Source organism: Phodopus roborovskii, unplaced genomic scaffold (assembly GCF_943737965.1).
Source record: "Phodopus roborovskii unplaced genomic scaffold, PHOROB, whole genome shotgun sequence".
Lineage (NCBI taxonomy): Eukaryota > Metazoa > Chordata > Mammalia > Rodentia > Cricetidae > Phodopus > Phodopus roborovskii.
The window spans coordinates 10045941-10190119 of record NW_026126625.1 but is presented as its reverse complement, the minus strand read 5'-3'; the positions used below and the strand labels follow the sequence as shown (position 1 = coordinate 10190119).

General features: G+C 41.2%; 2 protein-coding genes across 8 annotated transcripts; both read left to right on the top strand.

Moving 5' to 3' along the window:
• Positions 1-40878: 40878 nt before the first annotated feature.
• Zfand6 (zinc finger AN1-type containing 6) lies at positions 40879-106946 on the top strand. 7 transcript variants are annotated; one of them, XM_051206666.1, is made up of 9 exons: positions 40880-41046; positions 76020-76180; positions 88337-88489; positions 93999-94169; positions 94527-94635; positions 95636-95739; positions 101232-101276; positions 104049-104162; positions 106020-106946. In XM_051206666.1, the coding sequence occupies exons 4-9, from the start codon at positions 94016-94018 to the stop codon at positions 106166-106168; spliced, it is 675 nt and encodes a 224-aa protein (XP_051062623.1). In that variant the 5' UTR covers positions 40880-41046; positions 76020-76180; positions 88337-88489; positions 93999-94015; the 3' UTR covers positions 106169-106946. The 7 variants fall into 7 exon arrangements, with proteins under 7 accessions (XP_051062622.1, XP_051062623.1, XP_051062627.1 ...); XM_051206670.1 differs by lacking the exon at positions 88337-88489; XM_051206668.1 differs by lacking the exon at positions 76020-76180 and having other exon boundaries at positions 40884-41046.
• Positions 106947-115323: 8377 nt separating this feature from the next.
• Fah (fumarylacetoacetate hydrolase) lies at positions 115324-136792 on the top strand. The gene is made up of 14 exons (XM_051206549.1): positions 115324-115477; positions 118637-118747; positions 119662-119783; positions 119966-120015; positions 121563-121653; positions 123304-123401; positions 123507-123559; positions 124982-125081; positions 125669-125799; positions 127375-127450; positions 129493-129539; positions 131661-131762; positions 132362-132479; positions 136655-136792. Exons 1-14 carry the CDS (start codon positions 115397-115399, stop codon positions 136732-136734), a joined length of 1260 nt encoding a protein of 419 aa, XP_051062506.1. The 5' UTR covers positions 115324-115396; the 3' UTR covers positions 136735-136792.
• The last annotated feature ends 7387 nt before the right edge of the window (positions 136793-144179 follow it).

Below are 144179 nucleotides of genomic sequence, written 5' to 3'. Positions count from 1 at the left end.
CAGCCACAGCTGTTACAAGTGCAGAAGCCCTGTCATGTGCAGAATACACTGTTTTGTTACGGCCCTCCCTGACCTTTGGCTGTTACAGTCTTCCTGTTCCCCCTTCCAAAACGGTCCCTGAGTCTTGCTGGGGGAATCGGGGTTGGTATAAAAATCCTGTTTGTAGCTGACCACAAGAATGACGTCCCCCCCCCCCCTTTTTCTCCTAGATTCCATTCTCCTCCTCTAGGTAGCTGCTGAAATTTACAGCTTGCCCAACGTGGGATTTTTCTTCTAAATTCTAACAAAACTGTCCTTGATTTAAAAAAAAAAAAAAAAAAAAAAAAAAAAAAAAAAACAACAACAAAACTCCATGGCACAGATTCCCACTGGCCAACTTCTCAGAGGCTTAAGGCCCTTTGTAGGGATACTGTCATAGCTTCTTAGGCTATAACACAAGATATCTGTCCTAACCCCAATGAGATATTTCCAGGTGTACCCATTTAACCAAGAGCACATCAGTCCCCAGCTGTAGGAACCACTCCCCTCAGACAGCCCAGCTCAGGAGATTCAGCAACTAACTCGCCTGACTTCTTCTGTTCCTTGAAATTCATTAAGTAGCTCTTGTAATCTCTAAGACACATGGGTGCAGAATATTTTACAGGCAAAGATAAAGACCCCATGTTAGGCCTAAGTTCAAGTCCTACTCTTTGATAATTTACTTATGTGGTAATTTAGATCACTTAACTCCTTGAGATATTAATTTTCTCATTCCTAAAACAATCCCACTTAAACACTGCCCACCCTCCCTGTATATGGATTTTGTCAACCACAGATTTACAAATAAGAACATGCAAGTCTGCTGGGGTGACATATACCCATAATCCCAGTACTAAGGAGGGAAGTTAAAAGAATTACTGTGAGTGGCCAATCTGGGCTACATAGCAAGGTCCTGTTTCAAGTAACTAAAATAAATAAAAGTAATAAACACAGGCTTCTTATCTTGCTATTATCCTCTAAATTATATCATAAAACTATTTACAAAGCATTTATATCATATCTGGTATTGCACATAATCTAAAGATAAGTTCCAGGATATGGGGACATACATACAAAAACAAACACAATGCAATTTTATACAAGGGACTGAAAATCTACAGGTCTGACCAACTTTAAGGGTGTCAAACCTGAGGAAAGGCTATATTTCATAAAACTAGCAGGAAAAGCAAAAGCAACAAACTGAAATTTTATATAAACTGGACCTACTGGCACAAGTCTGGAATCCTAACTACCGGGTAAACTGTGCTAGGATTCTAAATTGCCATGGCTAATCTTTGTTGTCAACTTGACACACCCGTGAAGAAGAAACCTCAGCTGAAGAATTGTATCCATAAGACTGATCTGAAAGGACACCCATGGGGCATTTTCTTGATTGTTAATTGGCACAGGAGGGCCCAGGCCACTGTGGGGCAACATCATCCATAGCCCACACAATAAAAGTAGATGACCAGAAGCCTGAGAGCAAGCCAGTGAGTCCTCTGTGTTTTCTGCTTCAAGTTCCTGTCCTGCTGACATTCCTTCCCTCACTTCCTTCGTGATGGACTGTAACCTGTAATATGAAACAGATCCTTTCCTCCCAAAGTTAGTTTTGGTCATGGTATTTATCACAGCAACAAAAAGCAGGCTACGATATCAGTTAAGGTCAGCTGAATGAGTTTAAGGCTGACCTGGATATTTTAATAAAACTTTGATCAAATTAAGAAGCAAAAAAGGGGGAATGGGAAAAATGATGTACTTATATTTTAATTTTGAAAAAAAAAACAATTTTTATAAAAAGTAGAAAGAAATCTGGAGATGTAAGTCAATAATAGATGCTTGTTAGAATATTCAAGAACCTGAGTTCAATCCTCAGCATCACAAGCACAAAAATAAAAAGTTGTGTAAACTGGAAACCACTGGCCTGAGTCAGTGAGTAGGATATACTTCATTAGTTACTCCTGATCTATTAAGACTGGGGCAACATCTCAGGAGTTAATTGTCATGAAGATATCAGGCCTGTCTACAACCTGGGTTGAGAAGGACTCTGGGTTCACTGAGAAAAAGCAACTGTTGGGTAGAAATGCCTGTTGCAATTATGAAAGGTTGTTGGCATCAGAAGGGCATTGATTAGTAAGGAGGGTGCCACTGCTGTCACATATTTGTCATTACTCTTCTCAACAGGTAGGTGTTGTGATTATCATCATCATGTCAGACGTCATCTACAACAGCCTTAAAAAGATAAGGGCAAACCACTGATGAAGCAACAGGATAGCAGCCCAAGAAGAGTGTAACTTGAAGAAGCAAAGGAATTACTTTGTTGAACTACAAGTTGGTTTCCCAAACAGCAAACCCCATGTAGGACCTTCATTGGCTGGAACTAGGGATCTACATATAACACCCTTGCTCTATGTGGAGAGTTCCTATCCACCTTGCCTCCTGCCTTGCTTGATATCAATATGCAGAACAATCTTATCTACTCCCCTGGTGTCAATCTTCCTCCATGATCACTGTGGCCTAGATCTCCTAAGCCCTGTTCCTGTGGGATCTATACTTGAAGTGGGATCTATACTTGAAGATCTAAATGGGACCAAGTGCCTAGTTAAAAGCAGAAGACATCCCTGATGAGTCTGTGAAGGAAAAAGAGATTGCTTTTTAAAAAACATATGTTAAATAGTTCACAGAATCTGAAAGACAAAGAACTATGTGTAAGACCACTCCACAGAGCTGGGACCAGTAGACACAAGTGTAGAATCCTAGGCTATTAACACCACTGACATGATATGCTACAGTCCATGCAGGCTGTCTCTCCAACCTCTACTGGCTGTGGAAGACATTGTCACTGCCTGCCTCAGCTGACTGAATTCTCAGAGCCTATTGTCATTAGTTTCCAAACCAAAAGTTAGAGGGAAAAGCAACTAAATAGCACAGGTCCAAGCTTGGATTTCAGGAAATTGGAGAATCTCAAATGTTTACACTTATGGTAGGATGTGGGCTCTGAAACATGGGTTTCAGGGTAAGGATTAAATGCTAGATGCATTTTGGGCCTACAGTACTACAGTAATATCAACAGATGTAAGGAATTAGGGACCATCAAGCCATTATGTCAGAATATGTGCTAATCACACACACTGACAGACCATCATGTGAACCACAAAAACCAAAGAAAGTAAAATGAAAAACAATTTGAATTTCCTCTTCTTTGATCCAACAAAGACTTCAAATTCACTGGGTTACCATTTTTATTCTATATCTTCAGATTATTCTCTCTTATTGTCAGTCTCCTAGCCATCAGCCAGAACCCTGATTGTTGCCTGTCATTTATTCCTTTCTCTGCTTCACTCCTAAAGCAGGCCATATCAGGCATACTGTCTCCAGCTAAGCTTTCCTTGGCTTTCTCTCTTTCCCACTGTGGCCTATTTGCCAATCTTCAACTAACTCTGCCTTGATACTAGATCAGTCTTTTAACTGGCCTTTGTTCTGCCTCAACTCTAGTCTATACATCAATTCTCCATATACCCAATCATCCATCCAATCATCCATCCAATCACCTACACACAACAATCTTTCTACTCAGCCAGCCAGCCATCTAGCCAGCCAGTTGGCAAACCACCCACCCACCCAGCAACACTATCCATCCATTCATCTACCATTTCAACTTGAATTATTGAATGAATTGCTATGTACTAGCAGCATAACTACTATAATAAATGAGTTCCTGGCAGACATGATGGACACTAATAAAACAGTTCCCCTAATAAATACATAATCAAAGGTGCTATGAAAGAAAATTACAGGGTGCTATGAGAGCATCACAATGGGGCCCTGCATTGGTGAAGAGGCCAGGGAAGCTATCCCTAAAGAGATGACCTTTGAGGAGGGTTAAATGATGGAGGAGATAACCTGACCTAGCTGGATCTTCTGATCAGAAGAAACAGTGAGTATGGATGCTGTCAAATAAGAAATAGTAGGGCACATTTAGGAAATCAAAAGTTTGATATAACAGAGGAGCCTATCCTTTGGATTATAATTCCAGGACTGGGCAGCATGCCTGGCATACAATAAGGGGTTTCAATAGTTTGGTGACGGATAAAATGAGTAGATAGGTGGATGGATGATGGAAATATGTGGACAAAGAGATAAAGCTGTATAGCTGAAAGGCAGAGCTGCAGCCTCCGTGCTAGTCTGTCACCTCTAATCTCTACCCTACCTTACAGCCATACAGCCACTTATGCCACCCAGGTTCTTATCACATTGCATATAATTGACTGGTTATTGTCTCCTCTTCCTCCATAATGAGTATCATAGGCCCTTGTCTTGTTTACCAATAGAGTCCCTGCATGTAGCTCATTGCCTGCACAGAGGAAGTACTGCATATAAATATTTAACGAGTTGGTAGGCATCAAAGTCAGAAGGGCAGGAGAGGGTGGAGTTGAGAGTGAGTAACAGGAGTCAGCTGCCAGCACAGGAGGGGCTGAAAGCCAAGTGGAGCACACACACATGCCAGTGGCATTCGGCATTCACATCTGGAGACAAGCCCAGAGCCTGCAGGCAAGCGAAGAAGCAGGTGCAAAGACTAGAGGAGGAGTCACAGGGTGGGCCCAGGCCATCCAGGGTATGGCATCTTCTGGTTGCTCTACAGAGTCTGGTTTATAGCTTTCAGGTCATTCCATGGCTTTCAGGAAGCTTTGCCCTTGACATTTAGCCTTTTGCACAAACAAGGAGGAGGGGGAGACAGGATTGTGTATGCGTGTACACACATATATGTGCAGGCCAGATTACCGCCACACCCATGTATGAATGTCCTGTTCCTCTTGACCTGTGCTGCTACTGCCCAGCCCAGTGACTGGCTTATTGGAGGAGTCAGCAAGAATTCACTAAAGAAGTCTACGCTCTGGACCGATGACCAGCCCTGCTGGCAGAGCACCCCCCCCCCCCGCCCCAGATCAACAGGACCTTGCTGGGAAAGACGGCAACACCAGGTCCCTCAGATGGTTGTGATTTGTCTAAATGATTCCTGTTGAATTGCTGGAAACCAGACTTTCTACACTGCCTATTCTGGTCCTCTTGCTTTGACTTAATACCTATCGAAATTATTAGTCCCACCCATTTCATTCTGTCCCTTTGGCTCCTTGTTTCTGCAAAGACTACACTGACTCTTCATGTGTGGCTTAGTAAATATGTATTCATGATACAGAGTTCTTTATTTATATACACATATGGGGTCTCACTATTTGGCTCAGGCTGGCATGAAACCCACCATCCTTCTGCCTTAGCTTCTTCCCTTGATACTGAGGTTACAGGTATGATCCACGGTAAGCTGCCTGTACTATTTAATCTCATTATTTTCCTTAAATGTATTTCCTCATAAATGAGAATGACTAATGAGCCAGAATTGAAGGTATTTAGGTCAGAGATGCCACTAATTAACTGCTTCTGAAATGCCCAGCCATGTAGTCCTTAAGAAGAGCTAGAGACAAACACCAACTTGGCCCCATTTTCAGGGATGACGAAGCCCTAGGGCTTCATCTTGGCACCCCCCCTTGCACACTTTGCACATGGCCACTCCTCACTCTTGTCAAGGATTTCAATCCTTGGATCTCATCATTTTATATTACAGATGTTTCCAAGGATAGTGATAAAAACCAAGCCAATCCTGGGCAAACTGAGGCAGCTGGGTTCTTTGTTACAATACATTCTAGAACAGGTAGCTTGACCTGTCAGAGAGGGAGAGGCAGCCAGTGACTGCTGCACAAAGGAACTGGCTCTCAGATGAGGCCCTCAGCCAGCCCCAGTTCCCTAGATCCAGGCCAATCAAACCTTGGGGCCTGCTGACTCAGTCACACCTGGGCTGCCAAGTCAGCTGTCCTGGCAGCAACAGGAAGAGCAGCTTTGAGCTCTGGAGAGAGGAGACAGACCTGCAGCTCGGGTTTATTGCTGCATGCTCCACTGTACCTCAGACCACTGCAGAGACAAGCTCAGAAAGGGATGTGTGAGGAGCAATCCTATTCTCTTTTCTCTCCAGTCAGAGGCTTAGGTAAATCTTTGAACTCTGGTCCCATCTGTCAACTTCCTCAATTCTCCTTCCTGGGCATTAAGCCTCATAACAATCCTCTTCTATCCTTACCTCAAGGGTCAGCCTAGAAAATCCCTGTGGCCTAAAGCCCTGGACAGCTTCATTGGCATACTCTACAGGCCTCTTCAAGACTCTTCCCAGGCCCTTTTGACCAGTATCCAACATTATCCCACTGCCCTTTACCTCTGAAGTAACCTTGCCTCATGTCAGCCAAACTTCCTGTGGCCCAGGGCTGGGATTCTCACATCCTGGTCAGACCTCTAGTGTGTGGCAGACTTCCTTATTCTTGGTTTGAGGATCTATTTTCCAGGATGAGCAGCTCTGGGTGATCTGCATGGTGACTTTTCTGAATCTCGGAGCTGACACCATTTGTAGGGATATCCCTACCCCTACCCAGCAGCACCCTCAAGGTCAGTCACACTTAGCCAGGTGAAGAGGTGAAAATGAGGTACCAAGTGCCAATCTTTCCTCTTCCTAATAACACATTCACCACCATCAAGCTGTCCCCTCTCCCCCAGTTGTCCCCCCTCCCCCCTGCTTCCATCCCCCCTGCTTCCACACCCCCCCCCCATATACACACACATACATACTCTAGGCCAGAGCAGAAGAATGAGCAGAGCAGAAGTTGTTGGTAGCCCCACTGCTTCAGAGCCTGGAGGAAGTGGATGAGTCACTGAACCGTGATCCCCATTTGTATGGTAATCTTGCTGTACTATGAATGCACAGCAAGGAGCTTCAGCTTTTGCTTGGTTCTTCCTGGATAGGTGTTCCTTTCTTTCCCTAAGGCCACAGGATCTTTAGAGAAGCCCCCTACACTCCGTGTTCATCTCCTTGAAGGAGACAGCATCTGGTGGTATATTTTGTGGTATGTGTTGCTGGATTCTGGCAAGCCTACCCTAGTGGAAACATTGAAAGTTGGGGTGACATCTCCCTTCCATGCTGTGGTAACCATCCCTATCTGTACCAATCAGATTCCCAACATGATCTGCTCATGCTAAGACAATGTGAGGCAGTGTCTTAGTTATTATCCTATTGCTATGAAGAGACACCATGACCAAGGCAACTTAGACAGGAACACATTTAATTGGGGGCTTGCTTACAGTTTCAGAGGGACAGTCCATGATCATCATGGCTGGAAGCATGGTTGCAGGCAGGCAGGTATGGCACTTGAGCAATAGCTGAGAGCTTATACTCTGGTTCACGAGAGAGAAGGGGGGAGGAGAGAAGAGAAGGGAAGAGGAGAGACTTGGCCAGTAGGCTCTTTGAAACCCCACCACCATGGACATACCTACCAGAAGCCCACACCTTCCAATCCTACCTAAACAGTCCACCAACTGTGAATATGAGCCTATGGGAGCCATTCTCATTCAAACCACCATAGGCAGATTTATTTTCAAAAGGACTATGGATCAAGTTGATGGCAGGCTATAATGAAAGTTGAGTGACCTACCTGAAATAGCAGATCTAAAACTTAGCCCAAAAACTAGAGGAGGAGGCTGACTACAATGCCTAGGAAATGGATTAGTGAACTGGCTGTGGGCTATTGGGACCACCCAGGGACTTTCAAATATATGCTCCCTCCACCAACCCTACCAGAGTCAGAAGCCAGTGCTAAGGTGGATCAAGGCAGGGGAAGGCTTTCCAGTAGTTTCCCAGACCAACTACCAAGGCTGTTTTTGTCATCAGATATGAAAGCTGAGTGGGATGAAGGATGTGAGAAATCTGAGGGTTTGTGAGTCAGAATGTGACTGGCAGGCAGGAAGTATAAACAGAGTGCATAGGAAGCCTAGGAGGGTTCCTACATATGAGAGGAATGCCTGGGGCTTGCTATAGTTGACCTTCAGCGGTGGTGGTGTGGCCATGTCACTCTCCAAGATTTCTTTGTTGCCCCAGGCTGAGGACCCATTTTTCTTTTTTTTCTTTCTTTTTCTTTTTTTTTTTTTTTTTTTTTTTGGTTTTCCAGACAGGGTTTCTCTGTGACTTTGAAGGCTGGCCTGGAACTAGCTCTTGTAGACTAGGCCTGTCTTGAACTCACAGAGATCCGACTGCATCTGCCTCCCAAATGCTTCGAGTAAAGGCATCTGCCACCACTGCCCAGAAAGGACCCATTTTCTTACAGAGAGCACTTTTCTGACTGGACTCTCTATGGCCCTCAGGTGACTCTGAGTAGCTGAAGTTTCTTTGAGCTGAAAGCCTTATTGTGGAGGTTTAATCAGCAATCCAAACCTCACATGTCTCAAAGCAGAAGGTGCATAATCAGGGGTTCTCTTAAAAAGACAGTACTGATCCAGCAGGTCCTGGTGGTGTGGGAGATCCTGTCTCCAACAAAGTCCCTGATGGTACTGATGCTTCCTGGCCACAAACCACACTCAAGTAGCAAGCCCTTGCCCTAGCAATTCTCCAGCTACATTGAATCTGAACCACCTAGAGCTCTGAGGGTATGAAATGCAACCAGTATAGGACACCAGGCCAAGCTACTGCTAAGGAACATCCCTGCAGGAACCCTCCTCCTTGGGTCTCCCACAATGCTCTTCTTGCCTCCTTCCTCCTCTATCTTCATGATAGCACAGAGGGACCCGGCCAACAAGCTTGGCTTTTTACATGAAACAGACAAACATACTCTGCCTGCCCACTGATGACTCAAAGGTTCTGAAGTACAACTCTGATTGGCCCAAGACAGGGAGAAGGGTGAAAATGAAATGAAGGAAGCCCAGGGGTGGGTAGTAAAATCCTGTTCCATTCATTGAACCTGGGTGGGATGTAGAGGTAGACTTTTAAAGCTCCTTCCAGGTCTCTGCTCAACAAGGCCAGAGCATCACCACTGTCCCCAACAACCTTCTGAGAAACAGCAAGCATCTTTGGTCTGGGACTTGGTTTAGTCCAATGCTTTTCCTGGGTGACCCAATTGGATGTCATGGATTTCCCATGATACTTCCTGATGCCCTTTAACTCTGTTTTTTTCCCCTGAAGCTTGAGTTCAGTGTTGACATAAGTAGCCCCCACTACCTAGAACAGGGTTGACAGCCCACAGGCCAGATTCACTCAGCCACTACTAAAAACACAAGTACGAGGTATATTTACATGTTAAAAACTTTCATCTTCTATCTATTATTTTGAACCTCAAATGTTATCCCTAACTTATTGTGTATTTCGTAGTTTTTAGTAGTAGTAGTAGTAGTAATAGTAGTAATAGTGGTATTAATATCATTACTATTATTGTTGTGGCATTTAAACTCACACTTTTTAGTTTACAACTCTAAAACAAAGCAAAACTTATACCTGAGAAAAGGAAAATTTGGCTTTTATCCATCTTTTTTGTTTTGTTTTTTGAAACAGGGTTTCTCCACCAATGACAGCTTATGCTGGAGAGGAAGTGGAGAAAGGGGAACACTCCTCCACTGCTGGTGAGAGTGCAAACTTGTACAGCCATTTTGGAGATCAGTATGGTGGTTCCTCAGGAAAATGGGAATCAGTCTTAGGCATATATAGGGAATCCCACTCTTAGGCATATACCCAAATGATCCACAGCCATGCAACAAAGACATCTGTTCAACTACATTCATAGCAGCATTATTTGTAATAGCAAGAACCTGGAAGCAACCTAGACGCCCCTCAACCGAAGAATGGATAAAGATGATGTGGCATATTTACACAATGGAATACTACTCAGCAGGAAAAAAAAAAAAAAAAAAACAGAACAACCTTGAAATCCGCGGGCAAATGGATGGAACTTGAAGAAACCATCCTGAGTGAGGTAACCCAATCACAAAAAGAGGAACATGGTATGCACACACTCATATATGGATTTTAGATATAGAGCAAAGAATCACCAGCCTATAATTCACCCTGCCAGAGAAACTAGGATATAAGGAGGAACCTAAGAGATTCATACCAAGTCCCTCACAGGAGGGGAAAGGAACAAGATCGATCTCCTGAGCATATTGGGAGTGGGGGGGGGGCATGAGTGGAGAGGGAGTTAGGAGAAAGAGAAGGGGAGGAGAGGAAAACATGAGGGACCAGGAAGATTGAGTTGGGGAATGAATAGACAAGAGAGGAAAAAAAGAGATACCATAATAGAGAGAGCCATTATAGGTTTGAAGAGAAAACTGACTCTAGAGAAATGTCCAGAGACCTACAAGGATGACCCCAACTAACAATATGAGCAACAGTGGAAAGGCTACCTTATATCCCTTCTCTGATAATGAGATGGATAACTAACTTATATTCCATCATGGAGCCCTTATCTATTAGCTGATAGAAACAGGAGACACCCACAGCTAAACATGGAGCCAAACTCCTGGAATCCAGTTGAAGAGAGGGAAGAGCAATAAGAAAAGGGGTCAAGACCAGGCTACAGAGACAGCTGACCTGAACAAGGGGGAGCTCATAGACTTCCAGACTGATTGCTGGGAAACCAGCATTATACTGACTCAGATCCCCTGAACGTAGGCCTCAGTTAGAAGGCCTGGGCAGTCTAAGGGACCTCTGACAGTAGAACCAGGATGTATCCCTGGTGCACGAAAGGACTTTGGGAGCACATTCACCATGGAGGGATACTCCCTTAACCCAGAGGTGGGGGCGGGGAGGGCATAGACTCTACTCCAAATGACTTGACAGATTTTGATGATCCCTCCTGGAAGGCATCACCCTCCCTGTAGAGTATGAGTGTGTGTGTGTGTGTGTGTGTGTGTGTGTGTGTGTGTGTGTGTGTAGGGAATTGGATGGGGGGGGGTTGGGGGACATGGGAGGGAGGAAGGGAAAGAAAAAGAAAGAAAATAAAAATATAATAAGAGAGGGAGAGAGAGAGACAGGGTCTCTCTGTATGGTCTTGGCTGTCCTAGAAATCACTTTGTAGACCAGGTTGATCTCAAACTCTCAGAGATCCGCCTGCCTCTGCCTCCCCAGTGCTGGGATTAAAGGTGTGCCAGCACATCCTGTTTAATCAAGATAAATTGTTATGGTGGAGCCATTTGTCTATCTGTAAGAGCTTGCATTCAACCAGAGGTTCATACTGGGTTCTTCCCCAATTGCTCCACCTTATGTTTTGAGATAGTGTTTCTCTACAACCAGGAGCTTTCTGATTTTTTTAAGAATATTTATTTATTATAAAACATTCTGCCTGCATGTATGCCTGCAGGCCAGAAGAGGAGACCAGATCTCATTATAGGTGGTTGTGAACCACCATGTGTTTGTTACTGGGAATTGAACTCAGGACCTCTGGAAGAGTAGCCAGTGGTTTTAATCTCTGAGCCATCTCTCCAGCCCATTTCTGAGTCTCTTAGCTTGGCTGTCTCCACCTCCCAGCACTGGGATTTCATGAGGATGATGGTGAACCCTGCTTAAGTTTAAAACAATTTTTGGGTATGTGCTGGCAATTGAACTCAGGGCTTCAAGCACACTAAGCAGATGATCTACAACTGATCTTCTTAGCAACTGTAAAAATTTCTTTCTTTACCAAAAGACATTGAGGGACTGAGGAGACAGATAAGTGGATAAGAATGCTTACTCAGTAAGCACAGGGACCTGAGTTTATCTCCAGCACTTTGATAAAAATCTGGGCACCTTTACTCTTGAGCACTCTGGAGCAGAGGCAGGTGAACTTCTCTGAGGTTGAGGCTTGCCTTGTTTACATAGCTAGTTCCAAGATGGCCAGGCTATATAGAGACCCAGAGCCTGTTTCAAAAACAAAACAAACCAAACCAAACCAAACAAACAAAAACCCAACATTCTTGGTAGCTGCCTCTTGAGAATCTGATACCTACACTGGAGTATGTGCCACCCTTCCTCACTAATGTCCATGCTTAAAACTATTGTCTTTTCTTAATAAACTCCAAATCAGTTAATATAAAGGAAAGGCCATGTTACACCAACTTTAAGTACTATGAGGACAATCTTCTGGTTTGGGTGGGGAGACATGCACATTATTCTATTTGTTATGATAAAACGCACTCAGTGGGAGACCTCCGTGAATTCCATGGCAGGCTAGGGTGACCACGGTGGAGGAACAAACATGCAAGGCAGACAGAGCTTAAGTGAGGTGTTATTAGAAAGGGAAGGTGGGGACGGGAGAGGAAAGAGGTAAAAAGACACAAAGGCAGAGAGGACAGCAGACAAGAGGGAGACAGGAAAAGTCCTGTCTGCCCAAGGGGAACAGCAGTAAAGAGTGGAAAGAGAGAGCAGAAAGGGAACGGAGAAGAGGTGATTTTTCTTTTAAAGGGGTCCTTTGCTCCTGGGCTGACCAGGGTACTGCCTGAGTGCATTCTGCCAGGTGACAGGAGCGGGCCAGCATAATGCCTGAATCCTTACACTATTAGTTCCAATTTCTTGGCTAGCTAGGTAGGTTGAGTAAGTTTACAACTTTCTTTGCCAACATTTTTTTTTTGGGGGGGGTGGTACTAGGGTTGGACCTGGGCCTCACATACACTAAACCAACTGTTTTTGTTACTCATCAGCTATTTATGTTATCTATTGCAAAAGACAATCTAATTTTGCTAGGTCTGAGCTGAATAAGACTGATAAGCAGTGTCCACTTGTCCCACAGGTACTAAGCACTTTGCATATACTGTTCACATTTAATCAACCAAGAGAAGAAGATATCCCTATCTGTACTTTAAAGATAAGGAACTAAGTCACAGAGAACTAAAGTCACCTGAGAAGCTGAGACACCCACAATTTGAGCCTAGCTCTGGCGGGCCACTGCTGTAACCACTGAGCAGCACAGTTACAAGCTTCTTATAATGTAATGTCTGCAATTCATTGGCTGACTCACAGAGTAAATATCGAAGGCCCATGAGACAAGCACCTACCCTGGTGCCCAGGGTACTGGTAAGGTTGCTAGGAGATAGTGATAAACTCTCCCCATGGTGCTGAGCAGGGACTGTGCTTCAGACTGATAAGGTACTCCAGACTACAGGAGTGAGCCGCTGATAGAACCTGGAAGGAGCAGAGAAATGGGAAAGACAGCTGTGTTCCCAACCTTCTGTGAGGCACCAGAGTCAGATGTGAGAACAACATGCCAACTTCACTCCCCGACCCCACTTCCTGGCTACTTTCCTATGGACCATGTACAACTGGAGGGCAAAGGACACGGGAATAGGGGATGGGGGGGGGGGCGTGAGTGCTCACTGAGGAACTCCATGTGGCTCAGCCTCTCAGAGAAGTTTTGGGAAAAACAACATGGAAAAACTACCTAAAGGGCTGATCAAAAGTGACAAAAGTCCTGTATTTTGCACATCAGCACAGGGTTCAAAGCACTAGCTGGGTATGCATCTTGCTTGGTGTGCAGCATCATTCATTAATTAAGACTTGGCCAAAGCAGATCACCAATACACATCTGTGGGAGAAAAAATGGGTTAGGGGAAGGATGGCTAAGGTGTTACTTAAATGAATAAGTGAAAATAATGTATTCTTAAATGAAATTTTTATTTTAGAATATCTTATATATTAAAACCTATTTTAGACTTCTAGATTTATAAAAGAAATTATTATATAGAAAATTGATTTTGTTTTTCAAGACAGGGTTTCTCTGTGTAACAGCCCTGGCTGTACTGGAACTAGCTTTGTAGACCAGGCTGCCCTTGAACTCACTGAGATCCACCTGCCTCTGCTGCCCAAGAACTAAAGGTGTGCACCTAAACCGCCAAGTTCTGGTGAAACTTTTAGGAGGAAAGTGAGATTAAGTAGTACAAAAATCAATCGGAAGATATGAAAGAGTAGAGCATATAAATAAACACAAGATAACAGAAACGGGTACTCCAAACCCAGATCAAGACTGAGAAAGATTCCAAGTGAAGTGAAGAACATCCTTGCATGGTAGAGGAGAACCATGTTGGGTTGAGGACAATTAACTTGACTCTAGGCTGGGTCTGGGCAGAGACTAGGGAATGTCTCTAGAGGCTCCATGGAGCATCACTTCCTGCTCTTATGTAACCACATCAGACTATTGGCCTTGTTATTGGATCCATTTCTTCTCAACAGACAAGTTTAAGCCAAGTTCATAAAACTGATGCATAAATCCAAGTTCTAATTTATAAATTAAAAATGAGAAATATAACTAAGAGGATTCAATCATATTAACTCACAACAATAAAAATATATTAAATAAATTAGGCATTTAATAAAGAGGAGAGCCTGAGAAAATGGAATCTGAACAAACACATTTTTTTTTTCTTCTTCAGGGTTTCTCTGTGTAGCTCTGGCTGTCCTGGAGCTTGCTCTGTAGACCAGGTTGGCCTCAAACTTACATAAATCCTCCTGCCTCTGCCCCTGAGTGCTGGGATTAAAGGCAGGTACCACCACCAGACAACTGAATACACTTTTTTAAAATCTTATTTTATGTGCATTACTGATTTCCCTGCATGTATGTCTATGTGAGAGTGTGGAAATGGAATTACAGACAGTTGTAAGCTGCCATGTAGGTACTGGAGATTGAACCTAGGCAGCTGGACACTTAACAGGGCAGCCTTGCTAGGTAGTTTTCCACATATTCTCCAGCACCAACCCTGCCCACCCTGAGATGATATTGATTTGGTTACAACCCTCCCTTTCCTCCAACTGACACATGCTGGTTTTAGATATATTGGTGTATTCAAAAATGATAATTAAGCCACACATGGTGCTACTTGCTCATAAACTACACACTCTAGAGTAGCAGTTCTCAACCTGTGGGTAGCAACACCTTTGGGAGGTCTAAACATCAATGTCAAAGGGGTCACCTAAGACCATCAGAGAAAAAGATATTTACATTGTAGTTCATAACAGTAGCAAAATTGGCTGGGGTGGTAGTGCACACCTTTAATCCCTGGACTTGGGAGGCAGGATCTATGTGACTTTGAGGCCATCCTGGTCTACACAGTAAATGCCAGGACAAGCTCCAAAGCTACACAGAGCAACCCTATCTCAAAAACCCCAAAACAAAAAAACAGTAGCAAAGTTACAGTTATGAAGTAGCATCAAAAGTAATTTTATGGTTGGAGGTCAACACAATATGAAGAACTGTTATTAATGGGTCACAGCATTAGGAAGGTTGAGAACTCTGCTCTAGAGGATTAGCACAATTTCAAGGCCAACCTGGGCTACACATTATTTAGAGGGGGGGTGTATGGCAAGGATAGGAGACACTCTACTTCCTAGTTAGAGTTCAAAGATAGGGGTTCAAAGTCTCAAAGTCCAGGGACAAGTTCTAGGAATTTCTAAACTGGACGTAAAATTTTACTTGTGATTCTTACCATTATCTGTTGAGTTTTAAGCCAAAGTGTTAGCAGACATTTTCAAATCTTAGTGTTGAGAGACAACTCACACTGGGCCTGGAATGCTGAGACTATAAAACATACATAAACATATGCATTTAAATGTTTTTAAAAAAATGTTTTTAAAAAAATGCCAAAGAATGGAGGTTAGACCCATTTTACTCCATAGTAACTCAGTGATACTAGTGATATTCTAATAAATATCCAAATAATCAACATTGATAGCCAGGTGAGGTGTTATATATCTACAACCATACTACTAGGGAGATGAGGCAGGAGGATCGATCATAAGTTCAAAATCAGCCTGGACTCCTAAGAAGACCCTGTCTTAACCACAACAAAAATACTGATAAACACAGAGTAAAGCTAAGTTGGTGGTTTGTACCCATCATTTCAGCACTCAAGAGTTGGAGGCAAGAGGATCACCAGTTTATGGCCAACTTTGGCTATATAGTATGTTTTAGACAGTCTGGTCTACATGGAATTCTTTCCCCAAAACCCCAAACCAACCAAACAGTAAAACACAACAAACAATAAACAAAACTATGGAGTAAAAACTTCTGAATAGACCCAATCAAATAGAGATTGACAAACTTAGAAACCACATTTAGTTTGCTGACAACAAATTAGGGAACAAAATAAGTATTAGGAGATTGTAGATGTCCTGGAAGGGATCAAAATGATAAACACACTAATTGTTAAAATTGTCTATGGATACCTGTGCCAGGTCACAAGATATTCCTGCATATATTCTCAAAACCTTCCCTAACCACCTCCAAATTGAAAAGGGGCTAGCAAGGTAGCTCAGTGGGTATAGGTGTTTGTGCTGTGCAAGGAGGATGATCTGAATTCCATCACATTAACCCACACAAAGTGGAAGGAGAAAAATAACCCCATAAAATTGTCCTCTGGCCTCCACTTGTATACAGTGGCATGTGTAATAATAATAATACATTATTTTTAAAAGAGGTATTGTGATGTAGCTCAGTAGCAGAGTGTTTGTCTAGCAAGTATAAAGTTCTACTTAAAACCCAGTACTAAAACAAAACAAGTATAATGTAAGTGAATTATTAATAAGAAATATAATATTCATAATTGTTCTCTTTAATGGTTTGATGAATTATTATCAAGGCAACAAAAATGCCTGAGAAATGTTTTATTTAAAAATCTGAATGACTTCTAAGAAAAAAAGTACAAATTTCTTCTTTTGTTGAGGCAGTTTCCACTATGTGTATAGCCCATTTGGCCTCTCAATTCACAATCTTCCTGCCTTGGCCTCCTGGATACTGGGATTATAGGTGTGTACATTCCTAGGCCTGGCCAAGCAGTTTTATTTATTTTGAGACAGGGTATCTACATAGCCCTGGGTGTCATGGAGCTCCCTTTGTAGACCAGGCTGGCCTCTAACTCACAGAGAGCCACCTGCCTCTGCCTCTAGAGTGCTGAGATTAAAGGTGTGTGCCATCATACTAAATTGACAGAGGAATTGTTATTTTGTTATTGTTCTGTTTTTCAAGACAGGGTTTCTGTGTGTAGTTCTAGCTGTCCTAATACTAAATCTGTAAACCAGGCTGACCTTGAACTCAGAGCTTCACCTACTTCTGCCTCCTGAGCACTGGGAATAAAGGTGTGCACCACCACTGCCCAGGAACAGAGGAATGTTAAACAGGTCAATCACATTCTGTGGGGATGTAATTATTCCTCCCTGTTCCCTAATTTCCTTTCAGCAAATTCAATCTTAGAAAACTCAAAATTATTCTTTGTTCATTTAGATTTTTGTTTGTTTTGGTTTTATGTATTTATTTATTTATTTATTTTGTTATTCTGGGAGGAACAACATAGGATCCCATATAGCCCAGACTGGCCTTGAACTTGCCACATAGTCTCTCCTGACATTCTTGTCTCCATCTCCCAAGTGTTGAGATAACAGTCACGAGTCATCATTCCTTGCTTTCAAAACATTTTTCAAAACCTAGAGACACAAACAGGGCAAATATTCACATGGAATATAGAAAAGCAATGGATGGTAATGGTGAAGAGGAAGAACATTATTAAAATGTCATGGGTGATAAGGTAAACATCGCTGAAACAGAATACCAAGGCTAGACTATCAAGGTAGCTTAGTTTTAGAGCTCCTGATATATAAAAGTTAACATATGCTAACGGTCTTGCACAAAAGCTTGGGAAGGGATAACTGATATACTTGTTAGTATAGTTGACCAGAGACTTGGAAATAAACCAAATTTACATCATTACTTCATACCAAACAAACAAACAAAAACCCTCATCAAACTTTGGAAACCATTTCTGGTCTGATTAAGAAGGTGACAAATATACAGATTGACACATTTCATTTAACTCAGTAAGGACTACTGCTTAAGAAAGATAAATGTGAGGATACAACCTGGTTAATGGCATAGATCAAGATGGAAGCTTCTGCCCTGCTGCCTAGCCCTTATCATGCTGGAAGGTGCTATACAGGCTACTTGGGGAGATTTGTCATCAACAGTCTTGCTCAGATGTGGACTCTGAGGACAACATTATCAACTGACTAGGAAAGTTGTGTTCACTGATACAATAATGGGGAGTCTGTCATGAGGGTAACCAACCACTTCCTGACCATTCCAGGAGGGAACCTGTGCTGGTACTGAAAACCTGATCAAGTCTGTGACTGGGGAGGTCTCAAGTCTTAGTGAGAAAGTTACTGCTGTTGTTTTGCCAGTGGACATGATGTTGCCCATCAACTCACAGATTAGGGCTGTTGTCAGAGAAGCTTCTTTTAGCAGTGTCAGTGGTAACTGGAGAGACTCATAAGTGGTCAAAGTGGCAATAAGTGACTGCTGAAGACTCGATCATAAATGAGACATCTGTATCACCTTGTGGTGACTAATGAGAAATGTCCACCATAGGCTCAGGTGCTTAACATGTGTCCCCTAGTTGGTGGAGTTACAGGGGATGGGCTTTTGAGTTTTTAGCCTCACCCCACTTCCTATCCCATCTTCCTGTTCTGTGTTTTCTGTTGAGATGTGATCTCACAGCTTCCTGTACCCACTGTCATACCTCTCCTGTTCTTATGGACTCTCTCTAGAAATGTAAGCTAAAACAAACTCTTTATTCCATAGTTGCCTTTGGATATGATGTTTTATCAGCAGATATTAACAAAAAGTAATTAATACACACCCCCTGCTAGGATCAGGTGATATCTTAACAGGAGGAGTGGATGAAAGTAAGAACTGGAGGGGAAGGAGACAAATGGTGGAAGGCTTCTCAGTACAATATGGCTGTCCCACTCAAACTCAGCACAGCTGTGATCACTTGGACAAGATCTGGCCTGGCAACACCCTGTCGTAGAGTGGGTAGAGGATCATGGGGCCAAAGCCCTACTTGAGTGTTTATACATCATTAATAATGTTATGCCCAGGCTTCAAAGATCCCCAAAGACCATCAGGAAGACAGACCCACCAAACTGCAAAAGCAAGGTTTATTGTTTCATCCAACCATGGCAAGGACCTTGTCTAGTTAGCTGACACAGTAGCCACCAAAGGAAGTGAATTCCTTTTCTACTGCCAGAATTTTTAAAGGCAAAAATCACAGGATTACATCAGTAGGTAGTGAGAGGTACAGGTTGGTTTCTGATTGATTGACATTTTCATTCTCATTTTGTCATGGAATATTTGTTAGTCAACACACTTGATTGGTTGGTTACAGAAGGGAACATTTGGTGGTCTTTGTTACTCACAGGTGGCCTGTTCTCATTGGTTGGTACTGAGAGGGAACAGTCTGTGGTTTCTATGGCTTTGTCTGTCTCTTGAAGATGGTGGGTTATACATAGTTCCCAGGACCAAGCATTCTGGAGTTTCTCTGTGGCCAAACACAATTTCCAGGAACTAAGACTCCAGGAGGCTAGAGGGTCTGGAGTTCCTTTGTGTTCAGTTTTGGCCCTAGATCTGTTTTTTGCAGGTGGCCTGTCGCTCACAACAGTCTCCAAGAACTAAGTATCTGTCCTGGAGTTCCTTTTGTGACATGTGCTGAATCAGAGGCCTACATGTCTTTTCTGCAGCTTGCAGATAAAGCAGTGGGATGGGTAAGGGTCTGGTCCCTTCGATAATTGATAGTAAAGATGTGTATGAGTGCAGGTACACGTGTGCCACTATGCACACATGAAGATCAGATGACATCTTTGTGGAGTTGGTTCTCGTCTTTCATCTTTATGTGGGCTCTAGGGATTGAGTTCATGTCACCAGACTTGCACAATAGGAAGCACTTTTACCCACTGAGGCATTTCACTGGCCCTAGGGCTTGAAGTTGTCAATGTATCTGTAACCAACCTTAATGAAACTCACTAGATTACAAAAACAAATAAAAAACCAACCTAAAAGTAGAAGGGGAGTTAGTTGGGGAAATAAGGAGTGAAAGGGAGGATAACAAAGGGTGGTGGGAGAGGGTGATTATGACTAAAATACACTAAACACATGTGCAAATATCACAATGAAGCCCATTATTATATATGATTGGTATAATGATGACTAAAAAGAAAGAAAAGATAAAATGTGTGAAACCAGGTGAGCTTTTATTTTGTGAATACAAGTCAAGAAATTCTTCATCAAGGAGCATGTGTTCATACTGGGTTTAGAGGGGAGTGAGGAGTTTAGTGAGAATAAGGACAAGCAGAAGAGAAAGTCATAAAAAGGAGCAACATCTAGAATATGATAAGGGGAAAGGGTAAGTATAAGCACCTTATGTGAGTATATTAAGTACCCTTCAATTATTTCAAAGCACTTTGTGTGCATGGCAGCAATTTAGAACAGCGGCCCTCAAAGTGTGAGCTATGAAAACCTGGGTGTGGTGGCTCACACTTAGTTGCGAAACTTGGGAGCAGAAGCATGAGGATCAGCTGCTAAAGATTAAGTGGTGCTGAAGTCTTCATTACTTCCTTTTAAGATTTATTTGTTTTATGTAAGTATTTTCCTCCCATGCATGGCTATGCACCATGTGTGTGTGTGGTACCCTTGGAGGTCTGATTAGGGCATCAGATCCCCTGGAACTAGAGTTTTAGACAGTTGTGAGCTGCATCGCAGATGTTGGGAATCAAACCAGGGTCCTCTGCAAGAGCAATAAGATAGCTCTTAATGGTGGGGCCATCTCTTCAACCCCAGAGAAGTCAATTAAAAATAAAAAAGTTCACAGTCATTTTCATTGTAATTCTAACTCTTTTCCATCTTTTCATTTCCAGCCATTTAGTGGTGACTCCCAGAGGCTACAAGGTATGTGAGACCTTAAGAAAAGTACACCAGGAAGTGCTGGATGGAGAGAGGCAAGATGGTCACTTAGAGCCCAGGAGTTCCAAAACAGACTGGCAGGAAATATAGATGACAGCTCAAAGTTAATTAGTAACTAATGAAAGAACCAAGCTGTCTTATGTTAAAATGAATATGAAAGATGGGAATAAACAATGTAACACAATGCCATTCTTCTTATTAACATGATCTAGAAAATCATAGCTATTTTTCATTTAAAAATGTTCCTTCTGTGAACATTTAAAAAATTTATTGCTACTTTAATATTTAAAGTAGAATTGATATATATCCATACAAAGTGAACTTTTTTCTCAATAATTTTTAAGAATATGAGGGGATCCTGAGACCAGAAAGTGGCAGAAAGCATTAGAGGAAGCTTTTCTCAAGAACAGCACAGCCTGAGACTATGATCTGACCACACTCCACCCTGTCCAGCTCCATTTACATTAAAAATGGCCATGCTCTTGGAGATGACCAAACCTGCAGAGCAAATTAATTTGCCCACAGCTCGGCAAGCTCTTTGCTTCAAAAGAAGGGGTTCATCTCATCTCCCTGTCTCTTGAATCTGGGTCAGTCTTGTGCTTTTGATCTGCAGAATGCAGCAGAACTGGCATGAAATGACTTCCAACATAGCCCATGTCCCTGTATCCCTAAGGCTCCAGGCTGCAAAAAAAAAAAAAAAAAAAAAAAAAAAATCACAGAGGAATATTCAGCCAGAGGGACAGCCATCATAGCTCTACAGAGAACCCAAGCAACAAAAACAACCAACAAGAAATGTACCATCCACCCACAGAATCTTAAAATATAATAAATCTTAGGGTTATTTTGTTTGAGAGAGGGTTGAACTATATAACTTAGACTGGCCTCAAACTTTCAATCCTCCAGCCTCCATTATCTGAGTGCTGGAATTACAGCCCTACACCACACTGGCCAGTTTAATTCTTTTTTTAAGCCATGAGGTTTGGGGTGTTTCTGGCAAAACAGTAGATACTGGATTGTGTTGCAGTCTAACTGGCAGGACTCCAATGCAGAAGTTTGTACCTTATCTCCTAGGTCAAACTTTCTCAATTGGTCAGGATTGATATGCAGGGCTAGTAATCCCTTTTTGGAGGTGGGTGGGAGGGTTGCCCAATGCATTGTGGGATGTTTCACAGCCTCTCTCTGACATTAGTTGACAGAATCCTTCCTTCCCCAAACAACTTAAACTATATATATATAGCCGAATGTTTCATGCGGACATAATCATCCTTACTTCAGAACTATTGTCCTAGGCCAAACCACTTTGAGAAGAGGAATACCCTGGGGTCTGGGAAGTTACTAGGAACATACTTGCTGACTTCCAGGAGAGACTCCTTCTGTACCCAGACTGTGGATGTAGGTGGAATTTAGAGCTTTAAAAAAAAAGATCCTAGATATAATTACCTTTGGGACAAGCTAAGAACAGCAGAGATTTGGCCTGGTAGGATGTGGTTCTATATATCCTTCTGGAAGGAGCTGAAGAAGTAATTGTGGGGAAGTCAGGGTCGGGGATAGAAAGTAAGAGTCAGAGGCCACCTTACCTCAGGCGAGAAATAACAAGGGATTTACAGATGGGGGTGGTGAGGGTATACTTCAGACACTTAAAGTGTCTTAAAGAACCAGCCAGGCTGTGACTAACTGGGTGGTGTACAGTGAAGGACCTAAGAGAAGGATGAGTCAAGGGTTACAAACTTGAAAGGATCCTATTAAGCGAGTGATAAGGCATCCTACAAATGAAGACATTTGAACACTGTAATTTTGAAAAGGAATTGTGTTCCAAACATGTAAAACCTCAGTAACAAAAAGAAACATCACCTTGAGGACTGAGGATATAACTCCACTGCTTACCACTTACCTAGCATGCACAGATTACCATATAAATTGGACATGAGTACTCAGGCTCTTCCAGGATGAGATTCAGAACTTTAAGAACACCCTTGACTACAAGGCCAGCCTGGAATATAAGATGCCTTGTCTCAATTATAAAACAAAACAACCTGATACAATCTAATTTAAAAAGGGGTAAGATCTGAAAATATATTTCTTTAAAGGTAGTCCATAACTATGTGAAGATGCTCAACATTATTACTCACTAGAAAAAGGCAAAGTAAAACTACAATCATATGTTATCACTTCATATCCACCAAGATGGCTAAAAAAGATTACTGAAAGTGTTGGTGAGTATGTGGAGAAACTGGAATTGTTTCACTGAAAGTGTAAAGGGGTTTGGTCCTTATGGAAATCATCCTGGTAGTTATTAAAATAGTTAAAAACAGATCTTCACCTTTCCCTCAGTTCCTCCTAACCCAATCCGACATTGTCATCCCCAGCTCTGCAGCAGACCACCTGCTGCTGTCACTCCTCACTCTGCCCCCATTCTTGGGGTACTTAATAGACCACTATTTTCCTCCTTCCTGTGGACCCTCTCAGTCACACCCCCTTGTCCAGTCCATCCCCATTCCTAAGTGTCAGCTCCCAATACTTGACATACATTTTATCTGGAACCCTCAGTGGCCACACCATTCTGGATCCAGAAAGAATTTTCTACCAGGCAACACATTCTTCTAAGAACTAGGGAGGACAATAGAAACCAAGAAACAAAATGCTCACCAGATATCAGCACACAGAATTACAATCTTCCCAAACCCAAATGCTTAGATGCCAGCATAAAAAAAAAAAAAAAAAAAACCCAACTAGGATGGTTGACTATTGGCTCCACTAGAGCCTAACAACCCTACCACAGCAGGCCCTCAGTATTGCATCACAGCTGAAGCATAAGACAAAGACCTTAAAATATCCTTTATGAATATGATAAGAGTTTTTTGTTCATTTGAGACAGGGTTTCTCTGTGAAACCTCATCTGTCCTGGAACTCCATCTGTAGACCAGGCTGGCCTTGAACTCACGGAGATCCACCTGCCTCTGCCTCCCTAGTGCTGGGATTAAAGGCGTTCTCCACCAACGCCTGGCCCCAAGTGCTGTGATTAAAGGCATTCACCATCAATGCCCAGCTGATAAAAGTTCTTAAAGAGGAAAGGAATAAAATAACTTAAAGAAATCCATGAAAACACAAATAAAACAGTGGAAGGAAATGAATAAAACACTTTAAGACCTTAAAGTAGAAATAAAGTTAATAAAGAAAACCCAAACTGTTGGAAATTGAGAGATGAAAATATTAGAAATTTGAGACTGGCCTTAGCGGTGCATGCAGAGGCAGATATCTGTGAGTTTGAGGGCAGCCTGGCCAGGTGTTGGTGGTGCACGCCTTTCATCCCAGCACTAGGGAGGCAGAGGCAGGTGGATCTCTGTAAGTTCGAGGCCAGACTCCAAAGCAATACAGTGAAACCCTGGCTTGAAAAACCAAAGGGGGGAAAAACAGGTGAGGGAAAGGGCAGCCTGGTCTACAGAAGTGAGTTCCAGGATCCAGGACAGCCAGAGCTACATAGTGAGACCTCTGTTCAGGAAGAAAAAGGAAGGAAGGAAGGAAGGAAGGAAGGAAGGAAGGAAGGAAGGAAGGAAGGAAGGAAGGAAGGAAGATAGATTTAGGAATCTAAAAGAAAAACTCACTAAAGATGATAGAGGAAATGGATACCTCAAAGAAAATATTAAATCTAAAAAATCCTGGTACAAAACATCAGAAAATAAGTAACATTATGAAAAGCCAAATCTAAGAATAATAGTGTGAGGTCTCAAAGACACCCCAGACAAATGGCTAAGTGAGGTGCCTATTTAACATATCAAAGTGAACCCTGGCCACCAGGTTCCCCAATCAGCTCTCACTGTTACAAGTACCAGTAACAGGGTCATCCTGACTAGCATACACTGTCCCCTATTATCCTGATGTCTCCAGCCCCTGAGCTTTACTTCCCTTTCTCTAGCTTCTCTTTTCCTAAGTCAACCATTTTGGCTTACATGCTCTCTTGGACTCTTGGTTCTCCTCTAGGTCTCTTGGCTCACTCTTGGACACTTGGTCCCTGGCTCCTTTCTTAGCCCCTCCTCTCTTGCTCTCATCTCTTCCTCTCTCTTTCCTTCTTCTCTCTCTTCTCATGGCCTGGTTCAGTCTGCTGGCTCAGTTTAGTCTGGACTCTTCAGGAACATCTGGTTATTTTCTCCTTCATATCTACAATCAACCTTCCCCGAAACCTTACCTGAGAGCATCATGTCCTCATTTTTTCTTTCAAATAGGAATAGAGAAAGGAGAAGATACCCAGATCAAAGGTACAGGCAATAGTTTTAACAAAATCAAAGAAGAAAATTTCCTTTACCTAAATAAGAAGATGCCTATCAAGATCCAAGAAACATACAGAACATCAAATAGACTGGACGGGAAAAGAAAGTCCCCTTGGCATATAATAATCAAACCATAATAAAAGCTGCAAGGGAAAAAGAGCAAGTAACAAATAAAGGCAGACATATTAGATTAGCAGAGTTTTCTTTCTTCTTTCTTCCTTCTTTTCTTCCTTCCTTCCTTCCTTCCTTCCTTCAACACCTTACTTTTCAATGGAGACTCTAAGCCAGGAGAGCCTAAACAGATGTTCTACAGGCTCTAAAAAATCACAGATGCCAACCCAGATTACTATGCCCATCTAAGTTTGCCCAATGCTATGCCCATCACAGTATGTGGAGAAAATAAGATATTACATGAAAAACAAAAACAAAAACAAAACAAAAAACCGAAAACCTCTTCCGCCAGCCCTTGGCTAGAGGTGAGTCTGGGCCAAATTGGGGCAGCCTCTCCCCCCTACACCATCCCCCTCCCCCCTAACTCCGTGGGTTGGCCCCGGATCCCCCTACTCCTGTATCCTGTCCCCATCAAGAGCACGCTTGGAGCTTTGATATACCCCCACCCCTACCACGAGCTTGCACCCCCCACCCTGTGCCATACCCTTCCCACAGTCCCACCACTCTGGTTGAGCACTGGGACAGAGGGTGGAGCCAACAGTCCACACAACTTCAGGGAACATCTCTGAGCTGCTCTAAACACAGGAGACCTGCCTATCCACGTTGGACCACCCATAATTTCTACCTACTTGGTCTCCGACCTCCCCATTGCTGGTCCTCTGCTGGAGTCCCAGGCCCCTCCCAGAGATCCGCCTAACTCTGCAGGACCATTCTGAGTTCCTGCAGGCATATTCTACTGGATCCACATCGCTGACCCCATCCCCAGGCCCCTGCCTCTGGAGAGACCTCATAGAGAGTTTGGACCACACAGAGCTACAGATATTGAACCTCTGACCCACATAAGCCCACCGGGGAAATACCATAGAGAGAGGGAGAGACCCCACCAACACCTACTGGAAGAAGCTATGGGAAGATGCCAATACAAGAAAACACCTAACAACAGAAAGACAAGCATGACACCACCAGAATCTAGGGAATCTACTCCAACTAGAATGGAACACAACAACAAGGAAGATGAAGTAGAAGGGTACGACTTAAAAATTACCATCATAAAAATGATAGAGGCCGTCAAAGAAGATGTGAGAAAATCCCTTAAAGAAATAGAGGAAAAAACAAACAAAAAAAGTGGAAGAAATGAACAAATTCCTTAAGGAAGGTAAAGAAAGTAAAGAAAGCCAAGAAAAAACAATTAAGCAGGTGAAGGAAACGGTTCAAGACTTGAAAACTGAAATAGAGAAAATAAAGGCAACACAAACGGAAGGAATGCTGGAAATAGAAAAACTGGGCAAAAGATCGGGAACAACAGATGCAAGCATAACCAACAGAATTCAAGAGATGGAAGAGAGAATCTCAGGTACAGAAGATAAACTAAAAGAAATAGATTCATCAACCAAAGAAAATCATAAATCCAACAAATACCTAACACAAAACATCTAGGAAATGTGAAACACTGTGAAAAGGCCAAACCTAAGAATAATACGCATATAGGAAGGTGAGGAAGCCCAGCTCAAAGGTGCCGAAAACATATTCAACAAAATCATTGAGGAAAACTTTCCCAATCTGAAGGACATGACAAGAAGCATACCAAACACCAAATAGGCTGGACCAAAGAAAAAAGACCCCTCGACATATAAGAATCAAAACACCTAGCATACAGAATAAAGGAAGAATATTAAGAGCAGCGAAGGAAAAAGGACAGGTAACTTATAAAGGCAGACCTATCAAAATTACACCTGACTTCTCCATGGAAACCCTCAAGGCCAGAAGGTCCTGGATAGATGTTCTACAAGTATTAAGAGAACACGGATACCAGCCCAGGCTACTATACCCACCAAAACTATCAATCACTACAGATGGAGAAAACAAGATATTTAATGACAAAACCAGATTTCCCCAATACGTATCTACAAATCCAGCCCTACAGAAAGTATTAGAAGGAAAACTCCAATCCAAGGAAGGTAACTAGCCCACAAAAATGTATGCAACAGATAATCTAACTACACCAGAAACCAAGGGTAAAGCAGGACAAATATATTCACAATACCACTGCCAACAACAAACTTAAAACAAAGAAGCATGAACAATCAATGGTCCTTACTCACCCTCAACATTAATGGTCTTAATTCACCTATAAAAAGACACAGGCTAACAGAATGGATAGGAAAACAGAATCCATCCTTCTGCTGCATACAAGAAACACAGCTAAACTTCAAAGATAGACATTACCTCAGGGTAAAGGGTTGGGAAAAGATCTTCCAATCAAATGGAACCAAGAAGCAAGGAGGTGTGGCTATCCTAATATCTAACAAGTTAGACTTCAAACCAAAATTAATCAAAAGAGATGAAGATGATCATTTTGTATTCATCACAGGAGAAATCCATCAATACAAAGTCTCAGTTCTGAACATCTATGCTCCAAACACAAAGGCACACACATTCATAAAGAAATGCTACTAAAACTCAAATCTCAAATAAAACCTCATACACTTAATAGTGGGAGACTTCAACACACAACTCTCAACACTAGTCAGGACCACCAATCAGAAACTCAACAAAGAAAAGAACTAACAGAAGTTATGTCTCAACTGGGTTTAACAGACATCTATAGAACATTTCATCCAAGCACAAAAGAATATACCTTCTTCTCTGCTGCACATGGAACCGTCTCTAAAATTGATCACATAATAGGTGGCATGACAAACCACAACAGATACAAGAGAATTGGAATAGTCCCGTGTATCTTATCGGACCACCATGCTTTAAAATTGGAATTCAACAACAACACAAATAGCAGAAAACCTGCAAACTCATGGAAACTGAACAATGTGCAATTGCACCACTCCTGGGTCAAAGAAGAAATAAAGAAATTAAGGAGTTTCTAAAATTCAATGAGAATGAGGACACAACATACCCGAACTTATGGGACACTTTGAAAGCAGTGCTACGAGGGAAGTTCATTGCACTAAGTGCCCATATGAAGAAAACAGAGGATAGTCACATAAGAGAATTAACAGCACAACTGAAAGCCTTAGAACAAAGAGAAGCAAACTCACCCCGTAGGAGTACATGCCAGGAAATAATCAACTTGAGGTCTGAAATCAACAAAATAGAAACCAGGAAAACAACACAAAAAAATCAATGCAACAAAGAGTTGGTTTTTTGAGAAAATCAGCAAGATAGACAAACCTTTATCCAAAATAATGAAAAAGCAGAGAGAAAACATGCAAATTAACAAAATCAGAAACGAAAAGGGGAACAGAGGAAATCCAGACAATTTTCAGGTCATACTTTGAAAATCTGTATTCCACAAAAATTGAAAATTTAGAGGAAATGGTCAAATTTTTGGATAACTATCACTTACCAAAATTAAATCAAGAACAAACAACTTAAATAGACCTATAACCCACAATGAAATAGAAGCAGTCATCGAAAGCCTTCCAACCAAAAAAAGTCCAGGGCCAGATGGCTTCAGTGCAGAATTCTACCAGATATTCAAGGAAGAACTAATACCAATACTCCTCTAATTGTTCCACAAAAAAAAAAAAAAAAAAAACAACCAGAAGGTTCACTGCCAAACTGTTTTTATGAGGCTACAATAACCTTGGTACCCAAGCCTCACAAAGACACTACTAAGAAAGAAAACTACAGACCTATATCCCTGATGAATATCGATGAAAAATACTCAATAAAATACTGGCAAACCGAATTCAAGAATACATCAAAGAAATCATCCACCATAACCAAGTAGGCAGGAATGGTTTAACATACGAAAATCTATCAACGTGATCCACCATATAAACAAACTGAAAAAGAAAAACCATATGATCATCTCCCTAGATGCGGAAAAAGCCTTCGACAAAATTCAACACCCTTTCATGATAAAGGTCTTGGAGAGATCAGGGATAACAGGAACATACCTAAACATAATAAGAGCAATATACAGCAAACCAACTGCCAACATCAAACTGAATGGAGAGAAACTTAAGCCGATTCCTCTAAAATCAGGAACAATACAAGGATGTCCTCTCCAAAACTCTTCAACATCATAGTTGTAGTTCTAGCTAAAGCTATGAGACAACAAAAGGAGATCAAGGGGATCCAAATTGGAAAGGAAGAAGTCAAACTGTCTCTATTTGCAGATGATATGATAGTTTACATAAGCGACCCAATAAACTCTACCAGGGAACTCCTACAGCTGATAAACACCTTCAGCAAACTAGCAGGATACAAGATAAACCCAAAAAAATCAGTAGCCCTACTTTTTTCAGAGGACAAAGAGATAGAGAAAGAAATCAGAGAAACATCACCCTATACAATAGCCACAAGCAACATAAAGTATCTTGGTGTAATGCTTACCAAACAAGCAAAAGACCTATATAATAAGAACTTTGTGGCTCTAAAGAAAGAAATTAAAGAAGATACCAGAAAATGGAAAGATCTGCCATGCTCTTGGATAGGTAGGATAAACATAGTAAAAATGGCAATCTTGCCAAAAGCAATCTATAGATTCAATGCAATCCCCATTAAAATCCCACCACAATTCTTCACTGACCTTGAAAGGATAATAATCAACTTTATATGGAAAAACAAAAGACCCAGGATAGCCAAAACAACACTATACAATAAAAGAACTTCAGGAGGCATCACCAGTCCTGACTTTAAGCTCTGCTACAGAGCTATAGTTTTGAAAGCAGCCTGGTATTGGCACAAAAATAGACAGGTAGACCAATGGAATCGAATTGAAAATCCTGATATTAACCCACACACCTATGAACACCTGATTTTCGACAAACAGCTAAATGAATACAATGGGGCTAGGACAGCATCTTCAACAAATGGTGCTGGCACAATTGGATGAGGGTGTGTACAAGACTGCAGATACACCCATGTCTGTCGCCATGCACGAATGGATCAAAGGCCTCAACATCAATCCAGCCACACTGAACCTCTTAGAAGAGAAAGTAGGAGGTGCCCTTGAACAAATTGGTATAGGAGACCGCTTCCTGAACATAACTCCAGGGGCATAGACACTGAGAGCAACAATTAATAAATGGGACCTCTTCAAACTTAGAAGCTTCTGTAAGGCAAAGGACACAGTGGACAAGACCAAATGGCAGCCCACAGACTGGGAAAAGATTTTCACCAATCCTATATCCGACAAAGGGCTGATCTCCAAAATATACAAAGAACTCAATAAATTAGTCAACAAAACACCAAATAACCCTATTAAAAATGGGGTACAGAACTGAAGAAAGAATTCTCAATAGAGGAAATCAGAAAGGCTGGAAGACACTTAAGAAAGTGCTCAACATCCTTAGCTATCAGGGAAATGCAAATCAAAACAACTTGGAGATACAATCTTACTCCTGCCAGAATGGATAAAATTAGAAACACCAATGACAACTCATGCTGGAGAGGATGTGGAGAAAGGGGAACACTCCTCCACTGCTGGGGGGAGTATAAACTCATACAGCCATTTTGGAGATCAGTATGGCGGTTCCTCAGGAAAATGTGAATTAGTTTACCACAGGACCCGGCAATCCCCCTCCAAGCAAATGGACCTTCAAATCAAAACTATTCAGAAGAGATAGAGAAGGACACTCCATACTCATCAAAGGAAAAATTCAAGACAACACTTGTATTCTCAACACCTAGATACCAAACTCAAAGACACCCATATTCCTAAAAGTAACCCTTAAATAACATTGTAACTCCTCTCACAGTGACAATGGGTGACCTCAATATCCCACTGTCACCAATAGACAGGTCATTCAGACAAAAAATAAGCAGAGAAATGCTGAAGCTAACTGGCATTATAAACAGACGTAGTAGATGTTTGGAGAATATTTCACCCAAACACAAAACAATATACCTTCTTTTCATGGGGACATGGAACTCTCTCCAAAATTGACCAGATATTTAGACACAAAGCAAGCCTCAACAGATGCTAAAAAAACTGAAATAACACCATGCATCCTATCTGACAGCCATAGGTTAAAGCTGGATGTCAATAACAAAAATAACAGAAAGCTCACAGACTTATGAAAACTGGACAAATAACTAATGAATGAAAAATGGGCCAAGAAAGAAATGAAAGGCTTCCTAGAATTGAAAGAAAATAAATACACAGCACACCCAAACTTATGGGAGACAATGAAGCAAGTTCATAGCACTAAGTGCCTACATAAAAAACAAAAACTCAAAACAACAACAACAAAAACAAAACAACTGGAGAGCTCAGACTAGTAACTTAACAGCACAACTGTAATTTCTAGAACAAAAAGAAGAAATCATACATAAAAGGGGAAGATGGCAAGAAATAATCAAACTGAGGGCTAAAACGAATAAGACAGAAACAAACAAAAATACCAAGAATCAATGAAACAAAGACTTGGTTCTTTGAGAAAATCACTAGCACCAACAAAACCTTATACAAATCAACTAAAAGGCAGAGAGAGAATATCCAAATATACAAAATCAGAAATGAAAAGAGGGACACAACAGACTCTGAGGAAATCCAAAAAATCATATGGACAAACTTTGAAAACTCTACCAAATTGGAAATGTAAAAGAAATAGATAATTTTCTGGATATATTCCACTTATTAAAGTTAAAGCAACATTAGGTAAGTAATTAAAACCAATCTATAAGCCCCAGTAAGATAGAAACAACAGCTGAAATCTGTCCAAGCAAAACAAACAAATGAACAAACAAAAGCTCAGGGCCAGATGGTTTTCCCACAGAATTCTATCAGACTTTCAAAGAAAACTTAATGACAATACTCCTCAAATTATTCCACAAAATAGAAACAGAAGGAACATTGCCCAGTTCTTTGTAAGGGACCACAATTACCCTAATACTCAGAAAGACTGAAAAAAGAAAGAGAATTACAGACCAATTCCCCTTATGAACACAAATGCAAAAATACTTGGAAATCAAATCCAAGAACACATAAAAAAGATCAGCCACCATGATCAAGTAAACTTCATCTCACAGATGCAAGAATAGCGCAACATATGTAAATCGACAAATGTTATGCACTCTACAAATAAACTGAAAGCCAAAAGCCACGTGATCATCTCATTATTTGCCAAAAAAGACCTGTGACAAAGTCTAACACCCCTTCATGATAAAAGTTCTGGAGAGATTAGGGATGCAAGGGAGATATATCAAATAATAAAGGCAGTTTACAACACAATGAGAGCCAACATCAACTTAATGAAGAGAAAGCTATTCTGCTTATATCAGGATCAAGACAAGTTTGTCCACTCCATACCTCAAAATAATACTTGAAGTCTTAGTTATAGCAATAAGACAACTGGAATAAGCAGTAAGACAACAAAGGGAAATAAACTGGAAAGGAAGAAGTCAAAATATTTTTATTTGTAGATGACATGATAGTATACATAAGTGACCTGAAAAATTCCCCTGGGAAACTCCTACAGCTAGTAAATACTTTAAGCAAAATAGCTGAAGGACTCTAGCATTCCTGAGCACTGAAAACATGGTGCCTAAAGGTTTTTGTTTTTGTTTTGAGACAGGGTTTCTCTGTGTTGCCTTGGTTGTCTTGAAACTTGATCTGTAAAACAAGCCTGGTCTCAAACTCATAGAGATCAGCCTGTCTCTGTCTCCAGAGTGCTGGGATTAAAGACATGTACCACCATCACCCAGCTAACCCCTCTCTCCCTTGCTAAAAACAAAACAAAACAAAAAGTCAGATTACATTTCTAAAACAAGCCACCAAGGTCTATTCCCTTATTTGGACATTTCTTTATCCTTAGGTTGACCACCAAGGTCTAGCTATCAAAGTATTGAAGTTCAGCAATCAAAAGCCCCTTTTGGCTACTCAAATTAACATGCCCATTCAAAACAAACCATTTCATACTAACATGGGGTTTCCTTTTTCCCCTTAGAAACTGTTCTTTAATTATGGACCACATCTTTGTCACTAGGGGAAAATATTCCTTCCTCCTCTCCCTTGTTCCTTTCCCTTCTGTCTTGTCCTTTGTATCCTGTCTTTGTCTCTTATGCCTGCCCTGTGCCCCTCTAGGGCAAATAAATACCCATTGTGCTGAGAACTTGGTGTCTTCATTTGAATTACTAGTTGCCTCTAATAACTTTATCTGGAACATGTCCTCCCATAGCAGAGATACTTTTCTTTTCCTAGGCTAACTCATAAAAAGCCTGCATTTCTGGAAACTTTATTTTTAAGATTTATTTGTTCATGTATCTGTGCTCTGTCTTCATGCACACAAGAAGAAGGCATCAGATCCTATTATAGATGGTTGTAAACCACCATGTGGGTATTGGAAACTGAATTCAGCACCTCTGGAAGAGGAGTCAAGTGCTCTTAACCACTGAACCTTCTCTCCAGACCCCTTGTGCCAATTTAGTCATTTCAGTAGCAGCATACAAAATTATATCACAAAAACCAGTAGCCCTCCTATACACAAATGACAAACAGACTAAGAAAGACATCAGGGAAACAAACAACACCTTTCACAATAGCTGCAAATAATACAAAATATCTTGGAGTAACTCTAACCAAGCAAGAGAAAGACCTATATGATAAAAACAAAACAAAACAAAAACCCTTTAAGACCCTGTAGAAAGAAACTGCAGAAAATATCAGAAGATGGAGAGATTTCCCAAGCTCACAAATCACTAGGATTAATATAGGGAAAATGACCATTGTACCAAAAGCAATCTACAGATTCAGTGCAATCTCCATGAAAATTTCAACACAATTCTTCACAGATCTTGAAAGGGCAATTTTCAGCTTCATATGCAAACACAAAAACTTAACATAGCTAAAACAGCCCTCAACAATAAAAACAAAACAAAAACTAAAAACTGTAGGATGTAGTACTATCTTTGATTTTAATTTGAACTACAGAGGCATAATAATAAAAACATTGTATTGGCACAAAATAGACACACTGATCAACAGAATAAAAATGAAGACCCAGAATGTGGATTTCCACATTCATATGGACACCCGATTTTTGACAAAGAATCAAAAACTATACAATGGGGAAAAGAAAGCATCTTCAACAAATGGTGCTGGCTTAACTGGATGTCAGCATGCAGAAGAATCCAAACAGACTCATTTATATCACCCTGCACAAAACTCAACTACAAATGGATCAAAGACCTAAACACAAAACCAGACTCACTGAGCCTGATAGATGAGAATGTGGTAAATAGACATGAACTCATTGCCATAGGAAAACTTTCTGAGCAGAACATCATTAGCACAGAAAGTAAGATCAACAATTAATAAATAGGAAATGAAACTGAAAAGCTTCTGTAAGGCAAAGGACACCATCAAATGGACAAAGCAGCAGCCTACAGAATGGGAAAAGATTTTTATCAACTCTACATCTGATAAAGGAATAATATCCAAAATATACATAAACAATTCAAGAAACTACATATCAAGACAATATATAACCCAGTTAAAATCTGAAGTACAGATCTTAACAGACTTTTTGAAAGTGGAAACTCAAAGGGCTGAGAACCATTTAAATGTTTAACTTCCTTAGGCATCAGAAAAATGCAAATCAAAACTATATTGAGATTTCTTCTTAATCCAGTAGAATGGCCAAGATCAATAACATAAGTTATGCTGGTGAGGATTTGGGGTAAGGGAGACATTTATTAATTTCTGATTGAAGTGAAAACTACTGAAGCTACTATGGGATTCAGTGTGATGGTTCCTCAAAAGGCTGAAAACAATTTACCTCAAGATTCACCTGTACCACTATTGGACATATACTGTAGATTCTACATCTACTACAGAAACACCTTATCAATGCTCACCATAATAGCAGAAACCTGAAACAAGCTAGATGTCCTTCAACAGATGAATAAAGAAAATGTAGTACATTTATACAGCAGAGTATGACTCAGTCATTAAAAAAATATCAGCTATTGGTCAGTAGTTGTACACACTTTAATCACAGTACTAAGGAGGCAGAGGGTAAGCTGATTGCTATGAATTGAAGACCAGTCTGGTCTACAGAGTGAGTTCTAGGACAGGCTCCAAAGCTCCACAAAGAAACCCTGTCTTGAAACAAAACAAAACAACAAAACAAAAAAAAAACAAAAAACAAAAAAAAACAAAAAATGACATCATTAAATTTGCAGGTAAAATGGATAAAACTAAAAAAGAAATCATCCTGAGTGAGGTATTTCACACACAGAAAAACAAATGTGGCATGTATCAACTTATATGTAGACATTAGCTGTCAATGATAACCAAGATACAATCCATAGATCCACAGAGTAAGGGATTAGGGGAATAGATAGATCTCATTATGAAGGGGAAATAGAATAGTTATAGACTGGGAGGTTGCTGGGTGGGAGAATAAAGAGGGAGGGGGAGGGGAAACCTAAAACAGTAGAAATTTTCTAAAATATATACACATATGAAAGTGAGCTAAATGAAATTGCCAAATAAAGGAAGAGTCTGAATCCCAACTTAACATTTATTGTCACCAAATGATATTTCCAGGATTGGGACCCAGTTACATCTAATTAAGTTCTTGGCCAAAGGGGTCCAATGGGAATTCCCTAAACAGTCTAGGACTATAGATTTTTCTCTACAAACTGGCAGCAAGGCTCCATTGCTAAAGACAACACTTACACAACTCATTGAAATGGAGAAATTGAGCTGGTTCCTACATAGAGCCTTCATCACTCTGAATGCTAGCAAAACAGAAATGTAAGCACCAGCCAGCCAAAAACCCTTTGATTACAATGCTGTCCTGTCTGCAGGATTGTCCTGCTAGGGCAATGGGTGGTACAACATTTGTGGGAATAAATGTCTTGTTAGGGTTTCTATTGCTATGGGAGATACCATGACCACCAAGACACCTTTTTAAAGGAAAATATGAAATTGGGGCTGGCTTATAGGCTGAGAGCTTTAGTCCATTATCATCACAGTAGGAATCATGGTGCTAGAAAAGAGCCTAGAGTTCTACTTCTGGATTGGCAGGCAGCAGAAAGATAGAGACTTGGCATCAGCATTTGAAACTACAAAGCCCATCTCCCAATATGCTTCCTCCAACATGGCCTACCCCAACAAGGAGGCTGCACCTCCTAATAGTGACACTCCTTTATGGCTAAGCATTCAAATATGAGACTACAGGGGCCATTATTCAAACCAGCATAGTAATCAACCACAATCTGATTTGACTGAAAGCCCCCTCCACAAGGTTGAACCCATACCCAACACAGTTTGGGTGACCATGAATCTGAGATTAGACAGCACAAGGACCTAAGGTAAAACCAAATACTACTGTTCAAACAAATGAACAAACAAAAAACTGTAGCAATAAAATGGCTCCTAATGACACTCTGCTATACTCATAGATCAGTGTCTTGCTCCTGCAGCAGATGGGATTAGAGACCCACAGCCAGATATTATGCAGGTAATGAAAGAACTTGGGAACATTCAGCCCTATATGGGATGTCTCTATCAAATCCCTCCTTTCAGAGCTCATGGACATGTGTCGAAGAGGAGGGAAATAAAGTGTGAGAGCCAGAAAGTATGGAGAACACCAAGAAAACAGAGTCATCTAAACAGAAATGAACAAAGTTCACATGAACTAAATCATCATGAACAAAGCGCATATGAACACAGACGGCAGCAGCATGTACAAGCCTGCACAGGTCTGTACCAGGTCCTCTGTATATATATTATGACTTCCAGTTTATTGTGTTTATGGGATTCCCGAGTGTGGAAGTGAGTTGGTCTCAGCTTGTTGTACCTTATCTTTGGCTCTTTACCTTCTGTTTGTTTAGTCCAATTCCAATGTGCTAGAGTATTGTTTTATATATTTTATTAATTAGAAGCCTGTTTACTTCCTTTTCTTCTTTCTTTTTTTTTTTTTGTTTGTTTGTTTTGTTTTTTGAGACATGGTTTCTCTGTGTAACAGTCCTGGCTGCCCTGGAATTTGCTTGTTCTGGAACCAGGCTGGTCTCCAACTCACTGAGCTCCACCTGCCTCTGCCTTCCAAATTCTGGGATTAAAGTCCATATACCACCACTGCCCAGTACCTGTTTGTTTTCTAATGAATGACAGAAAAGGATGGATCCAGATGGGAGAGGAGGTGGAGGGTAAGTAGAAGGAATATAGGAAGGGGAAAACATAATGAGAATATATTATGTGGAAAAAAATATATTTAAATAAAAGGAAAAAAAAACAATCTTACCATATGACCCATGAATTTGACTCATATACTCAAGAGAAATGCACACCTGAGCAGTGGTGACATTTAATACCAGCACTGAGGAGGCAGAGGCAGGTGGATCTCTGAGTTTGAGGACAGCCTGGTCTGCAGAGTGAGTTCCAGGACAGCCAGAGCTTCAGAAAGAAACCTTGTCTCACAAAAAAAAAAAAAAAAAAAAAAAAAAAAAGAAAGGAAATAATGAGAGAAATGAGAAGAGATGCATATATATGTTATCACTAAAACTTAGAAATATTCACAATGGCATTATTTATTTTGATCCCAATTGGAAAGAACTCAAATGTTCCTATGTTTATAATGGATAATTAAAACATGGTATATCAAATACAATGACATATTACTCAGCAGTAAAAAGGGCATACCGAGCTGATGCAAAGCATGAATGAACCTTGCAAACATCATCTTGAGTGAAAGCAGACACCTATCATGTTATGATTCCATTAGTAGTTACCTAGGGCTGGGGTGTGGGACAGATTTGGAAAGAAGGAAGATTATATTACTTTTTGTTGCTATGGCCAAACACATGACATGAACAGTTTAAGAAAAGATTTAATTTGACTCCGGGTTTCAAAGGGTTCAGTTCATGCTGTGTTGGACCTGTGCAATAGGGCCTAATGACTGACCTTCAGCTATTGTAGACGAAAACTAGAGAAAGGCATGAAGGGAGCTAGAGGGCAGGGTACCCTCGAGGACCTCCTCTCTCTTCCAGCTGGGTCCCTTCATCTAAAGGTTCCAGAACCTCTGAAACAGGTCAGATATCCACCTACAGATCTTACCTTCTACTTTGATGGGCTATAATCTCCAATCTCTCTTGCTCTACCTCAGTTGTACAAACTAAAACTCTACCTCACCTGACTCACTTCTCTTTCACTCCGCATTCCACGTGAGTAAAAACGCATCATCCTATCTGGAAATTCTGATGGCTCTACTTTTAAAATATATCCAGAGTTTGGCCTCTTCCTGTGACCTTCATTGTTGCCACCCTGGTATAAGTCACCATCATCTCTTACATGGAGTCAGACAGAATCTTCAGATTGAGGTTCTTGCTGCTAACATTGGTGTACTTGGGACTACTCTTAACGTAGAATTATCCCTTAAAATCTAAAGTGTTCCACGTTACTTTTCTGTCCAAAATCCTGTGCTGGTCCATTTAACTTACAGTAAGAACCAAGTATATCCAAAACCTCACAGGTTCACCTGATTCACAATTCCCTCATCCTCCATGGTCACAGCACCTACCAACACAAGCCTTTTTGATGTTCCTTGCGTGAGAATGGTGATTATCATTCTCACACACTGGAATCCTTCCCAGGACACTCTCACCACTCATAATTTTGTTCAAACTTCCTCTTCCCAAGAGGGCCTGTCCCAACTACTATGCTTGATGCCACAGCCTTCAAGCATCCAGTTAGATGGTTACCTTCTCCATCTAGGTCACCTTTTACCTTATAATTCACACCATGCAGGTGTTTGCTATTAGTTTTATTTGCATGCCCTCCATTAGAATTAACTCTGCAGAGGTGGGGAATCTTCCCTTCATTTACTGACAGTTTCCCAATGGGTAAAAACCGAGGACCTAGAAAGATTGGACATGGCTCAATGCAGTAAGTCAAAATGTGCTTGAGCAACAGTTTAAATTCCAGACACGATTCTACATTCTTTTCTTATAGTATTTCTACCCAATGGCCAGAAACAAGTGAACCCTGAAAGAATTCCAGGCTGCAGAATGGCTCCTGCCACTTGTAACATCTTCCAGCTATTAGGATCCACCCTTCCCTTCTCAGGTCTAAGAGGTTTTCATTTCCCACCAAAGAAAGTAACTACTCACGTTGGCCTTTTAGGCCTGCCATAATTGAACCAAAAAAAAAAAAAAAAAAAAAAAAAAAAAAAAAAAAAAAAAAACCAGCCCCCTGTCTCCACCATCTTCTTGTGCAAAATCCTCTTGGTGATTTAGCCCACTGGGAGGGGAGAGGATGGGGAAAGGAAGAGGAAGAGGAGTCTCTCCATAGCCCTGGTTTCTAGGAACTCCCTCTGTAGACCAGGCTGGCCTTTAAATCACAGAGATCCACCTGGTTCTGCCTCTCTATTGTTGGGATTAAAGGCATGAGTCACTACACCTGGCTTTAAAGACTTAGTTTCAAGTGTTTTAGTATTTTCGCAGTTGTGAGCCACTATGTGGATGCTGGGAACCCAATCCAGGTCCTCCACAAGAGCAATGCTCTTAACTGTTGAGCTCCAGCCCTAAATAGAAATTCTTAATGGAAGTTGAATGCTTCTCAAACACACCCCTAGAGTACCCTTAGTAGCTTGGTAAGGACCTTCAGTTCTGCTCTTATGTTCAGTAGGCTTAACTTTATTTATTTGGGGCTGAGTTTCACTAAGTAGCCCTGGCCGTCTTGGAATTTACTGGGTTCTCGAGGCTGACCTCGAACTCACAGAATCCCCAATGCTGGAATATTAAAGGCATGGGCCACCATGGCTAGCCAGGCTTAGCTTTAGCAGTTTATTTTCGAATACCCTGGTCCAGAAGCTTGTCTGTCACTGCACAAGAGCACTGTGTGTTTCTTTCATGCCCTTCAAGTCCTCAGAATTTTTCAAAGGTAACCTCTTCCTCGAAAAATTCTTCCTGACCTCCATCGTGTCCTCCACTCCAACTATCCTCTCATTCATTCTACAGGACCACAGAAAGCAGCCTAAACCACACATGCTCAGCTGTATCCCAATCCTGAGCCTGTGGGCCCTACTACTGTAAAAGTAGGGCAGAAACTTCAGGAAAATAGGTAAGGGGGTAATGACCAAAATAAGCATTTTAAAACACCAAAATTAACGCACAACCCCATGATTAACAAAATAACAGAATATCAAAATAAAGACAGGACTCTTGGCACTCCTGCTTGGCTAGGGAATCTCAGGAGAGCAGCTCTCAACATCACACTTGCTCCCCTAGACCCACAAGCCGGTGCAGGAATAGCTGAGACTGGAAATCCACGCTTCCGCAAAAGATAGGGGTCCGGAGGAGGGGCTTCCAGAGCGGGTGTGCTGGTGCGCACTGCACAAGACAACACACGCACGCCTCGCCTCCAGTCTCTCTCTCAGCAAGCCATGGCGCAGGGCAGGGCAGAGTTCAGACCTTGGACTTTAGTCTGGCCCACCAGGTTTCCTGGGGGCTGGAGCAATAAAAGCTCAAAATTTCCTCTCACGCAACGCAGGTGAACACCAGTTCAGAAGTGTGTAGCCACTCCCTGAGGGGCTGCAGAGTCCGGACCTACGTCATCGGACCCCCTAAGACTGCGCGGGGACACTCCCACCCTCGCGGCGCCAACCGGGAAAGCAAGGCCAGCCCGCAGACACTCCAGGAGGCAGGGGCGTGGCCGAGAAAGAGCAGCGCCTCTGTGGCACGCCCCTTCGATGCGTTGACCAATAGCGGCACTCTCTGAGCCTCAGCCCCGCCCCCACGCCGCCGCCGGCCCGCGGCCCCGCCCGGGCCGGTCATAATTAGGCAGCGGGCTGGGACTGCCGCGTCAGCGTGCGTAGCGAGCCAATCGCGGGCGCTTCCCGGAGGTCGCGTCACAGGCCGAGCAGCCAAACAGAAAAGTTTAATAAACAGCGGACGGAGGGCCGGCGGCGGCGGGCCGGAGCGAGTGGGGTATCGGCGGCCTCACCTGTCCTCACTCAGCGGCGGCGAGAGGCGGCGGCGGCGGCGGCGGCAGCGCGTCCGGCGGAGAGGGCCGCCGCCAGGTGAGGAGCGCGGACAGCGGCGGGCGCAGCCTCCGGGTGGCTTGGGAGCCGGAAGCGGCGGGCGGCGCAGCAGGTGGCCTCGCGGCGGCGAGCGGAGGGCGCGGTCCCGGCGGGGCGCGGTCCCGGGCTCCCCGGCCGCGCGCTGGGGTCGTGGTGGGCGCGACTGGGGCGGTTCAGAGCAGCTGCGGCCGGCCCAGCTGTATCCCTACGTCCTCTTTGTCGGCTGTGGCTGGGGAGGACTCAGATGGAGACTCCTTGATTCCAGTCTCTCTGCTCCTCGGTGAGCGTTGTCAAGTTTCTCACTGTTTGATGCGTAAACAAGCTCCGCGGTGTGTGGCGTCTGAAGTCAATTTAACTCTTATCAAAGCTCTGTGATTTGCCTTCATCATCCAGAGTTTGTCACCCGTGTGAGGGAGCTGGGGCCTTGGGGTCACCTCCAAGCCGTGCATGCTCAGTCGTCAGCACCTGGTGGCTCCGAAAAGACGAAATTTAACGCCACTTGGAAATGAGATTCGCAATTTATCTGTTCTCCTAATATAAAATGCCACGTAGTCTTTTGAGATTATTTATGTAGTATTTTATGACAGTTACTGTTTTATGTATTGTCTCCAGGCCTACTGGGGCGATTTTCTGATAAGCCAGTGAATTTAGACGTACAAAACAGGTTGTCTTGATTTTCTTCTTTTTTTTTTTTTTTTTTTTTTTTTTAAAGATGTAAGAGGTAAGACGCACCGATCGGAAAATAAGTTCAGGTTAGGTGTATTATTTTGACTGCAGCCATACTTTCCTGTGTTAAGTCAAAACTCACTAGACTTTAACTCTGTGCAGTCTAGTATATGTGAGTTATATCGCAAAATTTTAAAAATAATGGTTAGTGGCCAAGGAGCACATAACACGATGCACTATAAAAAGGGAAAACAATGAAAATTCTAGACTCCTCATCCCAAAGCAAGAACTAGACAAGCTTGTATGTACGCATTAATTTCTTATCTGGCCTACTCCAGTTTACGGTTTCTGACTGAGGTAAACATTCTAGACTTGTGCATTTTGTTTATCGTTCTCTGGCCTTTTAAAAAATAGCTTTGTCACATACTCATCTCTTCAAACCTTGTCATTTTAGGGTCCTCTCCCTTTGAACTTTTGACTGATAGTATATGGCTGTGGTTCATACATTTCATTGTTTATTAATGATGTGTTCATCTCTTAACCCCAGTGTTGCGATAGTGTTTCTTGTTTTGCTTCTGACAAATATACTCTGCGAACTTTTCTTGCAGCTGTAGTTGCACAAGTTGTCAAAAGTAAATACTGTAGATCCTAGGGGAAAGTTTTAGGCAATCAGGAGTAAAATAGAAATAAAGTAAGTGAAAACGCCAAGATTCTGCCTCCTTAATCAGGAAGACTCATTGTCCTCCAGGTTGGTTCCTAGTTGTTATATTTGCATGAGGAACTAAGATTCCTGTTAATCTCTTTACAGTGAATCCCTTCAAACAGATTGTGGCAAATCTGGCACTGTTTGGTACCCTTTCAGTGCAAAACTGGCAAGTTGGAGGAAACACTTGTTTTGTAAAGCCACCCTTTCTGTTCTCCACCACTCCTCCCCTCCTCGAAGCCTTTGGCAGATTATTGAGGAATCTTCGTTGCCTTAAAACACTCTTGCAAAAGAAACTTGTACTAAGCTTTCTCTACCTAGTTGGCAAGGCTTTGGTGGAGGGGAACATCTGCCACAGGGCAAAGCATTTAAGAGAAACATAGGACCCCAGCCAGTGTCACTCCACAACTTTTAAGGACATGTGCTTGTTACAGTAGGTATTTTAAGACTTGTCATCCACACACTGAAGTATTTTTTTAGGTTTAAGAATGCTCCAGGGTGGACTCCAAATTACAGAGCGGTATTTCCTGAATTTCTCAGGTAGGGTGTGTGTGTGTGTGTGTGTGTGTGTGTGTGTGTGTGTGTGTGTGTGTGTGTGTGTGTGTGTAAGTAACATGACTGTAGCTTTAAATGACTTGTTTTGTTAAAGGCATGAGAGAAGAGCTTCTTTTTTTTTTTTTTTTTTTTTTGTTTTGTTTTTGTTTTTAAGACAGGGTCTCACTGTGTATCCTAGAACTCTTTATGTTGACCAGGCTATCCAGGAACTCAAGAGATTCTCCCAGGCACTGCCTCTAGTGCTAAGATTAAAGGCATATGCCAGCAGTTTTAATGTTTGTAGCTTGCAAATGTTTTGTTTTTATAGGGTAATAGACTCTGCTTTTAAAATACAGTTTTGTATTTCATTATAATGGTAGTGGCAGAGAGTTTGGGGATTTCCCCCACAGCTTGAAAATGAATAGGCAGAAAAATCCCTCACAGATAAGAATTGTTAATTAACATTTTGTCAAGCATACCTTAGGTCTTTGTGTGTATTTATATCTCCTAAGTTATTACATGGTTTCTTTAGAGCTCAGTCTTGGTACAGATGCTGTCAAAGCATGTGAACATTTTAGAGTCTTTTATAACTATTGTTAAATTTTTCTTAAAAATTTTACCAACGTGTGTGAGTATGTGTTTTGCCACTGTAGTCCCAGCTAGTTCAGAGACTGAGAGGGGCAGGATTATGTGAGCATTTTAAGACTTCTAAATGTGGATAGGCTGGCTCCTTCAAAATGTCCTCCAAATTCAATGTCTCAACTCCTTTGTTTTATAGAAGATAACAGCAGTCATCTAATTGTTACCCTTCCTTCAGGTTTTGATCCCTATAGTCTGCTCTGGCTGTTCCAGTGGTAAGAGGCCATTTAAATATGCTTGTTGTATTTTTTTTTTTTTTAACTTTGTGTGTATGGGTGTTCATGTGAGAGATGGAGTTCAGTGGGAGCATGTGTGTGTGTGTGGAGGTCAGAAGGTGGATTTGTAGAGTCAGTTCTCCCCTTTCATGTTTACATGGGTTCTTGGGATCAAACTCAGGTCATCAGGCATGCACAGCAAGAACTTTTACCCACTTGAGCCATCTTGCCAGCCCTGAATGTGTTTATGGATTATAGTACTCTCAGGCTCAAAGTCCTTCAGTGACTTTTCAATCCATGAGATAAAATTCAGACACAGTTTTACTGTGGTTTATATAACCCACACTGGTTATGTCAATAAAAATACAATGCAAATTGCAAATCAGAGTTATGTTAAGTAATTTAAATTTTTCTTACAGCCACATAAAAAAAGACTATAATTGATACATACATACATACATACATACATACATACATACATACATTACAAGCTGGGTGGTTGGCACATGCCTTTAATCCCAGAACTCAGGAAACAGAGGCAGGTGGATCTCTGAATTCAAGGCCAGCTTGGTCTACAAAAGGAGTTCCAGCATAGCCAGGGCTATAGAGAAACCCCATCAAGAAAACAAACAGAAACCAGTGCTTTCAATATGTGATGACTGAATGTGAGAGATTATTTGTAGGGTATTTGTGCCCTTGGAGATGATGCACTCTATCCACTTGTACTATGTCCTAATTCAGGTTGGCCTTGATTCAGTGTTTATACTTGTAAGATCTTTATTATTGAACCTTTTATCTATCTAGAATAACAACCTTTTTCTCTGTATTGGAAATGTTTTTCCTGGCTCTTCATTTGCCTTGTATTTGCCTACAGGCCTGGTCTCCCCACCCCCAATCCCTGTTCCCTTCCTTGAATTTTTAAAATATCTTGGTTAATACTTATCCTTTAATGATATATTTTGTTTGAAAATTTTGTGTCTGTGTACATCATTGAGCACTGGTCCTTTGGGAGTTCAGGAGTGGGTGTTGGATCCCCTGCAGCTGGAGTTACAGTGAGTTGTAAGCTGTCTGATACTGATACGGGTTTTGGAATCCAAACTCATATTCTCTGAAAGGACAGTAATCAGTTTTAGCCACTGATCCATCTATCTAGCCTAATACTTAACATAAAAAAACAAAAAGCAAAAAACTATTATTGTATGTATGATGTAGGTAGTAGTAGGTACATGCATGCATGCAACAAATCATGTATGGAAGTCAGAATATGACTTTGGATTTGTGAGATCAAGCTCAGGCTACCAGGCTTATATAGCAAACACTTTTCCCACTGACCCATCTTGCAGCACAACAGTTAAATTTTTATGACTTGATTTTGCTTTATTTATTTATTTATTTATTTATTTATTTATTTATTTATTTCGAGACAGGGTTTCTCTGTATTGTTTTGGAGCCTGTCCTGGAACTAGCTCTGTAGATCAGGCTGGCCTTGAACTCATAGAGATCCACCTGCCTCTGCCTCCCCAGTGCTGGCACTAAAGCCATGCACCACCAACACCCAGCTGTTTTTATATTTAAAGTAGTCTCCTTCCGAGATAACTTTTATTCTTTCCTAATACTTATTATTATTTTTTATTTATGGGGTCAGTGTGTACATGAGTGTGGAGGTGTCATTGGAGGCTAGAGGCATTGCATTCCCCTGGAGGAGCTGGAGTTATAGGTGGTTATGAGCTGCCTGGTGTGGGTGTGGATGCTGGGGGAAAAAAAAAAAAAAAAAAAAACTCAGATCATCTCTAAGAGCAATACTGGCTCTTAATTTCTCAGTCATCTCTCTAGTAACTCTTAAGTTCTTTAAAGTTCCATTTTTTTTCAAATCCATATTTTGTGTTCCAATGAGATGTGTTTTTCTATAAATGTAAATTGAAATAACTGGATGATTGGCCAGTTATTAGGATTCTATCAAAAATACAACTGTGGGGTCAGGCCATAGAAGTCTGGTGACCTCAGTTCATCATCAGTTTCTATTCGAAGAAGGAAAGAACTAATGCCACTGAATTGACTTCTGACCTCCAGACATACCACTCTAGTACATGCACCCTTCACTGTCACGTCACCTCATTATGCATACTTATGCATTTGCACACAAACACTAAATAAATTTAAATTTAGCTAAAACTCCCTGTGTTCTCCATAATAAAATGCCTTTATTTACATGCTAAAATGAATATATACTTGATTTTTGTTTTATCTCCCTAGTTTGGTATTAATACTACCAAAGCTTTTCGTTGCTGGGTCTCAGACCCTGCTTTCATGGAGTTTGTAAGTATAAGAAAGCAACAGATAGTACTGTTCACATTTTAAAGTGTCTCGAAATTAATGATAGGCACTAAGTGGGTGCTTTTAGCATGTAATTGTCTCTAAAGAGGCGACAGTTGATCAATCTGTGGTACTAACCTGGGTTTGCTAGTTTGTTAGTTTTACCAACCTGGTGGAACTTTACTCTCCTTTTTGAGACTCCTTATGTGTTGTGGAATCCATGCTGCTCTCCAGTTTATAATCTCCTTGCCTCAGCCTCATGAGCCTTGAGTCTGTGCCATTGTACCTGTCAAAACTTAACTTTTTTGAAACCACTCTCATCCTGCCATGCCCTAAAGCTTGTCCTGAGAGGAATCCCTTGTGTGTGTGGGGGGGTGAAGGTGGGGAAGAGAAGCTCAACCCTTATTTTGTAGACCTCAGTTAACAAGGGTTTTCTTTTGCCCTGGGTGCATTTCTTTTCCATTTCTAATTCCTTGTCTGGTTTTTGTTTGTTTGTTTGTTTTTCTTTTAGGTTTTTCCCCTACTCAAACCTAGCCACAGTGTCTTTGCTTCATTGTTATTTCCTTGACAACTCTTTCCTGTTACTACAAAATAGGCCTTATCTTTCTGTTGGTTGTGTCTACTCATTCAGAGTAGACATTTCTTCATCAGTTAGTAATTGGAGTCCATTAATCAAGCATGATTCTAGTGTCTGTTTCTTCTACCAGTGCCATGTTTGATAGTCTGCTAACTACCAGCTTCTCCTGTTTAAGTAGTTAAAATGATAATATACTATTAAAGTGAAGTTCCTTGTATGTTAGTCACATTTTAGGTACTCAGTAGCTGTGTATGGTTACTGATTTGTATTGGACAGGAGAGAAATTCTTTTGTAGTAATAAAAATTAATCTTGATTTGTAATTATGTGGCAAATGGATACATTATTTTAATAAAAACAGCCATGCGTAGCTATTGAAATTAAACTAGCCATGACTAACAAGTGAAAATTGAAATATAAACTTGACATTTGTTTTAAAACAAGAATGAAAGTTTTAAAAATAATATGTAGCCAGGTGTGGTGGCTTATGATTTTAATCCCAACATTCAAGGCACAGGCAGGCAGGGCCAGCCTTATCTACATAGCAAGTTCTAGGTCAGCCAGGACTACATAGAAAGACCTTTAAAACAATAAAAAATATTGAATAATGATAATTTGTGTGTTACATAGTTACAATTTTAATATTTTAGTGTTCTACTCCTACTCATAGAAAACTGGAAATGCATGCTCTAATTGTTTTTTGTTGTTTGTTTTCCTAGACAGGGTTTCTCTGTAGCTTTGGAGCCTCTCCTAGAACTCGATGTGTAGATCAGGCTGTCTTTGAACACACAGAGATCCTCCTGCCTCTGCCTCCCCAGTGCTGGGATTAAAGGCGTGCACCACCACTGCTAGGTGCTTTTTTTTTTTTTTTATTTGGACATGTTCTCAGTCTTGACACATTTGCTAAAGAGGTAGAGACTATGTTCATTTTGTGGACCTTAGCATCCTCTGCATATGATAGTGGTACCCAGGTGGTGGTCAGAAGTTAACTATGGTGAGCAGTAAGACATTCTTTTTTGAAGATTTATTTTATTGTCTGATTCTGTGTGTTTATATGTTTGTGTATGTGTGTGGGGGGAATGATTGTAAGTGTGTGAGTTCAGGTGCCAATAGAGTCTTGAAGAGGGAAATGTCAGATCCCCTGGAGCTGGAGTTATAGGCATTTGTGAGCCACCCAGTTGTGGGTACTGAGAACTAAATTTGGGTCCTCTCCTGGAGCAGGACTTGTGACAATATAAGATTGTTTTGTTTGTAGAAGTGACTTTTAAAAATAAATAGCCAGGTGTGGTGATGTATGCCTTTAATCCCAGCACTTTGGAGGCAGAGGCAGATGGATCTTTGTGAATTCAAGGCCAGGCCTTGTTTACAATTGAGTTCTAGGACAGCCAGGGCTGTTATACAGAGAAAGCTTGCCTCAAAAAATGAAAAAAATAAAAAAAAAAACCAAACAAACAAAACCCAAGTTATCTAATAATTAGTCTTTATCTTCTAATCTTTTATTCAATTTTTTTTCTTCTGGTTTAGGAAACAAAGCAGGGAGAAAATAAAAACCTACCAATCTGTGGTATATTTTTCTCCATCTAGCAGTTGATCTAGACCCATGGAAATTTTTTTTTGTTGTTGTTCATCTCCTCTTATTAAGCAATATTGTTTGCCTATAGCTCAGAACACATCTTAATACATGAGAATTATGAATGCTTTTCTTTTCACTACACTTTTTTTTTTTTTGTTTTGGTCCCCATTTACTTTGTGCTTATTGGTGACCTGGTTTAATCTCTTTACACACCTAAAACAAAGCAACTTACTGACTCTTGTATAAAGAGTTCATTCCTATCAGCTTGGTTTGTTTGTCCTATTTGTAGTTTGCCTTAATTTTCTTAATGTTTCATTTGTGTGCAGTGTGTAGTTGAATGGGCCGTGGCCAACTTCTGAGCATATAAGCTTTGTGCTCTCCTCCACTCCCTAGTAAAAAGATAAACCACACCAGGGGTTGCAAACTAGAGCACATCCCTCACTGCTGGAGGTAATGTGTATCTGCCAGGGAAATATGTTTTGAAAATTGTTTCTCTTATTCCATAGACAGTTGATTTCCGACTCTATTTGCACGGATCCCAGCATGTTGTGCTGAAGTCAGGGTGGTCTATTCATTGGTGACTTTGCACATCACCAGTTCTGTTCAGGGAAAGTGCCAGGATGAATTGCTTTTGTAAGAACAACAATGGATGCTATTCTTTTTAGGCTTTTTGTTTTTTTGTTTTGTGACAGTGTCTCCTGTAGTGTGGGCAGGCCTAATACTATATAGTGATAGCCAAGGATGACCTTGAACTTCTTATCTTCCTGCTTGCACCTTCTGATTGCTAGAATTTTTGGCATGCCTTGTATGTAGTGCTGGAGGTCAAACTCATGTTGTTCTGGGGAATCAATCCCAGTGCTTTGTGCATTGGATAAGCATTCTCCAACTGGGCTACCCTGCCCCCCCCCAGTCCCTGTCATCACCCCCCAACCCTATGTAGGATTTTTTTTTAAATCAAATCTGAGCTGACCCAAGTTGTTCAATGGTGGCTTATTGTTTTATGAATTGTTTTTGAGCTGGTAAGGTTTGGGGACACTTCTAAGCTCCCATTAAAAATATATATATAGTATGTTCTCTGACTGCTTGATGTTTAGAAAGTGGCATTGTCACACACAGAGCTTCTCAGTTCGTACAGGCTCCATGTTCTTGGCACACACTATTGTTGTGTATGGGTTTCATACTTCTCTTTTGCACCTGATTTTGTTGTCCTCTTCTGCTATTAGAATAAAATACCTTAATTTTAATGTGTGCCACCTAAAATGGTGATTATCACCCAGAGTTCTTTCACCTCTTAGTCACTAAGTCTACAACTCCCTTTTTTGTTTTGTCTTTTTGAGATGGGTGTAGTCAAAGCTGGCCTCTTGCTATGTAGTCAAGACCAGCCTTACACTTGTGTCATCCTTTACCTCTGTCTCCCTGGTGTTAGGATTACAGGCATGTACCAATGCAGTTGGCTCACATCTGTCCTCATTTGTCTTAGTGTAGTAGACTAGTTAAATTATTGTTAGTACTATGCTGACATGATTAGCATCTATTTCTTACAAATAATTCACTTTTAAGTGGAAATTGCCCCAGAGCAGCAAACAACTTGTCTACTAATTCTCTTATTGCCCTTTTTTAAATTAAATTATTGTTTTATTTCTTTTTTTTTTTTTTTTTTTTTTTTTTGTGCAGTGAATACATGTCTCATTTTGAGCACTCCTGGAGGCAAAGGACAACTTTCAGGGATCAGCTTTCTTTCCCCCATGTGGGTCCCAGGGATTGAATGGGATTGAACTCTGGTGGTCACACTTAGGGCAGGTGCCTTTACCTGCTGAGCCATTTTACTAATCTGATCCTGCTTGCCAGTTGTTAACTTTGTCTAATTTGTAAACATTTTGGTCATCTGCAATCCACTGTAAATTAGATGTATTCTTTTTTGCTGATTGCTCTAGTACTTCTTTTCCAATGTTTTGCACTGGTATCACACAGGAGCAAGAAAACCTGAACTTGACTCAAGAAGTGCTGGGTATTCAAAGCAATGAATTGTTGCAAAGGATCTTGGGACTAGACCTCTGTGAATTGGCTCTTTCAGTTTGTCCACTTAAAGGGCATAATAGAATATGCAGCTGTTTGGGCTTCAACAGGGTATTGCTCCATATTCATGTCTAGTTGCAATTATGTGGATGTTCAGTTTAAGAAGACTTCTCTTTGTATTCAACACAATTTTGTTGGCTTTCTGTTCTAACATACAGTTTTTCTCTGAGAAAGAAATTATTGCATGATTTTGAACTTTAAAAACTGTGAATTTAAATTTAAAATTCTTTAATCCATAAATGTATTTGGAAACATTTTAAGAACTCACTTGTAAATAGCAGGTGCCACTTGCTTGAAGTCTTGAAACTCAGGAGTTAGGAGGAGGAGTTCAAGATCACCTTCACTTTGTCTCATAAAATAAACAAATAAACAAGAATTTACTCTAATTTGCCTTAATTTTATGTATTTTTTAAATCAGCTTAAAGGATTGGTAGAAATGAAAAGTGTGTTTTATAAACATCTTAAATGTCAATTCAGTCAAGTAATGCTAAAACATTAAAATAAAGTTTCAAGTAAGCTACTAAAATGAAAGAAGTTCTCATTAAAGCATAAAATACAGCAAATATAGCCATTTGTAAGTGAGACCAGGTCCTTTTCTTTAAAAGTCAGAGTCCTCTGTGGTGCCTTCAAAGTCTAGTAAAAATACCACCATTAAGCAGTTACTTACTTATATTCTTAAAGGGAATATACTTTTTATCTTCATTTGGTAATAATAATTTCCCTCCTTCCCAGCACTTGGGGGTCTAAGACAGTCTCCTGCTTAGAAGACTACATAGGGTGTTCTAGGCCATGCTGAGCTATAGCGAGTAAGGACTCTGTTTTAGACAAAAACATTATTGCAAAAATGACAGTAAACCTCCCTGAACTTTCTACCTGGGACTCATGGCAGGTCTTGGATGGTTGAGGCTCTGACTGTAGATTCCTTTGCACTGTGAAAATAAACAAATTAACTTTGTTCCTGAATGTGCCACTAGTCAAACTGCCTTGTGTCTTTAATCTCCTATGTCAGTGAATAAGCAGTTTTAACTGGAAATAGCAACCTTTGGTTCACTGAGGATTTTAGTGTGTTGTGGTACCAAGACTATGTCAGTAAGTTTGATAGATAGCTTAGAAGTGACTCTTAGCATTTAGGATTTAGCTTAGAGATGAATCTCTAGATTTAGGGTTTGTTTTTTAAATGCTGGGGTTTTTTGTTTGTTTGTTTCTCTTAAGTTAATGATCCTCTCACGAATCTTAGAAAACCGCTGTTTTGTTCATAGCAAAATTTTATTATGAATTTTGTGTAGCTGTTTAAAATTTTTCAGATAAAATGTGAACTCTGTTAAACGAGAAAATCTGTTTAAAGCATAACTTCACATTCGTAGCTTGTAAAAATACCACGTTATTTATGTTAAAAGCATGATTCTTACATACCTTATCACTGAGTAAATGAAAGTTGCTTCTCTGAATTTTCATTGTACTTTAACCCAGACAAAAGAAAGCAAATCGCTTATGATGGGAAAACTGAAACATTACAGCCTGTTTCTTTAAGAAACCAGCTTATCCAGGGGTTTAGTGTGTTTAACCTAACCTGCTAGCAAGGAAAAGTTCTTTAAAATAATGGATATTAGTCGTATCCAATCAGAGTTATCAGCCTCACTAACAGGGAGGAGATTTGACTCTTCGGCCACTAGAATTGCGGGAGGTGGAGCTCAGTATTCAGGTTTGGTTGCTTTGGAGTACAGCTTCAAGTGAAGTTAATCTGAGGTGAAGGAAACAGAAAATTGTGGAGGTTTTGTTGGTAGGATTTTTGTTCTAATCTTTTAATGATCTTGTGTTTTATACTTTTGCTCCTTTATGCTTTTGTGTATAGTAGCTTTGTCATTGTTTCTATTTTCTGATGTAAACTGAACATTAAAATTAAGCAGGGAAGCAGAACAAAAGGGCTGTTTGAACAGGAAATAGGTGCTCAAAGAATCAAACTTGACTTTATAATTATTTTTACTTTAGAATGTGAGTGCCATTAAAAAGCTTTGAATCAAAATTGTCTTCACTAACAGGCTTTGCTCTTGAATCGGATGTTGAGGCAGTCATTTGTCAATTTTTATATATGACATCTTAAGAAGGTCTGTTTGATGTCATTTTTCTTGAATCTAAACTGTTAACTTGCTAAAAGAATGAGAAATTTGTTCTATTTACAAAATAGAAACGCCAACTGTTTGATTTCCTCCCCCCCTTTAGTGAACCACTCCCCCTTTAATATATTTTAAATTTAGGGGTATGTTGACATTTTTAGTATCTCACAGTTTTAGCTTTGTACAAGGGTCATATAACAAAATAAAACTTCTTTCTTTAGAATTCATTTTTTGAAAGGTGAAGATAGTTATTAACATCCCTTTAAAAAAAAAAGGGTTTATATTTTTTAACAGCTGTAGATGGGCTACCAAAACTTGAAAAAAAAAAAGTATCTATGATTATATTAATATTTATTACTTAAATAATTAGAAGTATGACTTAGTGTTCTTTTCTTCTTCTTTTTCTTCTTTTGTGTCCCTTGCTTTCAGAAATCAAGGGATAAAAAGTTATTTTTAATATCAGCACAGGTGCCAGCCAGCCCAGTCCTCCCAATGTGTGTGGTTGGTGTGTGTGTGTTTACTGTCTGCTTGTTCCAGATCACTCAAAGTGTTTAAAATCAATGTTTTTCTCCTGTGGCTATTGCTTAAACAAAATTGTACTACAATTAGGAAGTCACACGTGTGCTCACAGTGCAATTGCATGGCCTCGTTTTCCCCTCTACCTCTGTAACTTATATTTCTGCATTTTATAGTAATTGTTCTGGTAGTTGTGTAGTTCTCTGAAGCTAATCTGTTTCTTTTTTATCTTTTCCTTTAGATTGTTCCAGATTTTTTTTTCATTATTTTAAATGGTAGTGCAGTGACTATATATTTGTGTATACTACAGTACTTTTTGCAAAATTCTAATTTACTCAGGAAAAAAATTCTCCTGTGAAACAGGCTTACCTAGCTAGATAAAAGAATGTCAACACTCACTGGTCAAATTGCTTTCCAGGAAGATTTTACCCACTTCTATTGCCACCCACAGGACAGCTTCAGAGTTCTCTGGGAGTAGTAAGCCCTTAATTTTCTGTTACAATTGTGCCTTTAGAGCTCTGAGTTGTTTGTTGGTTTTTGACTAAACAGATAGCCTATTTTAAACTCAATTTTCCAAGATGTAGATAGATCTAAATCCATTTTCTGGATATTAAAATTAGCTGAAGAAAATTGGGAACGTTTTACCTACTTTAGTAAGCAATTGTGTATCTCTGCTGGCTGTTCTATTTATTTATTATGTGAATTGCTCTCAGCATGTTCAGGGCTTTCTATTTTACACTGGCTTTGTTGGTGCCAGCTCTCCTGAGTATGTGCTGCTCCTGTAAGTTTATACCATACCAAGCCTTCTTTTTTTCTAAGGAAATGTATCGGGAATGTTTTTAGAGAGAGTCCCAATGAGAGCAATTGTTTCCTATTTCTGAACATGTAATAAGTAAATAGCCTTTTTCAGTTTAAAATATACTTAAAAGGCAAAACCTGTGTAGTTCTGTTTTAAAATATCTACACTTTTCCAGTATTTACAGGTTTTCATTTAAAAGTAAAAAAAAAAAACAAAAAGATAACTGTACCCACATGGTGTTTCCATATATGTCTGTGCTTAGGGATAGGCTTTGTTTTCTAAGAGGTCTGATCCATGCTGTCAGGAGCTGGTCTCTAGGTGTGATAGGCTGTAACTGAGTTAGGAGCTGGTGGACTGATGTAGCAGAATAAATTCCAAAGTTGTTTTCAGGCAAAATTTAAAATTTCCAGCTTATTTAATAGGGATAATGATAAGCATGGGCTCATGATAACGGTTGAGCACATATAATCTTGACTCAGTCCATCTCATTTTGTATTGTAAATCAATTTATTTTCTTATAATTTGATGATGACTTAGTACCATTATTTTCACAGCTGCAAGTGCTATGCTTGTTTTGATGTTTGTTTCCAGGATGGTAGAGGTTTGGGGGTGCAGGGTGGGGGCTGTCTAATGCCAACTGTTTTGTTATGGTCGATGAATGATTTTCTTTCCCAAATGTTTTTATTTCTTCATGTTTGGAAAAGAAGAAAACACTTTAATTTTTTTATATTTCCATCATAAATATTTTCCCTTATTCTGAGTTAGAGAAAATGTTTGATTTCCTTACAATTTAACCTTACTATATGAAGTAGAGATGAAGGTAATTATATACATAATCATTTAAGTAGCAGCCACTTAAGCGAGGCCTGTTGATTACATTTTAATAGTTATTAAAGTAAGGACCTGTTCATGTGCTCTGGGGAGCACTAAACTTTAAAGAAATGATTATCTTGAACACTTTCTCTCCTGCATTTCTGCTCTGTTGGTCTCTGGTTGACAAGTAGGGACTGCCTCTTAGTTCAATGACTTCAAGGAAAGAGTAAATGTCCTTGAGTGACTACAGGGAGAAGAGAATTTGTAAATTTACCTAAGTGTTGGGGAAAGATGTGAAAAGCAATAAAAATGCTGTTAGGCAGTTCGAGGGGATGTGATGATTTCCTTCCCATAAATCATATAAGGAAAAATTTTAATGAGCAGTATGTTGATAAAACTTAAGGTAACCTAGAAGCATGTTATTTATGAGGTTTCTTCTGTATAATAATAGATTTTAGAGTTCTGAAATGCCTTTCCCATGTGGCTTTTAGTGCTTTAGGAGGTTAACTCCTGTTGATAACATAGGAAGTGTTCATTTATGAGCTGATACCTGAATCTGTTGATGAATTAGGTTTTCTTGGTGTGGATGTAATTGAAGCAGTTTTGTGGTTAGTGGTGCTTTTGTAGCTGAGAGCAGATCCATCTGTTCTTCTTTGTACATTTCCCTTCTGCCTGCCCCGTGCAGGCACCTGTATCTCTTCTCAGGGATTTTTGTCCTGTACTGATTTCCTCAGTAACATTTAGTACTCTTGACAACTTTGAAAAACTTCTCATGAGTTTAATCACACTATCTGTGCTCCTGTTTGTGAACTTCTGTGTCCTTGGCAAATGTCTCCTTGTAACTATCAAGTAAGAAATGGGGCTTCATAGGATTCTTAATACTTTCCTCACTCTAGCCACATAACCTTACTACTGTTACTGGAATCTTAAACCACATATGGTGTGTGTGGGTGCGCACGACTATGATACCCAGATTTTGTGTGGTTGGAGGGTGGGGGGAAGGGGCACTTGAGACCCATAGTCATCCAGCTCACCAAATGTATCACCTATGCTAGATGGAACCTGGGTGTCATTATGGAAATTTCTGTTATTCCAGGTAGCCTCAGTTTTAACAGTAAATCAGTTATCTCTAGGATCTGTCCACTTCTTCTCCTTACTTCCTTAGTACAAACCACCCTGACTTTTGCTTAAATTATTAAAACAGCCAGGCTAGCTGACCTCTGCACCGTACTTTGCAGACAGAATGCACTATTGACTCTGCGTCCTGTCTAGCTAGGGATTCCTGCCTTTGGAGCTGTAACTACCTAGAAATAATAATGTCTGCTAATTCTGGGCTAAATATTCTCTCTTGTAGTCACTAAAAGACCTTAAAAGTCATGGAACATTTAGAAAGGCTACCTACCTAATTTGTCCAAAATTGCCTTAGTGTGAGTAACTAACACAGTGGGATTAAAACCAAAGTCCTTTCCCACAACTAAGCTATGTGCTCTTGTTTTGAGGTAAGATCTCATTGTAGCCCAGGGTGTCTTTGAATTTGCAGCAGGGGTTATAGATGCCTTGCCTTGCTGAATATTTCTTTCTAGATTTGAATGTAAGTGTACTTGTCCGGATTTTTATTTTTATATTTTTTTCCCCTCACACTACTCCACTTTATTCTTTAACCAGCTATTTACAGTTCTTCCCTTTAGGAAAGGCTCAAAACTTTCTGACATGTTTTAAAGGACCATTCCAAAAAAAGACATGACATCCCTATGATATAAGAAGAAAGAAGAATGAGACATAGGAAGGGTGTAAAGGTAGTTTTCCATATGTGGCCTGTTTTGAATTTCTAAACTGTTGAATTCTTCACATTTAATAAAAGCTTGAGACCAAGCTGTGTTAGGGGAAGATGAGACAGAGTGTGAAAGTACTTTATCTGAGCTGTGGAAATGCTAATGACTGCTTCTTTAGCTGATAGATTGGGCCTTGTGTAAAGGTCTACCCTGCATCTAGGTGTGTGAAGTGTCTGCTTGCGAGCACAAGGCAAACAGCCTTACTGGGTAATATACTGCATTCTAGTGAGGCTGCTTACCTGTCTTCTGTGTCAAGTAAGGCTGCCACAGACAATATATCTCTAAAAAGAAGAAGGCAAACTGAAAAATCATTGATTTGGAATAGTTTTCATTTCAAATCTTTCTTTTCCTTTCACCATCCTGCCATCTACTCTACAATGTATGTATTTAAAACAAAAGCTCCTTCATTGAGGTACAACAAAAAATAGCTTTTCCATCTTTGTTTTAAAAGAGGAGGTAAGTGGCTAGTACTTATTTCTTTAAAGGGAGTGGATTCTTTTTGTTTGGTTGGTTTCTTTTGTTTTTTGAGACAGGGTTTCTTTGTATATCTTTAGCTGTCCTGGAACTCACTCTGTAGATCAGTCTGGCCTGGATGTGGATTCATAATCACCATTAGAAATAAAGGTAGTCACAGTAACTATCCATAGGATGAAGACCAAAGGGTTTTTGTTTTTAGCTCTTAAATCTTTTTGAAACAGAAACTACTACCATATTGTTGTCCAAAATTTTAAGATAGCATGTTTACTATCCAAAATAGTGTTTTTAGCTAGTTTTTGATAGTGAAAAATGAAAAATAATATGTGTTACAACAATTTATGTTGTAATAGATTTTCATGTTATATAATAATGCATGTAATTTGGAGAATTTTAGGTAGATAGAGCAGAACCTTTTTAGCCAGTTGCTTAAAGTACAGAGCATATATTTAGGAAAAATATTTTCAGAATTGTATTTAAAGGGAAAACTTAATTCTCTTGCCTCATTTTCCTTGAGTGCATGGATTGCAGGGTGGCCCACAATGCACAGTACTCAGTAGCAGATTGACAGAGTTGTTTGTAGAGATCTTGGGTTGTCTACCCTTCTTAATTGGGCAGATGAGTTTGGAAACTGATGAGATTTCCAAAGGAAGCTCATCTTGTTTTACGTCTTTGGATGCATGCATGCCAAAATGTGGTTTTAAGTTACTGCTGTAGCATCTCAGCAGAGAAGATGGATGTCTTTTAAGCCAAGATGACCAGCAAATTAGAAAAAGGGAGAAATTGACATGCCTTGATGATTTGTTATAGATATGTTACCTTTTTACAATGTTGGTTATGAATCAAAAGCTTTATTTACCTGAAAAGGAGTGACCATAAAGTAGTCAAATGGAGGAAAGAATAAATTGTGTTAGGAAAAAAAAGCTTGTTTTTAGCTAATTCTAACCAAAGTCTTGCTGGTTAGCCGATGTCATCTATATTAAATTGTCCAGTATCTTGTCCTCACTCAAACAGTTCTTGGCACAGGGAAGAGGCTCCCAGAGAACTAGGGTGACAGAATGGTGTGAGTGTGAACCATATGGAGCTGTGAAAGCTTCTATGTAGAGTAGTGAAAACAGATTAGGAAGATTGGTTCAATGATAGCAATTGCTCTGTTGAACACAGAATCACATTTGTTCTAATTTTGCAGTGCTGAGAATCTAGCCAGAGGATTTTGAGCCTTCGAGGGACGTTCCCTACCACTAGATTTATGAATCTGTCTTTAATTTAATTTGATTTGATGTGTGAGTGTTTTGCCTGCATGTGCACCCATTTGTGTGTCTGTTGCCTGAGGAGGTCAGAAGAGGGCATCAGATTCCCTGAGTTGCACATGGTTGTGAGCCATGTGCTGAGAACCCAGCCCAGATCCCCTTCAAGAATTAACAACATCTAGTTGTTAGCCATGAAGCCTTCTCTCTAGCTACTTGTATTAAATAAATCTTTATAGGAATGGTTTGTTCTTTTTCTTTTACAAGTGGAATTGCTTGGTCATATGTGTGATAACTCAGTGAGAAGCTATTAAACTGCCTTTCGCTTGCATTAGTAATGCATTGAAATTGTTTCACCTTGTCTCTACTTGATGTGATCAGATTTAAATTTTAATCATCCTAGTGAATATAGAGCAGATAGATACTTCACTGTGATGCTAATTCACATTTCCTAATTATTAATAATACTTAGAGGTAGGTGTTCATAGTAAATGCTAATACCCTACCTCTGGCTGGATATAGTCGTTTCATCTTGCCAGTTTTCATTTTACTAAGACTCAATTTTCTTGACTCTTTTCCTTTAGCCTCTGATTTCTCTCTTGAATCACATTTCTTTCCAACACTCAAGACTTATAAGGCCTGTGACCATTTCTGCCGTCTACTCTGCTTCTAAACTTCAGTCACCAGAGGAAAATCATATATATTTATGATTTTTGACACAGCTATCATTTTTCTGTAATTTTAAAATATTTTACTCAAGGTAAAACTTTCTGTTTTGATTTTATTTTTAAACTGTTTTCAGTTTTTTTTTTTTTTTGTTTTTTGTTTTTTTTTTTTTGAGATAGGGTTTCTCTGCTTAACACTGGAACTGACTCTAGACCAGACTGACCTCAAATTCACATAGGTCTGCCTGCTTCTGCCTCCTTTATGCTGAGATTAAAGTTGCATGCCACCATTACCAGGCTATATTTCAGTCTTTTCTGTAAAAGTTGTGTGAAACATTCAGGAGCTTCGCTTACTCTGCCCTTCCATTCTATTCTCCATTCCAGTTTGGCTTGCTGTGGCCATACTCTGTGTGTATACATGAGAATTATTTCTCGGCAAGCTGGAGACATGTATCCCGAATACTTTGTACTTCCTTAGAACAGAATATTCTTGTAGTGAGATTAAACCATCAAAATTCATTGAGTTGATGCTTGTGAATAGTGTTATATAATCTTTTGTCTGTATTAAGCTTTGTCAAACATTCCAACATTATTTTTTATAATAAAGTTTTAAAGCCATGGATCTGAAAGTAGTAGGGAGAAGTATTGAGTAAGAAAAGATGTAAATAGGGGAACAAAATAGGTACCAGAGAGAGAAATGGGGTAACTACATACATGTATGAAATGGCCAAAGAATAAATAAAAGTTTCACTATGTGCTTTATAATTTACAATTCATTCTTGGTCTTTGCTGTTCTTTTATGTAATAGCCTTTTCCCATTTCACTATGTAGTTGGTTTAAGCTGTTGTTGCTTTGTAGGACTTCCATATCATTCCATCTCATTTTGTAGTTACCATCCAAATTATTGTGGAGTTTTCTCAGTTTCCTGTCCCTGCCTTTCCTAATTAATACCCATCCCTTTCGTGATGGGACATACACATTCCTCCTAGGTAAGGAACGTCTCCTTATATGTACAACCAATACTGTTTAACATGGTAGGTAATGGTAGATTTTTTAAATATAAATTAAGTGAAGTTAAAAGACCTGGAAACTCCATGTGGCTCATTGATGCTCATTGAACATCACATGTCTAAATTCCTTTATTTTGTAGTATTTGAAGGATTTTCTAAGACATCCACCATAGTCTTGGACTTTTTCATCTATGTGTGTCAATGAATTAAATATTCTTTCCAAATACCCTATATATTGCCTTAATCACCTTTACATTGTTCTTCTTGGTGTGTGTATATAAACCTTCCATATATTCCTGACAGGATCCTCCAATTTTCCAACTTCCTTTTTTCACGTATCATACAAGAGAGCAGTAATTCAGTGTATTTGCCTTTATGTTAAAGCATAGCACAGAAGGGACCGTGTTTCACTTACTTTAGTCTTCTCATAGTTCATATTTAAACAAATGTTTAACTGAAATTTGGTCTCTACCTCTAGATGTTTCCTGTGGGTTACTACACTGTTTGTGTAGCTTCCCATGTCTGTGAAAGTAACTAGCCTTGCCTGTAGCTGCCTGAGCTCTGCTTTCTACCTAGTCTCCTTTAGACTAGCTTGAGCTCTAGACCTTGACATCTGTAAATGCTTCAGCTGTGTTAAATTATTCTTCTGGATATCTAGAATTCAGCCTGTAGGTATTTATCTGTCAGGGCTAGTAGGCCACTGTGACTCTGCTCACACTAGGTTGAATCTGTACTTTCTTTAACTAAGGATTTCTATCCTGGTTTAAAATACTAACCAGGCAACATCCATCATAAACAAAGTGATCCTCTCTGTGACATAACAAGTCACTGTTCTGCAGCTTCCCTTCTTTGTTTAGGTTTATGTGGGTTTGTTTGGTCTGTTTTTGTTTTTCATATTGTATTGTGGTTTGTTTTCTTATCTTTCTAATTACAGTTGTCATTCTTTATTCAAGTTATACAGCTCTAGAACTTTTTTCAGGTTTCTTATATATTACACACTTAGAACAACAGTTAAAACCAGGTGTGTGGTGCATGTGTTGTGTACATTCCACCCAGATATATTTAATACTTGATCTTCAGGGAAATGCCTCTTGAGATGGATGATTAATGATCATGACTCATATATTAGAATATGTATCTCATTGTGTAGTTGCTTAGTTTTCTATATAGACTCTCTGGTCTCAGATCATTGCTTTACTCCTGGGGTGGTTTGGCTATTGCTTGAGTCTTACAGAGGTGAAAGCTCGCGTATACCAATACTGAGAAGTGTTAAATACTTTAAGAAGTGAGGGGTTTGTACAAAGTAGTTGGGTCACTGAGGTCATAATTAGGTCAGAAGAGAGTGAATTAGCCTATGGGAGTGAATTCCTTAGAAAATAGTATTTATGAAAGAGGAAACATGGCTTCTTAATCTGGCTTCCTGTCTCATGTGATTCTTTCTGCATGGTTCCTGCCAACTGATAATGCCATCTGCCATCAGGCCTCCACCAGAGGTCAAACCTCTGGGGCCACCCAGTCTTGGATTGTCAGACTCAAAACAATAAGCTGAATAACCTCTTTATAAGTGTGCATGTATTTTGTTACAGGAACAGAAAACTGACTAAAACAGTTACTTGGCCAGCAGTGTGACTTGAGCCAGTTCAGGGATTTCTCTGATCCTCACCTGTTTCTACTTCCAAAGGACATTGTGAAGATTAGAGGGGACAATGAAGACAAAGTATTTATCATGAAAGTCCTCTTCTGTTATTATCTTGTCCTGCTCTGAGCTCACTGGCAGCTTATTTAGTCTGTTCTACCCCATTGTCTTTTTACTGGCAGAGACAGGAAGATACCTACGTGAATTTCCAGTAGACAGTTTAGCAGAGAGAACCCAGTCAGCCAGGCATGGAGATACACCTTTAATTCTAGTATTGATGTTATGTAGTGAAGAGGCCTTCTCTCACCCCCCCACCCCCCACCATAAAAAAGAACCAAGAGAAAGGTCTTAAGTAGAGTTGTATTGGAGAGCTATTCCCTACTGCTAGTTAGAACTCTGGAATGGGAGCTTGGAAACATAAAATGACAAGTAGCAGATGATGGGGTGTTGTGATTTTTAGTCCTAAGATCTGTATCTCTGGGCAGCAGAGTCTTGTTTGCTTGTTTGTTTATGTATATGAGTGTTTTTGCTTGAATATATGTTTGTGCAGCTTGTGCAAGTCTGTTTTGAGGTCAGAAGAGAACATTGGATCCCTTAGATCTGCCATGCCTAGATCTGCCATGTGAGTGCTGAGAATTGAACTTGGTTCCTGTGCAAGAGCAAGATGTGCCCTTAACCTGTGATCATCTCTCCAGTTCTAGGCAGTACAGTCTGAATTTTTTCCTTTTTTAATTTTTTAGAACATATATGTACATGAAGCAGCACCAAATGTTGAAATGCTCTTTTGCTAGACCTGTCAGTGATGGCAAAGATAGAGACAGCTCTATCATGCTGCTTATAGCAGTCTGAGTTCTGTTTATATACTTCCATTCAGGTAAAGCTGGGTCCTTGACTACAGTAAGGAATTTCAGGATGAATGAATAACAACCCAACATGGAGTTTATTAAAAGGACGTTTTTTAAAAATGTAGTTTTAAGTGCAGGGGTTAGAAAGATAGGCACCAATAAGGCACACCCAAGTGTATGTATGAGCTTCTCAAGGTAAAGCTGTGCTTTATTGTTTTCACTATAGTCATATATGTGACTTTGTGGGTTTCAGAACTATGATCTTCAAAGGGTTATACTGAGAAATGTAAATGAGAGGCCAGATGGTGAAAGGTGCTTCCTGTCAAGACTGATCTGGGTTTGCTTCCCAGGACCCACATGGTAGAGAGTGAACTGACTCTTTCCTCTGACTTCCACTAGAGTGATGGGAAGTGTGTGTATCTATACACAAATAAATGTAATCATTTTTAAAAATGTAAATAAGGTACAGGAAAATTCCTGAGGTAAAAGACAGGGTTATAATGGATAAGGTCAAACTTTTTTTGTGTGTGTGTCAATCCCAAAAATATCCAAGCATGGAGTAAAACCACACCTGAGACCCTCAGTTCTCAGGCTTTAACCCCACCTCGCTGGTTACTGTTTTAGCATTTTAAAAATTCTTCTATATGAATGTCTTCATAGCAAATTTTGTTATTGTGCTATGATTGATTTCCAGCTGGCTTCACACAGACTCTTGAGTGACTCCTTTTCTTTTCCATATCCCCATAACTTCCCCTTTCCTTCTTCTCTGCCTCAAACCCACCACCAAAACTTGCTTGGTTTCCACTAAAATAGTCCTTGAGGTTAGAAGGTGCTTTCGTCATAGCTCTGACTCCATTGCAAACAGAAGTCACCAAAGGAAATACTGCAAAAGAGAAACTCATTCAGTGAGTGACTTGGGAAGTGAAGCAGGGGAATTTATTTGAGCCCAAGAGTGCAAGACTGCACTGCGCAGTATAGTGAGACCCCATTTCAGGGGTTGGGGGTGGGTTCAGAAAGATTTCATTAATGTTCTGTTGTTTTTTTTTTGTTTTTTGTTTTTTTTGTTTTTTGTTTTTTTGTTTTTTTTTTTTTTTTTTGTCATCCTAAGTGTTTATTTTATGTCAGAGAAGGGTAAGGAAAGATGCTACTGTGAACTGGAGAGAGGCACTGCAGGATGCTTGTGATGAAACTCTAAGCCACATCTCAGTATAACAGTATGAGTAGTTTTCTTAGAACAATCAAATGTCCCTTAAAAGAAAATAGGTTACCAGGACCTTTTGTCCTTTTCTTTTTTACAGAGTTACATTTTCACATTTCCATTGTGAAAATCAAGTGAAATATAAAAAAGACTTAAGGATACTGATTTGTCCTCAGATTCCTTTATTCATTCTTTTCTTTAATAAGAAACATTCTAATTTCAATACATATTTAACTACATCCTTAGTATAGCCATTAGTATTCCTGAGTTTTTTTTGTTTTTGTTTTAAACTTCCAGTTGTCTGTGGACATGGCTCAACACTATTATGGGCATCTTTATTCTCATCTATTGGCTTGAATTTAGCTTATCCTTTTATCAAGTCATTTGCCATCCTTTCCCCTCATTGTGTCGTGAATATATATGTTTAATTGAAGATAGAGTTTATTATTATTTTGTGCAGCATGTTTGTGGTAGTCAAAGGATGACTTTGTGGAATTGATTCTATCCTTCCATCTTTCCTTGGGTTCTGGGGATCAAAGTCATGCTGCCAGACTTCTTTAGTAAGTACTTTGACTTGCTGAGTGATCAATGGCTCTCATGCTTTTTTAATCTTTATCTCGCTTCAGGAGATTAAAACATTTTAGTGTCACATAGTTGTTCAAATTAGGTTTCATATGAAAATATAAATTATATCCATTTTCCCTTTTACCTTTTCCTATCTCAGTTCTGTCAGTTTTTAGAGGTGCATTTTTCTCTGCAGTGTTGAATTTGGAAGTCCCTGTGCCCCTTATTTACTATTTATTACATTATGTGTCCAGTAGTTCAGAACAAAGCCAGTGAAGTAGACCATCGTCACCCTAGCAGGAGAGTTAACTATTGCATTAGTTCAAGACAGACAATCTAGATAACTTCCCCATATACACTTTAATCTCCACCTCCTTAACTTCCTACCTCATTTCCCCCCAAATTTTGAGCATTATTAATTTGAGTATTTGCACAAGGATTTAGTTATTCTTCTAAATAATAAGATGGTATAAATATGATTTGGCTTCTACTAACTATCATTAGTAATAACATTTTTAAAAGGTAGGGCCTCAGGTGGGTACCCTCAAACTTGCTGTCTAGCCCAAGAATGATCTTGAGCTTCTGATCCTCCCTGCCAAGACAGGGATTTCAAGTGTGTGCCACTGTGCCCAGTTCATGTTGTGCTTGAGGCTGAGTTCAAGGCTTCATGTGTGCTGGGAAGACGCTTTACCAATTAAGCTACATCCCAGCCCCAGCATACTTTGTTATGTCTAGCTAGCCAAAAGCATTTATTAATACTAAAATTGCAAATACGATTTCTCTAAAGTTTACAATGGAGGTTTTGTTTTGTTTACCCTTACAGAATTATTTTGGGAATGTAGTAACTCAAAATGAGAAACAGGTTTTTAAGAGCTGGCATTAGGTAGGCATGGTGAATCATGCCTATCTCAGCACTCTGGAGGCTGAGGCAGATGGCTTAGTAGTTCAAGGCTACCCTATGATACTTAGTGAGACATTATCAAAAAAACAAACAAATAATGACAATGAAAAGTTGGAGTTTTCCTGAATCATTAAATATGGATTATTTCCTTCAACTTTTTATTTATTCTTATGTTTTGCCTTTATTTTAAGTCAGAATTTCACTATGTAGCACATTGGCCACAAACTTTTGGCAACCTTTCTGCATCAGCCTAGCCTCCCTGATAGTGTGAGCCAACATTGAGTGAAAACCAGTTTCTGTATCTGCATGAGTATATTTGTTTTATGTGATTCATTATTTTTATGTGTGATGTGTTTGAGGGTGGATGCCTGAGTACCATGTGTGGAGGCAGAGGACAACCCTCAGAAGGTAGTCAGTTCTCTTTGTCTACTAAACTTGTATCCACAGACCTGTGCAGCAAGTGCTTTTTCTCAGTTCATCATCTCTCTGGTTCTGTATGAATATTTCTGAAACTGAGGATTAACAAAGCTGAAGGATATCTTGGAAATGCATAGTTTGGCCTGTTAGTAGACTGTTACCACCTTTACAATAATTTAAAACCATTTTCATTTCTGTCATAGATATGTATTTAACTGTTTTGTGCTAAACATTACCTTTCCCTTTGATTCATAAAGAGTCTTAAGAATCCCTGAGAACTGGCTAGGAAGTCCTGGCTTTGAATGGTTTCCAGCATCCACTTCTTTAAGAGTAGAATAGGTCAAGGGATTTACATCTCTGATGCTTTTGTGATTCTGGGTTTGTGACATCCATCTCAAGCTCACATAGCAAAAGATGTTTAATGACCATTTCAGAAAATGTCCAGTGTTTTAGATTTTTATCCCTTGAAACTTTGACTCCCATTTTCCTTTATTTTATGTAATAATAATACAGTAACTTTTTGACATTTATTTTTAATTTATCTGTTGGTGGACAGTTGTGTGTAGAGGTCAGGATACCTTTTGGGAGTTGGTACTTATCCACCTTCTTGAAGCAGTCTCTCTTATTTCTGTCACTCAGCTCCAGGCTGGCTGGCCCATGAACTTCCATAGGGATGCTGGGATTATAGGTATAAGCTACCACATCTAGCTTTTTAAAGTTGGGTTTTGGTGATTGAACTCCAGCCATTAGGCTTGCATAGCAACTATGGTTACCATCTAAGCTATCTCTTTAATCTTTGGTTCTAGCCAATTTAAAGGCATGCCTTGGATACGTTGACTTCCTTGTATTGAGGCTGGAGTCTAGTGGATTTCAAGTTTAAGACCGATTAAAAAGCTATCACTGAACCCTGTGCTGGAGAAGTGGAAATCGGTACTTGCTGACTTCAGAGAGCCCAGTACCTAGCAGTTCATTTTGTGGCTTTTTTAACCACAAGCAAAATCAGAAGAGAAAAGCCTGGTCTTTGGGTGACAGAGTTTGACCTATCAAGTCTTCCTGTACCAGGAACGTGTCAAAGTTATGGCAATGTAGTGCTGAGGCCAGGTCTAATTGACTGTTAGTTTCACAGTTTAAAGAAGGAAAGCTTTAAACTTTAAATTGATAAAGCTGGTAATGATTTTTTTTTAATTAGAAATGGTGAAAATGTACACATCGTGAGTTGTAATGGAGTGGGAAGGAGAATACTTGTCCACTCTTGTAATTTTTGTTGATTTGTTTTTCTTAAATGGCTTTTGGGTACCATCAAATTCTCAAAGAGTATAGATCCAAAAATCTTGCTAACCAATGACTTGTCATCTACTGTACTACATACATTTAGGCTGTCATAGTTCAAAAGTTTTACTTTCTGGGGTCTGGAGAGATGACTCAGTGGTTAAGAGCACTAGCTGTTCTTCCCAAGGACCTGGGTTCAATTCCTAGCACCCACATGGTAGCTCACAACTGTCTGTAACCCCAATTCCAAGGTATCTGGCACTCTCATACAATGCACATAAAATAAATATATTGTAAAAAGTTTAACTTCCTGCTGGTTACATAATGATCCAGAAGGAAAGAAAGGCGCTAATTTAGACCAGTTTGGTGAATGTTATGCTTTTAGAGCATTCTGTTATTGACTACAAATTTAATGTTGTGAAAAGACATTGGTAACTTGAGTTTTGTGAGAGTGGTTGTATTTGGTGTACTTGATGCATAGGAGATCTAAGTTTTGTTGGTGTGGAAAAATGCAAGTCAGATATTAACCTATCTCACAAACCCTCTAATATGTCTATTAAAATCCCTGTTTTAAACAGGTAGGTTAGAAACTAGAAGTGCCATGTAGTCATGAACAAGACAGGCTCAAAGTGTAATGGGTTGAATGGCATAGAACACAGCCTATTGGCCATTGACCTCTGCTTGCTTTGCTTTTCTTTCTTTCTTTTCTTATTTTTTTTTCTAAGAAATGTCGATGATTCTTTAGTTTTCTCCACACAAATTTATCCCACCACCAGCACATAGCATTTGTGAGATAGCTGCCAGCCAGGACTTGGGGGGGGGTGGGAGTTGGTAATTAATTGTTGGAGGCTTTTAAGAAACCTGATCATGGTATTTAAAAGCTCTTACTTCCTTTCATTGCTGTTGTTAGGTGAGTGGTAGAATTTAAAAATTATGTGGTTAAAACTTAGGGGAGGGGCTTATTGTCTACTCAGCTGGATTGGTCTTTCAGTTTATTTCATTCGCGACTGTGCGTCATACCCAGTGAGTGATTTGTGTTCAGGAAGGTGAATGTGTCTGGATAGTACTAATATACTTAACTCTAGTAAAGTTGAGAATAATTTTGGACTCGAAGGGCCAGCCTTTTAAAAAACATCTGCTGTAATATTTACATATTGCTTGCTTTTAACAGTTTGCAGTGTTTTGTATGTCATGTTTTAAACTTTTTAAAAGACATGAAATAATGTATTTTTAAAGATTCAAATATAATTGTAAAATACAAGAACTCTATCAGGCAGTGGTGGTATGCATGTATTTAATCCCAGAACTCAGGAAACAGAGGCAGGTGGATCCCTAAATTAGGGGATAGCCAGAGCTATCCAGAGAAACCCTGTATCCCAAAAAAAAAAAAAAAGAAGAAGAAGGAACTCAAGATTCAGATTCAATCTGTTTCATGTACAAGATGAAGTAGCCTAATACAAAATACAGCATTAGTCCTTTATTAGGGGACAGAAAACCTATTACTAAGAAACAACCTGTTTTGTCTTTTTTTTTTTTTTTTTTTCCAAATATAGTATTGATTATTTGGAAGTTTCATACAGTACACCCCAATCACATTCACTTCACAGTCTTTCCAGTCACCCCTTCCTCACCTCCGCCCCCATCCACCTCCCTGAAGAAAAGAAAAAAAATACCAAGTTTAATTCATGTTGTCCATATACTCATTGGAACATGGTCAAATTAACAGAGGCTACCCTTAAAGAAAACTGAGTCCTTCCTGACCCCAGTCCTGCTCCACCTCCAGAACCATCAACTGTGAAGAGCTACACTACAGGATCCCTATCACAATTGTTAAAAGTTCTCTTCAATAGCTTCCTCTGTAGACTGTTTTTTGTTCTTTCTTGAGGGTGGGGTGGGGTTGTCACAGAACCTTCTATGTCTCTCATTCTCAACTGTGAGTCTGCAGTCATCAGTACCACTGCAAAAGAAGCTTCTTTGCCCTTTACAGTCGGAGATAGCAAAGATCACGGACTTCCACTTCCACATGATTTCTGGCAACAGCACGGACCTCCTACATCCACATGGCCTCTGGTGTCAGCATGGACCACAGACTTCAGGACCTCAACATAGTCTCTGGTGGCAGTACAAGGCCACAGACATTAACATGGTATGACCCTTGGAAGCAGCTCAAGCCTTAGACATCAGCATGGCCCCCAGTGGCAGTGGGTCCCCTGGACATGGCCTTGGGTAACAGCACAAGCTGAATAAATCAACGTGGCCTTTGGCTGTAGCATGGGTCATGGACATCTACATGGCCTCTGATGGTAGTACAGACCGTAACATCCATATGGAGTTTGGGCACCAATATGGCCTGGGGCAGCTGGCTCCCCATCCCCCACCCACCCTACACACACTTTGTAGCATGGATTATGGATACTAAAATGGTCTCTAGGGACAATATGGACCCTGGAGATCATTCCAGAAGTCCCATTCCAGAAAATGAGCCATTCTCCATCTCAGGCATCCTATCAAGGGAGATCATGTGGCTGGGCAATGTCTTTGGGGACAGAGCCTGCCTAAGCTCTAAGCTGCTACACACCACAGTGTCAGGGACATGTGCTCCAATCCACCATAGCTTTCTCCCACAACTTTCACTACCATTGATCTCCAGTTCCGTATCTCTCCACCATCACATCCTGCTCTCTCCCTCCATCTTTCCCACTTCTCTGTTGTATATTTGTTTACCAAAGTGATGTTGCCTAGTGTGTGTGTGTGTGTGTGTGTGTGTGTGTGTGTGTGTGTGTGTGTGTGTATGTATGTATGTATGTATGTATGTATGTATGTGTATGTGTATATCCCTATACCTCCTGCCCTCAGTGCCACCACAAGGCTCACAGGACATGGATGTTGTGGGTAGCCTGTGGGTAGTGCCTTGGGCCTCTCCTTGGGTTAAGGAGCATGGGCTGCAGTGGTTCCATGATGCAGGGTGGCCATATTCAGTAAAGATAAGTTTCCATGGGAGATCGAGGCTGGAGCATACCCCCTTGTCTTTGGTGCTGGCTGCCCAGCATTCACTAGGCACCATCTGTAAATGTCTGTAGTGTGCAGGCCACACTGAGACCCTGGGCTCACCCCACAAGCTCCTTTTTCCAGCAGGGCAACTGGAAGCTGCAGCTTCATGTGGGCTGGAACTATTGAGTAATGTCATGTTCTTTATCCATTGCAGCCATGCTCTCCCATATTGCTCCCAAACCCTTTCCTGCTGTGTCTCTAGTTCTGTTGCACTCACATGGTTTCTTTTCTTTAAAAATTATTTTCTGAGATGAGAACTATATGTATGTGTATCATTTATTAACCTCTCCTTCCTCTTACTTCTCTATTCCCCCACCCCCTTGCAAATTCTTGGCCCTTATTCTTTGATCGTTATTGGTATGCACACATAAATTTATAAATACAGCATGCTGAGTTCTTTTAGTACTGCCCATATACATGTGTTTTGGGCTGACTGCTTGGTTATGGCTCCTCTATGGGGGCTCATCCCTTGAGCAGAGGTCTTCTCTTCATCAGTTCTTAATTGCTTGTAGTTTTTCAAGTTAGAGTGGAGACTTGTGAGATCTTTTTTAAATCTACATTGGCATAACACCTATTTTTCTTAATTTTAGTATTAAAAATAAAATGATCTTATTTAGAAATCATGTTCTCTTTTAGAAAATAAAACATTTGATTAGTAAAATATTGTCTCTTTCCCATTTTATACTTTTTATTAAATAATTGTAAATTCATAAGAATAAAGTTTGCTGTAGCCTAAAAATCTTAAAAAACTGTTTTTAAGTACTCAGTTTTACTTTGGTAAAATTATTTAGACATCCAACAAGTAAAACACAACACAGCAGCACCAGCAATTTTCACTTGTGAAGGAGATGCATCTTAGAATGTGTGGTGGTTTTGTTTTGTGTGTGTATATGTGTTGTTTTTCTTATTATGAATTACTTCTGCAAAAGGATTAAGGCTATTGTTACTTAGAACTTGATCTCTTCACTCAAATTCCTCATTTTAAATAGGAAATAATTAGTTCTATAGATTTTGGCCTTTGGAACAGGCCATAAGAATTAGCCATAAGAAAGCTAATACCTCATTCATTTGTCTAGAGAAGAGTTTTCTTGACAGGAGGCAGTCTTAAAGGCATTCATTCCTCAGTGGGTTTTTTTCTTTTTTCCTCTGCAGTCTTCAGAGTAAGCCAGGATTTGGGCTTGGGAAGGGCCTCTTTCTAACTAGAAGCCCTACCAACACGGCCTCCTTGTAGCATTGTGCATTCTGCACTCTAAAAGATGTGATCTTCTCCAGGGTAGCTCCCAGCTTGAACTACTGTGCAGATGTACAAGTCATTCATGTGGGCTCTAGATGATATAGTAGCTGAACTGTCATGGGTTGAACCACTGGCCCCACTTCTGTTGTATTTTGAGATAGAACATCTCTATTTACCAGGCCATCTTGAAACTCACTGTTATCTGAGCCTATCTGAAATTTGCTATCTTGCTTTAAGCCTCTCAGTGCTGTGGTTATAGGTATTGGTCTTCATACCTGGAAAGGACTTAAAAAAAAAATCTGTACACATACACACACGCACACCCCTACCTATACATCTGTATTTCTTAAATGTGGTATTTCAGGTTAGCTTAATTAGCTTAAATGTTAGATTTGAATTGGTCTGATTTTGTTGATAGTATGTGTTATCACCATCTTCCTGCTGTATTCAAGGAAGTGATCATTAAATTTAGATCTTAGGGGGAAAGCTGGTAGAAAGGTCCTTCAGAGATAGAAGATTCAGCTTGCTTTTAGTACCTGGGGTAGGATTGGGATGGGGGTGAGAAAGTTCTGCTATTGAGTGTTCTGTAAGAACTAGTAATATTGTGTGCCATGGACTTCCAGAGATCAGACCAGTCCCTTACAGAGCCTTCTGAAAGAAGGCATAGCAGAGGTGTAAAAGCAAGGCCGGAAGCTTTGTCTTTGGCCACTACCTGGTAAAAGCTGGATCCAGCTTAGAACAGAAAGCTGAATGCCTCTCTATTTGTGTTAGCCCATGAGCTCCAATTCTTGCCTCTGCTGCTCTGTGAGACAGAGCAGACTTACATGTTTTACCACTTTTTTACTACATCTGTTCTAGAGATTCCTAGTACAGCGACTGCTGTTTTAGGTCTGAGCAGGTTTTAAGAAAAAGGAATTAGAAGCAGGTGGGCATAATGTCTTTGCTGAGGATTGGAACCACAACCTGCAAAAGCAGCACGCTACCACTGGACTACAACACCCACCCTGCCCTCCTTTTCTTTCTCCTTTCTTTCTTTCTTTCTTTCTTTCTTTCTTTCTTCCTTTCTTCCCTCCTTCCCTTCTTTCTTCCTTTCTTTCTATCACTGAAATGATTGTGATTTGTCTCAGGTGTTTTGATGGTAGTGATAAACATTCTGGTAGGATGCCTTGTAGTGAATGTGTATGTTCCTCACCCCTTCCTGGTATCATAGAACATTATTAGGTTGAAGGTGTGTCTTGATATTTTCAGTTGATGCTCAATTGCTCATTAGCTGTTGCTTTGGTTCTGCCTTGCTACCTAGCATAACCAGGAGTTTTTAGCAAGAAAACATGCTTGCTGATTAGGAAAGGCAGTGTTCTGGTAGAAAGGTTTGCTTCTTCAACTGTGGTGAAGTACAGGGAAGGATGTACAGTACAGAAAGGAAGGAGGGGAGGGAATTTTAAATCTGAACATCACAGCTTGTCATCATTGCATGATATGTGTCAGTGAGCACTCATCTGTGGTGTTCTGTCAGACCCTGTTTCCAGTAATTCATGGTAGGTGCTGACCATAAGTCAGTTCAACTTACACTAAAGCTTGAATACAGCTATATGGTAGGAAATCAGGCTTTATTTTACTAGATGCTTGGGATTATTAGAATATCAGCTTCAAGTATTTTTAAAATATTCTAAAAGTTAAGCTTATAGAAAGCTACAGCAACTATACAAATAATTTTCTGTATGCTTCCTAGCAGAATTAGACCCCTTTTAATATTTGACCCAAAGTATTAATTGTATTATTCTAGTCACAATGTTCTTTGGTTGTTGTTTTGTGGTTGTGTCCACATATATGTGGAAGCCAGGGGACAAGATCAGATGTCATTCCATAGGAGACACATCTACCTTGTATTTTGAGGCAGGGTTGATTTCCCTGACTTGGGACCAGCCCATTAGATAAAGCAGCTGGGCTAGAGAATCCCAGGGAGCCTCCTTGTCTGACTCCCTGGCATTGTGTTCCATTGTCTTCTTTATTTACATTGGTTCTGGGGGTCTAACTCAAGTCTTGTCCTTGCATAGAAAGTATTTTTTTTTTTTTTTTTTTTTACCAACAATTAGTGTTTTCTTGATTCTTGAGAATTGACTTATGTGCATCATATATCAGGTTACCTTGTATTCTTTTAGCATATGGACATTAGCATATGTTCTTCCTAAGGACAAGGACATTGTGTTTTTAAGGATATTACTGTTACCAGATTAAGACAGTGTAACATCAATAATATCTAATCGTCAGCAATACAGTCTATATTAAATTTTCACTAGTTTTCTCAATGTTTGGGGTTTTACTTATTTTTACATTTTGATTTTTTGAGAATAGGTCTCATTTTGAAACTCAGACTGGCCTTCAAACTCATGGCACTCCTCCTGCCTCAGTCTCCTGGGTGCTAGTTGGATAGGTATGAGCCACCATACACCCAGGTTCAGTAACAATGCTCCTTAACTTGTTTATTTCAGTCTAGGAAATCTAATCTGTCCTACTCATTGCTATTTGCTGCCACATGTCTTCGTCCTTATTCATGTTATTAGGGACTTAGTTTTCTTTGTTTTTACTTTTGAAGTGGGTGGCAAACTTTTTTATAGAATCTGTCAGTTCTGGCTCATTTGTGTATTCATGACACAGGTTAGGAAATGTAGTTGTGTTGGAAATGTCTATCTGTGCTATGAGCTTCTCAGTATACCACAACAGGAGGCAATGTATATGCCTATGTCTTTTTCAGGGATGTCAGGGATAGATTTTAAAGATCTGATTAGTATGAGGTCTGCTGGGGTCCTCATCTGTTAATTTCCAGTTGTGTGGAGTCACTTATGGGATGCACCTTGAGACTTGATGTGTAGCAGCCTTCATGTAACCTTCCTCCACCAACTTTAACCCTTTCTTATAATTTTGCCTGAGTCATTTGCTACAGTAAGTAACCCTTATAATTTTGCCTGAGCCATTTGCTACAGTGGTAGGGACTCAAGTGATTAGTCTCAGGTCTTTAATAATGTGAGCTCAAAACTGCAAGGAGCCAGCTGCTGTGTGCCTTAGCTTTAAAGAGTGTGTGGTGTTGGACAGGAACTTGTATAGATTGCCTTCAGCACTTTGGTACCATGTGGGTGTCTGCTTCTTTCCTCTTTATTTAATAGCACTTCATTTGTGTTCCTGTTTTCCTGCTTGAGGTTGCTCCCTCCAGTTTCTTATAATTGTTTCCTCAAAGAGATGATGGCTTTCCTAAACTTATAGCCATCCTGTTGTGTTCCTGATACAGCTAAGCTAATTTACTAGTATTGTACTTGACTATATGATACTCAATCCAGACTCACTGTGGCCTGTCACCTTACTAGCCTGACACTGAAGAGCACAAGTTGAGGGGAAAGAAAGATCCAGCCTCAGTTCCATAGTCTGTGAAGAAAGTATAATGTATAGATAATCTTGTTGGAAGGAGGGTGGAGTGAGTCTGTAAAACTTGTGTGGAAGGTTTTCTAGGAGGTTACAAACTTTGTGAATTGTTGAGGTTTTTTTTTTTTTTTTTTTTTTTTTTTTTTTTAAGTATTTTGTGTCCCACACATGTGCTTTATTTTATTTTTTAAGGATTTATTTATTATGTATGCAGACTGCCTGCATGAATACCTGCACACCAGGAGAGGCCACCAGATCTCATTATAGATGATTGTTAGCCACCATGTGGTTGCTGGGAATTGAGCTCAAGACTGCCAGAAGAGGAGCCCTGTCTTAGATCTTTTGTGTATTTGGTCATTAATTCCTCTTGATAGCAAAGCATATGTCCAGCATTTTTAGCATTAAATAATGTAATACTTAAGTTGGTAGCTTTGGAAGTTATTTCTTCTATTTTTAAGTCATGCTGCAGCTGTTAAATATTCTATATTCATGAAATAGTAAAGCTTATTCTAAACGTTACTATAATGAGAACAGTATAGACATATGAAGTCAGTGTGCATATAGAAGGGAGATAGTTATATAGATTTTCAAGTACAATTTTATTGAAATTTATTTTGCCTGAAGTTTATTGCCAATAAGATAGAAAACAGTGAGCCTAAAATCTGAGGCCAAATTTTTAAAAATAGATTGGCTAAATTATGGGCAATAATACTATTGAGTATTCTGCATTGGTTTTCTTACATTCATTTATTTATTGTAGGAGGCATGGGTGGACGAGGGGTGTATGTGGCATGCATGCCAAGGTCAGAGAACAACTTGAGTCAGTTCTCCTTCCAGCAGAAGGCTCTGGGAAACAAACTCAAGTCCTCAGGCTTGGCTGCAAGAATCCATTCCGGTTGACTTACCTTACTAGTCCTTGCATCAAAATTTTAAGTACTATGTCATTTTTGTCAAGAAATACAAACAGAATCTTCTAACTAAATATTTGTTTCTACAGTGCAAAATGTCATCATGGCTGCCTATATATACAACAGTGAAATAGAGAAAGGATATTGTCTTAACTGTAATTCCTAATTTCTAAACATTTTGGTTTTATGTGTTTTAAAAGTTCAATTTGAGCGGGATTATGTAATTCTTAGAGAAATGTAATCTTATTTTCCAGAGAAATTTTCTTGCATCTGATTAATCTGCAGCAGTAGAGGTTTTACAGGGACAGAAGCTGGGGACCTGTGCTGTAGGTCTTTATGGGACACATCAGAACAGCTAGCACCTACCTCTGTCAGAACAGAACTAGGACCCCCATCTCTAAGAGCTGGAACAGACCTGTCCTTGGAGAATTGAAGGCGCTCCATCCACCACTTCTAAAGAGGTGGCAGTTATTCTAAATTAATTGTTAAGCTTCAGTACCTAGTTTAACTAACTTTGGGTCAAATGTAACTTTTGCTCACATAGCCTATGGCCAGGTGTGGAGTAATTGGTAGATTATGGTTATGTATTACTACAATTATTCATCTCAACACCCTTTTTGTGTGTGTGTGTGTGTGTGTGTGTGTGTGTGTGTGTGTGTGTGTGTGACTAAAATAGTGAAAGCATTCCTTTAACTTTTAGATAATTAAAATGTGATAAATTTACATGATAAGTTTTAACTGTCTCAACTCTTTCATATTAAATGTGTTACAGGAATGAATCTGAAGTCTGCTGCAGTAAAACACTGAAGGCTTTAAAATGTTTTCTTGCATAAAACACAAACTTTAAGTAGCTGCTTATGAGGATAGGAAAGGCAGGAAGCTAATGTCTGTCTCAAGACACAGGACAGCTGTTTGCTCATCAACCTCAACTGTGTGAGTAGAGACTTAAGCCTGTAACCTTATGTAAGTGGGCATAGAACTTAATTTAAAAAAAAAAAAAAAAAAAAAAAAAAAAAAACTAAAGCGCATGAAGAGTCAGCATGATTAAGACTTTAAAGCCTTGTTTTCTGGTGGTAGGATTTGAGGGGTGGAGTGGGTAGCAGGTATTTCGTCATAAGATACTATTTGCAGTAACACAATACTGGTAACCACACACCTTTACAAATTATCCTAAGACTTAGAATCTGCATGACTCATTTTCTTGTGGAGAAAAAGATTGTGATTTTTTAGATTGCTGTTTATTGTATAGTTAATTTCAGCCAACAATAAAATGTATGTTAGGAATTTGTGGTATTAGTATGGAAAATTGTCCCTGACAATTTAATACTTTAGAGAGACCCATTACCTGAAATTAAAGGAATGCTTATTTCCTTTCTCTCTCTCCTTTTTGTTTTGTTTTTGATACAGGGTTTCTCTGTGTAGCTTTGGAGCCTGTCCTGGAACTTGATTTGTAGACCAGGCTGGCCTCAAGCTCACAAAGATCCACCTGCATCTTCCTCCAAAGTGCTGGGATTAAAGGCGTGGGCCACCACGGCCCAGCATGGAATTCTTATTTCTTACATGCAGTTTGAAATAATATACTTTATCATTAAAGTACTTGGACAACATAAATTCATAGTGACAGGAAAATGGGTTTTTCTCTTTTTTCTAAAGTTACTACCTCAAGAATCCTCTTAGGGAGTCATCTTTTTCTTTGCTTCAATTTGTTGTTGTTGATGATGGATTTTAGGAATGATGTTCGAATTTGGATTCCATTCTCTTTAGAAGAATGTGTTGTGTGTAGGAATGACTTCTTGGGAGTGTGAGGGATGGAGCAGGGTGGTTAGCCTGTCCAGACAGATTCAGCATTTGACTGTGGGTGAGGCATAGAGCCACAGAGGCTGTTTGCTTGGTGCATTTGCATTTTAGACAGTCACTTTCTCTGTAATACCACAGACTGTACTTCAGAACAGTGAACAAGAAGACACAGAAAGCAGTGAAGAATACACATTGAATGTAGATATTCCTTTGAAAGCGAAGACTTCTGTTTGCGCACTCTGTGGTCAGGTGACACAGATGTGTATTGTCTTGAGAAGCTCAGAGGGGTGATACTCTGATCAAAGGTTAAGAACGACAAGCCTCACTGTACTGGTGCTCTGGGTTATTTATTGAACAGGCAATTTTATTCTTTAGCCGCGTTTTTGGCACTGCTCTTTAAACACACACACACACACACACACACACACACACACACTTGCCTCTCTTTTTAGAGTCAAAAATAAAGTTCAAAGTGAAAGAAGCCTTTCGGATGAACTAATGAAACTTTTGGTCAGATTAGGCAGAAAGAAGATTCAATAGGAAAGGGAAGCCTGATGATGAGAAGGCTTGTGGAAGCCAACTAAGTAAGTGGGTAAGTGGGTAGCAGGTTTCTGGCTTCTGACACCTTGGAGGAAGTCTCTGTTCTGTAGCACTCTTGTTAAAGGCAATGCTAAGGAGTAGTGCCTACTTCAACAGAAGGTCTTTCTGGAGGATGTGCATGTCTGCCCTGTCCTGTCCTGTCCTGCCCTGCCTGTAACCTCACTGGGAGATGTATAGGCTTGTTGATCCAGTTCTCTCTTACCTGGATTTATGCGTTCATGTTGGCCTCTTTTGCTTCTGCATTTGTTTATTCAGCACGATTAAGATGGAGTCTGGTTACATGAAAGCCAGTGACCATGGTTAAGTTCTAAGACTATACAGTCAGGCTGTCCTGGTTTCACATCCTAGGTATTACAATTAATAGCCAGATGATACTGAGGAATCCCTTAACCTTCCCATGCCTCTGTAAAACACAGTGATAATTTTCTACCTAACACAGTATAAGTTTCAGTGATGCACAGCACTTGGAAATGATTATCATTAATACTATTAAGCCTCTGTTTCTTCTTTGAGAGGAAATATAAATACTAGGAAATATAAATCCTCGAAGTAATAGTTTAGTTTTCTCTAGTTTTTGTCATATTGAGGATTGAATCTGGGGTCTCATTCATGCTAAGCAACTACTCTTATCACAGCTACATTATCAGCCCCCAATTAATAGACTTTAAAATTACATGTAGGCATTATGCATGCACAAATTCTTCCCAGTGTATTTGGAGCTCAGAGGATGACTGAGGGAGTCAGCTATCTCCTACCATGTGGGTCCTGGAGATCTAATTTGGGTTGGCTGCAAGCTCCTTATCCATCTCTCTTCAACCCAAGCTTAAACATTCAGAAACAATGAACATATTCAGCTAAAGTACCATAAGAAACATTCCAAGCACAGTGAGTGATAACCTTTATGCATCTGTCCTCCCATTCTCAACCTACTGCTAATATCCACCCATTTCACCTTTTTTTTTTTTTTTTTTTTTTTTTGAGACTGGATTTTGTGTAGCCCTGGCTTTCCTGGAACTCACTCTCACAGAGATAGCCTGCCTCCCAAGTGCTGGAATTAAAGGCATGCACCAACACTGCCTGGTTCCATTTCACACTTTTGAGAATTACATGGGGATTAGTGACTTTGTTTTGGACAGTGCTGTTTTAGAGGATAACAATGGGTGCAGTGTTGATGTAAAGTGATCACTTCATTCTATTTGTCTTGCCTAAGGTGGGTCCTGGAAACTGAACTTGGGTCTTCTGCAAAAGCAGTACACTAGCACTTTTAACTTCTGAGCCATCCAGCCATGAAATAATTGTTTCTAAGTATGAAATTGGTAGATGAGCAAGCAGTCATACAGATATTGAGGTTTGTCAATGACTACATTTTGGATTAAAGTTAAAAATAAAATATTTTCCCTAGTTCACCGTCTGACTTCTTCATGCTATGCAAATGAAGACACTAACCACACCCAGGTATTGGTACAGTATTTCCTAATCCAAAACACCTTGGAAGACTAACTGATAGATGGGCATTAGTGGTTCAGGAAGGAGCAGGTCAGATAATGCCTTTAAGAGAGTTGTGATAATCCCACTGAAGGCTCAGAGTAATTGTTTTCCACACTGCTAAGCATACTTACTGTATATTTGTAAAAAAAAAAAACTTAGGTATTGGGGAAGATACCAAGCGTAGAAACATGGTCTTACATTCTCAAGGAAATCATGATTTATTTACTGACTGTACAGGAATCTGTGAACCTGTTTACCATGAAGAAGACCCCCCCCCCCAAATAAAGATTGTCAACCAGGCTTACAGGTTATACATGTTACTTGTGTGTCTAATGCCCTGTCTCCTCTGCCTGAATTATAAGTAGGTCCACAGGTCTAGCTATCTTGCCTAAAGGTATTTTCCCATTTTCAGAAATTTGGCAAGAGCTAAGCACTATAGGTGACTATAAGACATGAACATTACTGGGAACACAGTAAGTAGCACGTGTAACTTACTGTTACATGATTAAGAAAGGGATATGTGGTAGTAGTGTTGTGTCCCATGGTTTTTGGTTGGTGGTAATAGTTTTGGTAACCTCTACCCCCCCCCCCCCCACGCACACGTACACAAAGGATTTAAACCTTGGGCCTTTTAGGCAGGACTTATATGTCCCTGGTCATTTTCTTCCTTTCAAGGAGTGGCCTCCTGTTAGCCTTTTAACCTTCTAATTGATGGGATTATAGGCTTGGACAGCCAGGCCTGGTTCCAGTTTTTAGTATAGTTTAGAAAATTTAGGATGAATTGGTGAACTGTTAGAATGAAAACATCTCAGTTGAGAACTTCAGGGTAACTGTCTAATTTATCTGATGGTGCTGCTCTAAAGTGTTGATGGTGATTGACCTTTCCTTAGCTTGGCCTGCTGTTTTGAGTTGGCTCTTAGGGACATAGAATAGTACTGCCACATGCATTTTGGGCATTGTATAAATACCAAAAAGAACTGTTGTACTTGGAGCAGTCTTGTGGTACACTCTGCCCCACTGTTCAGTGTTATTTTTCTGTCTCCCCCCCCCCACCTTTCCTTCTGCTGCATACCTGATGATTCAGAACATATTTTGACCACATAAACCTCACAAAACTATGCACATTGTTCTATTTTTTAATATTTTAGTTTGTAATTCTGGCTCTTGATAGATGGGCTGTTTTCTGAAGGTAGTTATGATACTATGGATGTGTAGTTGGGAAAATGACATCAGAAAACAACACTAGAGACCTGTGTTTTATTTAATAGGTATTGTTGATCATATTCTTTTCTACTTATAAACAGTATAGAATACTCTTGTTATCTGGATGAAGGTTAAAGTGTATTTCTCCTGAGTAATTCTGTACTTCTTTGAATATTATGCCTCTTCAGTACTCACATTATTCATACTAACTGGTAGGAGGAATAATATCAATTAGTTTCAAATTAACTAATAAACCTTATAGACTTACTGCGTTTTATATAGTGACAGTGTATTCGTTGGTTGCATTTCTCATTTCTGAGGAAAGGTGGTGGGGAGGGGATCCCTGGGCAGTTGTGATTGCTTAGTAGCAAGTAAATGCACTCACTGTCAGGACTGACACCCTAAGCTAGATCCCCAGGACCCAAGTGTAAATTTCCAGACATGTGCTGTATGTAGTATAGTGCTGTCCCCTTGAGAGCCCTTTGCAAATGCAATTACCTTAGGGTTACTATTGTTATGATGAAACACCATGACCACAGCCATGGCAAATTATTATAAAAGGAGGCCTTTTAAGGGGGGCTTGTGTACATTCAGAGGAGTAGTCCATTATCGTGGCAGAAAGTATGACAGTGTACAGGCTATCATGGTGCTGGAGAGGTAGCTGAGAGTTCTACATCAGGATTGGCGCAGGCCAGGGAAGAGAGGCACATAGGGCCTGGCTGAAGCATTTGAAGCCATAAAGCCTACCCCTAATGACACACTTCTTCCAACAAGGTTATATCTCCTAATAGTGCCACTTTATATGAGCCTATAGATACAAATTTAAATTTTTTATTTAATTTTAATATTTTAAGAAAGTAAATATCTACCTATACACCTCCCTTCCAATTCTTTTCATTCTCCACAGCTATTCCCTTCCAATTTCATGTGCCCTACCACCCAATGTCTAATCTATTTTTTAAGTATATATGCATTTTATGTGTCTGTGTATGGGTATGTGCATGGGTTCACAGGTGCTCACAAAGACCAGAAGAGGGCAATCTAGTTTTCTGGAGCTAGAGTTACAGGCAGTTGTGAGCTCTCTGATGAGACTGCTGGGAACCAAACTGAAGAACAATACATGCTTTTAATGATGAACCCTCTCTCCCATGTGCCTTTTATTATTATTACTTTTTAATAAACCCACTCAGTCCACTTGGTATTGCCAGTATGTGTATGTTTAGGGCCATCTACTGGAGCAGGGGTAGCCTCTTGGACAACATACACTGAATGAATGCTTTGTTTTATGTTCTATAAAATTTGACAAAAGCAGTTAAGAGGGTTTGTCTTGACTGACAGTTCAAGGGTACAGTTATGATGACTGGAGTGTAAAACAATTGTCACATAGTATCCAAAGCCATGACTGCCAATGCTCTCTCTGCTTGTTTCTTTTTTCTTTTTGTGCAGTCTGGGATCCCAGCCCATACCTTTTGCTGAAACACCCTCATACTAGGTACACATCTAGAGGTGTATGCCCATGATGATTCTAAATCCAATCAAGTTGACAATGAAGACCAGCCACCACAGACAGTACCTCTGGCTTCTTGTTTTTTCTCTATTTTCTCTTAGATAGCCATTTTTATTTCCTTTGATGTCATATAGCATCCATTTTTGTTTTGTTTGTTTTGTTTATCACTCTGAATACTCTTCAGAGCAGTATGGAATATGTTGGAGAAATGGTAGTATGTAGTGAGCAGTACTTGTTAAGGCTCCTTCTAATTCTAAGTTGGGATAATTACCTGCCGCCTGATCATCTAACATCAAAATTCCTCCTTGGCATAGATATTAAGCTTTGCACCTTTCTCTGTTTCAAAGGTTACTCCCAACATTCCAAGCACACAGAATTATTTCCTAGGAAGAACGAGGTCACACATTTGTTAGCTGTGGACACGTATGAGCATATAGTAGTGAGAACTGAGACAGCCACAGGATCACCAAGCAATATAACCTGTGAAACCACTATTCATTTATTGAATTGTCATTATATTGAGTGTGACTGTGCTTGTTTTTATCCCTCTGCAATAGTAAATGCAACCACTACTCATTTATTGAATTGTCATTATATTGAGTGTGACTGTGCTTGTTTTTATCCCTCTGCAATAGTAAATGCTCAGTATAAGCAATTAGAAAGTTTGTGTTAGCAAATAATTGGTAGGTCATTTTATGAACCATTCCCTGACACTTCTGTCTGAGGAAATGAGTACCATCTCAGGTAGAAGTGTGAGGCATTTGCAACTAATTCCTAATAAGTAAACTATTATGTGGCAGTCGGGCCTTTGCTGAACTGTATGTAGGCTTTGGACAAATGAATCTTGGATTAATTAAAGTCACCCAGTTCTGTTGTGAGTTTTGTACTACTTTATCTTGTGGTATGGTTTTCATAGTCATCATCCAATGGCTCTTTCTAAGAATCCTACGAGGTAGAAAAGACAGTATCACACCTACCTCCATGTAAGGGGCCTGGGTTCAGCATTAAGTAGACAATGTCATAACCAAAACTGGCTAAAAAAAAAAAAAAAAAAAAAAAAAAAATGCCATATGCCAGTTGGTTCTTTTCACTGTGTTCCCCTGTATATACAGTTGGCCCTGCATATGTGATTGTTCTGAAATGAATTGTAGTCATTCCACTAGTCAGGATATTTATTAGCCCTTACTTCAAGTGACTGAATCTTTACTGCGGGGAAGGGGGAAGCCTCAGCCTCTGGAATACCATGCACTTTGTTACATGCTTGCTTGTTTTGTGGTGCTAGGGACCAAATCCAAAGCCTGTGTATGTTAACAAGAACTCTACCACTCTTTCTACCCACTGTGATCTTCTTTCTTAAAAAAAAATAAAAATAAAAACAACCAAAACAAACAAACAAACAAAACCCATACCACTATGAAGTTAGAATAGTTATATTTCTAAAGTTTTGGGGTACTTGTTAGCATTTTGTGGCTTTGTGAATATCTTGATTTTGAAGGTAGATGCTGAGTACACGAAAATCAGACAGTATCTATAGCCTTTCTTGTACCTACATGACTGAACCATGCTGGTCTACCATAGAGCCACACTCATCTTTCTACATTGATCCTTGCAAGCAGAGGCTGTGGCATAAAACAGTAGGCAGTACAGGTCAGCATGTCATCCTCGAATAAAGCTGTAACAAAAGAAAAACCGGTTTGCTGTCAAGGAGTCTTGCTATGTCTTTTCTAATAACATTTCTAACCAAGCAAGTTCTTGAAAGCATTCATGTGTTCATCTGACTTTTATGGAAATACCTGCTAGATATGTTGAGCCTGGAATAGGAATTGGCAGACCCTGGCCCCACTAACCAAATACTTCCCAGTCACTTTTTATTGTAAACATACTCATTAACATATGAGTGTTGCTTCTTTTCATTACCTAGGTAGAACTGGAGACTTGCAATACAAAACTGTATGGCCCACAAAGCCTGATACTTATTATTGGTGTTCAGAAGAACAGTTCGCTAACATCAGTCTAGTGTACTTACAATTACAACAGGGGGAGGGGGTGCTTTGTGTATTATTTGATTTTTTTCCCCCTTTCTCTCAGCCCTCACAGACATTTATTTGTTCATCATTCATCCATCAGTTGATCCTGAAGGGCACTACTGTTAATTGTAGGTCATCTGTAGCTATAACAGTCTGCTTCTGGGTTTACAGGTATCTGCTTCCCCAGCAGGTGTGTTCTCTGAAAAGGAAACATGAATCTTAATTCTGTCAAAGGGTGACTTCTGTCAGTGTTATGTGGATAGGAAACTATCATGAGGGAGAAGGCTTTATTCCAGTGTGCCATTACCATAGAACACACACACACACACACACACACACACACACACACACACACACCCCACAAAATAAATAAGTTATGAAAATGAAGCAAATGTAGCTACTTTAATCATTGGCCTTTTATGGTGGCTGACCTTGGAGAAGAGGGAACCTCAATTATAGAATTGCCTCCATTGGCTTCTGGACATGTCTGTGTATTGTATTCATGTGTCTGTGAGAGCATTTTCTTGATTGCTGATTGGTAGAAGTGTCATCCCTAAACAGGTGGTCCTGGGTTATATTAAGAAAGCTGCCTGAGTAAAAGCCCAAGCAAGACAGTAAGCAATACTCCATGGTTTTGGCTTCAGGTTCTTTCAGAATTCTTATAAAAGAAAGGATCAAAGAGAAATAAACAAAAGCAGAATCTGCACCAAGATTTAATAAAGTCAGTAATTTTATTGTTTCATTAAGAACTGCTGTTTAGGGATGGAGAGATACCTTGATGGTTAAGAGCACTTGCTGTTCTTGCAAAAGACTCAGATTTCAGTTCCTAGCAACCACATAGCAGCTAACCTAGTTACTGTTTGATTACTATGAAGAGACACCATGACCAAGGCAATGTCAATTTCTGAGATTTAGTGCATTATCATAGTGGAGAACACAGAGACACACATGCTAAAACAGTAGCTGATCCATAGGCTGAGAAAGAGACAGACAGACTGGGCCTGGCATGGGCTTTTTAACCATCAAAGCTCATCCCCAATAACACGTCTTCCAATAAGGCCACACCTCCTAATCCTTCTAATCCTTTAAAATAGTGACACTCCCTGGTGAACAAGCATTCAAATATGAGCCTGTGGGGGCTATTCTCACTGAAACCATCACAGTGACTCACAGCCATACTGAACTCTAGTTCCAGGAAGGAGATTTAACATCCTCTTCTGATCTCTACTAGCACCAGGTATGCATGTGGTCTATAGACATACTTCCCTAAAAGTATAGCATGCATGCATGCATACATACATCTTTAAGAAAAGGAAAAACACACCTTTTTTCCCTTTTATTATTGAAATTATAATATAATTACATCTTTTCTCCTTTCCCTTTGCTTCCTCCAGACCTTCTCATATTACTTCCTACCTTTTTTCAAATTTCTGGCCTTTTCATTAATAGTTTTTACATGGGTGCATATATCACACACATATAAATAAAGACTCTGTGGTATATATGATATTACTTGTATGTATGGTTTCAGAACTGACCATAATGGTATCCAGTAATCAGTTGGTGTGCTTTTCCTTTGGGAAGACTATTTGTCCTATTTTCACAATTTTTTAGTTGCCTGTAGTTCTTTGTGTAGGGTTGAGGCATTGTGGGCTATTCTCCATCCGATTTGGCTTATCCATTGGTGTTGTCCTTATTCAGCTTGTGTCTGTGCAGTCATATTGGTGAGACTTATATGGGTTTAGCTTTTGACATTACCAGGAAACATGACAAACTCTCTGATCCTCCAATTCAGTGGTCTTCCACCTTCCTATTGCTGCGACCCTTTAATACACGCAGTTCTTCATGTTGTGGTGACTCCCCAGCCATAAAATTAGTTTGTTGCTATTTCATCACTGTAATTTTGCTGCTGTTAGGAATTGTAATGTAAATATCTGATATGTGACTCCTTTGTGGATATACAACCCACGGGGTGAGAACCGCTTGTTGCTCTAGTTCTTTTTGCTCCATCTTCTGCAATGTTACTCAAGCTTTAGGTGCAGCAGTGTTTGTAGCTGCACCCACAGGGGCTCCACAACTCTGCATTTTGATTGGTTATAGTTTTCTGTAATGGTTTCCATCTGAGCAACATGCCCAAACAGCTAGCCATCTCTCTAGCCACTATAGGATCAACTTTTAAGATGAAATAAAGACCTTCCCAGGGGTTTTGGATAAAGTGAAATTGGTAGAGTGATTGCCCAGTATGCATGAAGCCCAGAGTTCTGCCTCTAGCAACAGTTTTAGAGTGGCACAGCACATGCCTGAAACCCTAGCACTTGGGAGGTGGAGAGTAGCAAGATTAGAAGTTTAGCTAAATAGCTATATAGGCTGAACTGAGCTATATGAAAGCCTTAAAAACATAAAATGAATAATTAAAAAAATAAAAACTTTTTTTTCAGGCTAAGAGATAGGGAAAAAGCATTTAATAACGTCAGACACACAGCTCAGTGTCACCACTGTGGTGTCAGCTGTCTTATCCTCTCCTTTATACTGCTGACGTAGATGGCAATGGATTGAAAAAGACAAGCTCTTTGGTTTTTTGTTTTTGTTTTGAGACAAGGTCTGACTGTGTAACCCTGACTGTCTTGGAACTTGCTGTCTGATCTTCTTGCTTCAATCTTCCCAGTACTATTATTCCATCTGTGTGCTACCACACTTGGCGATTTTTGAAGTGGGGATTTCTCTATATTGTGAAGGTTGCCTTGTAATTTGAGTGGAAGTGATACTGTTGCTTCAGCTTTTCAGTACAGGTACATGATACCACATAGGGCTATAAATTGTTATCATGCAATTGTTTTAACATCCTTAAACTCAAAAAGCATCTCAGGGAATCCTCAGTGTTCTATAGGTAGGCTTTGCATACTTGATTTAGAGGGTAGACTATAGCCAGTAGCCAAACTGATTAGGTTGAATCCTAAAGTATCTGTCTGTATAAAGTCAGTTACTTACATTTAAGAAAAGAAAAAGAAAAAAGAAAAACACTGTACAAAATTTCAAGAAGTTTAGAGAAAGATTACTGAATTGAAGAACTTGAGGAAGACAGTCAGTCATTCACAAAGGCTGTAGCTAAATTGAAGATTTGCTTAAAAGGATGTGGGAGATGGAGGTGAAGTTATTTCCTTAAAGGAGATGAAGGTACTCCTTGCTGTACAGCTACTTGGCAGCAAAGAGTGCAAACACAGAACCAGGGTTTTTTTTTTTTTTTTTTTTTTTTTTGTATCTCCTTCAAAGGCCTGTCCCCAGGGATCCATTTCTCCAGCTAGGCCCCACTTCTTTAAGGTTCCACAACATCCCAAAGCAGTGCCACTAGACAGGGAACACACACATTGCAAACATCAGCTTGTGGAATCAAACCCCATTAAAAATGGAAAAGACACAGCACATAGTAGACAAAACAAGCAAATAGATTATACAACAGAAAACTGAAGACAGAAATGGATGTCCAGTAGCCAATCAGAGCGTGCAGATGCCCTCTGGTGTGCTAGTATAGTGATGGTGAAATAATAAGACATGGTGGCACAAGAATATTTAAATAGAAGGGAAGGAGGGAGGAAAATGCAAAGAAAAGTCATTATTGTTGTTGACCATCTCAAAGTTTGCTGTGCCACTCTTTTTTAAGGCTTGCCTGATTAATCCAAGAGGAAATCTCCTCAGATTCTTACTCTTTTTTGAGAAAATACATAGGGATTCAGAGATTCAGATGTGGACATCTTTGGAGCCATCATCCAGCCCAGTATAAGAGACAGTACTGAGGATGGGAGAGCCAAGGAATAGCCTGAGGCTTATACTGACCTGAAAGTGTAAACATTTATAACTGCTTTGGGAAACTGGTGGTCTCTGCTGAAGTTGAATATCTACATACCCTATGACCCAACTTTTCCAATCTTAGATATGTTGTACTCAGCCAAAATAGGGATGCATGTTAACCTAAAGTTACATAAATAAAAGTCCTACATGATAAAGTTCCAAAATCTACTTCAACATGAGATAATCCTTTGCACCATGAAACATACTGTGTGGGAATGAGAATATATAAACTGCGATTACATAAAGAGCATAGTTGAGCACCACAATGTTAGGTGCTGTATAATTCCTTTACAAAAGTTTAAGAGCCAGAAAAGCTACTAAGTATAGCATGTACTCAAGCGCGTGCACACACACACACACACACACACACACACACACACACACACACACAGTGTGTGTCACTCTTTCTAGTTGCTTTGACCCCCTTCTGATGTGATTTCTCATCCAGGCCCATGGAAACTTCTGATAGCAGTACTGAGACAAGTGAAGTTTATAGTAAAACACCTCTTATGTTTATGTAGTTAGCATGTAGGAGTGATGCACTGTATGTTTTCTAGAAAAATATCTTCAGAGGTCTTAACCTGTATGTTAGGAAGACTCAATGGCCTTTTTGTCTTTCAGTGCAAGCAACAGCAGGAAAGAAAACTCGACATAGGGATCTGGGGACTGCTATGCAGAGAGTTATCAAGCCTACAGTACAGTAGGAACTTTAACCTGAACCCCTGTTCTTTTCATCAGAGTGAGCAGCTTCCCTCCCAAGTGTTTTCTGTCAAGGTGTGTTTTCTATTTTCTTTGTGACCTTGGTTATCTCTGTAGACTCCCTCTGTGTCTCTCTCTGTCTTTCTCGTGTGTGTGTGTGTGTGTGTGTGTGTGTGTGTGTGTGTGTGTGTGTGTGTGTGGAGAGAGAGAGAGAGATCTCCACTCTCATGAAGATTCTGATGCTCAGAACTCCAAGAATTTACTATGTGTCAGATTGGACATTAATTGATTTTGGATCACTTATTAAAAAAATTATAGTAGGGGGTAACTTAGGTTCTACTTTGCTGTCTTCTGAGATTCCATTTTTATACAGTAATAGAGAACTAGCCTTCTGTGGGTGGTAGGTAAGCTTTCTAGTGACTAATGAAAGACAGCTGGGCATGGTGGCGTATATCTTTAATCCCAGCACTCAGGAGGCAAAAGGAAATGATCTCCCAATGTTTGAGGCCAGCCTGGTCTACATAGTGAGTTCCAGGCCAGCCAGAGCTCCAAAGTGAGACTCTTGTCTCAGAAAACAAAAACAAAACATCAGAAAGGCGGACTTTAGGAGTTTGTACTATAACAATAATTCACAGTTATAGACATCTTTATTTAACTTGCTACATTATGTGCGCACACACATACACATCCAGGTCTTTTGAAATTATTAGTAAAGGTTCCAAACTCAGGTCAGGGCCTGACAAAATGACTTAGTGGTTCAGAAGTGATTCCTAGCACCCTTGTGGCAGCTCACATCCATCTGTAATCCCAGGTGTAAGGGATCCAAGTGCCTTCCTTTGGCCTTTGCAAGCCCCAGGCACACATGTAGTATGTATACATATATTCAGGCAAAACACATGTGTGCATGTGTATGTATTAAAAAAAGACTAATACAATCTGTTTACCAGATGTGTGACTTTGGGCCAGTTTTTTGAGTATTATTTTATTCATTGATAAACTGGGCTCTCATAGCACCATTTTGGAGAGTTGTTTAGAAATGAGTGGCATAAGGATAAAACAATAGTGCACAGTAAATTCTGAATGACTGAAGCATTAGAGAGCTGAGGAATGATAGACTGTGTTTGACTATGAAGAGTCAGTTCAACACTTTGAATTCATTTCATGAGCTGTTATATTACGACTGTGCTAGTCAGTGCTGGAGCTTATGCCTGGCATTTTTACCTCAGATTTTAGCTGTGCAGTCAGTCCCACAGTGCAGCATGAAGACTTGATCTGCCTTCTTGGCTGCCTTCTCCATTATGCATATTGCCCCCTGATCATTTCAGAGCCAGATTGATGTCCTGCAGGTTGTTCACATACCAAAAAAAAAAAAAAAAAAAAAAAAAAACAAAAAACAGGTGGGTGGGGCATAACTGGGGTTTTCCATGGTGTTCTTGACATAAATTGTCACCTTTTGTGATTTTTCTTTTGATCATTTTGAACCTTTACAATAAATAGGTATTTTTCCAGTGTTTTGAAAATGATTAAATTAGATTGACCCTTTTTATAGTTACCTGTGTAATCCCTTGTGTCTCATGAATTCTGAAAAATTGTTGTTAATTTGCCTTAGGGCAGGGAAGTTTGGCTAGGAAATAGCTAGCGGTAGATGATACTGCATTTTAATGTTAGTTTTGAAGTTAACTGTTACAGTAAAAAAGGCTTAATGGTCATAATTTGCTTTTATCTATGCCTGTTTACCTGAATCTTCATAGAAATACATGCTTCTCCCTTGTGATTTTCAGTTATACTGCAATTCTTATCTGTGTTCGGGGAAAAGCACCTTTAATTTTATCTTACTTTAATCTGTTGCTTAGTAGCATAGCATAGTAACAGTTTGAACCAGTGTTTCTACATTGTCCTTTCTCCATTACCTAGCCCAAGGTTTCCCTGCTACCTCATGTAGTCTCTCACTTACATAAAATTTTAAGTCCAGAGATAATGTTTTGTATCTGTTTTGTACATAAAGAGTAAGTCAGTTTTGTTCTTCTTTTTCCCAAAGGAATCTGTGTTAGCCCTCTTGAAGTGCTGTGGCTTGTGTTGCTATGGCCTGTGTTGAGAAATGTACATTTTGTAGCAGTGAGTTTTCAAAATGTTGGTTCCAGAATCTTATGCTTTCTAAGATTAATGAATACCATGAAAAGCTTTTCTCATGAATATTATATTTTGTGCTATTTATCATATGACAAGTAAAACTGAGAGGAAAATTTAACACTAACTCATTTTAAATCTTTTAATGGAAATTGCAAACACCCCTCCCTACACATTTTCTTAGTGATAAAGCTTAATAAAACAAGATTCTCATGGTTACTGAGGATTTAACATATATAGTGCTGTAAAGAAAAACTGAGCTCTTGTAGTTAAAAAAAGAATTTTGTAATAAACTTACTTGCTAGATGATAAAAGGTAGTGTTCTTTTAGTACATCAAAGTTCCTTCAGGGATGGTTGCAGCTTAGACTCTGACACCATATAAAACCTAAAACCTCTTTGTCTTCTGTTGGCCTGTCTTTCAGTTTCAATGACTCTTTTGTTCATGAATGGTTTTGTACTGTCATATATTGAGTACTTGATTCACTGATTTAAGGAGGTCTTTAAAGATTGGTTCGGTATCGTTTAATCACATTTTATTAATGACACCACTCATTTCACTAAAACACTCAAAATATTGGAGACTTGTTAAGCCCTTTTCTATCTGAATATTTGAATGTTATCCTTGGTAGTTGCGATTTTTGGTTGGTTGTTTTGAAGTGACAGGTGTACTTCCTTCATTTTTAAGAAAATGTCTGCTTGGGCTAGAGAGTTGGCTCAATGGTTAAGAGCACTGACTGCTCTTTCAGGGATCCTCAGTTCAAGTCCCAGCAACCACAAGGTGGCTCACAACCATCTATAATGAGCTGTGGTGCCCTCTTGTGGCCTGAAGGCATACATATAGGTAAATACTATACATAATAAATAAATCCTAAAAAAAGAAAATATCTTCCATATATTCAAGTCTGAATAATGAGTTTACCATACTTTCAAATGAAATTGTTCATTAGCAGGATAATTCAGTCACCTCACAATTCACGTAGTTGAACAACCATTTTTTTTTTTCTTCAATTATATTTCTTCAGAATGTAGAAATGCTTCATAGGTGACCTCCCTCCCCCAGTTTGGTCAGACAAAATATAAAAAAGACACATGTGTCACATGCCGGTGACCTCAGGAAACCCAGTCTCAAAGAAAATAAGATGTGTCCTTGGGAAAAATTTAATGGATAAATTACTTTTTGCTGTGGGTGTAGCATGATGATACCTGCTAGTACAGTTTGTTCCACTGCCTGTCTGGCTCATTGAAAGGCTTTGGATGTTTAATGCACCGCTGCTTTTGCACCACTAAGGACCATGCTTGGTTTGTGTTTTAAAGACAGATAACTTGTTAATTAATGTTATCCTGAGGATGGTGTTGACCTCCATAGGGCTCTAGGGCTATATTTTTAAAACTATTTAGCTAAAACCTGGACATTGGTGTAGCTGGGCTCCCTGGATGAATCCCAGCTCTATTACATAGTTAGATTTATAATAATGAGCAGTCATCCTGATAACAAAACTAGACAAATATGAAAAGAGAGCACAGGGCTGGGGAGGTGCTTCAGTGGATAAAGTGTTTGATGCACAATTGTAAGGATCTGAGTTCAGATCCCCCACAGTCACATAAAAAGCTGGACACTGCACCATCATACATCTATAATTCCAGTGCTGGGAAAGTGGTGACAGGAGGACCGCTGGCACTGGCCAGACAGACAGTCTTAGCTGTACTGGTGAACTCCGCTTCAGTAAGACAACTGTTTCTAAGTGCAAGGTAGAGAGTGCCTGAGGAAGACATCCCGTTTTATTTTAACCTCTGGCCTAAGCACAGATGAGCACACATACATTAATATAAACACAAAAGAGAATTTGATAGACTGTCCCTCAGGAACTTCTTGTCATCAGACTTTAATGTTAGCTTCTCTACATTCTAATTGTCTTTTGATTTGCATATGACTGTGCAGGACTGCAGGAGAGAGATGACTGGTATAGTACATGCTTCCCACATATACTCTGACAAGGATGACATTCTGAAAGAACTTGTCATGAAGTGAAAAAGAAACTTGTCAAAACTTCAGGTCATATTTCTAGCTAAAGACCTAAATGCCATCCTTAATATTGAGACCTTTTCTTATGTTTGGAATTTTTGTTTTTCTGCTTTTAAGCAGAGTCACTTTAGGTAGCCCTATGCTAACTAACTAGGGATCCTCTTGATTCAACCTTCCAAGTGCTGTATTACAGGTATGCATTACCACACTCTGCTGGGACACTTCTTTTGTTTGTTTGTTTCAAGATAGGGTCTCACTGTGTAAAATTGGCTGCCCTAGAACTTCCTATGTAGGGGTTGGAGAGATGGCTCAGAGGTTAAGAGCACTGACTGCTCTTCCAGATCTTGAGTTAAATCCCTAGCAACCACATGGTGGCTCAAGCCATGTGTAATGAGATCTGGTGACCTCTTCTGTCATGCAGATATACATGGAGGCGGAATGTTATATACATAATAAACAAATAAATAAAATCTTAAAGAAAAAGAACTTGCTATGTAGATCGGGCTGTACTGAATCTCACAAGAGCTGTGTCTGCTTCTGTCTCCAGGTGCTGGCATTACAGGAGTACTTACTCCAGCATACTGTCAGGGATGTTACTTTTAGTAGTAGATAATAACCTGTGGCTTCTTTTTGTAGTCCATAGAGCTTTATGGTCCTTGGTTCTTAAATTTGGTACATCTTTACCCTCAACAATCTTCAAAACATTTTATGGAGAAATGTTTCTTTGAACAGTGACTGTTTCTCTTAGGTGTTTATCAGATCAAGGCAATTTCAGTAACAAAGCGTTTTCTGTTTTGTGTATCTTATTTTATTCTTCTTGGTCTGTAATACACAAGGATGTACTTATAGTAACCTTCCTTTAGAAGGAGATCTTTTTTTTTCATTTTTTTTTGTTTATTTTATATAACCAAGTCCATTTAAATGAAAACAAACATTTATAGACAATATTTGGGAATTTGGGCATCATTCTTTCCAAACTACTTCCTGCTGGTAAGGGGCTGTCATGGGGGATTCTAAGAAGATGCAGAAATCCTGGCTGTAGTCTGTAAGGCTGCTTTGTCCAGCTGCTTTGTAGAAGGGGGTCTTTTTAATAAGCCTGCTGCTATTACTGTTTGCTCTCATGGCTTGTTTGTGCCAAATAACCGGTTACTTTCTGAGAGAAACAGCATGTGAAGTTCTTTATCTGCTTTGATTGATCATCACCTTCATGTGATTCCCAAACAGTTCCTGAGTCCCAGCATGCTGTAACTAATGTCTCTTTACTCTTTAAACTTAAAAAATACTTGAGACTTTTGTCTTGTTTCTATGTACAGCCATGGAGTGGTTACGGAAAGGGCACATATGTGGGTTTTCTTTCATTATAAAAAACAGATTTGTATAATGTAAGACTGAAGTCTTGTGGTTGAATTATTTACCAATCCTTTAAATTTCAGGTGTGCAACAGAAGAACATGGCTCAAGAAACTAATCACAGCCAAGCACCTATGCTTTGTTCCACTGGCTGCGGATTTTATGGAAACCCTCGTACAAATGGCATGTGTTCAGTATGCTATAAAGAACATCTTCAAAGACAGAACAGTAGCAGTGGTAGAATAAGCCCACCTGGTAAGTAATCCAGATAAAGCAGTGTTTATGACAAGCTCATGGGGTATATGCAATACCTCCTTTCACTTTCTGTAATATTTACAGTATTATATGCATACCATTAAAACAAAAAAGAAAAATAAGAGGTAGGGGACATAGGTATTGCTCAGTGGTAGAGCACATCCTTAGCATGCACAGGGCCCTGACTTTAGCCCCTAGCACACCCACAAAAGCTTTCCCTCATCAGCAAAGTATTACAGAGTTGTAAATTACAGAAGGAAAACCTATATACTATGTTTTGTGGAAGATTGATCTGATTGCTCTTAGATAAGGACTGGGCTGTTGGAATCACTGATGTGCAATGTACTTGTGTTGCAGCATCTTCTGTCAGTAGTCTGTCGGAATCCTTACCAGTACAGTGCACAGACGGCAGTGTCCCAGGCGCTCAGTCAGCACTAGAGTCTACGTCCTCATCTCTGCAGCCAGGGTAAGGTACCTTCTGAAAGGTAACTCAAAGACTAGTGAACACTAAAGAGTACTGAGTTTTTGCTTGTTTTTAATCACTAGTTACAAGGTGCTTTTTACTGTTTTTATGTCAAGGGAGAGCTCTTTCAAGTCTTCAATCCCCCTTTGAGACATCTTTTCCTTTATTCTTTACACTGCATCCTGACCTGATGCTGAAGTCCTTTAAACTAGCCCATGTTAGTTTTCCTCATTACAGTGCCTTGAGTCAGAAGAACCTTGTCTCTGACACTTTTTGTTTTTATCATGAGGTAATACTCACTTTTTCATATTTTTGTTTTGTTTTGTTTTGAGCACAGAAGTCAGAGATAGAGGTATGGATATAGAAGTCCATGTTTTAACCCCTGAAAATCGTGGTGCATGCCTATAATCTCAGACTTTTAAGAAATAAAGGCAAGGGGATCAGGAGTTCAAGGCAAGGCTCAACTATACTGCCAATTTGAGGCCCTTCTAGACAAGAGAAAGAGGGGGGAGGGAGTGAAAGACCTATTTCCATATTATTCTGTTACAAAACAATCTATTGAATTTTTGTGCTATGGTTCCTTTTTAAAAATCCATGGTAGATGCTCACTTACAACTCTGTTTAACTCTGCCTAGAGTTTCTGAAGCAAGGCTGCATCTTTCTACTGCATTCATGTGGAACTTGGGATGTACAAAAAAAGATACATAGTATACATAGTATAACATTCCCAGCCTGTAATTAGGTTATGAATATGTCTCTGTGTTCTATAGTAAGTGGTACTTACTGTATCCTTCATTTTATTTGGACATTTGGAAGATGACCTTTTCAAACTAAACTATTACTGGGTGCAGTGACATTCACCCAAAGGAGGCAGGAGTTCTCTTGAGCCCAGGGCTTTTAAACCATCCTGGGAAAAAGAATAAGCCTCTGTCTCAAAACCAAAGAAGAAAATTTATTTTAAAATTTTGTGTTAAAAAATGAAAATATCTTTTTGCTTTTCTAGCCCTGTATCAAATCAGTCACTTTTATCAGAATCTGTAGCACCTTCCCAAGTGGACAGTACATCATCTGTGGACAAAGCAGTATCCGAGACAGAAGACCTGCAAGGTTTGCATATGAATAGAGCATGTGTTTGTTGTTTATTAACACTTGAATTCTGTAGGCTAGATGTTAGCATAGACTTGGATGTTAGAAAAGTACCTGCTTATAAGTACATGGTTTGGTAGTTTTGAGAAAAGTATTTTATATTCTCAAATATTTAATTGACTAGAGTGTTGGGATCCATTTCCCACTTACATAATTAATTAGATCAGGTTAAGATTCAAATCTGTTTGAAGAATATAATTAGAATGAGCAGTGAAGGTATTAAACTATTATGTCTGTTATTTTGGCCATTTTAAGTATAAAAATCTTTCTTCTCCAAGCACTGGCTTGCAGGAATCTGGCTGTCTTTGGTTTTGAATGATTATCTGAGGCTTTTCTTCTTGGTTGCTGGGTACTTCTCTCCCCATGTGACCTACAGTGCAGTAATCATAGCCAGCTGCTTGCATCCATAGGGTGGCACCCCATACCCTCTCTCAACATTGGTTCCTTGAATTTAAGTGGCCCAAGAACTCTTAGAAATTATCTGAAGGCATTCTCAATGAGAATGCATTTAGGAGGTTCTTAATCTCTGCTAGGCTGTATTGTCCTATCATCTAAGGAAATGTATCGAGGATGTGTGACACTGGCAGGGTTCAAGGATGTAGCACACTGGCCTCTGTATCATGTGTGGTATGGTCATGCTTGTGACAGATGACCTGGAGTATTCATTTGAAGTTTGTTGAATTTTATTTACATTAAACAATATAGTTATCTTTGGTTTATTTCTTGACTAGTCTGTCAGTGCTTGACTAGATTTACCTATTTGTACAGATTTTCCTACAGGATGTGAATATGTTATGTGGTCAATATAAATATTTTAACCACCCCACATTGTGCTATAAATTCATAAAGTATAAGTAGTGAACAGTAGTTTAAGGAAAAGGTTGTTGGGTATTTTAAATGCATAAAAGGAAAATATTGGTTTTATATAAACTAATACAGGTGATATCAAAGCTCAGTTTTGAAATAGTGACAGTGATGTGATTACTTTAGACTGGGAAGCTGAAAAAGGTATTGGTTACAGAAAAGGGTTTTAAATATTTTATTTTTAATTATGTATATGATCATGTGCATGTGAGGGTAGGCGCCGAGGCCTCTGATCTTCTTGGAGCTGAGGTTGCAGGGAGTTGTTAGCTACTCATTGTGGGTCCTGGGAATTGAACTTGGGTCCTCTGTAAGAGCAGTATGTTCTTTTAAATGTTGAGCCATCTCTCCACCCTGTTGACAGAAAATGTTAGTGAGGAAGATGTGATGAATTTAAAACTTTAGAGAGCTTATTTGGATGATGTAGGTAGAAGAAAAGTGATGAGGATTATATTTAGAGGGTCTGGTATAGGCTGCTAAAGTGAGAATTTGAAAACAAAGCAAGAAGGTGAACCAACAGTGGAACAGAAAACAGAATCCTGACTAGTTTCAGGCCATAGACAACCACCAAAGATGAGTTCCCAGGAGCAAATGGTTTTTAGAGGGAAGCTAACAGAGAAAGAAGAGAACAGGGCTGCCTCTCACCCAAGAAGTTAGTTATGTGTGTCTTAGAACAGAGCACCTTTTAAATTGTTGTCTGAAAAGAATTCATAAAGATTATTAAAGATGTGATGGTGCAAGAAGAATCGGGCAGATTTCTGAGTTCAAGGCTAGCCTGGTCTGCAGAGAGTTCCAGGACAGCCAAGTCTAAACAGAGAAACATTTTCTGAAACAAACAAAACAAACCCTAACAAACTAACAAGATTAAAGGTATAGTAAGAGTTGAACAGTTCTACAAAGGGTAAAGATTATAGGTAGGTTAATTAATAATGTATTAAAATTGTAGATACTTTATACGCTTCTAATATATGGAGGACATCATAGTTTTCTCCAGCCCACCCTGAGTGCATTAACTGAGAAAGTGGTTGTGATGTATTAGGGACTGTGGAATGTTTTTAAAAGTTAGAGTTTCCTTTTGACAAGTATACTTTGAATGACATTTAGATCAGTATTAACTTTTAAGTTCCTTAAAGACTTAGCACTCATAACTTCAGCTTAACACACTCTTTGACAAATCAGATATAAGGTTCAGTTTCACCTAAGTTTAGGAAAGGATTAGGATTTAGCTCGTAAAGTCTCTTAACTTTGTGTCTCTTAACTTATGTGTGTTTGTGGAGGCTAGAGCATATGGTGTCTCTGTTGCAATTCACTTTTCTTATTCCAGATAGTCTCATACTGGCCAGAATTGATAAAGTTGTATAAAGTGACTGGAGTGATTACAAGCACATGCCATTGCACCAAATTGTTGTTTTATAAGCATAGGTTCTGGGGGACTGAAATTCAGGTCCTCATATTTACATCTATCTCCTCATCTGGAATAGTCTCCTTTAAAAAAAAATTACTTATTTTAAAATTTAAAATATTTTCCTTTTTGTCAACACAAATATAATATGCTTCATTGTATGTAGATACTAACATATAGACACACCTCCTCCATACAAAATTTCCACACTGACCAAATCAGAGAGAGAATGATGCCTTCATCTAATGAATGAGTAAAAAGAGACAGAAAAGGCCCTGCACCACAGGCACATGATTTGGGGAGCTGGAATCTGGCTGCCACTAAGGTGCTATTCTTTCCACTAGACAGTGTAGTGCTTACGGGCTGGAATTTGCTGTGTGCATCTAGCTGGCATGTCCCCCTTTGTTCTCCAAGGATCTACTTGATAGGCAAGCCACCTGCTACTGTATTCCAGTGTCACAGGGGCTTTCAGAATAGTGCTTCCTCTTCAGGTATTGTGCTTATAATTAAAGTATGATGCCACCAAGTAGGTGCTGCTTTCATTTTGGCATCATGGCTCTAAAGAACTTTCCTTGGGCCTAAATGAAAATTTACCTGTTGCTGTACATTTGCTGTTTGGTTATCCTTTTTAATTAAAAAAGATAGCGGTATCTCAGACTCTGAAAAATCTAAGTCATACTTAGAGTTCACAAAAACTAGCTTAAAGACAGAATACATAAACATTTTGGTGCATTCTACACTACTGTACTAGATTGGCTGCCCTGTTGAAGATAGAGCTGAACTTTGGTTGCCCCCTCAGCTCTCCAGGTCTTAGGTGGTACAGACTGAAAAGAAGACGGGGTGTAGATACAGAGCTTCTGGGTTTGTATCTTCATGCTCCCCTGACATTTCTGCACTGTATTTTTACTATCTTGTAACCATGTCCACCTTATAGGACATTTAAAATAATTCAGAGGCAAAGGCTGCAGAGTCCAGATGAACTGTACAAACAGTGAAGGATATTCTTGTTTTGTATATTGCCCAAATGATTTGAAAGTTGTTGGAAGCTTAGAATAAAAGAGTGTAAAGTTTTCCAGTGTAGAACGAGTCATCTACAGCTTTTTGGAAGGCTGGGCTGTCAAGGACAAAGCAGAGGGAACCACAGTTCTTAGGGAGAGTTGTTAGATCAGTAGTTCATAGCAGTTAGAGGTACTGTTGAGTTAACTTGAGTCTGTTGTTTAGGAAAGCTAATATAGTGTAGAAATTAGGATTTTAACAGGTTTTGAAGAATGGGTGAAAATAGCCAAGACGCTCTTAAAAATTACAGGACTTAACAGTTCCCAATTCCAAAAGATACAATAATTCAAGCTAAAGTGCTGTTGTGAAGGTACACACAGATCAGTGGAATAGTGTTGGTAGTCTAGGGATATGATATACTCAGAAGCTTAAGGGTAGTTGGTATTAAACAGAGGTTTAAAGTTATCCAGTGGGAACATGAAAGTCTGATCAAAAGAATGAATTCACCTACAACATAGCAAAATCTACATGAAGATAAGGCTGAGGCTGTAAATCTCTTAAAGAAAGTGTAATTTTTGTGGCTTTGGATTAAAAGTTCCTTAGATAAAGACACTTAAAGCAAAAAGGATGGATGGATGGATGGATGGATGGATGGATGGATGGATGGATGGATGGATGACTTTTGTTCATGAAAAGAATAGAAAATCAGCACGGAAAAATTGTTTAAATCATCTATCTAATAAGAATGCTTAAAGAAGTAAAATTTCCTGCTGGGGGAATGTAGCTCAGAGGTAGAGCACTTGGACAGCATGCATGGGATCCTAGTTTAAATCTGTGGTATCTATGAAAATAAGGAAAGAGATAGTAAAAGAAAGTAGAATATGGCAATCCAATGAAAAAATAGGCAGAACAGTGCTCAGTGGCTAAGAGCATTTTATGTTCTTGCAGAGGACTGGGTTCAGTTCCCAGGACCTACGTGGTGCTTCATAACCATTCATCACTCCAGTTCCATGTCCAAGGGCACAAATGTGTGTCCAGGCAAAACATTCTCACACAAAAGAAAATATATAAATCTAATAAAAAATTAAATGCAGTGTGAAAGTTCTCAAAGGATTAATAGGATGTTTGTAAGGCAAGTAGACAAAGGGTCTGAGTAGATATTTTCCCAGAGAAAATGTACAGACTGACAGCAAGTGGAAGGATGCTCTGCATCAGTAGTCATGGGGCAAAGCAAAAGCATACTCATAATGAATTAATACATGGCCCTCCAGAGAACTGCAAGCAGTAGCAGTATCAAGTGTTCTTTTGTTGTGTGTAAACTGGAATACTTGCACATTAAAGGAATTCAGAAGAGTGTAGATGCTTTGCAAAGCAATCTGGAGTTTCTCAAAAATTAAGGATAATTATCAGGTCAACTAACATCCTCACTGTTAATTCTAAAGCGAATAAAAAAGCATGTCCTTGCTTGGTGCTGGAGCTCACTGGAGTTGTTCTTACCTTCCATCATGTGGCTTCCAGGGATTGGACTCAGGGTGTCCTGCTGAGCTATCTTGCCAGGCCTGTTTCTACTTAATATGGTCCCTAGAAAATAATAAAATCTGGACTTGTTTCTTTTGGGTGCTAGTACCAGAGCTAGTCTGATTTTCTATTGGAAGTTTATTTTTTTTTTCTCATTTTACATGAATTTTTACTGGGAAGAGCTTAAATTTTATTCAGTTTAAACCCAGATATAAGAAAATGAGGTCCCTTTTGAAAGGAAAAGTTACCCCAATTGGTGGTTTTAATCGTCTGCATTGAGTCTATCAATCTCTGGAGAGGGTTAGTTCTGTGTCAGCACTGAGTTCAGAGCAAATAAGCGGAACAACTGAACTCCTTAGCTCTGATCCTTCACTGGGCTGGGACTCTTCTGCAGAGTGCTTGTTGTAGCGTGCTTGGGCTCTGCAAATGCTGCACACCAAAAAGTGTTATCTGATTCTTGCTAAGGAAAAAAAATATGTATATCATAGTATACAGAGATACTGTATCCACCACCAACAGAAAGTGAGCATATTAAGATAGTGTTTTGGGCTACTTAGTAATGTCTTCCTAAGTTCAGTTTGGTTTTTCACTGTGTTTATGAATATGCCCTAAACAGGTAGTATTTAAATCATGTTGTGTACTTGCTATTACATTTGTATTCTTTTTCTGTTTACAGGACCCAGAGCAGAGGGCCTTGTTCCTCTTGAATGTGATCCTCCATGTGGGTAGTTAAACCACTCTTACTTGTGCAGTACATTTTGAAGTCTCTTAACAGTGGCCAGTAAACCATGTCTAGTCTGGGTTCAGTTAGCAGTTCAGCTGGCAAGCATAGTACTGTTGCTTTTGCTGCCTTTATGTTGTTACATTGGCCTCACCACAGACCTGTATGACCAGTGGGTATGACATAGACAGTCACCTGTTCTTAATTGCTAACAATACTCAGTGTATTTCTTATTCTCATTTCCCTATATGAAAACCTATCTACTTCTAAAGAAACCGTCCTTAACTTTAAACTCAGTTAAGATGTTGGTTCTTTGGCTTCTTTGCTACTAGATAACTCTTCCATGATTGAACAGTTCCGTTTATATAAATAGAATTGGATAAGGCATTCTGTGCTCTTAAATCTCACATATAACCCAAGGAAATGGTAATTTCTTGGAATCAGCCTTTCACAGAGTACTCATGAAGTTTTGTGAATTAAAGTTGTGCTAATAGTTTGGGATGAGCAGATGATCCCATCATCTCTTGGCTATATTGGATACTCATCTCTGGCTTATGGGACTTTTCAGACAGCCAACCAGTCTTTAACTTCAAGTTATATCTGCCATCAGTAATTTGTCTTAGTCTTCAGGGCTAATCAGCAAGTTTCACTGTTGAGGTGTGTGACACAACTTGTGTTCAGAAGAATGTGAATTTTTACTCTTCTCTATTTCTAGATACTTTTCAAAATTTCTTAAACCAATTTTTTAAAAAGAAATCTGTTATAGTGTTATTGATATAAAGCATTGATTTGTTTAACCATATCTTTTAGAAAACTGATTAGATATATGGATTATAAATTTTCAAGAAAATGTACAGGCTCATTTTTGATTACAGTTTAAATTATTTTGAGCTCTGTGTAGACTAAAGACTAAAACAAGATATCCACCTCTTGTACACAGTAAGCTCACATTTTAAGGGCATTTTTTTTTTTAATAGAAAATAAAAAAGTTTGTATCCCTGTTTTGTTTTTGTATTTTTTTAAAATACAATGTGGCCAGTTGTGGTGGCTCACACCTGTAATACCAGCATTTGGTCCAGGCACGAAGACAGTGAGTTTTAGGCCAGCCTAGGCTAGAGAGTATGACCCTGTCTCAAAAGCTGTGAGAAATAAGGGTGTATATTAGGAGAATCTTCTCTGGCCTGTTTAATGGAGTTTGTTTAATGGAGTTGTGCTGCAAAATTCTTAATTACCATATGTTCATCATTCATTCCTTCATTTATAATGTATGGTGTTTTGTCTGGTATCACATGTTAATACTAGATGAGTTGATATAAGCAAGTTATAATCTGCTAACAAGTGTTGAGTATCTGCTATAAATAGCTGGCTGTGGAAATGCCCTCCATAGGCACAATGGGTAACTTAATGCAGATCCACAGACATTTATTCCTTGGGTGATGTGACAGGTTTCTGCCCTCAAATAATTCACTTAAGCCAGGTTAAATAGACAGTTGCAGGAGCTTAGAAAGAATCATCAGTGCACAGAATAGAGAGGAGACTGTAGAGGTTTATGCAAACAGGTAAGACAAGATGGAGTTAGTTGCTGAAGATCAGGCACAGCAAGAACCTCAAAAGAGCCTAACATCCAAGAAAGATGTGTCAAAGAAAGTCAGGCAGCTTAAGGAATGTATGATATGGCCAGGGAGAGGGTGACAGGAATGGTGAAGACCTATCCCTGTACTTTACCCTGGGGAAGAGTAGGAAACCATCAGAATGTTTTAAACTATGTGCTTATCGCCTACAACAGATGAAGTATGGGTTTTAGGGTGGAAAGCTACAGAGTGTTGATGAGAGAAGGGTGTTGGATTGTGACTATAAAGAACACATGTGGTTGAAATGGGAAAGCCTTTGGGGTAACTTATAGACATGAGCCAGAATAGTGGTGACTCCTGGGAAAGGCCAGGTTATGACAAAATGGGCAAGCTAGATGTATTATATACTAAGCCAGGTTGTAGACTCTGTCTCTGGGACACTCAGGACGGCCAGGGTAACAAGTAACTTTCTGTTACTAGGGCACATTAACAGGTTGTAATAACAGTAAAATGAGTTATAGTGCATTTGCTCTTGATTTTAGTATGAAAATGCATTATTTGTTAGTTTTAATCTTAAAGTTTCCTTGTGTCTGATTATTTTTCCTAGCATCTTTAGTGCTTTGGGAGTAGGGATAGGGCTGAGAAAAGGTTTCATTTTGTTGATTTGGCTGGCCTTTTACTTACTCTGTAAACTAGGTTCTGGGTACTAGATTATAGACATGTGCCACAACACTTGGCCTAAGTGGTATTTTTGTGAAACATTTGAGAACATTGGTATTCCTGTTTTCTAAGAAGTCTATGTAGACCAGACTCTGAACAGGGTTAAGTTTACATATGGCTGTTTTCTTCTTATATGTTCCCTTAGACCTCCTAGGTAGTCAGTGTCTGTCTCTCTCTGTTTCCCCCCACCGTCCTCCTTACTTTAGATTCCAAAGGAAGAAAATCTGTAAGCCACTGTTTAGACTCATTATTAATATATTATAGATTACCTTCTATGTGTGCATACATATATTTAATGAAAAGAGGGTCATGTTTTATAAATAGTTTTCATATATTTATGGATATCTTTCCTGACCTATAAATTGGTTCCTTGAATAGTATTTTAAATTATAAATCCATGGGATGGTGTGGGGTGAGGGTCAACCACCACTCAAACACCAAATCTTACTGAATAATTTTGCTACCCTTCTGTTTTTGTCAGCTTCAGTATCAGATATAACACAGCAGCCATCTGAAGAGCAAAGCAAGTCTCTTGAAAAACCAAAACAAAAAAAGAATCGCTGTTTCATGTGCAGGAAGAAAGTGGGACTTACTGGTAAGGGCTTCCTTGGATGGGTTAAAGTTAAAATCATGTTTTGATTAACTTATGTGCACTGTTATTAGACAGTTAAGATTGCTGCTGCCCTGTGAGCATTGGTGGTGGATATGTGCCTGTCAGCTTCTGGATTGTCCTTTTCTTTCTTTCTGCATTAAAAATTCATGTCAGCTGATTTTGAGAGTATTTGACAATTAAGGACAATGTGAAGGACAAAGGTGTCTCCTGTCTTCAAGGAGATGGTATTTTGGAGGGACTTTGGTAGGCTGTGAAATACTTTATGTAAAATGGTGCTTATCATAGACCATGCATGGTCAGTGAACTAAAAGCAAAGCAGCATGGTGCAGTGTGGAAGACATTACTGGTGCTATAACTCAGTTGTCAACATTGTTAAAGGGCAACTATTCAAAAGTATTTAGCAAAGAATGGATGTTGAGTGCAGTCACAATGCCTTGGGCATTCAGGAACAGGCATTCTGTGATCAGTTTATATAAACAAAGGGCAGTGGTGGTCTGTCAAGCAAAGTGCAGCCTCCTCTATATGAAGGAGCTGTGGGCTGAGGCCAGGGCAAGCTTTGTACTGGGCTTCACTGGAAAGTGATGCAGTTACAAATAGTTTTGCTGAGTATTTACTTAGGCATTGTGCCAAATACTTGTATAAAAATCAGAAATATAATCAAAGAATAGTAAGATTTTGAGTGAAAATTTTACTTCAGATGGGGGAATGGGTTAGCATATGCCTGTAATCCCAGCACTTGGGAAGTGGGGACAGAAAGATCAAAGCCAGCATATGCTATATCAAATCCTGCTTTACAAAACTAGAAAAGAAATGATACATCAGGATCACTTGATGCTAAAGAATAGGTTGTCACTAAGGAAGGAGATGAAAGTATGATGTCAAAGTTGATTTAAAATGTAGATCTTTAATAAATACCAAACACATCCTCTAAAAGTTTCATAGAGTTTTTGACTATAGGTTTAGGACTTAGTTTTTATCTAATTTGGCTGTTGTTTGCTTCATTTTTTAAAATATTTGTTTACATATTTTATGTATATGAGTGTTCTGTCTTCATGCTCACCAGAAGGAGGAATTTAATTCTATTACAGATGGTTGTGAGCTACCCTGTGGTTGTTGGGAATTGAACTCAGGACCTCTGGAAGAACAGTCAAGTGATCTTAACCACTGACCATCTCCCCACCTCCCTCAGTTTCCTATTACATAATGTTTCAGAGTATACTTTTAAAAGTTAAAATGTGGTAAATAAAGTGAATGTCAATTTTTGATTATTCCTGAGCTCTGTTTCTCCAAATCCATAATATAAATACCTGATTTGGAGAATCAAGACTGTCACTCTCATTGTAGTTGTATTTGGGTTTCTACCCATAGAGCATATCCCTAAAGTTAAGTTGCTTTTTGGTTTTTTTGTTGTTGTTGATTTGGTTTTTCCAGACAGGGTTTCTCTGTAGCCATGGATGTCTCACTCTGTACTGTAGATCAGTCTGGCCTTGAACTCACAGAGATCCATCTGACTCCTGAGTACTGACATTAAAGGTCTGCACTGCCACTGCCTGGCTAGTTAAGTAGCTTTTAGCAGACTTCTTTTTCATAGGAAGAAGTTGTGGCTGTATCACAGATGAAGCCATTTCAGAGCAGCAATCAGGGCTTGTCCTTGTACAAGCATCTATTTTTGTACAAGAAAGGAGGCTCTCTGCTAGTGAGCTGAGAATGTAGCTCTGGAACTTTGCAGTGGTTCTGCATAGACTTACAGCCAGTGTTACTTAGCATGAACTGTGGGAAGAACTTACTATCTCACCCTCCTGTCTAACCCATGCTGTGCACATATTCATCCATTTCCAGGGTTTGAATGCCGGTGTGGAAATGTTTACTGTGGTGTGCACCGTTACTCAGATGTACACAATTGCTCTTACAATTACAAAGCTGATGCTGCTGAGAAAATCAGAAAAGAAAATCCAGTAGTTGTTGGCGAAAAGATCCAGAAGATTTGAACTCCTGCTGGAATACAAAATCCTTTGACCATCTGCAAACTAAAAATTGACTTGAGGTTTTTTTTCCTAGTCCTTGGGAATGTAGAGCACCGTATCTTGCATAGACCTTTGAATCATGCATGTCATCAGAAGAATAGATTTTTGTTTTTGTTTTGAAAATGACTCTGAACATTTATTTCCATTGCAGTTTCTGTGGCTGAAAAGAAGTATTATCCTTTTAAGATCATTTTAATTTTAGTTGAGTGCAGAGGGCTTTTATAACAAATGTGGAGAAATTCTGGAGGGCTGTGATTTTTTCCAGTATTAAACATGCATGTGTTGATCTTGCAGTTTATTTCTCATTGTGTATGTATATATAGCTTTTCTCTGCAGCACGATTCCCTTTTGATAATGCCCTTTTGGGCACAACTAGTTATCAGTAACTGAATGTATCTTAATCACTATGGCTGCTTCTGTTTGTTTTGTTTTTCATTAACAAAGGTTATACATATGTTAGCATATAGTTTCTTTGCACCCACTATTTATGTCTGAATCATTTGTTATAGGAGAATATGTGCTGATGAGGTTCTAAATTTATGGGTTTAATTTTTTTCTTTCTGTTTTTTTTAAGTAAGGGAAAGAGAAGCTGAATGCATTTCACTGCTGACTGCAAGTTTCTTTCAGATTATTGTTCACTGGTCTGTGTGTGCACAATATACAGGATGATCTGAAGTCATTGTGCTGTATTTATGTTTATTCACCAGTCTTTGATTAAATAAAAAGAAAACCAGAAAAAAAAGTGCTGCTTTTTTTCCTTTCCTTTTTAATTTTTAAATCTTGTACAATTTTGCTTTCCTAATTTGTTAAGAGTACTTTTTGTCTCACATCTATTCATGCTAATTTGTTATGACATTATATTCTTATGAATTGAAGACCTTAGCATTTTTATCAAAACCAGGCTATTAGAGTTGTGTTATTTTCTGGCCCTCATCTGGCTGTCCTGCACTCTAATACACCAATGTAACTTCTAATGGGGGCAAGTCTTTATTCCATAAGATTAAAGATATCCAAGCTTTGTATCAGTAGAATTATGAACTAGAAATTATAAACCCCCCAAAGACCTGTTTGTCCTCTGGTTTTCTAACTTTTCTGGAAGTTAGCCTGTTTAAAAAACAATGGCTGTACTTTATAAAACAATTTTTTTGGTGTAAAATTTCTTAATTTTAATTACTAATGTATATAAGACTGTTTACTACTAAAATTATTTAGATTTAAATGAGGTCTAACCACTGTAACTGTCTCAGGAGGTTTGAATAAAGTAAGCCGGGCATATGGTGTGTGCCTGTAATTCTAGCATTTACCAGACAGATCACTACAAGTTCAAGGCTAATCTGATCTATATAATCAACTTCAGACCTGGATAATAGAATTTATCTCTTAAAGAAAAAGAGCCCTTCCATAATTAACAAAATAACAGGACTAGAAAGGGATTGATTGATTGATTGATTGATGATTAAGAGTCTGCTGTGTCACAGCCTTAGATTTAATATGTAGCTGAGAACATATTTGAGAGGTATAAAAGGTAGTAAATGTAATTCTGAAGATGGGATCCAAACTGCATGTCTGGCAAGCACTCTACAGACTTACATTCTAGGCAGGGATTTATTTGGACCAATGAAATAGCTAAGTGCACAAAAGTGCTTGCCATAAAAGCCTGTTTTCAGAATCAAACTCCAGAGACCTTCACAACCCTCATGGGCACACAAACAAAATAGTAAATTTATGAAACAAAACTAGGCCAAGCAGTGGTGGCACACCCTTTTAGTCCAGCACTTGGGAGGCAGAGGCAGGTGAATCTTTGTGAGTTCAAGGACAGCCTGGTCTACAGAGTGGGTTCCAGGACAGCTACAAAGAAAAACCCTGTCTTTAGAAACAACAACAAAAAAACTATAGAAGGGGATTTTCTTTAAGCTGATAATGTCTATGTAAAAGCTATCTATCAGAAAAACCAAGCATCTATCAAAAAATACAAACTGTTTCAAAGCAAGCCAGACAAGGTGCCCATTTTATTTTGTGTATTGGAATGGTGCCACCAGAGCGACACCATGAGCCAGAAGCAGCACTCAAGTTTTGAACATTTTATGATTTTTTTTTTTAATGGCAAACCTTAATAAATCCAGAAAGGAAACACTAGACACAATAAGGGTTAGTTAGGTGCTGAGATAGAATGCCAATTTTCACAATTTTACACCAGTTAACTAAAAACCAGAAGGCATCCTTCCACAATAGTGTCTGAACAGTACCAGTTACCTTGAGATTGCAATGGAATACACTAGATTGCCTAGCAAGACCAAAGTGGTCTCTGTTGTCAGGTAAAGATAGGGTGTTGCTTCAGGGAAAGGAGACATAGCTGGATGAAATGGTTGTATGGAAAAACAAAATTAATCCTTTCACACTATAGAGAAGAATGTTAAAAGATGGAAATGTAAAATGACAGTTTAAAACTTGAAGAGAATCACCTAACAGACCTTAAGATACCTTTGGAAAACATGGGGTCACTTAAAGCTACAGTGCAAATCAAGTACACAAGGAGATAACCCACCACTTGTCAAAAAATTGAAGCCTAGCGGTAGCAATGTTGGAAGGTTTCCATGCTGCTGTTTTGAATAGTGGCTTGACCCTCAAAGCTTATTGATAGCTTTTAAAGCTGGGCTTCCCCCCTACCCCACCCCCCCACCCCAAGACAGGGTTCCTCTGTATTGCTTTGGAGCCTGTCCTGGAACTCGCTCTGTAGATCAGGCTGGCCTGGGACTCAGTGATCTTCCTGCCTCTGCCTCCTGAGTGCTGGGATTAAAGGTGTGGTACCACCAACACCTGGCCTTACAGCTGGAGCCTTTCCTCCAGAAGTTTCACTACACACAGAAGAAAAACCCAAGTCCTTACTGAAGAAGAACGGTGGGTAGAATGTGAGGTCCATACAAAGTATAAAATAGGAGCCAGGGTGCAGCTGAGTGGAGAACACACTCAGGGCTCTGTGTTCAGTACTCTGCAATGCAGGGAAGAGGGGTCTGAAGATGAACCTCTTACAAATTGTAGTAAAGTTAATATGAGAAAGACAAGTGATGAAAACATAACTCTATCCTTAGATGACAGGCAGCATAGGCTGGTAAGTGACAGTTGACAGCTATTGGGGTAGGAGGTTCAAGATATTCCAGTAAGCAAAAGGTTTTCTGAACCAATGCTGAGTGTCCTGAGCAAAGGATTATGATTAATCCTGTTTCCTTTACCTCACGCTGAGTATTAAAAAGGAAAGTTATTTATAAAGCCGTTTGATGACCCCATTTTGAAATTGGGTCTGGTGCATGAAAAGACTTCTGAACCAGTTTGTTATGTTTTTGTTTTGAGACAGGGATTCTCTGGGTAGCCCTGGCTGTCCTGGAACTCACTTTGTGTTCTTAATGTGTTAAGTACCATGACCAGTAGCCACTTGGGAGGAAAAGGTTTATTTAGCTTTTAAGTCCCAGATCACAGTCTATCAGTGATTGACGGAAGTCAATGCAGGAACTGAAGCAGAAACAATGGAGATACAGTTTACTGCCTTGTTCCTGTGAATTGCTTGGTTTACTTTTCTTACACAGCCCAGGACCTCCTGCCCAAGGGTAGCACTGCCCACAACTGGATAGATAGGTGCTGGGCTCTCCTACATCATTAAGAAAATGTCACAAACTTCCATACTGGCTATCTGATGGAGGCATTTTCTCACCTGAGGTTCCTGTGGCATGAAAAATAAAAGATCCAGAGACTGGTATTGGGGTTCAAGCTTAATATCAGAGAAGCAAAGCAGCCAGCCACTGGTTCTTATCTCTACCTCAGCTCAGACCAAGGGGGCGATCCTCAAACTGCTCCCCACCTGACTACTACTCAGATTCACTCAGACTACTGTGCTCTCCTCAGCTTGGCTAGACACTAATCTCACACTGAATGTCTCTACCTTTTTATACCTCTCAAATCCTGGGATTAAAGTCTACATCTCTGGTTCACTTTCCAGTAGTCCAGGGTGGTCTTAGACTCAGAGATCCATGTCTACCTTGTAATCCTCAGTCCTGGGATGAATGGTGTGTGTCACCACTGCCTGATCTCTATAGCTTGAGGTTGGCTTTGCTTTCTGAATCCTCTGGCAGACTTGAATAAATAATAAATAATATCCCGAGGCTCCCTCTGTGCAGATGATGCTAGTGTGTTAAGTTGGTAAAAAATTAGCCACAAGAACAAACCTAAAATCCAGACAGAACAGGGGTTCATACATTTATGTATTTATTTTCTGAGACAAGGCTTCTTTGTGTAATAGCCCTGGCTGTCCTTGAACTTGCTCAGTAGACCATGCTGGTCTTGAATTTATGATCCTCCTACCTGTGTCTCTTGAGCACTGAGATTAAAGGCAAGTGCCACGACCACCCGGCAGGGCTTTGTACATTAAAGGGAATGTATAATCATCTTCCTGGTGGATTGTATAATCACCCTAGTGAATCTAAACACTTAAAAAAAAAATCAGACAAATTCTCTGCAGTCTCATGTAGAATGCAGTGGCAGAGGGAATGCTTGCTTTAAAAGAAAAAAAATTATGTCTGAGTATTTTGCCTGCACATATGTATGTGCACCTTATGCCTCCCTATTATCTGCAAAGGCATCAGGTCCTCCAGCTGGAATTAGAGGTGGTTGTGAGCCAATATGTGGGTGCTGAGAACTTAATTGGGATCTGTGCACTAGCAGTAAGTGTTCTTAACCACTAAGCCGTCTCTCCAACCATTAGAGTCTGCTTTCTAATGTATTCTACCAAATACAGTATGAGATAATAAATAGTGCTTCTCATAAATGGCAGTGTGAAAGTCCTTAACAAACACCTGCCAAGTAAAACCTAAAGATGTATTTTAAAAACTACACAATTAGGCAGGACTTAGTCTTGCTCTACAGGGCTAGTTGTACATCTAAGATCACCTCAGTCCAAGTAAGAAAAATCATGGTCATATTGATAGATCCAGGAAAAATACAACAAAGTTCAACACCAATTCATTCATGATAAAAATGAAACAAACTAGGAATGAAGAGAAACTTTATAGATTAAAAGAAAAGGAAAAATATATCCCAAATCTACCTAGTATAGTAAGGGAGAACATACTTTCTCTCTGAGATAGAATGAGGCAAAAATGATCCCCCCCCCCCTTTTCCATCCTACTTTGTATTGTTCCATTAATATAATAGGAAATGCTACTCAGATTGGTAAGAGAGAACCTGTATTCATTTGCAAATGGCACATCTATATAGAAAGCCTAGTAACTAGAGGCAAGTATGTTGGTTACAATATATAAACAAGTCAGTTCATACTAACAAGAACATTTTGAATAGAAATTAATGGTTTGAATTACCTTAAAAAAAGTTTTAAGTCTAGTGAAGTATAAGATTTATGTCAGGAAAAGACTAAAACTAATGACAAATCAAAGATAGATGGAACAGGAGAGCTGGTCCATAGTCACTGATATGGAGACCCAATCTGTACTCCACTCTGATTTGGTAAATTCATTGCAATTACGATAATCCCAGCAATTTATATTTTGGACATCAACATGAAAACAAAGTTCAGAATAGTCGTAATTATTTCTTTTAGACCACAAGGTCAAAGTTGGTACTCCAGAATTTAACTACATTCTCCCATAATGAAGAATGACACTGGCAGAAATAAACCAACATAGATATGGTTAACAGATCTCACAAAAAGAGAAAGAGCCTTTGATGAGCCTTCCTAACCAGCAGAGAGAAATGATTGGGGGGGGGGCATGTGAGGAGAGAAAAGAAAAACTAGGCAAATAATTGAAAAGTTTATAGTAATGTCTTCAAAGAGTATACAAATAACCAGATGGAGGAAGGAAATCCATTCAGGACCCTGAAAAGAGTCGGCAACACAGATGAGAAAGTAAGCAAAATGGATGAGAAATTCAGCAAGAGAATTGTTTCTTGTTTGTTTTGAGTTTATGTAGCCATGGATGTCCTGGAACTCATTATGTAGACCAAACTGATTTCAAACTCACAGAGACCCACTTGCCTCTGCTTCCCAAGTACTGGGATTAAAGACAAGCTTAAAAAAAAAAAAAATCAAAAGCATAACACATCTTCTTAGACAAGAGACCAAATCTAAGAATCCATGAGGTACAAGGATGTGAAATAACTAAACACAGAGAATGTACTTAATGAAATTAGAGAAGAAAAATGTTCAATGCTACAAAAAGAATCCAAATGCAAGGGACATTTAGAAAATTTAGAAATCCTAATCAGCATGATCAGACATAATGAACTTCATTATATAGTGTATAAAAGTACAAGAGATCATTAAAAGAAGTAAAAGTGGCGAGTCACAAAGGCAAACATACCTAATAACATCAGATCTCTCAAAAGAAACCCTGAATGTCAGAAAAGCATGGGATGTTAAGAGTTCAAGTTCTGGAGGTAAATAATCACCAACCTATCACCTATCACAACTATCTTTTAAAAACATGGAGAAATAAGGCCATTTCAAACAAGCACAAATTATTGCAATTCATGACCACAAGCCAGCACTATATAGAGTATATTATATAGAGTACACTATTTAGAGAATCCTAGACACAGAGGGAAAAAAGATAGGCTCAACCAAGAGAATACAGTAGAGAATAAATTTCTTGAGAGGAATACCTGAGCAAAGAACTAAGGGACAACCCAATGTGTCCAACACAATTAATAAGCAAATTCATGAAGAAAAGGATGAGTATTCAACCAATCAGAAAACCACCAACAAAACTGGTAGGAATTTTCTCAGTAACAGCCTGAATTTCTGGGCCTGGTGATGCCTGTAGTCTACGTACTCAAGAAGCTGAGGAAGTCATAACTTTGAGGCTAGCTTGGACTACTTAGTGAGTTCCAGATCAGCCTTAGCACCAGAATGAGAACCTTGACTCAAAAGAAAAAGAAAAAAAAAGTAATGACTAAAAAAAGATCACCTAAATTATCTTCAACTTTCAATTCAAAGAAGCATATTAGTTGAGATTATTAAAAAAACAAGACCCTAAAAAAAAAAAAAAAAAAAAACAAGACCCAACTGTGTCTTGCCTCCAAGAAACATACCTGTCTGGCATAACTCAATTTACCAAGTGAACAGAAGCCAACATGGCTATTCTGATAACGGAAAAAATAGATGTTAAACCAAAACTAGAAGAGAGGAAGTCACTACATACTAGTAAAAAGAACCCACTGAATCACCTGTAACAATCATGGACACCATATGCACTTAAGTTTGAATGGAACTCTCAGTTTCTTAGAACAAACACCAATGGACTTAAAAAGATCAGATTCTGATATAATAATCTTGGGTGACTTGAATATCTCGCTGTCATCAGTAGGTAGGTCACATGGACTAAAACTCGATAAAGAAACTTCTAGATGAAACAGACTTAACAGACTTCTACAAAATACTGCATCTGTATACTTTTCTCGTTGCTGTAACTAGATCCTTGACAAGAGGTACTTAAGAGTGGAAGGGTTTATTTCGGTTTATAGGTTGAGGATTTGCAGCCCCATTCAGAGAAGGAACATGGCACAGAGTGAAGGAAGAGGCTGATCACATTGTATCCACATCCAGGAAGCCAAGAAAGATCAATGCTGGCGTCTTTCACTTACCCAAGGCCTCCAGCCCAAGGGGTGGTGCTGCCCATATTCAGTTAACCTTTTCAAAACACAGACAGCATAGGTGTGTTTCCATTGTGATTCTTACACCCGACTGTCAAATTAACAATATTACATTAAACATTACACCCTCCAACAGCTAGAGAGTACACATTCTCAGCAACCCATAGCCCTTTCTCTAAAATAGCTCATAGTTTAGGCCATAAAGCACGTCTCCGCAAAAAAAAAAAACAAACAAACAAACAAACAAAAAAAACAAATAATTCTTTGTATGTTATCAGATTGAAGCATTTACACCAACACAGCCATAGTCTGAGGGGTACTCCCACGGACTTCACTTGAACTATCGCGCACTCCCAAGTTTCTAGTCAGTGATTAGCCGTACTTCTAATATTTCTGAACCCAGGGTCCATAATCTTTTCTCCCCCTCTCTCAACACACACACACACACACATACACACGCGCGCACACACACGGGTGTGCGCAGCATGTATGCCAGGTACTACCCTAGGCAGTCAACCAACATTAACTAATTGAGTTCTTGTATCTACTCAGAAGCGACTTCCCCCTAGTATTTTACGGGGGAAAAGCTGAAGCAGAAGAACCCTGAGAGGTTAAACACAGGCGCATCACGCTTTTCCGGATGTTGGCTTCAACTCCGCACTTCACCTGCAACAACAGCCCTGGAAGCGTCTTTGCCGCCCCTGAGCAAGGCTAAGCAGGCAGGTGAGCTGGGAAGAGGCCGTCCGCAGTATCCAATGAAGCCGGAGGAGTTGGAGGCAACCCTGGACAGAAGAATGGGGTCATCGGGTGGATCCCAAGTGCAAACTGGAGAAAGGCGGGCTGCTTTGAAGAATGGCGGGACTTCAGAGATTCTGAAAATGAAGCACCGACAGGGGCGGGGCTTAGGACGAGGGCATTCTAGATGAGAAAGAATACCTGGACCCAGGTGTTGGTAGGGGGCCTGTATGGACTTGGGGCTGAACGGTCCCAGGTTCCGGGATGGAGACGGGGCAGGACCAAGGCGGGGTGTGGACGAGCCAGGGTCTCTGGCGGGGCGATCCCGGGGTTCTGGCGGATAAAGAGGGTTGTCTTATGTGTCAGGATGAGTGAGGTGGTCCCGTGTGCTGGGAGGTCTCCCGGGGCGTGTGCCGGCCGGTTCCGGGGTGGAAGTGAACCAGAATGGGGGCGGGCCCGGAAAAGAGGCGTGGCGATCGAGGGGAGGTGGAGAGGCATGGGAATGGGGTGGTCCTGGGCCGGCTGCTAGGTGGTACCGAAGGTGGGCCCGGAGTAAGGGAGGGGCGAAGAGTGCGGGGCGGTCCGGTGCTAAAATGGTGCCTGTGGTGGGGAGGCGGTCCCGAGGGGCGGGTAAGGGTGTTGCCAGGCGGTACCGGGTACGGGCTTGGGGCAAGAACAGTCCCAGGGTTCCAGGCGGTCTCTGGGTCTAAAAGTGCTCGGCTGGGCTGATCCTCGTCCTAAGCAAGGTCCCACTAGCCAACCCCTGGCCGCCACGGGCTTTCCTGCCCGGTACTCGTCATCATGTCCTTTATTCCTGTGGCGGAGGACTCCGACTTTCCCATCCAAAACCTGCCCTATGGCGTTTTCTCCACTCAAAGCCACGTGAGCTTCGGTGCTTGGGCTCGGGCGTGGGGAGGTGGGAGCTCCGGTCAGTTTCTCCCGAGCCTCCGTGGAAGGCGCCTGTGGCTCGAAAGCTGCTCATGACCCACCATATCTGTACACGATGTTGAAATTCAGTCTCAGCTCCCGTGGGGTTGTGCGAGAACGAGGTGCAAAGAAGAATCCTGTAAAGTACCAGCTGACTCCCGTATATTTGAGCAACTCTGAGAATGCAAGCGCCTCCTGGCTTAGAAACTGCGGTCTAAGATACCAGACTCTTTTACCTCTGGGCTAAATTCTTTCTGCTCTAGTGTGAGCTGCTAGGCATTCCCTGAACTGATCACAAGCCCTGTGGGGCAAGAGAAACGAACTTTGACTTGTACTCATAGTCTGATTAGAAAGAAATCTTTGAAAACGGTTTGAGCGGAACTGAGTTATCAGCGAATACATAAGTATTCCTTGGGTGGGAAAAGCACATCCTTCCAAAATGTTTGCGGTATTCTCTGCTTGCTTTTTGCTCACACTGTTGATTCAGCTGTAAGCCATAAAAGCCATAGGAACTTCTTGCACCTAAAAGTAGTCAGAATATCTTTATCAGGATTTTCAGGTAGCATAGGTAGAGTGATTGGCTAGCAAACACCAGCGGAAGGAAGGGAGGGACGGAGGGACAGAGGGACGGAGGGAGGGAGGGAGGGAGGGAGGGAGGGAGGGGGGGAGGAAGGAAGGAAGGAAGGAAGGAAGGAAGGAAGGAAGGAAGGAAGGAAGGAAGGAAGGAAGGAAGGAAGGAAGGGGTTCCTGGCAGTTGATCTCCTTCCCTGCATCTGTTGCTCAGATGGTTGCCCTTTCGTAACCTGCCTGTGCTGAATGCCTTGGTCAGTAGAGTCAACTGGTGATTTCACAACCACTAGGCATGATTAGATGTTGCAAGGACACAAAGTAAATGTGTCGTCCTTTCCACATAGGAGGTGTGTGGAGCCTTAACCTGTGCCAGCCAACCATCTTGTGGAAACAGAATACTCCCTCTGGCCTCCCCTGGTACTTTGCCCTCAGCAGAAATACTCAGCTTTTTCTGGGAACACCCGTGGTTGGTTAGGCAGGAACATTTGTGAGGCAAGCACATCTTCAGTACTTGACTGTGTAGTAAGGAGCTGGGATGTGCTCTCCCAGGGGAATCTGGAGTTACTGTTCTCTTATCTGTGGCTAGAGGCTTTTCAGACGCCATATGCTGCAGTTTCTTTGTCATCATCATTATCATCATCATCATTTTAGTTTTTTGAGACAGGATTTTTCTGTGTAACTCTGCCTGTTCTGGAACTAGATCTGTAAACCATGCTAGCTTCGAACTCAGAGATCTGCCTGCTTCCTGAGTATGGGATTAAAGGAGTGTTGCTATATCCAGCTTCTTCTTTTATTAGTAATACACTTTTAAATTAATTTTTAATTTTAATGTTTTTGAGAATTTCACTTATAAGCACCGCATCTGCATCATTTCTACCCTTCCCACTGTGGTAGCTTGATCCTGGAGGACATTATTAACCTCCCATAGCTCTTTATTTATAGGGTGGGGCCATGTGGAATTTCCCATCAGCATTGGCAGATCAGTGGTGTTGTTGTGCTGGTCTTAAGGCAACTATATTATTGAGAGTTCCTAGGTGCATTTCTCGGGTCATGTCTAGGGGAACAGGCGTGCTAGACCACTGGCTCTTATCTGTTTGTTTGCTTCCTCTTGGGTGATTTTCCTTGAGCCATAAGAGTAGGGATTGCATTGCAGATGTCTCACAGGGTTGGGCACCCATGATGAGTTGTTCTCTGCATTTTGACAACTTGTGGATCTCTGTAATGGTTTCTGTCTATTGAAAAGTGAAGCTTCTTTGATAATGGGTGACAGTTACACTTACCTATGGCTATAAGGATACATATTTAAAACACACTTAAATTATATTGGTTTAGAAAAATGGCAATAGTAGGTTCTCCTCTTGGGACTGTGACCTCTCCAGCCATGGACAGTTGGCTAGGTTTACAGTAACAGGTATGGATTTCCTCTTGTTGATCAGGCCTTAAGACAATTAGACAGCTGTTGGTTACCCTTGGGATATAAATGCCATTATTACCTCATTGTGTATGTCTTGTTATCCTAGTGATTTTTTTGTTGTGGTTCATAGGCTTTAGATCTGAGTAGGACTACTGATTACTCCTCTCCCTTGACAGCTGTTATAATATACTATATAGACCTTGTTCATACATGACTAGGCAGGGAATGCCTTTGATTAGGTCACCGAGCTGACTCAATGATAGAGGTTCCTTCTTGCCTCAGCAAGGTATAAGATGATTGCCCCAGGATCTGTCCTATACATCACCTGAGTAGACCATCACTTGGATCCATGTAGCTCAGCTTTGTGGTCTTTGAAGCAGAGTGGGAAGATTGAATCCCATGGAGATACAGAGCCGAGGACATAAGGGTTCTTCAGCGAAGCTTTTCGGGCTTGTGTGGCCTTGATATCTCCCTATCTCCTAGGAGCTGCCTTGCAGCCCACCGAAAGCAGCAGGTACAGGAGACAGGGTCAGCTAGGAATTCTGCCTCTCAGCTCCCATGAGTTTCCTAGAATGGCAGAACTGCTGACTCAGGTGTCACGGAAGCCTGGCTTAGGACAGACTTCCAGGAGGTGAAGTCTTCCAACATGCTTAGTGTTGTGGGCTCAGAGACCAGCCTTGGCAAAATATTTGGGCCACTGTATTCATCTGAGCTCATGCAGATCTTTTATGGGGGCATAAAAGAAATTCATTCATGTGGTCAGAGCACTGTGGTTTCTGCAACACCCTGCAACCTGAGTTCTGTTGCATTCGAGCTACCACAGAGCTGGTACTCCCAAGTTATTACTTGTGAAAAACTCACTGCTCTGCTCTATGGGAGAATGGCCCTGAGCAAAGCTCTAGGCCCAGTATGAAAAGGAATTTAGGTTATTGGTAAAGTGGTGAACAATTCATCACTAGAGGCATGTAAGCAAAGCTGAGAACTTTGCCTCCATAGGCTATCTGTTCATTTCCCATCAAGAGATGGATCCTGGCCTCCGGTCCTGTCTTTATGAGGGTTGTCCCAAAGGAACCCATGGGTCCCTAAATATTGGGTGTCTGTCAGAACTGATGGTGCCATTCTCTTCCTAGCCAAAACCACGGATTGGTGTGGCTATCGGTGACCAGATCTTGGACCTCAGTGTCATTAAACACCTCTTCACTGGGCCTGTTCTCTCCAAACACCAGCATGTCTTCGATGAGGTAGGACATTGTGTCATGGATTGCTTCATTTTACTGCCTACTACATATAAGTTAGTATTTTTCTTAGCCACAGGGTATCCCTGTATAAGTGTGGGAGCTGTTCTGAGAAATAGGTGACAGAGGAAGTAACCTTGACATTTTGGGGTGGTTTCTCAGTAGAATGTGAGCTCCTGAGTCCAGTGGGTCTTGCCAAGTTGCCGATAAGGTAAGGATATTATGTGACTCTGGCTTCCTTTTATACAGGGTTATTCAGGCTTTGGTCTTTCAAGGCCCAGAAAAACCTTAATAAAAGGGGCCATGAACCTCACATTGTAGATTTGGGATACAACTTGAGACAGTCATCCTGGCCTCCATGTTCATGGGGGATGGTTCCTCAGTCCTTCAAGGGTACAGTCCTAGAGCACCCAGCTTTGCTTGTGTCAATGTAGGATGGCTGCCCTGTCTTCTAGGTGCCTGGGGACAGCCAGCTTGGCCTCCACATCTGTGTGGAATGGGTCTGACTTTCCTCCCTCATCACAGGTCAGCTCTTAGGATTTGCTTTTTGCTGACACACAAGAAGGTATATTACTGAGTACCTCTTTTGTGTGGGAGCATTGCACACATCCTTTCTGTCAGTTCTCCTGGCCACTCTCTGGCACAGAGTCAGTATTGTTACCAGATAAGTGGGACTTTGTGCAGTTTGTGGATTGCTGTCCACATAATAGCTCTTCAGCATCGACTGTGGGCTGTATATCCAGAAGTAGACAGGACATCAAGAATGGTGACCAGCTTTTTCTAGCTCTATGCAGAGACAACAAAAAATGTGAACAAAGTTCCTGACTTTTGAATGCATGGAGAGATGCAAGACTCTGGCAGGAGGGATGGCTCAAGGATTTTCTCAAGCATAATGATCTCTAATCCTGTTTTGGTCTTAGACAACTCTCAACAGCTTTATGGGCCTGGGCCAAACTGCCTGGAAGGAGGCAAGAGCATCCTTACAGAACTTGCTGTCTGCCAGCCAAGCCAGGCTCAGAGATGACAAGGAGCTTCGGCAGCGGTGAGGAACACATGAGAAAAGAGGGACATATCAGGGGAGACAAGGCTGAGGTAGTTGCCAGTGCCCTTATGCATTGATGCTTGGCTGCTTATCGTGGTTTAGTCAGGCCACCTTCTGGGTTGCATGTTGGTGGGAGGGCTCAGCCTAGAAGACTGAATGCAGCCCCTGATTCTGTGTTTCAGTGCATTCATCTCCCAAGCTTCTGCCAAGATGCACCTTCCTGCTACCATAGGTGAGTCCTGTTTCCCTGTTATGTCAAGCAGAGTAGTTTAGTGGGCCTAGAGAGCAGGACACATGTATTGGATTCTCTTATCTTGGTGGAGAGAAGAAAGAGTGAAGGTGTTAGGATTACCAGCATGTCCCAACATGACCAAGCTCAGCACACAGTTAGCCTTGCCTCAGGTTGTCTCAAGCCTGCTCCCTCAAAGAAGCAGCAGCCTGCTTCTTTGCAACTAGCTACATGGCTCCTGGCACAACAACTTGCTCCTTCTTCCCATAAGATTGTACAGCGAGCACTCTGACCTATCAGGAGAGAGAGTTTTGAGGAAAGCCAGAGGGCCCTGGAGGGTCCATGTATATATCTGGCCAGGCATCTGACTTGATTAAATCAGCAAGTTGTTGTCAGTACTTGATTGCTTGAAGATGAGATGGGGCCATCAGCCTGTGGCTAGACATATCCTTGTATGTCAGCTGTGAGAGGGAACATTTGCTCTTGGCATGGTGGGATGCCTATGATCTGAGAGCTGTACAGTTCTGCCCTGGAAGGATGGGATTCCCTGAAGCAGTTTCTCCATTCTGCTACCAGAGATGCTGGTACCCACTGATAGGTACAAGGTGGGCTGGAGGATGGGCTCATCTCTTGCTTCCCTTTAGGACTGGGCTATGCTTTTACAGTAAACTGGTTGTCTTCTAGGGGTCCTTCATCCTTTCTAGATAACTGATGCTGTGACTTGTTTTACTGTCATGGATGTGACTGTTTTTGTTATAAATACATTCACTCTTACTTCCGTGCATAGGACTGAAGGTGGGAAGTCATGAGTATAGCTCAGCCTGGCCACCCCTTGCTTAGTTGGGTCCCAGACAGTGTTTCCTCTCCATATCTTTCCATCTCCACTTCTAGTCCAACCTGCTGTGATTGGGGTACTCAGCTTTTGGGGTGGTGGTATAAGGCTTAGGAAGATGAGTAAGCAAACTACCCTCAGTGGGTTTTCTAGTAGATTTTAGTAATTCATTCACATATGAGAGGGGGCACCTGCAGTTCATGAACCTTCATGTTCAGCTCATCACAATCAATAGGCACTGATATACAAGTTCAAATACAGAGACAAGATGCCTTGTTCTTGGTGCTGAGAGCCAGTCACATGAAATAAGGGCTGAGTTGGGACTGGCCTGAATGGTGACAGTTTCTTGAAGATCTGCACACATGGGACTGGAGCACAGTGAAGCGCACTCCAAAGAAGGGTTCAGTAGTGGTGCCTTAGATTTGCCAGGATTTCAACCAGCAGAGGAAAGGGAGAAGTAAGGCTAGGAAGCAGGCATATGTTAAGCAAAGGTATGTCAGGGGTTGACCTTGTTTGGGTCACAGCAGTTACATATGGTACAAGTTGGGAGGGAGTGGTAGCAGCCATTTCATACTTAAATTTCATTGTCCGATTCAGAAAGTGTGGGCTAACTTTTTTTCTGAAGGGGTCCTTGAATCTTGAAGGGTGTGAGTCCCTACTCTTGGGACTGGACTTCCTCCATCTAGGTCATTGGCTGTTTTGGGTCTTCCTTCTGCAGGAGACTACACGGACTTCTACTCCTCTCGGCTGCATGCCACTAATGTTGGCATTATGTTCAGGGGCAAGGAGAATGCGCTGATGCCCAATTGGTATGTCCTAGGCCAGATGTTGGGATAAATTCAATATCATCTCTCTCTTTACAGTATGTTTTCCCCAGGAGCTGCAATGACCCTTTTTTGTCAAAGCAGCCTAGGAAAAAAATTAGAACTGATGATGTTACAACTTCTGGAAACAGCCGACCTAGCTTCTGGTTCCCTCAACATGACTTTAGGAGGGCCTGTGGGTAGGTCCCTTCATTCCCCCTCTGGAGAACAGACATGGGATTAGAATCCCAGTGATGCTTGATCTCTAGATCTTTTGGCTGGCAAGCTGCCTATATTCTAACCATGAGTATGCTGGGGAAAAAAAAAAAAATCAGAAATCTAAAATACGTCCAGTCACAAGCAAGTTAGAGGAGGGAGGTTCAACCTGTATTGTCTTTATACTGAAGAATATGTGCACAAGGCAAAGAAAGGGCAGCACTGAGGGCCACCCTGAATCATATCACAAGAGAAGGCCTACTCTGGGAAGGAAATGCAGGCCAAAGGCTGTGGCTCCCCCAGCTCGGTTCACATGGCTAAGGATGCATTTCCCCACCCAGCCTGGCCCCTCCCTTCCTCATTCCTGGTGTTTGGCTAGAGGAGTTCTGGCACCCTGGTGGCAGGCAGCTCCTTTGAGGCTGGACAGTCTGCTGGATAATTTTCTCTGAGGTCATGAGAACAGACAGTTTCTGATTGGCTGGGAATAAACACAACCTGGCACTCTGTGGCTGCAGTCTATCATATCCACCCACCTTAAGCAGGAGCCTGGAAACCTGGCCCAGCCTGCTGTGTCTGCCGAGTCTGACCCTTATTGTCCATTTTCCTGCTGCCACGGACAGTCCTTGTAGCTATCACTCTCACCTGCCTCTGTGTTCACATGGCTGTCTCCTCTTCTGTGTCTTCTGCCTTGTACAAAGGCACTCTGGGATACAGGACTCTCACATGATCCAAGGCCATTAATTACATCTCCCAGGGAGTGGGGTACAGGCAGATCTTTTGGGGGAGCCACCACTCACTGTGGTATAGGCATAAGCTCTTGCTTTTGAGACAACCATTGGTGTTTCTCATATGCTGTCTTCTCACCGCATTATTCTGTGCATCCATCTAAGAGCACCCCCAGCCCCGCCTTGCTTGGTAGTGTTCTGATATTTGGGAAAACTCTTCTTTCCTTTCCATATTCTTGTTTTATAAGTATCTTCCTACGATGTTCCCCAGCCTTGGATAGCTATTTGTTCTGAGTTTTATGATTTATTCCTAGGGTCCCCTTGTATTAGATGTGGACAGGGCCCACAAAGGAATTGGCAGAACTGTGTGGTCAGAAAAACCTGTGTTCTTTATTTTTCCACCTCACTGTATAGCTAGCCCTAGCTGGCCTAGAATCTACTATGTACACCAGGCTACCACAAGCTTGTGGTACTCTTCCTGGCTCTGCCTTATGAGTGCTAGAGCTGCAGGCATGCCCTGCCCTCTTCTGTTCTTAAATCTGGGTAATTTCCCCCTGTGTGATATACCACATTTGTTTTCTCCATCTTTCCATGGACACTTGGGACATGTTTTTAACTTTTGAATAATGAGTGTATACTGACTGTTTCTTTCTGAAGTTTAATTTATACCATGTAACGGCTTTGGCACCCATACCTTCCCACCTTCCTTTGTTAGGCTCCACTTACCTGTGGGATACCATGGCCGGGCTTCCTCCATTGTGGTATCTGGCACCCCAATCCGAAGACCCATGGGACAGATGAGACCTGATAACTGTAAGTGATTCCAGTATCCAGGCTCTGCCAATGCCCAGCTTTGCCCTGTTGCTATGAGCTCAGTAATCTGGTGTTGATGGTTCCTTTCATGTGCTGTCTCTCCAGCAAAGCCTCCTGTGTATGGGGCCTGCAAGCTCCTGGACATGGAGTTGGAAATGGTGAGTTATGTGTAGTTTTATTGAGTGCGATCAACAAAGGCCTGCAGCATGCAAGCTTTCTTTCTGGGAGAGCAGTTCATGCCTGTCCAGCCACAAATAGCAGCCCTGTGAACCCATCTGATCATTGAGTGCAGTTGATGCTTTTTCTTCAGATCTGTGTTTGTGAATTCACCTGCTGGCTAAACTTATTTGCAACTCAAATATTAACACAAGTCATGGTCACACAGAGAAGTGGAAAATTTGAGTCTCCTGATGCACACACTTGTTCCCAGTTGAGGTCACAGCAGGCTCCCTGTCTTCTTGTCACAGTTCTCATTCTATAAACATGTGTTACTTTTCTGGTCTGCTTTTACCCCCACGTTCTTATGTGCTTTGAACTGATTTTGTTATTTATAATGTCCTCCAAGTGAAGGGCCCTTGTACTCTCCTAAGTGCAAGGGGGAAGGTTTCCCTTATAGAGCTATGTGTTGGAAAGCCTCCTTCTTCCCTATGTTGTAGCTATTGATGGGAAATTCAGTGTTGATGAGCCAATACTCTATATGGATATTGTTAACAAAAAGGGGGTAAAATATGGCTAGATCAAATGATTTATTGTTCATTTGGTGAGTGCTGTAGCCAGTGGCTCTTTTCTCCTGGTGGAAGCCCTGTTTTCTGTTCACATTCATGGTGACTTTATGGAGTGTCTCATGAATAACAAGCATCAAATGGCCATATCCACTTCATTACACCTGTGGAAGGGCCTGCACCATTTCAGAAACACGTTTATACCAAGGCTCCTTGTTTTATTTAGATTGAGCATTTTATGAAAGCGCTCAGGACTTACATGCAGTTGTGAGAAATGAGATGGAGATCCCCTGGACTTGAAAGTGGTGCCATGCTTCGTGCCTCGGTGCCCTGGGGTCTTTTGTCTTTTTGTCTTGATGAAAAAAATTTGCATTGTTTAAACCCTGTCACTAAGCTGACCGTGGTTTCATGACTGTAGCTGATTCTGTGCTTTGAAGGCACTCCACTCCCCCCACCCCGTGACATGACTGGATGTTCTATCACACGATGCCATTCATCTGGAGACAGGTTGGACTGTGAGCCACCATGTCAGGTGCTTCGGTATGAGCACACCTGATGCTTGTTTTTCACAAGCATCGCAGAGCTGTCAGATACTAGGTTATGGAGCATTGGGAACAAAGAAAGGAGCAGAGAGGCCTGTGGTACCCTGAGGGTCAGGAAGAAGCTGTCATGGGGCTGGCAGGAAAACAGGTACACATGAGTTCAATTCCTTTCTTAGACGTCCAGTGAATTAATACTGTGTCCTCAGGCAGCCCTGCTTCCTGGTTGGACTTTGGAAATATTTTGCCTTTGCTCTGTAACCCACAGTGACCCAGAGTGACAGGTCATCTGGATTCTAAACAACTTTCCCTATGACAGGCTTTCTTTGTCGGCCCTGGGAACAGATTTGGAGAGCCAATCCCCATATCCAAAGCCCACGAGCACATTTTCGGGATGGTCCTCATGAACGACTGGAGTGGTAATGCCTGGTGGCCCAGCTGGTGGTGTGCTCTGAGGAGCATGCACAGGGTTGGGAATGGGGTAGGAGACCCAAGAAATGCAAGTCTGTGCCACACAGACTTCTGACTCTGAGGATGTAGGCAAGTCACAGCCTCCCTAAGCAGCTTCCTCATATGTGGAAGGATGGTGCTGACAGTGCCTAAGCCTTTGTCAAGCCCCACCTATCCATTCACTATGGCCAGCACCCTCATCCTGTTCTACTGATGAATAGCTGTGTATGGAGGGATTTTAGCCAGTGACTGAGCTGAGACTTAAAGTACAGAAACCTATCAGAGTCCCAGTTTTGTACCCTGACACCATGTGTAAAAGGACATGGGCTCACACATCCCAGGAGAGGGCCTCCCCCTATTCAGGGATTATCCTGTTACTCTTTGTTGTAGCCTGGCACAAGGGCCTCTGTCTTCACACTGAACACCCTTCTTTTCATTCCCTGGAGGTCTGGCTTGCCAGAGCTCTGTAGAGAGGTCCATGTAGGTCAAGGGTAGGAAGCAGCTCGGAGTGAGCCTGTAAACCATTATGAGTCCTAAGCTTGTTCTTCTCCCATAGCACGAGACATCCAGCAGTGGGAATACGTTCCCCTTGGGCCATTTCTGGGGAAGAGCTTTGGAACCACCATCTCCCCATGGGTGGTACCTATGGATGCCCTCATGCCCTTTGTGGTGTCCAACCCAGAGCAGGTAAGCACCCCTCTGCTGAAAGTTCCTGCTTCTACCCTTTCCTGCTGCCCTCTGAGCAAATAGAGACAGTGGCCAGGCAGCTGTGGCTCCAGGGATTTCTCTCCCTCTAACACAGAGGGGAAAGCATAATTTTCTTGCCTTCAGCAAGAGTTCAGGGAACTGCCTGGTAAAACCCTAACTGCACAGGCCACACAGCTGCCCCATTGTACAATTTTGGTTTGTGTAATGGCTCCCTCTGGAGTCTAATTTGTAGAATGCATTTGGAATAGAGGGTATAGGGAAAAGAGCATTGTCTCTGCAACACTTCCCAGCTCCCTTGCCCAGTACTGGGCTAGTGGCCCTCACTCTTACTCCCTAGTTTGTCACGATATGCTATGTCCCATCCCTTCAGTGCAGTCATTCTGCCTTTATGGCCTTTATGGCCAACATCTTGCAGGCCCTAATTTTCATAGACGTTTGTTCTCTCAGATGTGGCTCTATCAAATGGCCTATCTGGTCCTCCCGTGTCTGTCTCTGGATCCTCTTCTCTTCCAGAGGGTTCTGCTCAGGACTCTCTACTTACACTCTCCCAGATATTGTCTCAACAGCTGTGTACTGCTGCATTTCTCCCTACTCATCCATGCAATTTTATGCTTGAACAACCTTGGGGACTTCCCCTGCAAGTTGATCCTTCATAAACATCCCTGCAACACTTTCACTCCATCTCCTTGGATCTTCTGTAGCTTTCCCCATCATAGCACCCTCCTCTCCCATCTACTGGTCTCCCTCCCCTTTGTCTGTCTCCCTCCACCTCCACCCACCTTTTCTGCCCTCACAGGACCTATTGGGCCACTGCCTTCAATGACCCACATCTTCCCTTATCATCCTTCCTCCAGGTCTGTCTGGACCCCAGCTGCCTTTGTCCTTCCCAAGTACATTTACGTACAGCTATCACTACTCTTGTCCCTTCCCAACTAATCAGCATTATTTCCCTCTAAAGTAGCTTCAGGCTTCACCCTTCATGCACTGGGAAGGAGCTGCATTCTCCCCTAGCATCACTAGTCACACTGTTGCCATTAGAAGCACACAGCTGTTCAGATCACCCAGAGTGACCTTATGTCCTGCAATGATTTTTGTATTGTATTTTGGGGAATTGCTCTCCTCCTCCCATCTCTGCTTGGCCATCAGCTGCCTCTTCAAGTGTTCCAGCACCAAATAGGGTTGCAGACTTATGTTTCCAGGCACCCTGCCTTTCAGGGCTCCTGCCTGACCCTCCCTATTGTCCTAGATTTTCCATATAGGTTCTTTAGACCATCTTGCCTCCCATGGTCCCCTTCTCAAACCTGTCCTCCCCCAGCTTCCTGCACATTGCTCCTTTGGCCCTGAGACCTCTAACTTGCGTGTGCCCCATCTTCAGCTTATTTTCTCAAATCTAGCACCCGTGACTTCCTGATTCTTACTCCCCAACCATGGACAGTGTGCAGGCACTGCAACTCTGGAGAAGAAACGCTGCTGCCATGCCTGTGCTGGAGAGCAGAGGCTGCTGGGAACTCAGCCCTTCTGATAGCCACCTCTCTGATATGCTCTTCCCTCTAGGACCCCAAGCCCTTGCCATATCTCTGCCACAAGCAGCCGTACACATTTGATATCAACCTGTCTGTTGCCTTGAAAGGTATGCTGCAGAGTGGGTGGTGTTGTCCATGCTCAGCAGACAGGCATGGGCAGGTGCCATTGTCCCAGGGGAGCCTGAGCTTTGGCTAGCTGATTCTAGAGGCACTTGCTCCAGTCTAGAACCTGTGTGGGGCTCTTGTAAAAAGAAGAATGTGAGGGCAATCCTCCACTTGGAGGTATTGTCCTACATGGAAGCCTGACCCTCCACTCTGTTTGAGTCTGCTCTTCCAGCCAAGGTCTACCTAGGCTCTGCTCACATCCATCACTTCCAGCCACCTTACACTGCACCTCAGATGTGTGGTGCATTTCATCAAGTGCCTATTTGGAAGCCTCATCTCAGAGGCTCATGGGACTGTGAGAAGCACTGAGCTGCAGATTGAATAGTCCAGAGATCCATGCTGATGGCCTACCTCCACCGAGTCTTGCCACAGACTGAGCTGTGGTGTGGGGTGTTGGCTCTACAGGCCAAGCTGTGGTGTGAGAAGCCTGCTATGTAGCCATGATGGAGGTCCAGTCTCAACTCTACTCTTATCCAACTTTGGGGCTTGGGCGAGTTACCAAGTAATGCCCTAGTTTGTCATCTGTGAAAGGAGAATTATAGCATTGGTTTTTATTATACAATGGTCATGACTAAGGAAACTGATCCATAGACCTAGAATAGAACCTGTAAATAGAAAGGGGCAGGTGTCATCTTCATGTTCAGGGTGGAAGAGAGCTTGCTTGGGGGACACATTTAGAGACATTTACTTCCCCAGGGCCAAACTCTAGCTGGCTCCTTGTTCCCTCAATTTCCTCCTTTTGTTTGTGATTACATACAGAGTATGCTGTGTCCTTATGGCCACTTCCTGGGTTTCAGCTTTCATGAGTGACAGGAGACTTCCTTCCTTCCTTCCTTCCTTCCTTCTTTCCTTCCTTTCTTTTTTAAACAATGTATTTAAAATTTATTTTATATGCACTGGTGCGAAGGTTTCAGATCCCCTGGAACTGGAGTTACAAATAGTTGTGAGCTGCTATGTGGGTGGTGGAAATTGAATCCACTTCCTCTGGAAGAGCAGCTTAACTGCTCTTAACTGATGATCCATCTCTCTAGCTCAGAGTCAGTTTTTTAAGGATCAAGTAGGATCTAAGAGGCATGGCAGCACCCCCTGGGAAACTGCTGGTCCTATCCTTTCATGTTTCAAGTCAGGAAACTGAGGCTCAGAGAGGAAGATTACCCTGAGTTGTGGGGCTTCCTAGGGCCAAGCTGGAGCAAGTGCCAGGGTTGTAAATTCCAAGCTAGTGCTTTCACTCACAGACACATCCTTGCAAGGCCTTCCTATCTTGCTCTTGTTCTGGGCTTTTCCCTGTTGGCAAAGGGCACTGAAGTGGCGGGACAGGATAGGAGTGAAATCATAGCATCTGGACATACAGAGCTCAACTCAGTTTTGAGGTTCCAAGCTGACATCAGAATAACAGGGTTGGGAAGCAGTAATGTGGGCACGCTGACCTCCTGTGGGACTTCAGAGCACACACCTCCTGTTGTAGAGGGGTAAGAAGCACAAGGGAAGGGCTGGGTTTTGAGGGTGGGAACATATGGCAGCACTAGCCGATCCCTGGCATGCAATAAGTGCTTAGTAAGGACTTCTGGCATTAATGGTGAGCGACTTCACTATCTGTCATTATAGAGTATCCAGAGAGTAGCAGGCTATGCTTGATCAAGGTCACATATAGGTTTCAGCCTATATTGTCTTTGGTTGCCTGATAGATATTAGGAGCACTGTAGGAAGAGGTACTCTAAAGCCATGTTTAGACTCAGCGGCACACATGCATCTGTCAGTGGTACTTGCTATGGGTGTGGGAGAAGAAACTGATAGCTTAGGTGAAGGTATTTGCCATTCCCAGACTAGATGGCCATAGTGGGTATATCCCAGCTCTGATACCCTCTAAGCTTATTGTTCCACAGACTAAGTGAAATTATAGCAGACAAGTGAAAGCAATTTGAAGGTTTCCTTTCTGATCAGTGGGAATACATCTTCACAAGTCTCACTTCTCAATTTCTGGCAGGAGAAGGAATGAGCCAGGCGGCTACCATCTGCAGGTCCAACTTTAAGGTGAGTTTGAAGGCCAGTAGACTGCTTGGTGAAAGGGAAGAAATTAACAGGAACAGGAGAGTAGTATCCACCTAGATGACTGGTTAACCTGAGGGCGGGGAGTCTCCATGATCCTGTTCCTTTCTAGACCTGCACGACATCACAGATTCCTGTCAACATGGAGGCTTCTACATAGATGTGACCAAAGTTTTCTGGGCACATTTCACATCCTGGAAGGGCCAGCCTCTGGATCCCATGTCCTCACAGATTGGAGTGATAAAAGTGCTGTGTGTGCTCACATGTGAGATTGACAGGTGGGGAGTGTCTTCCTTAGCCACTCTCCATTTTATTTTTGAGACAAGGTCTCTCCTTGAAGCTGGAGCTCACTGACTGGCTAGGCCAGCTGGCCAGTAACCTCAGAGATCCTTCTGCCTCTCCCTCCTTGGTGCTGAGAATACAAGTGCACCCTGCAGCCAGATTTTTATGTGGGCCACGGGGACTCAGTCAAACTTGGGTCCTCATGGCTGTGTAGCAAGCTTTACCAACTGAGACATCTCAGCAGCCCATTTACTTTATAATCAAACCTTTTAAAAAGTATTATTTTTAAAATTGTGTGTGCATGTTTTTGGGGGTTTTTTGAAACAACAGCACACACATATACAGATACAGTACAGATACAGAAATGCTAAAATTGAAAGTGTGGAAACTGAGGAGATTTCACAAAACAAGCATCCCTGTGTGTCTGGCACCCATGTCAAAAAGGGGAATTCCCCACCCTCAGCAGCCAGTTGCCTTTTTACAGCTACTCCATCACTTCCCCAAGGCAGGCCACATCTCCTTGCTTCTCTTGCCATAGAGACTTTGCTTACAGTAGGAACTTGTTTGTCTCATTGCTATAAAAGGTGCAGTTGTGCCAGCTGCACAGTGGCTGATGGGCATTTGGTTGCTTCTGTGTTTTGGTCACCCTTGAATTGCTGTCAGCATTCTAGTACACATCTCTTGGAGTACACGTGTGCACATTTCTGTAGGGTACATATCCAGGAATAGAAGTGCTGGGTTATAACACAAACATACACACTCACACTCAAAAACACACACACTAAAAAAGCAGAGTGCATAACTAGGAATACTTTTGAATATCTTTCCAAAAACGTTCCAGCTCCATTAACCTAATCAAGAGAATCCCTCACAGGTGTGTCCATAGGCCAGCTGAATCTGGACAATCCTTCGAAGTTGTTTCTGCCCCACTTGGTTCTAGAATACATCAAGTTGGCAACTGAGATTAGCCATCGCATGAACACTCTCAGTACAGCCGTCTAAGAAATTCTGCTACTTCGTGTATGAACATGTAGTGTTTTCCTTTCAGCTCAGCCATTCAGGGAATTGTGTATTTCCGTGACAACTAACCCAGCTTGGCACCTCTTCATGTGCTCTTTGGCTACTTAAAGACTCTATGAATAGATGCATTTGTTTTGTATGACTTTCCTTCTAGTTAGAAGAACTAAGGAATGTGAGGAGGAATGGAGGGAAGGATCCACTTCTGAGGGATCTATTGCCTACCTGAATGGCTGTAGAAAGGACATGCAGAAAGCTATGCCATTGTGGAGGCTTGGACATGCATGACCTCTGAGTGTTTCAGGCACAGGAGCCCAGACCTCACGTCCCACCTTCTCATTATCATCCTTCTCTGACACTCTGTTAAAATCATTTCATCTCCAGGGCCGGCGTCAGTTCCAAGTCTTGGGGGATGGTCATCCAGGCCTTGGAACTGTAGGAAGGACAGTCTACCAGGCTCTAGGAACTTCCAGGCCTGAGGTGGTCATAAACACATAGGCATGAGCAGAAAGAAATGTTGAGAAGGCCCAGCTTTCAGACATCTTGGAAAAGGTGTTTTGGGAGAGACGAGGTTCCAAGGGAAGTGAGGTTAGAACTGGTGGACAAGGTGGGTCAGAACCTTAGCAGGTGGGCAGCAGATCATCTGTAGAGAGACTAGAGGAAGGCGAAATCTCAACTGAAACTAGACAGGTATAAATTATAAGTATGCATAGAATGTGGAGGGCAGGGAAGGCATAAAGCAAGTGGACTACATCCTGCGCAGAAAGCAGTATGCCCACACATGTCCTTCTGTGTCCCTGCCCCCAGCATATGTACTGGACCATGCTGCAGCAACTCACACACCACTCTGTTAATGGATGCAATCTGAAACCTGGAGACCTCTTGGCTTCTGGAACCATCAGTGGATCAGTGAGTCTCAAACTACCCATGTGGGTCACCAAACCAAAGATAAGCAAATTGAGCAGGTTGGGGGTAAAATACTTCCCTACTACACAATGACCAAGAAAGACCTGTGTGAGAACCAGAGCTTGACTCTGTCTCTCCAGAAAGCAGGAGCCACTCTATCTAACCTTCTTTTCCTCCTAGGAGGTGACCTCACAGCTGCGTCCTTCTTATCTACCCCTGAACAACCATGAGCCTAGAGAGAGGGGTGGTGAATAGGTTGGGTTCACTCCATGTAATCCTGGCCATGGTGACTGGGAGGTGACAGTCTCTTGACAGTGGGATAGTGTTGGACATGACACTGTCTAGGGTTGTGAGCTGCAGGCTATGGAATGAAAACGCACACAGAATCAGGCCCTTGGGCACACCGTGGGCACAGGACCCTTAATAGACACCATGCTCACAGGAAAGATAAAGGCACACCCTGTTGAGCCACCAGGACATATCCACAGGGGCCTCAAAAGTTTTATGGTCCCCCGTGTCTCACTGTAATGTCCACACTAGAGCTGGCCTTTCATATCACCAAGATATAAATACATGTCACTTCCCCCTTTTCTCTTATAAAGGAACCTGGAAGCTTTGGCTCTATGCTGGAACTGTCCTGGAGGGGAACAAAGGCCATCGATCTGGGTCAGGGGCAGACCAGGACCTTCTTGCAGGATGGCGATGAAGTCATCATAACAGGTGTGAACCACCAAGCCCCACAGGCCAAGAGTACCCATCTGGAGATAGAGCCATCTCTCTTCCTTGCACTTACTGGCATTTGTGGATTCTGTGTTTGCATGTTATGCCCTGGGCTACAGCCTGAGGACTTTGTGTGTTAGTATTCACACAGGAAACACTATGAGAGTCCATTTTGCATCCCTTCCTCCAGCAATTGCCCAGTCATGATGGGGCCCTTGCTTTCTAGACTATGTCCCAGATCATGGGCAGGAGCTGATCTGGAACTGGGGTATGATAGTACCTTATGTTCTCAGCAGCCCTTTTCCAGGAGGAGCCATTCTGTGCTCCACATATTTATTAAATTAAGGAAGGCATGATCATGGTTAGAGAACCACTTCCTGAAGTCATAAACACCCCAGTGACCTCTCAGGGACTCACCAGCAGTGTGACCATTGAGGAAATCAGTGTTCTGAGACTTGACTGGCTTCATCTTTACAATTTGATGACAGAGCTATAGGACTATGCCAACAGCTTTGCTCTTGGTAAAAGTGCACTTTTACCCTGGAAGGTATCCTGGGACTCCAGAGATGAGGAGTAGCTCACACTACAGTGGCTCACATTGGTTCACACTGTAGCATCATTCATACACACAGGTTGGCACTTCGTGGAGGCCTTGCAGACAGTGAATAAGGAAGTCTGGTTTCCCCTCCAGGCAACTTATCTGTACAGTCCCAATTCTTTTCATTTGGGGATTTTTAAAGCATGATCCAGATCCAGATCTTGTTCTCTGCTGTTTCACACAACTGTTTCTAGAGAGCCAAGTATCTTGACCTTTCTTAATGGAGCCCTCTCTGAAGGACATTCTTCTATGGGGCCTATAACCATCTCCTACATTCCACCTGTCCTGCTCTCAGCCCACCAGCCACTCATTTCCTTTTGTGTCTTCTGCTCTCCCATACATACTTCCTTGATGCTGCCCTAGTACCAACAGTCTGTTCTGTGGACTAGACTTGGACCCATTTCCTCATCATAGTCCACTGAATGTCTTTTTAAGATGCCCTGTCCTGTCTGTGCTGTTGATATGCTCTAGATAGCTCGCTGGTCCACAGCTGGAACCCTCACAAAGCTTCTCCAGTGGATCTATTAGTCAGTCCTTCTCATTGGGTCCTCCCGTTGGCCCCACAATGATCCTATTCTGCCTAAGATCCTCTCATGGTACCTATCTGTCACCTCATACACTCTGTCACCACTTTGTACGTGATTCATTGTGGCTCATTCAGCTTCCTTCTACTACAGACCCTCAGCTATCATAGCATCACTTTTCTTAGAGCCTGTGGATCCTCACCTCAGCCTGGCACAGCCTTGTTCAGCCTTCCCAGCCTCTAAAGTAGTCACCTCTGTCCTCTGCCAGCAGCTCACTTAGTGTCATTCAAGTCAGCAGCATGCCTGTCAGCTCCCATACATAGCTGAGGGCTCAGATTCATTTCCTGTGAGGTGATAACAGCTCATGAGTTTGATGGTCTTCTCTTACAGTTCTAGAAGGCAGAAATCTGCCATGCATCCTCCCAGATGCTGGAAGAAAGGCCTATTTTGGCTTTCCAGCTGTAGTGCAACCAGCAGAGCTCCAGTCCCCATTCCCTTCTTAAGCCTCCCTCCTTGTCTCATATGACGTACTTGTGTTGGTTTTAGGACCCACCCAAATAGCCTTATTTGAAGATTGTTTCTTTTTTCTTTTTTCCTGAGACAGGGTTTCTCTGTATTGTTTTGGAGGCTGTCCTGGAACTTGCTCTGTAGACCAGGCTGGCCTCGAACTCACAGAGATCCACCTGCCTCCGCCTCCAGAGTGCTGGGACTAAAGGCGTGCACCACCAATGCCCGGCTTGAAGATTGTTTCTATAACCTCACCTGAAAGCCTTTACTCTGTGAGGTAGGTTTTTAGGTTCCAGTGTGAGATCTGATGTCTTTGGAGTCTGCAGCTCAATCTGAAGTACATAGAGACTGGCTAGGCACACCATTTAGTGAGCTGAACCAAGGAGAAGGGTACCGAGATCATGACAGCAAGTGATACCCCAGGATTGGTCACTACCCACTTTGCCTTCACTGATCCTAATACTTGCTAATTATACAGTGCCTCGTGGTCTCTATGCTTCAGTGTCCATGTATTCAACCAGTTAGAGGGAAATATGAGGATAGGTTGTGTCTGTACTGAAAATATCAGTTTTCTTGTCATTATTCCCTAAGCCATGCAGCGTAACTCTTGACAACACATTTGCATTGTCTTAGGCATTGTAAGCCACCCCTAGATGATTTGAAGTGTAGGGACCATGTGTGTAGGTCATATGCAAACTATTTAGGAGCTTAACCCTGGCCAACTGTCTGCCGAGCCCAGCTGTGTTGGAGGTATGTCTAATTACCATGGTTTCATTTTTTTACTCCCCCAAGCCTTTCGGAAATGTGTCATTGCCCCAGTTTTGCAAAGTCAAAAACCTAGGAGAGTATAAGGGAGGTGAATCATGGCAGATGACACAGATGGCAAAGTCAGGATACAGTTCCTGTTGTGAGCTGCTCTCTCCGAAGCTAGACCTCCTCATGTCAAGCAAGTACTCCAACTGCTGTATGCTAGTTTTGTGTCTGATACTGCTCCAGTTCTGGCCAGCCTACCCCAGGCTCTTGCTGTGGTCCTATGGGTTGGGTTAAATCACTTTTTGAAGTGCAGATGTGGGAAAGACAGGAGAGAGAGAAAAAGTGACATTGACTCTCTGATGCCATTATGACAGAGCCTGAATAAGCCGCCTCTAGCAATGCAGTCTTGTCTAGGCAGCTGTCAGGCCTGAGAAGAAAAAGGGCCTTGAGGCTGAGGCAGACAGCCCCATGATGTCCTTGATGTTTGTACCACACAGTGCATGGAGAGTCCTTTTCTATGTGGCTGTGAGAAGCAAGATCCACAGGCGCCCTGGTTCGTTCTGCCTTGCCCATGAGGCATTCGGCACCAGGGCCTGTATGTTGCCTCCCAGCTTGACACACTGGTTCTCTTTGCCTCTTTCCTACTGGCTTCCTCTTACTTTCCTTTATCTTGTCATTTCCCTGCTTTCTGCTTTCTTGATGAGGAGACAAGTCCCCATGTCACTCCTTGATGACTGAGTATGTGGTAGCTTCTCATGTACTCCATATGATACTCGTACAAGGTGCCCATGGGTACCCAGTCCTCATCCTTCATATATAGAGACTACAATTGAAATCTGCATCCTTACTCAGGGTCGCACAGATGCATACAAGCAGGGCCAGGATTTGAACCTGGGCCCCTGACCCAGTATGCCCTCTGCAGGGAGCCACATAGGAGAGGAAAGTAACCAAACACCATCCATTTGAGCAAGTGGCTTCAGGCATCAGTCCCCAGCCTTGCATTCTGCTTTGGACCTCAAGGGATCTGTCCCTGGAGACTGGCACTTCTCTGCCCACTGCCCACACAGTTAGTTGAGACCTCTGCTTTGGCATCTGAAACATTTGACACAAACTTGTTTCCTTTCCTACAATCATGTGATAGTGAGGCCTCTCACACATGCCTCTGTGTCTGTCATTCTTCATCACAAAGATCTGCTGCCCATCTGGTCCAGGGAATCATTGGGCTTCTTGGCCTCCTGTCTTTTCAGTAGTGTGCTTGAGTTTTCTTCCAAGGGCTGCTGGGATCACATTTCTCTCCAATTTTTTTTTTTTCCTCTCACATTGAGTAGCAGGAGGCACAGTTCCAGGAAGGGGACCAATCTCCAGGTTGGGGCTGTAGTGGGTGTTCATTCCGCCCATGACCTTGGGCTATCTGGTCTGATAGAGGCAGTGTTTCCCAGGGTATTTTGCTCTCTTGGGTGGGAAAGACCAGGTCAGGCAGGGTGAAGCAGCGTGTGATTGGTCCACAGCTTTCCAAAGACTCTGCAACTGGATTTACTATATCCTGTATTTGTGAGTGTATTTTCCCCTTTTCATATCTTAATAAATCCTGGATACCCCTTAAACACATGCACATGGATTTCTCACTACAGTGGGGGTGTGCAGTGAGTTAAATGAAAGGCAAAGCCATGGGTTGGCTTCCACCCTGAGTAATCCCACCTTGGTCTTTATGCTGCCCCAGTCTACACCCTTAGAGGCAACTCAGTCCAGGAAGTCTGCAGCTCTGTGGCTAATACTGCCCTACTGTGTTTCAGGTCACTGCCAGGGGAATGGCTTCCGAGTTGGTTTTGGCCAGTGTGCAGGGAAAGTGCTGCCTGCCCTTTCACCAGCCTAAGGCTTCAGAAACCACAAGCCACAGCCTTGCCTGCCCCGGACCATGCTACGGTTGCCCTTCACTCCGGAATGAATAAAGCCATATTGCTTGTGGGAAATGTCACAGAGTTGTCTGTCCTTGGTTTTGTCCAGTTGGTCAGTGTTTGCTGTTCCCATGGAAGCAGTCATTAGTTCATTTCTTCCAGGTGTGAGGCTGAAGGCCCTGATGGGGTTCTTTATCAGATGCCTCAGGCCTTCAACACCTCTTGAAATGTGGGGAGAGGACGGGTCTTGAAGTATTAAGCACTCCCCAGAGAGATACAACCACTGTGTGTGCATGTGTATATGTATACATGCATACGTGTACGTGGAGAGAAGCACATGAGCGCGTGCGCGTGCACACACACGTGCGCGCACACACACGTGCACACACACACGTGCACACACACACACACACACACACACACACACACACACGGGGGGGGGTGGTCTATTACAGAGACTTAAAGCTCCAAATCTGTAGTGCAGGCTATCTGGCAAAACTTTTCCCCTGTGGCTGTCAACATGTAACTGTCCTAGGTGCACACCTAAGGCAAGGATGGGATGAGCATCTTGGTGTTCACCTTTCTCCTTCATACCCATTGGAGCCCAGAAGCAACCCTGCCTGAGGTCCTCTGTCCCCACTCAGTAGCCCTGGCCCAGTTTCAGAGTGACAAAAGAGGACAAGATATGATATGACTCTTCTTGGGCTAGATGAATGAGAATTCAGGCATGCTAATAATTCCATTCATTATTCATTCATAAGCTTTGTAAGTCTCTGACCTTCCTGAATCTCATGAGTTCCTAAGCTCCTTGTTTTGTTTGTTTGCCTCATAATTCTCACTCCTCCCTTCTTTCTGGAGGAAATAGTTACACAGCACTCCATAGCTTCCTCCAGCTTTCCCCTCCCTCTGAAATGTTCCTTGGGCCTTAGAGAAGATGATGTAGATGTCTTCTTATTTTCTTCCATTTATATTTTAGAATTGGGTCACTGCGTCACAGTAACAGTCACTGATTCTCCAGTTTGATCCCTCATGAAGTTCCATAATAACACTTGTCGTCCACTACAAAAAGAAGTTTCCCTCTGTGATATAAGCTGGTAGTTGCAGTAATCTAAGGATATATGCACAAATGTTTAGAATATAATTTAGTAAGCACATATTTCTGTTTAACAAACAATAGCAGTCACCTCCCCAACTGCTTGGATTTGCCCTGGCTTTCAGTTTCAAACATAGGTTCCCTCTTGTAGAATAGTCCTTAAATCTTTCAGAATATGGTTGATTGCCTTTATAATAGTCATTTCACTATGGTACCAGTAGGCACATCTTGCCTGACATGTTGATAGCATGGTATACTAGGTACTAGGTCAATAACCAAGAAGGACTATCAGTGAAAAATTTCCCTCTGAAGCTTGTATAGCATTTTCCTGCTCTACAAAACCCACTCATAAAGGGAGCCTCCAGGTCAGTCTCAGCTTGATTTCTCTAGGGTCTTTAGCCAAAGCGTGTGGTGGTGTTGTTTTGTTTTGTTTTGTTTTTTCCCTGGCTTTTCAAAGCAGGACTTCTCTGTAGCTTTGGAGCCTGTCCTGGAACTCTCATTGTAAACCAGGCTGGCCTTGAACTCACAGAGCTCCACCTGCCTCTGTCTCCCGAGTGCTGGGATTAAAGGTGTGAACCACCACCACCAGGCATGGTGTGGTGCTTTCAACATCTACTTTCAGCGTGTAATCTACAGCAGAGGCAATAAATAGATGTTATGTGTTATAGTGCCCTAGTCACCGTTCTGGCCAGCAACTTGAAGGGAGTACAGAAGTTACAGCCTTCCTCTCAGGGGACACTTGGTTTCTCCATCTGCCTTGCCTCCCACCCGCAGGAACAACTAGCAGTATGAAATGGACTTTGGAAGGCTTGGTTTCAATGACTGAGACGTTGAAAAAAAGCATTATCTACCTCTTTTATATTTTATTTATTTTTTTAAAATTGATACACAAATTGTACATATTTATAGCATATCATAGGATGTTTTGATATGTGTGTATACTGTGCAGAGCCAAGTCCAGGTAACCCCATAGGTCCCCTCAAACATTACTTCTTTGTAGTAAAAGCATTCAAAACCCTTTCTGCCTGCACTTTTGAATCTGCAGCACTGTAACACAACAGAACCCATTTCTTTGACGCATAGGACGCAGTGACTGGACCCCCTGTTCCCCCTCCTAGGTCTCTGGTAACCACCATCCTCCTCTCAGCTTCGGGGGAACAAGGCTTTTTGACTCCATATTTGACATCATGAGGACTTGTTTTTCTGTGCTTGTCTCATTTCACAAAATGACCCCCAGTTCCATCCTTGTCCCCATGACAAGACTTTGTCCTTTCTATAGATGAATCAGATTCCACTGTGCTTAGGTACCACACTTTCTTCATCCACTCATCCACTGATGGATATTTATACACTCTCCAGTTCTTGGATCTTGAGAATGATGCTGCAATCAACATGGGAGTGTAGTCCTTTGAAATCCTGGTTTCATTTTTCCTTTAGATAGACCCCTAATGTGGGATCATATAGCATGTCTAGTTTTAATTTTGTGAGGAACCTCCATGGTGTTTTTATCATGGCTGTGTTAACATTTCTTCCAGATAATGATGTGTGACTCATGAAATTGAGTGTTCCACACTTACAATAACCATAGATGTTCTGGGCAGGAATCTGGTGACTCACAATAAATGCTTCTACTCGTGAGCATGATGAATTGGAGTCTGATGAATTGGAAGATAGATTTGTGCCATGTGGGGTTTATTAGGGGAACTAGTTTACAGAAAAGGAGATTGCTGCACTGTCGGGCAGTTTTTCCCATACCCTAGAAGCCATAGGATTACTGATAACCCGCTGGGGAAAAGGAGACTCACTCTAAGCCCAAGGGTTCAGTGGGACACTTGGCACATCTGGTGCCATGTGTCCACCCTGGAAGTCTAGGGTTCAAATTCCTTATTAATTCTGAGGGGGCTCCAATGCTTTTTGTCTTGGGACTACAGCACCAGGAACTCCTGTGGACCTCTTCTGGGAGTTCTAATGTGCTTCCATCTAGACTTGCAAAGCCTCTTCCTAAGTTCTTTGGGCATGTGTTAACTCATTAAAAACAAGACAAAAATTTGTCTCCTCTCTGAACGAGGTAAAATGCCCCCACAGCTGAGGGTCTATGCAGGGGATGTGGTGGTGGGGAGACCAAGACTGCAGTCCATTCTAGGCCTCATGACCACTACAGGGAGGTTTTGCTAGCCCCTCTCTGCCTTACGTAGTTGGCTACATTCCAGTGTAAGGTCTGCCTGAAAGTGGGGCAAAATTGACATTATCTGGGGCAATATGATGTCCTCAGGACTGTTTCCTTAGGGTTAGTGTTTGCTTCCCCAACTTAGCAGAGTTCATGATGGATACTTGGTGTTGCTTGGTTATTTGTTAGATACTCCAGTGTGCTGACATACATAGATCCTATTACTCAGCAAACCCACCCTTTTGTGTCTATTATTTTTGGTCATTGGGAGACTGAAAAAGGAAGCAAAAGGTATCTCCAACTCTCGTCCTACTGACCTGGAATTGTACAAGGACCTTTTTTTCTGGTCTTGGGGATTAGGGATTGAACCCAGGATCTCAAGCATCTTAGGCAGATGCCCTGCTACTGAGCTATAGTCCAACCCTAGGCAAGAGTATTGGATGTACCTGTGGCACAGCTCCTTTTGCCTGACTCCACCATGCAGCAACCCCTGCTGGAATCTAGTTGTCCTTCCTTGTCTCTTCAGGCCTAAATAAGTCTGATGTCTCATTGAGGGCTGTCCTTGGTAGCTGGCATTCTATTTCCTGAACTCCACCCAACCTATGTGAATGTACTTTCTTTAACTCTATTAATATTTCAAGTGCACCTCTCCCTCCTGCTAGCCACTGACAGTTACAGAGAGCCATCCCGGGGCGGGGGGAGGGGAAGGACAGTCTTAGTAGATGACTGTCAAGGACTTATGGAGTCAGCGCAGATGGGCAGAAGCAAGTATGATTGAGACTCTCTGTGTCTATTCCAAAACTGCTGTGAGAAACTCAATGTGATCACTTCTCAGTAGACTGGGCCATAAGCTACAGAGATTATTATCAATATTATCCATTCTATATGGCAGGACCAGTTCTCAACAGCAATGCCATGGGACAGGGACCCATTCTTGTGGACAAAAGGCTTCACAATTGTTTCCACTTGGTGCTCAAAAGCAGGACTGGCCTCTTTTGGAAACCTCTGGGGTTCTGGGGCAATTTTGTGGGGGTGGAGAGCCACTTGTTGTTCATCCAGCAAGGATATATGGGACTAAGGGCAAATATCAATGACAGAATGCTGGCCTCACATGTAAAAGGCCATGAGTTCCATACCCAACAATGTGATCACTCCATCAAAACAAGACAAAATATGGACAATGAAAAAGGAAAATGGCTGTGATGGCCATTTATGTGCCACAATGGGGCAGCTGGGTCCCAACCAGTCTCTGAGAATTCCAGGGACCACTTTTCTTCTGGTGGCTATCATCTGGCTTTTCTCTTTCTAATTATTTTTATTGCCCTCCCTCTCTGTGGCCTACCACACAGAGGGACCCTCTGTTGCAGTTACACAGGCATGAAAGGACTGACTGTGCACCCACCTTTGCTGAGAGCTTGAGGTAACACACAAGGGCTTCCACACAGCACACCACTGGCAGCAACTTGAACCCAGTTACCAGATGCCTTTGTCTGGAGACTTTGTCATCCATTCTCTGCCAGAGAGAGTTTGCCTCTCTAGCTATCTTTTTCCCCAGCCTCTCTTCATTTCCTCTCTGCCAACTTCCAGTCTTCAGCATTAATATTTTGCCACAGTGTTTCCTCCTCTATGCACAACTACAGGATTTCTCTCAGCCAGCAGGAACTTAGGAGGATGTTCTAGTCTCTAGGGGACCACTTCCTCCATCCTTCAGAGCAGACAGCACAAGAGAAGGAAAACTTGAAATTCTTCCACCCTTCTCACCTCTCATCATCAAGTGGCAGAGATGGGGCCTCCCTTCTTTTGAGGAGAAATGTACTATACATTTGCCTTCTCCCCTACTGAGCCAGACCCAGGCTCAGCATAGCCACTTTTATCTATTTCTTTTTAGCACAAGTATAATGGGAAAAGGAAATCCACATAAGTATTTGCTGTAGTTGTCTGCATTGCTATGTATGAGGGGATCCTTTTACAATCAGACCTTAAACATGATACACGTGGGGGAAGCTTGGAAATTGGCTCAGTAGGCAAAATGCTTGCTGTGCGAGTGTGAGGACCTGAGTTTCAATCCCCGAGAGTGCAGCAGTGCCCATCTGTGATTTCAGTACTTCTGTGGGAGATGGCAGGCAGAGAAAGGAGAATCCCTGAAGGCTTGTGGATCAGCTAACCTGGAGTACAGAATGATGAACCACAAAGAGACTGTCTTAAACAAGGAAGGGGAGGACCAACACCTGAGCTTGTCCTCTCTCACCTCCACGCATGCACTGCGGCAAGTGCATGCTCACATTCACACACCAGAACATGTACATGTCATGCACCATCTCACACACACACACACACACACACACACACACACACACACACACACACGTTACGAACAAGAAGCAACAATGTGAAAAACTGCATGTGAAGTTGAACGAGTATCTGAAGCTACACAACCAAAGGTAGCTTGCAAGAGGATGAACATGAGAAGGGAGGGTGTGGACACAAAATAGAAGCCACTGCTCTGTTGCCTTGTCAGAAGCTTGACTCTGGAGGGGCAGGGTGGATTTCAAAATCACCTCTTTTCTCAAATGTTATTTCCCTTTGCCACGAAAACAGCACAAGGAGACAAAGGGTCTAGGTTTGGGGAGTTGTGTGAAACCAGGAGCCTTGGGCAGCGCTTCTCAAACAGGGACGTACTGCCATCCAGGGATCTGGCTAATGTATATTCCTGGTCCCAGCCTGCCTAGTCTGATTCTCATCTGTCTAGTCTGTAGGTCTGGGGAAGAAGATGGGCTTCTATCAGGTTCCTGTGAGCAGGTGTGGTTTGCCCTCAGCAGGCAATCTGAGAAGCACAGCCTGGGGCATCCTTCCAGAGAGCTGCAAAAGGAAATCTTCAGAGCTCTTCAGATCTCTTCTCCTTCCTGTGCTGTCATTAATAGCTGGGAACAGGCCCTGGTTGACTTTGTAAACCCATCCTAACAGGTTCCCACAGAAGTGCCTGTGGTCTGTGAGGTAGGTTTCGGATGAAGGCTTGGCTGAAGGTGATGCTTCATATCCACTCTTGGAGCCTGTGCCAACTGTCCCTTTGTGCATTCCACTGTGTGTGTGTGTGTGTGTGTGTGTGTGTGTGTGTGAGAGAGAGAGAGAGAGAGAGAGAGAGAGAGAGAGAGAGAGACAGACAGACAGACAGACAGACAGACAGACAGACAGATACATACACAGACAGACACAGGCAGAAAGATACAGAGACAGACAGAGACAGAGACTGAATATGCCCTGGAAAGTCACTTCAACAGCATCTGTCCACTTTTAGGGATCACCTAGTAGTGACAGTGCTTTGGAAACCTTTCTTCTGGGTAGCCTGAGGTACCTGGGGACCCATGGCTTGCGTGTGGGTGATGGGGGAGGTCTGAAGTCCACAGCACAGGTCTCTTTTTATAGGGTAGCAGGTCCTACCCTGGAAGGACACAATATATGCACCTCACACATGTGAAAACACAGACAATGGTGACAATGATGAGTCAGTAGACCCCATATGCTGTGGTGTCACGTGTAGAAGAGGTCAGAAGGCAGGGTTCTACTCCTAGGGTGAGAGATTCATGGAAGGATGCTCCTGTTTGCTCATGTTCTCCCATCTTATCCCAACAACAACCTTGTGAGGTAGATGTTCTTCCCCTATTTTAAAGACAAGGAAACAGGAGCTCACAGATGCTGATTTATAGGGGTCATATAACAAGAACACAGGAATTGAGGCTGGTGTGTATGTGGGGGTGTAGTGAGATATTCACTTTGTCTGAACCTGTGGCAAGACCACACCCATTGGGGGTGGGGACAGGGGCGGATGTTACCTGGGAGAACTAAGTCTGAGGAAGGGGCTCTGGGAGCTCTCTTGCTTGCAGCACAGGGACAGGACAACATCCCGAGGCATCCTTGGGACCAGGAACCTGCTGGTGTTCATCTGTCTATGTTGTAAGTTATTTCTCCCTGAATAAACATCCATTCGGCCTGATCCTTATTAAACCTCAATATGGGGGGTTGTGGGCTCTGACATAAAATCTTTGCAGCAAGGTCATAGATGGAGGGGACAACGTGTGGGAGAAGAGGATGAAGGAAAGACCAGAGAAGAGTGATCACCAGCAACCTAGTCTCGGCTCCCACCGTAGCATGGCTGCTTTCACTGA

What these genes read in the sequence shown, in the direction of transcription:
- Fah (XM_051206549.1), top strand. Translation starts at nt 115,397, where the DNA reads ATGTCCTTTATTCCTGTGGCGGAGGACTCCGACTTTCCCATCCAAAAC. An exon ending in GCACCTTCCTGCTACCATAG is followed by an intron (nt 120,016 to 121,562) that starts GTGAGTCCTGTT and finishes TTCCTTCTGCAG; the next exon opens with GAGACTACACGGACTTCTAC. An exon ending in TGGACATGGAGTTGGAAATG is followed by an intron (nt 123,560 to 124,981) that starts GTGAGTTATGTG and finishes TCCCTATGACAG; the next exon opens with GCTTTCTTTGTCGGCCCTGG.
- Zfand6 (XM_051206665.1), top strand. Translation starts at nt 94,016, where the DNA reads ATGGCTCAAGAAACTAATCACAGCCAAGCACCTATGCTTTGTTCCACT. An exon ending in TGGTAGAATAAGCCCACCTG is followed by an intron (nt 94,170 to 94,526) that starts GTAAGTAATCCA and finishes CTTGTGTTGCAG; the next exon opens with CATCTTCTGTCAGTAGTCTG. An exon ending in CGAGACAGAAGACCTGCAAG is followed by an intron (nt 95,740 to 101,231) that starts GTTTGCATATGA and finishes TTCTGTTTACAG; the next exon opens with GACCCAGAGCAGAGGGCCTT.